The 123016-nt window shown below is 37.2% G+C and overlaps 1 protein-coding gene across 1 annotated transcript; it reads left to right on the top strand.

Moving 5' to 3' along the window:
• The first annotated feature begins 47828 nt into the window (after positions 1–47828).
• Positions 47829–116710, top strand: LOC149082680 (alkaline phosphatase-like). Its single transcript, XM_089235951.1, has 9 exons — positions 47829–48172; positions 94220–94440; positions 99260–99434; positions 99558–99736; positions 101709–101916; positions 109601–109741; positions 109919–110110; positions 110777–110899; positions 116296–116710. Exons 1-9 carry the CDS (start codon positions 48094–48096, stop codon positions 116607–116609), a joined length of 1632 nt encoding a protein of 543 aa, XP_089092077.1. The 5' UTR covers positions 47829–48093; the 3' UTR covers positions 116610–116710.
• The last annotated feature ends 6306 nt before the right edge of the window (positions 116711–123016 follow it).

Raw genomic sequence — 123016 nt, 5'->3', positions numbered from 1 at the left:
TCTACCCATAACAAATGGCTTTTTGAGTGATATCTTTCCAGGCTCCAGCTATCCATAGCTTGCTTGACGTCAGACCTCACTATGATTTCTTTGTTATCAGGCTGGTGAAGAATACGTCTCAGCAGTGGCGTACAGTACTTTCCTTTCACCGCCTATGCATTGGTCAAATGGTTGCAAAACAGACGTGCAGTTAGGAGGCATGTATTCGATGCGAATGCACTCTAACTTTGAAGGTTCAATGTGTGCCATACAATTGCCGATAAGAAGCAAGATCTCTTTCTACTTTTTCGCTGCATTTTTCCATCAAACTTCACTATACAACCACTCATTAAATAACCCTTGTAGTCATCCACGCCCTTCGATCTGATTTGTAATTACGAGGCAGTGATTTCACGTTCTTCAAGCATCGTGGATTGGCAAATTTTTCATATCAACTGAATTTGCTTCAAATCTGTCTTGCTCCCACACCATACCGTCCTTTGAAGCCATTCAGCCAGCCGACACTTGCTTGAAAGTGTTTGCATCCAAAAGCACGTGAGAATTGAAAAACCTTTTCTCCTATGAGAGTGAACCGGTAACTGGCACATTTCGGAACAAATGTCTTGAAACCAGATAAAGAATTCTGCATCCACATCTGGGAAATTCGAAAGTTAGATCTTTTTCCTATGGAATCCTGTAACTACTGTTTGAATTTGCAATTCCAATTTCGTTCCATTTTTCAAAAACTTTGAAAGAGTAGATGGAGATTCACTCTTTTGTTTTTCGGACACTTGTTTTCGAGTTCATTACAACGGATTTTTCATTTCGTTGTATCGGAATTGCACAATACATTATTCCTATGTAAACTGATTTGAAGGACTAGAAAGGTTTTCGTTACAACGAGATTTTCGCTATAACGGTGTTCGTTATAACGGGATCTCACTGTAATTCCAGCACCAATTAGAATTCAGAATTAATGAAACAATTTCGGAATCGAGGAAACAAATAATTCCAAAATTGATGAAGGATATAATTCCAGAAAATGAGAAAAAGTAAAACGGAAGGAAAAAATGTCAGAAGTGATGAAGGAAAACATTTCAGAATAGATGGAAATTCAGAATAAATAGAAGAAAAAAATCCAGAATTATAACGAAAGAAAAAACCAGTATTCATGAGAATTCATATATATTTATAAAATTTCATATAATTCCAGACTTGGTGAAGAAAAATTTTAGAATGAATGAAAATTCAGAACAATTGGAAGAAATAATTCTAGAATGAATGAAAATTCAGAATAATTTGAAGAAATAATTCCAGAATGAATGAAAATTCAGAATAATTGGAAGAAATAATTCCAGAATGAATGAAACTCTCCAGAAGTAATGCAAGTAATAATTTCAAAAAATTGGTATTTCCAATAACTTACCGTGAGTGTGGGGTCCCACAAAGCACGAGGCCCGGCACAACTGCACCTGTAGCACAATCAAAAGAAAGGCTTTGATCATAGTAGATTATATTAGGTCATTCACAAAATGTGTCATATACATCAATCAAAAGAAAAACTGTTGCACATTCTGAATACATTTCGGATAAAGAGTTGTCTCATAATATAAACGTGCATTAAAGTTCACAAATATATCCAAAAAATAATATAATAATAAGAGAAAAATATACATCCGAATATATTACAAAAACCAATACACAATCAGCATATGGAGGGACAAAGTATGTGAAGAATTCCTTAAGAAAAAATAATCGTGAATATTCCTAGATTTCTGCGCTTTTCACACACACACAAGCACGCACGCGCGCGCGCCAACCAGAGATTATAAAATTGCATGATAGACGCGAAATACGGAATGTAATGGACTGCATAAAAGCCAGGGGAATTTCCATTATTTTATACTTCGATATTATTTCATACCGTCATCTACACAAATCGCAAGATAATGTGAAATTCCCACAAAATACACACCGTCGAAAATAAAAATTAGATTTTCTTCATCTTCTATCTTCCAGTCGTAGTAGATCATACTTAGTTATTTACGAAATGCGTCAATATGCAAATATACATCAATCCGAAGAAAAATGATTGCACATTTTGAATACATTAAAAAAAAATAGTTTTCTCAAAGAGATGAGCGTATATTAAAGTCACAAATGTATCCAAAAAAAAAACGCTATAATAATAAGAGGAAAAACACACACACACACGAATACAAAAAAACCAATACACAATCGGCATATGGAGGAACAAAGTACGTGAAGAAGTCCTTAAGAAAGAAAAATAATAATAATCGTGGATATTCCTAGACTTCTGCGCTTTCATCCAGAGATAATAAAATACCTTTTCCGGGGGGGAAGGAGGGCTAGAATTTCGTAATAAATTATTCATGGAACGGTGCATTGGCATTGACATTTTCCTAGTGTAATTTATCACGTTTTCTTTTCCTATTTTTTGCATACCGCTCTGTTAGTAAATAACGCGTACGAAGTATCCGGAAAAATTCACAAAAAGAAGAACTTGCAAAAAAAATTATTTGGTTTTTTTTTTAAAAAGGGGGTAAAGTATAAATAACAATGATAGAGGTGGGGAAAAAAATCCGCTCCAACGGTGCAAAAGAGTTTTATCTGCGTCGACGACGTTGCCCCGGAGTTGAAGGATTAGTCTGAAAAGGTAACTTTCCATGGCACATTGGAAATGCACCTACATGTACATATATAACGTTGCTGGATTCTAAAAATCCTTAAAAATTCTAAAAATTTAAACAGCACTGTCGTTTGTGTGGATTTGTTTTCGCGTTTGTCATGGTTTTCCGTCTTTTTTTTATCTTATTTTATAAGCCTACTATTATTTATTCTTTTGTCTTCAATTTCGGGAACTTGTCTCCGGAATTGAAGAGAGAAATGTCTTTTCACACAAACGCGACTGTCCTAGATGCGAATAGATGAGTTTCGCGGAATCGATATGTTGTATATGTATATATATATTCATCTAATCCATTCTTTTCTGGTAAATTATTCCACGTGCATTCGTACAACAACGAAGTTTTCGGGAAAAGTTTTACGTTCCGTACTAACAGGAGATGGTGAAAAATTCGATGTGTATGGGATTCTATGCGATCAATGAAATGCTTTTGCGTGTTTGTGTTTATGAAATTTTTGGCTAATAATTGATTTTTAGAGATATTCTCTCGCATATCAAAATATTTTTTTACGAATTTTTTACTTTAAAATAACTCGTCGCTAAACTCAAAAAAAAACTTTTGTGACAAAAGTGCTGCTTGGGAAATAGACTCTGGATTGTCTGGATTTCAATGCACTGGTATTCACAATTTAAGAAAAAAATGACACTTTTCATTTTTTTAACTTATTTCAAAATTTTTAAACAGAATTTAATGGTTTTGATATAAATTATGAGACAGAGCAATTATACCATAAAAAAATCTTGAAAGTATTCAATCATGATTGTGAGTAGAGCTCATTACTAGTGCTAGTAGAACCAATCGTAAATTGTTGTTTGACGGTTTTGTCGCAGTTTGTGTGGTAAAGTAGTATCACAGCACTATGAAACACTTTTTCCTTTCTTTCAAACCGAGCAAAAATCTGGTCTTTTCTGTCGCCATAGGCAATTCACTACCGAGTCAGTTATGCGGAAAGTAAGTCTGTACCTAAAAGTTGAGTGTGTATCTAGTGTTTTGTGTGAATTTTTCAGTGCTGTCATCTATATTTCAAATTTTGAGTAAAATATAAAGATTGAATATCTGTGCTGTTGTTCATCTGTTGCTCTCTGTAGCAAGACTTTTTAATGGGAAGATAAGCTGTCTAATCCATCTTTCTTTCTTTGTTTGAAATTGATCACAACTCAGGTTTATTTCCACGGGCAATTTACTACCAAGTAAGTTGTGCCGGAAGTGCGAGTGTGTGTGTATATGGTGTTGTGTCCGGTTTTTCAGTGCTGCTATCTATATTTCAGAAGTGAAGTGAGTGAAATGTAATGATTGAATATTTGTACAATTATAGGCCTGTTGCTCTCTATGACGAGCTAAGTCATCTGCAAACTATCCTCACTTAGTAAACATTCATCCATCTGTTCAGCACTATTTTAAGGACTGTGGTAATCCATAGAAGAGGTCTAAGAACAGAAAAAAAAATTAGGGGGAATAGAAATCCCCCTCCTGGTTCCATTCTAAAAAGCTCTATTTTATCTATAGAAATCGAGAAATTTTAAGCTGTTGTTTCAAAGAGCTTATTGAATGCGAGTATGTATCAAACAAAAGTACCGAATTACAAAGTGATGTAATTATTTCACTTGAGCTATTTAGTGCTGATAAAAATGATTATTGGCATCATTTATTATCTTAAACGTTAGACGTCTAATACAAAAATTATGGATAGCACATGTATATTTTCTCATACCAAAGTATTACTGGATAATTAACAACTTAATAGCGACCTAATACATGAGAACAATTTTTCTATGTTAAGTCCGGATAATTAAATTTTATCTATATTCGCCCAGAGATACGGCCATACAACATTCATAAATCTAAAAGCACATAATTCATGTGAACATCGATAAAAAACACTCCCAACTGTTCTTATGGGATTATAGCCATTAACGGATAAAGTTTTCCAAACAAGTCATGCTTTTAGGAATACAAATCTTCTATCTTTAGTTTGGTGTTCCTCTGTTTCGTTCAAATATACCCTATAAGAAATTTTCTCTTGTCTAATAATCTTTCTATTTTTCTCCTTTTTTTCTATCTTGTTTAAGAAGTACTTATGAATGAAGATTTTTATAAACGTGAATCTATTTCTGGAACTAATGTCGAGGAGTTTCTCGGATGAATCCGTAATCACATGGTAGAATGACAGGCTTTGCTCCATACGCGCAAATTCAATGTTTCTAAAACTTAATAATGGATAAAGGATAAGAAATATATATAATCTGGTTATAAATACAAAACACGATAATAGATTTGATGTCTTTGTACATAATCTGAAAATGGATTTACGAATACGCATTTTCGCTGAGATATTTTTCTGAACGTGTGGATGGAATCTCTTATTTATACAATCCTGAAATCTTAGCTTAGATTTGGCTATTGTGTATTATTCCAGGAATCTTCAAAGCATGGCCGGTGGGCCACATTTGACCCTCAAAGCATTGTGCAGTGGCTCGCCCCAATGAAAGTATTTAAAAGTTACAGAATTCATATAAATCTTTTGAAAAAAAATCTCAATGAACAAATGTATTCCAGGATTGATGAAAAGTCATTTCCAAATTACTTCTTAGCGTCATTTCGGAACTAATGAGAAAAATAGTTTCAGATTTAATGAGAATTAATTAACCTTACAACAAAATTGAAATAAGTTCACAATTATTGAAAGAAATAATTTTTAAATTAATATGAGAATGACCAGAATTGCGTAAAAAATGTTAGCAGAATTAATGAAGATTCATATTTAATGGAAAAATAATTACATAATTAATAAAAACAAATTTCAGAATTAGTGACAAATAATTTTGGAATTTAAAGAAGTTCGTTTTTATGATAAAATACATAATTTCACAGAATCTTTCTATGGAAATTGGTATATATTAGAGGGAAATAAACTCATAATGAATAAATTTCTCCAATAATACAGGGTTCACCTATATGATTCGGAACCCCGTTGGGCCTACCCGTTAAGACGCCACTGTATGAATCTAGATACTGCAGTAAGTCTTGGTCCTCAGAAAACTTGGTCATGAAAAGAAATTTTTTTTTTCGTCTGCTATGTCTGAAAGTTTGAAGTTCCCTGCTCTATTCGAAGTTATTTTCAATGACTATTTCATGCTATTTTTAATATTTATACATTTTTTTTTTTGTCAAAAAGTATCTTTCGCATGTTAAGAATATGATATTGTTTTCGAATCCATTGTCGTATATGTTACAAATTTTCCATCTAGAAAAATATGAAAAACATATGCAAAAATATGAAATTTCTCATCACTCTACTTCTTTTTCCCCCTGTATTCTATCGACATTTCGAAAATTTCCGTTCAAACTGCGCGTTAAGCCCGTCATTAAAACGCCATTAAGCTGTGTCTCATCGTCAGTGTGTAAACGGAGCTTCTTCTTCTAGCCTGTGCTGCGATAGCTATTTCTTTTCATTGTAAAGAAATCATTGGATACTAATTTTTAAGGCATCATCAAATTCGAATTACATACTCTTTAATAGAGTTTGATGGAAAATAGAACTCGTCGTCTTAATGTTCTTTTGACAGTATAACATGCACGCACATGAGTACCTTTTCTCATTAGGTTTTGATAAATACATCATGTCAAATGTATTTGGTTTCGGAAATTGTTTATGAAATTTATCATTCTCTGAATGAATTACATACATTTTTGAGTTAGGATTACTTATAACAATTTTTAATAGAATTTTCTTTTTAAAAGTTATTATAAATTTAATTCAAACTCAAAGCAGCTACCATTATAAATTTCTTATTGCGCGGCTATGGATGTCATGATACGTTGTGTTAAAGGTGGAAGGTTATGAATATCCGTAGTACGCCAAGGTGATTAAAAAAATTGAAACTTGAAATCAATATGTTTTAAATATCGAAATTTCCTGTAAATAACAAAAAGAAACATTATCATCGAATTAAAACTATCTTATTTTCCTGCGAATCCACGAATTATTCATTGAAAAACATCGAATTTCTTAGTTTGTATTGTACAGGCTGGAAAAACTGAAGAAATCGCGAGTTACCCAGGCTCTGTTGCGAGAAGCAACGTTAACACTTCGCCCCCAGAGGGGGGGGGGGATCCGGAGAGTACAATCGGTCTACAATTTTAGCCCGATCGTCGTCAAATTTTGCATATATACGAAACAGAACCCGGTTGGAACGACAGGTTGTAAGATGGATATTTAAAGTCATACTTCGAAAGTCAGAGTTTGGCAAATGCCCGAAACGGGCAACAATGGTTCCTGGGTCTCAGCAATGACTTTCGGAATGTTTATATATATAGTCCTTTGTAATGGTTTGTCACCTCGTTATTGCTGCCAGTACATTGAGAACACCCAGGGTATTATAGGTAGTTTTCCATAAATTCATCAAATTTATAAAATGTGAGAAGAATAGAGAATATGAGAAATTTATAAAATCTGAATTTTTTACTGAATGTAAGAAAACTTACTAAGTGAAACTTTCACGCAAACGAAATTTCTGAAAGAAACTGTTATAAAAAAAAATTTAAGTTTTTATTTTCGGCGGAGAAAAGTTGGTTTTCATAGAAAACTTTAGTTGGTGAATATAAAACTTCTGGAGAAAAAATATATATATTTTTTTTTATTTATCCAGAGCCCAAAAGCAACAAGATGCGTGAAAATATCAGCGCAGATACGGTAATGTGACACTTTTACCCCGAGGTGAAATTCAATGAAACATTTATATGTGCGACACAGAGAGAGAGAAAAAAGTGAGACGGGGGCGAAGTTTCTCTTTAGAAATTCTGAAAGTAAGACTCGGACAAAATAATAAAAAATGGCGGAGGCAAAAGAGGAAAAAAAAAGGATTTTGCGGACCTCAGAGACCATTGAAGAAGAAAACTGGAAAAAAAGGTGTTGTTTTGTTGTTGTCCCTAAGGACGTATATAAGGAAAAAAAATGTCTTGGAAAAGTTCTATGATGTGAGGAAGAAGGGAGGACGGGCAAGAAATCGGTGGTAACACACACTCTCACAGGCACATACAATATTATGGAGGATGGATATTCTCTGACAGTTGGGAAAGCATGAAAAATTTCGACCGTATCCAGACTTGAACGTTTTCCATTCATCAGCATTTACAGTGTGGATTCACTTTTTGTTTCTTCAGACTGTTATATTCTGGTCCTCTAAAAGTATTCTGATTTGATCGTTAAATAGCTGATAAGATGTGTATTCAACGAACAGTTGAAATTTCCTTTCAATTTTTTGAAACTATTGAGATCATGATGACAGGCTAAAGAAGCGAATTTTCGAATATACATAGAATAGTCTAGGGAATTTAACGCACAAGGCTTCTAATATTAATACTTGGGTACATGCAATGAAATTTTATTTAATTAATATAGTACAATAATGAATGATTATATTTAATTAATATAGTACAATAATGAATGATTATATTTAATTAATATAGTACAATAATGAATGATTATATTTTAATAATAATTACATACATAATAATTACATACATAATAATTACATTTAATTAATATAGTACAATAATGAATGATTATATTTTAATAATAATTACATACATAATAATTACATTTAATTAATATAGTACAATAATGAATGATTATATTTTAATAATAATTACATACATAATAATTACATTTAATTAATATAGTACAATAATGAATGATTATATTTTAATAATAATTACATACATAATAATTACATTTAATTACATTTACCTACAATCATGAATAATATCAAATGAAAACATTCATGAATGCAACTTGTTATTTGCTATTTGTAAAATTTCTGATTTGGAAATCGGAAAAATTGTGATTTGCAACCTGGGAGACATTTATCTTCATTTATGAATTCGAAAAATTGTAATTCGCATTTGCGAATGAGTAAAATTTAGATTTGCATTTGTGAATTTTGAAAATTGTTATCGGCATTGTTTAATTAGGAAAATTTGATTTGTATTATAAACACTATGCAAGGTTACCGAAATTAAACCTTTTCAATAGAGAGATTTCAGACGGTATTCTACAGGCTGGGCCACAAATAGGGGGGGGGATGCAGGCGGCTCTGGCGCCCCGGGCCAGATGGGGGCTCAAATTTCACCCTTTTATGTTCAAATTTCACCCTTAAATTTATACCATTACTACAACATATACATTCCGGTCATTATCTGCACACGAGTGTTAATTACACCCCGGGACCTACAATTTATTACCGATTTCGAACGGCAACGTTCGAAATTTTGCCCATTTTTTATGCTCACCGAGAGGTTCGTGCTCTCAACCAAGGGGTATGGGACTCCCTTCTGTAGCAATCTTTTTCTGTGTTCACGTGCCTGTTTCTGTTGCACCCCTGTGTCAGGAAGGTTTCTGACAAGCACATACCGGGTATCGAGCTCGTGACACCTCTAAACATCCTTTGGTACTTTAGGCGAGTATCTTATCGACTTGGGCTACCGCGCGCGCGCCAATTCAAAATTTTGTCAGTTGGATTAAAAACGCCATCTACAATCCTCTGAGTTTGGGAAGCTCAAAATCGATTTTCCCATGGATTAAAAGAGTTTTCCAAATCTGTAAATGATTCTCACCCCTCATAACTGCAGGTTTGACTTAGAATCGTTATTCTTGGTCTACTAAGTTTGCCCAGATGTGTGGAATCAATTGAGAGTTTCAGACCAGATTATTAATCATCAACGAGCCACTACATTGAACGACTTTTTTTACTTAATTTCTGGCAAAAACTTTGGACGTCAGATATGAAATTATGACATCATGTGCAAAAGTGGCTGATACCGTACAAGTGTTGGATTTCTCTTTTTAAATCAAGTCAGAAATTTCATCCTTATATATTGCAGCCTCTCAAAACTCAGTGTAATTTTATGAAGCATGATGCTTCTATCTAATAGAACAATTCTTATTTAATTACCATTTATTAATTTCTACTACCTCACCAATAATCCCGTGATTAAGCTTGAATTTCAGAAATGTGCATTATTCACAAAAAATCACGTAACTCCGAAATCACGCAACTCGGGATGGCGTAAGTCTGTGTAAGTCGGGGACATCACTGTACACATATAAAGACACAAGTAGATCAAACAATACTATGGTCATCTCATAGTCTATATTTATATTACTTTACCTCATATAATTTACGATGCTACTGAAATGGCTAGTAACTGTACTTTTTTGGTGAAATATTTCATATTCATTCCTGTTCAAATCATTATTGTGAAGTTTAAAAAAAAAGGCTCCATTTGAAATATCCTATGCCTTAAGGATGAACACAGACAAACGTGACTTATCGAATTTTAATCACGCGCTAAATTTCATCATTCGGATGCGATTCAGCAAAACGGTTTTTACGCCATATCAAATTTCTGGAGTTTGAAAGGTTCAAAAAATAACCTTTCTCTAACGGTATACAATGATAATCTGCCACTCAAACGTAAGAGAAACAGCAAAGGGAGGAGAGCAAAATAAATACATCTCACAGAAATGGAATCCGAAAAAGATAGATATTAACACCATTTCCCAAACTTGTGAAAAATAAGATAAAAAAAAAAGAGTGTTGGGAGACAGAGGTGAGGCCTAAGGTATAGGAAGCAATATCTATAATTCAGATGCAATATTCGATACATGAAACATACGAAGGTGTTGAATCCTAGATACGCAGGCGCTAGAAATACAAAAAAAAAATGTGTTTTCTCTTTTTTTGTAGGTGCTTCCGACCAGTCGTATCTTTGTACACATACACACACACACACACACATAGAGAGAAAGAAAGCAAGGAGCATCATACAATAGCCCATATCTGCCATGTGCCCCATGAATAAAAGATATTCCATTTAATATTGGAGATTGAAGATGTGAGAGGTTAGGTGGAATAAGCTGCTGGTTGCTACACTCTCTTGTATTTCTTTTTCTTTTGGGAATGAACGAAAAAAAGAAGAACATGGCGGATTTTTCCGGTATTCCGGATCTTGTCTGATATTGAAGTTGCATCGCTTTCACTCTCGCTTATTTTTTCTCCTACTTCTTCTACCAGAACGAGATTGAACTGCTTTGGGGAATAGGAAACCAAAATATTGCGGGCTCGTCCGTTCAGCCAATTTTTTTTTTTTACTCCAAGAATGGAGAGGAAATATATATACAAAATAAAATGTCAGATCGGGGAAGTAAAACACCCAACGGGAAAAAATGTTTAGAGAGAAAGTTTAAAATTTTTATATATATTCTGTGTTTGTATTGTTATTTTTGCGAGCCTTTCATGCCATATCCGACATTTACGCGTTCCGGAACGCAAAGGAAAGAATCGGTATGCATTATGAATCTCTATATTTCATATGTAACAGAAGTTTTACACAGGATCGCTTCAGTAATAGATTATCTTATTTAGTAATAAACCCATGGACACACAGTGTAATTTATTTCAGAAAAATTCACCAAAATTGGAAATCTTATTTCTTCGTTTGTTGTTGTGCATTGTATCAATGAAAAAGATGAACGAACTCAATTCGGACTTCGTGGAAAGCAAAACACTTTCTTTTTTGTCACAAATATGATCATCAAATAACAAATATCATTTTTTCTGTTACCCGAACTGGACTCAGGCGTAACTGTCAAGGGGTTTGTCCCCTTTACGATCACGGACGAAATATTTACTTCCAAAAGGCCAGTGATATAAATTCAATCCAGTTCTTTGTTTCCTTTCCTTCGCGATGATCCTTCCTTATTTCGAGGCTTATTGTAACCGTATGAACCGAAGTTGTTTCTTTTCCTCCCCGTTTTTTCTATACTCTTATTTAGTGTTCGCCAATACGCATCTAGATGAGTGATTCATGCACTGAAACTCTGTTTTATTTCTCTAAATTTTGCTGAGAAGTGAAAATAATCCTTCAAATTTCAGGTAATTTTTTTTAGTAGAGTTATTTCTCACTGATAAAAAAAAAATGCCTCTCTTTTTACAAAATACTCCTTAAAATTTTGGACAGGAGTGAAATTACAGTTCAAGATTATATTTTTTGATAACATTAGTCCTGTTGGCAATTTCTACCCCACATATAATTTATCTTTCTACTATACATAAGAGTGAAAGAGAACACGTAGGGGGAGGGTGAAAAGAGAAATCTACTGTATATTTCTCTTATCAACTTATCTATTAAACTGTTATCGTTTTCTATTTATTTTTCTTTTATTCTTTTTCTTCCATTTTTTCTGTTCTTCATCTTCCTTTTTCTAACGAGCAGTTAGATTAGGACAAGGTTACCAGATTTATCACCGATTCGTCAAATAGACATCATTCAAATTTTTTGTCAAAAGCTTGTACGCGCAGAGGGCAAAGAAAAAACTGTGCTGGATATACCTTTCTTCTTTCTTGTAAATCTATCATGAATCTGGATTACTATTTTCGAGTAGAAGAAACATTGCTAATAATCCGATTGTACGGGGTGTCCCATAAATTCGTAAATAGTTTAAAAATCCTTGAACAAGTTGAAGGAAATGATATATTGAATGCAGTTTGAGAAAAAGTTATGCTCACGAATTTGAATTTTTTCTTTTTGGTGCAAACAAAAATTAGTTCAAATTTTTGTCAATAGAGAGCACTGCACGAAATCAATCGCAGAATTCTGGAACTTAAATCATTCTTCAATTTCTTCCGTGTCTGTAGAGATTCAGCGCATGATTCGAGGCTAAGGTGAAACAACTTCAGAAATCGCGCTTTATCCACCAGTGTCAACATCACAACGGAAACTTTTTCATCCCCAGTATGAGGAACATTCATGAATCAGCTGTTAATCGTACACCCTGCATCTTCTAGGACTGATTTCATATTTCCAGTGATTTGCTTCCGTACAGTGCCCACTAAATCGACAAAAATTTTAACTATTTCTTTCCGTTACCAAAAAAGAGTCTCCCTTCGTGAGAATAACTTTTCCACAAACCGCATTCAAATATACACATTCCTTCAATTTTTATGAATTTTCAAACTATTTACGAATTTATGGTAAACCCTGTATTCTTTGTAGTTTCATTCACCTTTTATCTTTTAGATTCAAAATAATATATCTTATTTATGCACTTGATGTTTTTCATTACTTTTATACTAACCATGTCTTCAATGCAATACTGCATATAATTGTCACAACGATGATGGAGGAGTATAAACTGTTGAGTCATCTAAGGCACCCCATTGCTCGAGTGAAGGTTCAAGGTTCTTCTATCCACTGTTCCATGAAGTTCCAACAACATCCTGATTACCATATCATAAAAATACTGCCAACTAATGTATTTTGCTGAATGTAAAAGAAAATAAAAGAAAGAGTAAAGTTTTGTAATTTGAGGAAATATGTGTATTTTCCACTTTTTCTGTGATTCTGGAAATTTGAAGACGTGCTAGTAGTTTCTGAGAATACAAACCTCATGAATAAGTCACTCTTGGGAGACCAAAAATATGACCTTGTAAGTGGAGTGACTCTTTGAAGAATAGCCATGTCCTTGTTTTGATTCCTGTCTCTCTATTGAGGCTTTCATGCAGAGAAAACCAAATTTCAGTTTATACAAAAATTGCCACGTTTTCAAGACAAATAAATTCAATTGGTCGACGCGTTTCGGCCCTTCAATGGAGAGCCGTCATCAGGACCTCATGGTCAGAATTCCCACGAACACGTCAGAATTCATTCGTGTGAATTCTGACCACGAGGTCCTGATGACGGCTCTCCATTGAAGAGCCGAAACGCGTCGACCAATTGAATTTATTTGTCTTGAAAACGTGGCAATTTTTGTATAAATTAAAACCAGGCAAAGTTTCTCATTTTTCAGACAAATTTCAGTTATTCAAACGAGTTCAGTCGTGAAAATTGATTGTCCGAGTTTTTAATTATGAATTAATATTATTTGCTACACACATAATTACGCATTTGTACAACACAAAATTACCTTTTTCGATTTTTAAAAATTCTCAAATTTATAGAAACCAAAATAATTCTCATCATGTATAGCAGTTCAATTGTTTTGGAACATTATTAAAAGAAAACTGAATATTCCTTATAAGTTCTGAAAAAAAACCACTGGTGAGTTTTGTTTGTGTGGAATTAGTAGTTGAAGAAGAGATCCTTTTTTCTCCCAAGAAGATCGAAATTGCAAGTCTCTGTCTGTGTTGTGCATTGCAGTTAAATTTTCCGAATAGGTTGATTTTTCATATCCCCACTATAACGTTGCTTTGTCTTTAAAGGTGAACAAACTTATTTTTAAATTTGGGGAACATTCTTTTAGTAGGGTGAACACACAGTTACAGATGTCTGCCAATCGTCCAGCTAAGATTTGTTTAAAACGCCGAAAAGCCGATAAAATTATTGAGTGGATTAAACAACGCCGAATTTCTGCCACGGACACTTTTTCGGCTAAAGTTGACGAAGAACCGCAATTCACCAAGAAAAAAAATTTCCGCTGAACCATTCCCACATTAGGAATAGCCCAATGTTGAAAGAATGTGTCAAATGAAAAGGGGAGCGAGGAAATGGAGGCTTCGGGGGCTTCTGCTTGAATTGCTAGGAAGATTTTTGACGTGGTAAGAGTGAACGTTGAACTTATCGTGTATATTGTATGAAAAGTTTCCGATTTGAATGGTGATTTTTGAAAGGGTGCTTTCACAAAAGTGACTCATTAAGCGGAGACGTATTTATCTGGAGTTTAATAATATTATAACCCCATAGGCGACCGTATCCGGAAAATTCACCGACAACAATTCACCGCCATGCAAAAGGAAAATTCACCAACCAGCAGTTCATCATTCCATCGCTCACTCGCCCACTCGCTCTCTCCCTCACTCACTATTTCACTTGCTCGCCCACTCATTCACGGAGTCGGTAGCTCACTCGATCACTCTTTCACTCTCCCGCAGACGGACTCAGTAGCTTGTTTGTTCACTCACTCGCTCCCTCATTCACCAGCTCACCGAATCAGTAGCTCGCTCTCTCACTCATTTGCTCACAAACTCGCCCGTTCATCCACTCACTCACTCTTACCCACTTGCTCACTCACTCTCTCGCTCACTTACCCACTCGCCCACTCACTCACTCTATCACGGACTCAGTAGCTCACTCACTCGCTCCGTCACTCAATATTTCGCTATTTCACTCGCTCACGGACTCGGTAGCTCATGATGAACTGTTGTCGGTGAATTTTCCGTCGATGAATTTTCCTAGCGGTGAATTATTGTCGGTGAATTTTCCGTAAACCCATAGACGACAATTGAGATTGCTACAAAGTGACCCGGTAAGCGGAGTGACGCGTTACTCGGGTGACGCTCTAACGAAGTTTGACTGTATATTGAGCTTATGTTATTTTAATAAAAAAATTAGATTCAATTTTTTTTTTTCTATTTTTAGTAAAATGAGGAACTCGTGGCATTTTCATTCTTTGGAATTGAAATGAGAAGTGATCTCAATTGATAAAACATATTTTATATTCATTTCTGGATTTTCAATAAATATATTTTTGTGATTTCTGATATTTATATTGTAATTTCTGTGATTCGATTTTGATTTGATTTCATTTTCTGTTCCTTTTCTTTTTTGCAATTTTTTCAAATCATTGTTTTCGACAGTTTTGGTTTCTTTAAATTCTATTTAGTTTTTCAATAATTCAAATAAATAAAACACTTTCACGTACTTTTTATATTGATTTATTTCTAACTTATTTTTTTTATTCTACATAATGTATACGTTCCAATGATCGATAATTTCCAATTTTTTTCTTCAATCATTAATAAATTTTTTTTTCGGATTTTTCAGAAATTTTAAATCACTCTTTTACTTTCTTTGTATTTAATTCTCCCGTAATTTTACCATTTCATTCAAATTCCTTTTTCCTTTATATTTTTTTCTTTATTTGAAATTGAATTTACCATATTTCGTTCCGATTGAAAAACAAAAATTAACGTAGCTTATTGTATTTCTTAAAAATCCATCTATTTTATTTACACGTTCACCATTCCAGCAATGACAACCTATATTGAATATACATATAATTCATTATAGAGAATAATTTTAAAAGATGTCACAATATTTATTCATACATATAATAATGCAACATTTAATTGAAAAAATCCCAAATCACTCACAGAGTCAGAAAAAAAAATTGATTAAAACTTCCGATTAAATCTTACAGTATAATGTCAAGATATATTCATACACATAAAAATAATCCCAGAGCAGTATTTCTCTATTTATCTACATTTACGTTTTTTTTTTGGAATTTTCCCGATGGCAACGGAAATGATATTCTTAACAAAAAATAAAACTCACGGAATAAACAATTCGAGCATGAAATAAAATTTATTCACAGCGTAATAGTAAGAAACTTACTTCTTAGAAGTAATTAACTGGTTGTGTTTTTTTTTCTTAAAATACATATAAAAATAATATAAATTCTCAAATGCTTTTAACTTTCAAAATAATTCTTATAAGCGTATATACGTACATACTCCAGAGGACATTCCCAAATGTCACACACACACACACACACACGCACGCAACAGCGACATCTCTATTCCATTTATTTCTCTTGCGTGACTCCTGACATCCGGAAGTGATTGCCTCCGGAGGAAAACCCAGGAAATTCTATCGAATATTAGTTTCCTATTTTTATTTTTTCCTGTAGGCCGGAGATTGGTTAGAATACTTCCTTATTTTTTTCCTTTTTTATTCTTCTTAATCTTGTCTATCCCATTTTAAAACTCTTAATATCGTATGAGAGAGAGAGAGATCCCTTCTCTCTCTCTCTTCTTTGAGAGCGATTTCTTGCTTGTATACCTAGACATCCACTCCGACAACCGACCTTGTAGTGTATAGTACGTCGTTCTGTAAGTTGTTTGAGGTATTTTCATTCGATCAAACATCCCGCGGGCGATCAATATCAAGTTTGTCTCGTACAGGCATTGAAAAAAAATAGATAAATAAATAAAAGAAAAACGATCATCTTGGACATATATACACATGCATTCTCCCACTTTTTTTGTTTAAGACAAGCTTATTTCTTCCAGGAAGGTACGTGGGAGATTATATTGTGCATTGAACAAAGTTGATTGCTTTTGTGTATATGTCTTAGTGGGGAATAATAGAAAGTTATTCTTTCTGGTTCTCTTTGATTAAAGACTCGAAAGCAAAGATTGACATTGAAAAAGATGTAAATGGCGTTAAGTAAATAGTCGTCACCGTCTTCGGGCTAATTTGTAATTTTTCAATACGTTGTTTCTTATTTTAGATTGCTCGATCTCTTTCTAAAGATCACATTCCTGAAGAAATGTTTAAAAATAAATATGGTTGTGGTCACAGACTGAGCTGGAAGTATCAGTATTAGAGCGTATAATATTCGTTGTAATCGTGTGAAATGGTATAGTTCAAGTCTATTGTCTACCCAATGTAGGTCAAACTGTCACATATCGTTGAACAAATACATATTATTTTACTGGCAAAGATTGTTAAAAAGTCGGCAACCAATTACATGCTTTGGTAATGAGAATATTTTTAGCATTCTACCGTTCAGCGTGAGTGTAATGCTGTCTTCTTTTTCTTTGTGTAATGTTTAAGCATATCATGTCTATCCGCTGTGAATTCTCGTTCATATACAAATTAAAATAGGAGGACACTTCATGAAACACAGATTTATGAACACTTCACTGAACACAAGTTTTCTTGAGAGGATATTTCAATGGAGCGAATTAGATTAGGAGGTAACTTCATTGAAGATAAATTTGGAAGCCACTTCAAGCAATACAAATTAATGGACACTTCACGGAACACAGAATTTATTGGGAGGACGCTTCACTAAATACAAACTTAATTATGAGACTACTTGATGAAACACAAATTGAATTAGGAGAACACTTGTTAAAACACAAACTGAATTAGGAGAACACTTGTTAAAACACAAACTTGATTAGGGGAACACTTGTTAAAACACAAACTGGAGAGAACAACTAGGAGAACACTTGTTAAAACACAGCTGCCTATATAGCCCTTGTTAAAACACAAACTGAATTAGAACACTTCACGAAACAAACTCAATTAGGGGAATACTTCATTTAAGACAAATTTAAAGCACGCTTCATGTCATACTCACGGAAAGCTTCATAAACACCAAGTTCACAAGATATACATACTTCAAATTCACGAGACCAAATTCACGGGATGCTTCGTGAAGCACAAATTCCCTGCAAAACTAATTTTACAGGACCCGGAAAAATTCCTGACTCGATCCTTTGGAAACACGTGAAACCTGTAACTGAATACACTCAGCCAAGAAAAGATTTTGAAAGAAATCTAATCCCATAAAAACGAGTGCGTATAAATACATACATATTCTCGCAATGAGTTATTATGCTAAAGCATATTAAATGTTCTCAAATATCACGAAAGCTATCAGTTTCCAGTGACTATGAATCCAGCGATTATTTTATTTCAATGGTGCCACTTACGAGTCATTTAATGACCCCTCTGGGAGAGATTTTGCCCCAAAAAGCTTATCACCGACCAAACAGTCAGAAATTTGTACCGAGCTGTTGCATTCATTTATTACATCCAACAATTTCATGATGATTAAAAAAACCATATACAAATAAAAGAACTATTCGAAACAATCGAAAAAATTTGCCAAAATTCAGAAATGGATTTCATACGACATAAATTCTAATAAAAATTTATTATTTAAAACAGTGGTTTTATTCTGATTTTTGAAGGTACTGGAGTAAAGCCACGGTCACACTTGTGTCAAGCCTGGCTCAATAGTCATTCGAAAATACACGCTTCCAATATTTGTCTTCCCGGATGCAAAGAAGCAGCAAAGGCATAGGCTGGCTTCACACTGGACCCGCTCGGACCAATGTTCGTTGTTGTTACTGCTGGCGTTCTTTGACCACTCTGTGATCAAATGATTGGGTGATCGGAAAGGAAAGCGGCTTCTTTGGCTGAGGTTCGAGGCTGGAAAGTACAAGTCGTTCTGTTCGACAAGCCTTCCAATACCTTGCAGCTTCAAACATTTGTCATATTTACTTCAAGATATGGAACACGCAGCACGTTCCGGCATGTACCGATTCGTTAGAAATTCTTCATAGGAATGTGTACAAGGTGCTTGTTCGTTTAAGTAGTAGTAACAGTAGCCTCTGGGAATTGACACTCATTGCTAGTGATGGAGCGGCCACATTACTTGGCCATGACCAAACTCGGAACGTATTGGGCCAGCCTTAGCACGAGTGTAGCCCTGACTAAAAGGAATTAAGAACATTCTAGACTTCGCCCCGGAGCCATCTATATCAAGTATCTAACTACTGTATATAAACGAAACGTTCTCTCATTCTGCTCAATCAGCATGTAATTTTATTCTCTGATTTAAACTTATCGATTGAAAACTAAGGTAAACTCGTTTTCTCTCCATTGATTCCCGATATTAAACCTTTCCCTCTAACATTTAAGTAGTTGTCCTCGCCGACGTCGAGTTCGATGTGTAAATACAATGCTATTCTTAAAAAAAATCTCGTTCCCCCCCCCCCCCCGATTCCTATTCTGATCCAGAGGATTTTCGTGACCGAAAAAATACGACGACGAAGCAAGATAATAATTTACTGAGCGAAGAATTGCAGTTCCCGCAGGATCGAATGCGCGTATTTAGGCAATGGAAGGTGGAAAAACCATTTCATAGACATAAAAGGTAAATAGCTTCAAACACTCGCAAGTTCCAAGGAGATGAGATACAGAGAGAGAGAGAGAGAGTGAGACTAGTGGGAATCGCTGGAAAATGGCCTCTTTAAAGGGATACGTGAAACAGTAAATGGCATTACTGGTGATTGCCGAAAAGTACGTCAACGGAGAGGCTTCTGAGCAGTACTTCTGTTCAGATACGAATTCCACACACAATTCTCTCTGACTCTCTCTCTCTCTATTCTCTCCCACAGCCAAACTTCCGCAAAAGCTTCCCTTTTATCCTATGGACCAGTCCGTTCCGGTAGCTTTCAATAATTCAACTAAAATTCATGGACGTATTGATGGTGGAAGGTCGGGGGGGGGGGGGGGGGGTCTGGACCGAAATTCGCCAGTTTCCAATCGGGTCAGTTGCGCGAAGCCTAATGAGCCGAGCGTTTCAGCTCGTTGTCTCCCTATGGAGGCTAACGAATATAGGGGGGGAGAGAGAGAGAGAGAGAGGTTAAGAACTGACTTTACGGCGTAGTAGCCATTCATTGGCATCCTGTATTATGCCGGAATGTAACTGCACGTTCACGACCTTCCTCCCATGTCCGTGTAATGCCCATATTCATGGGGACAATATTGGAAGCGATAGTACGACAGTAAAGGCAGTAAATTGATCTCACAATGCATTTCGAAAGCGATGCATATGGGAGAGCTAGTACAAGAACGTGTGATGTAATTCGGAGGCTGTTGTGCATTATGGACTGCTATATTATTGCACTCGGGTGCATTGGGTAGGCTATGGCTAATGACGTACGGAGCTGCGAACGATAAAATAATTATGTGCATCGTGATATATGAATCGGTTCGATTCATTCATATGGACGAGGAGCATGTGTGGGTTAGTTGTATACTAGTAGTGTTATCCTACACAGTGTTTGGAAAAATTGTAAATAAGTTGTGCTCGGGGGGCGCGCACACACAAGTGAGAATACGTTTATGAGCTCTACTCGAATTTATTGAGGCTATAGAAGTCGATATCTCTGTATTTATCTTGTAGACAAATGATATGGATAACACGTATTAATTTAAATTTTGTTCATAGCGTGTTTCTCGAAGATGATCCGAAAAGAAACCAAAAAAATTAGTGTTTGATTTTTAAAATGACAAGAAAATGATCGAGAAATTAATCCCATAAGATTTTAATAAAACTTCATCGAGACATCGATTAGTTAAGTTCATGATTCATGCCAATTTCTTCGAAACAAAATGACTAGACGACATCTACACACGGAGCTGCACATTAGATACTCTTTGGTTACAAGAGTTACCAGCCAATTACTTATAATTTACAGCTAGTGCAATAATTCAGTGCAATGTTACACTCGGCGCCATCAGTTAGAAGCTCATTAGTGATTAAATCTGGATGTGACTCTCCCAGCAGGTTACTAGCTACTTGTGTTCGTAGCATTTTCTCGATGATTCATGAATGAAGAAGCTTTGAATATGAAATTTATGGGAAAAACAAAAAAAAAATTCCCAGTGCTGTATAACACGCTTCTAGACAGAAGAACATAACTGAAGAGTGAAAATGAGTTAAAATGACTATGAGTGAGTGAAAGTTTTTCCGGGACAAAATAGATAGCCCAGTACGTACTTCTTATCTTTCTTTTAAAATAATAGTCGACAAACATTCAGGGTGCATAGCTCGCTCTTCTTGCCGCAAGTTGATGGCGAAACATCGATCCTAAAGGCATACTTCCAGTTAGAAAAAGTATTCAAATAATGTGTAGATACGTCATTCATATTGCAAGGGGTTGTGTAGTTAGTAAAATGGAAAAAAAGAACTTTTTATACGGAGACGTTGTCCTCTAACTCCCAATTATATTATTTTACAAAAATACAAACATTTTACAAAAATACAAACATTTTACAAAAATACAAACATTTTACAAAAATACAAACATTTTACAAAAATACAAACATTTTACAAAAATACAAACATTTTACAAAAATACAAACATTTCACAAAAATACAAACATATAATACGCAAATGCAAGCATACAAATACCAATACATATGATACTACCAAAGTCCGAATTGCAGAACTGATTCGAAATTTGGCCGGCCATTTTGCGAAGTGGCCGGAGATCCCTGGTCAAAGCGCGATGTGCTGATGAAATACGTCCCGATAGGAGCCAAATCCATTTTTTTTTATCGCCAACGTGTTGTACATGTTGCAGCAGCTGCATTGGACTACCTCCATGTGACGAAAGAAAAAAAAGAAGTGAAATTTGATAAGAAAAAAAACTATTATCAAATCGGGATTGCAGTTTGATGGGTTGCCGTAACTAACATGGACATGATTATCACGAAAAATTACACTAACTTGACGATAATCCCGAATCATGGCTTTTGTCATTGGACTTTGGTCAAGGATCTTCGGTCACTTCGCGAACCTGCCGGGTCAATATTTAACGAAATTTGCGGTAGCATGTATAATACATAAATAAATACACACACACAATACAAACAAACATTGTTGTGTAGCCTCAAGGGACTGGAAAGTCATTCCAGCAGGCCTAAAATAATTAGTTTATTCAATATTTTTAGCAACAACGTGTATATATTCGTTAGATATGTTTCTTTTCTTTCTTTTTTTTTCGTTTGAATATTTTTTGAATAAAAATTGGGACAAATTTCAATCATCAAAATATCTCAGTAAATTTTCATTCGAGTGTTACGAAATGAAAGCTTTAGGTAAAATTAAGACACACAGGTACGAATTTCACCAAAAAAACATAAACTACTTTTGCTTTATTGTTTTTTATATTTTTTTAAATTTTTATACAAATATGGGCTTCTTTTTTTGATATTTTTTTCGGTAATTTTCTTTACGGTAGAAACTACCGAAAGAAAAACTATCTCTTCTCGATTTTCATATTTTACTTTAATTTTATAATCAGCTGTAGAATTTTTATTCCTTTCGTATATTTTTTGTGAAACAAATATATTTATATAATATATATTTCAATAATATGAGACAGACTGAGAAGCGATATCACAATAGTTTCGATCCAGGGTTCAACGCCACTGCTGACCAGTTTCTGTCAGCCCTGAACTCTAAATTTGTTCTACTCGATACAGCTACAAAAATTTAATTTTGTATTTTTAATTTAATTTTTTTTACATATAATTTGTTTTTATTTACTTTAGATGTTTAGAATTGAAATAAATTAATTAGAAATAATTTATGTTATTGAAATAATAATTGCTTTGACCATACCTACTGGGGGACATAGATTTGGTAGAAGGGGTGCAGAGAAGAGCTACTTGTGTCCTTGTTGGCACACGGGGCTTGAGTTATGAAAATGCCAAACATGGTCCCCACTCTGTCCCTTGCAGGATATAAGCTGGTCACCTTACGACTGGGCCATGCCGAAAAAAGGAGAGCCCCGCCAGCCACCAAGACCACGGGCCGAACGCCGGCCGGTATCGTGATGCCGGGCTTCCGATCTAATCCTATTCTGAAATCTCTCCACACTGAGCTGTTGCATCGTCCACGTTTCTGTAAAATATAATAGATCTAGCTATACATTCCCCCGTAAAATATAATAGATCTAGCTATACATTCCGTACAAGATAAACTTGCACGGAATGTATAGCTAGATCGGACAATCATAGTCCGATGGAAAATTCTCTTCGGCAGTAATCTGTAAATCCACCAGTCGGGCTTAAGCTATGCAAACACCAAACATGATCCCCGCTCTGGCCCTTGCGGGATATAAGTAGGTCATCTCACGGCTTGGCCACGCTGGAAAAAGGAAAGACTCGCCAGTCACCACGACCACGGATTCAAAGCCGGCCGGCCGGCATCGTGCCATCGGACCTCCGACCCACGCAAAGGGCCAGCAAAAAGACCGGCGGCCTAAGATGCCACCATCCGGCACTCCCCATCCATAGGATCGGCAGAAAAGGGCTTGAGTTAAGAAAAGACTTCATTTTTTTAAATACGTTTACATTAGATGAACGCAGGTGTCTGGGAGATGTGATCGAAGGGTTCAAAATTTTTAACAGGATGGATAGGATGGCCCATGAATTATTAATACGCCGTCAATCGACCGCTTTGACAAGGGGACGCCAGTATCGATTTTAAAAGGACAATTCCAGGTTGTGGTATCTCAGGGAACTCTTCTTTTTCTCTAATACGATTGTCAATAAATGGAATATTTTCTCCAGGGGGGTCGTGAACTCTAACACAATTGACACGTTTAAAAAGAAACACGATAAGCATGTTGGGGTAAATAAAGAAGCCATCCATACTTGGATATAAGACAGTCATAAATACTTTTTATGGACATTGTATTATGATTTATCATGTATATATAGTCTTTGGTTTTAGTAATTGCATTTTTAATTGGGTTGCTGTATTTTGGAAATATATCACATCCATATTTGCTATTGGCATCTTTTTCCTCAGCCACCTCGTTTGGCATTTTGCCTGTGGTGGTCTTGTATTTGTATTTCTATTTACTTATCTCTGAAAGTCTTTAAATTAGTACACATTATATCAAGGTAAAAGATATTTTCTGGATATTATGATGAGGTGAACTCGGAAAGAAAAGTCATCTTGCGTCCGCCGGAACTCGAACCTAGGCCCTTTTGCATGTAGGCATTATCAGCCTCTCTTAATCTCTTAACTTCAGGAAATGATTCTTTCAGAACTCACCTCCGCATAATACCCTGAAAATATGTTTCCTTGAAATCTTAGGCTGAGAAAAAGCCGTCACGCTCTCTATTACACATTATATTTATATCGGAAAATATTAGTTTGGAAAAGTATTGATTAAAAGTTATATACTATGAAAAATTTTGTTATTAAGCTTTTGCGGTAGATATGAGTACATCAAAACTCATTCATTTTTATATCACTCTGGTTTTTCCATCCGCTGGCTCATATGATTCTGAAGACATTTAAAAAATTATTTCATGGACATGAATTTCGAAATCTCATTATACAGTGGTGATTAGATTTGTCAGGAAGTATGAGCATGTTCTTGAACGCAAATTGCAATTTCTAATTGCATTCTGAACTTAACAGCTACGAAATCTGCAACTTCCTCTTTATTTGACTTAAATTCAATTTTTAAATCTTCTGTTATATTGAGAAACCGAATGAAAGTTTTTCTAGAAAAAGAGCATCCGAACAAATCTCGATTTTATCTTGTACGCGTTCATGTCCGCTATTTTCTTTTATAGATATCAGCTTTTCCCCCTAAGGCTCACTAAAATGATATCGTCAGTTTACTGACACATCGAAAATAAGAACAAAACAAAAATAGATAGCATTCGGGCGAAGAATGCAATCTGTATGGAAATGAAGCACGAATGGGCATCGCATCGCCAATCCTTCGCTTTCACCACGCAACGAGCCTATTTTTCCGTTTTTGTTTTAGCCCCGGGAGACTCATTCAATTAGTTGCTGACATCGAATGCAGTGAGTGACCGGAAGCTATTGTTAGTGGACAAATATTCGGTAAAAGGAAAAAAACTCATTTTTGCTGGTGATTCTCACTTTTTATTTAGACGCATCTAGCGTGGCCATCGTCAATTTCACCAGGAATTCATTGTGGAAATGAAACAAGGAAACGAGAAATACGTTTGGAGTCGGCCAATATGTGGCAATGAAATAGATTTCTATGGCAACCGGATCAACACGTTGTCGCAATATAGCCAAGAATTTGAGACAAATATATTTGGCCTTTATTTACATTGAGGTGACAGACAATGCGACAACTTGATGGACGTATAAATCACTTAGAGTGTACGGACATTCCGTCAACGTAGTTTTCCTGAATGTGAGGTTCATATAAAAAGCAAAAATGAATGTTTTCCCTCTTTAATCTTTTCTATTCCGAAGAGAAAAGAGGAAATGATCATCAAATTAGGTATTTATTTTCTACACTGCAAGTTTGTTATAGCCACCCGCCCATTTTAATCTCATCATTGCGTATCCTCCTCCTCCTCACCAGATCATGGTACGCCCATCTGTCTCAATGAAAAGATATAAGAAGCTGGTGGAAGAAGACCTGGTCCATGTGCTGGAAGCTATGCGTACACGTGTTGTGAACCTTACGTGAAGTTTTTTCCTGTTTGTTAACTCTTCCCCTAACCGCTAATTTTCTATTCCTTCCGTAGATACACAATTACATCTTTTCTCAATGTAGTTTTTATATACAGTATGTCACACAATTTTAAAAAGGTTAAAAAAAAGTCTCGCCACAGAGAGCAGCAGGTCTACAAAACTACAAATATTCAATCATCACAGTTCATTCGTAATTGAAATACAGCACTGAAAAATCAGATACAGCACTAGATACGCACTCGGGCTATTAAGTTCACACGCTCTGTTCCAGACTATGCAACAACCCACACGGGTAAAGGGGCTAACATCCCGGAAGAAACAAAGCCCGATCCTTGTCTGGTCTGACAGACTATACCGCGAAGCTGAGTTGGAAGAGATCTCTGCAACAGGATAAGTCCGGCGACGGATTCTAGCGTTCATTCATTCATTGTAGGACTGTTGCTTTTTGTGGTGGGACTTTTTTTAACTGGGAGATCGGCTCGAAATTGGCAGCCGCTGAAAATCAACTTCAATTGACAGAAATAAAAAAGCCAACCATGGTCTCCCTGCTCTGTCCCCGTGGGGGGGGGGGGGGGATATAAGCTATAAACTTCAATCGACCGCCACTGTGGCGTCTGTGGGGTTCGAACCCATGAGGTCATGCGAGTCGGTTACTATGACTGCTCAATCACCACAGTGATGGAACCGTCCTACAACGGTACAAATATTTAGTCGGGATTCGAATCCAGGACCGACATTACGTATCCGACCTCCACCACACGTAACACACGTAATCGAATCTCTCCAGAACAATCCTAATCTTCACAATTATTCCTCACGCAAGGACCCTTTGTTCCATACCGAGAAAGCCCAAAACCATATTCGCTATTGCCCAGGTGTCTTCAATCTGCTGCTCCCATCAGCACCACGATGCCCACTGAAGCACTCAAGAGTGCTCGATCGACTGTGCTCACGACTTGACAACAAAATGTAGTGAAATAATTTTTTTTTATTAGAACGCGGATCTTTTATGTCTCAATAGTCACAGGAATGGTACTGCATTATGAGAAGAGGGTATTGATAGAAGCTTCAACAATAAATTTGATGGGCATAATCATTTTGTCGGATTTTAAGCCGAGAGGTTTGGACAAAGTCCAATTTTCAGAAATAATTCGGGCTTTGGGTGGCATATCCTCAAAGTAGCCGGAGATCCCTAGCTAAAGTTCGATGTGCTGATCTAAGACGGTCCGGTAGACGTTAAATCGTTTTTTTTTCATCGCCAACGTGTGATACAAGGCTATATATAGTAGCTGATTTAGATTAACTCCGCGTGACGAGAGGAGGAAAAAGGAGAAATTTAAGAGAAAAACTATGAAAAAACTACGACATATATAATTTTTCCCCTTTAAATTAAAAAAAATAATAATTAAAAGAACGTGACTGCAGGTTGATGGGTTGTCATTGTTAACATGGAGATATTTGTCACGAAAAAATACGCCAACTTGGCGATGGCCCTAAATCATATCAGCACATCGGACTATGGTCAGGGATTTGCGGCCTTATTAAAGCCCGAAATTCGAACATTGGAACGGTTTGATACATTTCATTCTAATTTCGTTCAGAAAAACAACCCATTACCTCCATCAGAAAACTTTTGCGTACCCCAGAGATTCCCGGATCACAATTCGAGAAACTCTACTCTTGAACGTTTTTATCTCATTGTCAAGCGGAAGAAGAAGCGCAACATATTCTTGTTAGAGTTAACTCTTTCAGCGGCAATGATGAGTTATCTAGCTTAACTTGATATCTTGTTCAATAACGACGTATATATGGCCTCCTTAAAACCCTCTTATTTTGGCAATGCCGAACTTAGAAATTTCCTAGGGATTTCCACTGTGGCAATTGTAATGTGGTTCAGTGAAATTTTAAAAATCGCTTAAAGGGTTAATGAGTGAATGTGTGTGTGTAAAAAAAAACAATTCCATTTCGAAAGAATTTTAAAATTATTGAAAAACCAAAACAGGTGGTTTCAGAATTAGGTGCAAGGAAGGCCCTGGGCCTTAATGAATCACTTGGTCACAGATAGCTGGATTTTTCATGAAGTTCAGTGTTATGCATGTCGACAGTCAGAAATACAGTATATTCATACGAAGCCTTTTTGAATAAGAGAGAGCACACAGGCATCTACTCCCCACACATTTGGGAATCCGGAGGAAAGGCAAGCTGTTTTGCATGTAATAAAAATACATAAGGGTTATGTATTCCTCCTCTCTTGTGATTTAATGACCCATACAGTTATTTGATGGATTGAGGAAATGTATGTTCCTGTCCCAAAGATATTCTCATTGAAGTCAATCATTTTCTTTTCTTTTCTCCTATCTCAAGAAAAAATTTCCGGCTTATGGTATGAATGCAGTTTTTCTTTGTATAGTGAGTTCTTTTATTTTCCGAATATGGTTGATTTATTCATACACATGAGTCTCAAAACTTCTGATCGTATCCCGATCTTCTAATATCTATAGAAAATCATTATTTATAATTTTCAAATTTAAAAAAATTTTTGAATGTAATTTCTTTTACAGAAGTTTGAAAAAAAAACCTTGTTGGACAATAACGTTTTTCGTACTGATCACAAAATTTGTCATTTTTCCAAAACAATCCAGATATCTTTATGCAGGGTTGCGAATGTATGAAATATCTTTCCTTCTGTTGTGGTAAATTCTCCCACAACTGACTCTTTTAGAAGAATTTGTATGATAAGCATGGTAAAAGGAATCGAGAAGCTACACATACTTAGATGATAACATCCATATTTTCAACTATGAAAAGTACGTACTGCGGAGCTTGAACTGTATCGTCGTGCTTGAAGCATCTATAATTAGCGTATAAGGCTGTTCATTTCACTGGTGGTCGCGACAGCTACATATCAGTGCAATAATCGTTGGATATAAAGTATATATTGAAAGTATCGTAATTCAGTTCCTTGATTCCGCAATACAATCTATCGACAAAATTTGTGACCAATGTTGGGACCCAGAGTACGGGGTTTAGTACTTAAACCTCTAGCCGCGGCCAACGCGAATCACGTTTCACATTTCCGTAAAATTTCGTGGAGCACGCTGTTATCGCGTTAATGAAAATCCTCGATTTTGGGCGGAAAAATTCAAAAGCCGCCCCCGGCTGGAATGCTAATGGTTTTCCAAATACAGGATTTGAGTCATAATGATCAAAACATAATTTACTGGCAATAATATCTGGTGCGCGTTGCTCGGATATTCTCAATAAACTGGAAGCATAAAAGAAGTTACAAACCAATGTAAAAGAGCAAACATGTCTAAAACGCATCGTTTGTTAATCGCTGAAACCAAAGTAAGCATTCCGAAAGTCATTGTTGAGACGCGACCCATTAACGCCTGACTGTTTTTTGATGATTTCGGTCGAATCTGGTCAGAAGCCGAATTAGCATGTCGTTTCGTCTGGTTCTGTTTGGTCTACATACAAAATTTTGCAAATACTGGCCGAAAATTGTAGATTAGTATAAAGAAAATACGCATGCCCAGATAGACAGATAAATCTACAGAACATTAATTTTACATGTATAAAATTAAGGAAAACAATCACAATCCTTGTGATCTCAGTAAAACTGTAAACATTCAAGTAGGCTTTGCTCAAAATACGGGAAAAAAACGGGGTATTTTTCGTATGAAATATTCGGGACGGTCAAAATTACCGTAAAATTGGGGCCACATTGTCACCTTGAATTTTTTATCGATATATTTTAGAACAGATGTTCTCATCCTAGGGCCCATATGCCCCCCTGGTGGTCCTAGGGTAGTCTAGGGAGCCACACGGATGAAAATCAGATGATAAGGGGAGGGACATGACAAGTAGTGAAGGAAGCCACAGAGAGCTATGGAGAAATAAGAGTTTTGAAGTGAAATATGTTGGTGGCGGGGGGGGGGGGGCATGTGACTATTACTTTCAGAATCTAGCAAAGCTGCCTATATAGCCAGGGCCATCTTTCCCCACTGGCCTATGAGGGAATAACCCAGGGCCTTCATATCCATAGGCGGAGAGGAGTTACAGGATGAGATCTGATGCTATTATTTTCAAATGTAAGTATGTGTGAATATGTAAGATGTTATTTCCAGCTAAGTACATGGACTCTAGAATACCACTTCGCCCAAAGGTCCATGATGTTGAGACGGTCATGCTTAAAACCCTTAGGAGAAGGAAGTTCACTAAACTCCATATCTCTCTATATTCCAACCCAGGGCAGGCGCTTATCCAGGATGATGTGTTGGGAGGGTCGATATATTGTGTTGGTTCATGGGATCGTCCCGTATTTTGATCAGACCATGGCATTCGGCTCTCAGGAGGAATGATCACCCATCTTCTGGATCCAGAACCCGGGTTCCTGAGATCGATCTTATTTTTTGAAATTTTTGTTCATTATAAATTTGTTTTTGATTAAGTTTCATTCAATAAGTAGGGAGAGTCTTATTCTTAGATCAGGGTGAGGAGCCCTTGATGGAAGAGGGGGTGCCACGAGAAGAAAGTATAGTTCAAATGGGGCCACGGGGCCAAAAAGGTTGAGAAACACTCCTTAACAATGCAATGGAAATGTGTCTATTACGACGACCAAACTCATACACGAAATTCCAATCCCCACGGAACCATTCATTTTTAACGACCGGAAAAAAAAAATACAAATTAAAAACAGAAACTTTCGAGTCAAATTTATTTTTTTAAATACCCACCACATTTATATTTCAAAGGAAATATGTTTTTTATGAATACATAAAGATAAAAATAATATTTAAAGAAATACATTTTTTAAAAAAAAACCGTATCTCATTTGAAGTTTCATTTTCTGAGAACAAACCGAAACTTTTAAAAACTTCTTTCGGGTATTTACAACAACTGAGGGGGAGGAAAAAAAAATCTTTACAAACTGTGGAAAAATCTGAAAAACCGAATAAATCTGACGTTTGTGAACACTTAAAACCGGGAGAAAAAGAGAAAAAAAAAAACAAGTTTCTACAACGAATGAGAATCTTTCGTATGTGTGTTTCTATTTTATTTTTCTGAAGAGAAATTTTACTCTTTGAATAGAAATGATTACGTTCATTTTGAAACATCTTACGATTTTATTTATATTTTTTTTTAAGATTTTTCTCGTATGTTATATATTTTTGTACTTAAACGAGCTTCTCTCACCGCAGCAACGAGGTTTTTTTTTTGTTTTTTTCCTCGTATACTTTTTTTTTATTTTCCGTCATTTTGTATTGAATGCGAACGTTTGTTTCCGAATAAAATATAAAAAAAAAGTAGATATTTTTAGAGGATGAGAGATTCTCTTCTTTATACTGTATCTACACTTTCCCTGGTTGTTTGTTTTCTTGAGTTTGTTTCCGGATTTATCTTTTTTTAGGAAAATTCTATTTTTGTAGATTTTTTTTTTTTTTTTGTGAGAGTAAACTTACGATTTTTTTCGGTTTTGAGTACGAGGTGATTTGTTTTTCTCAGTTTTACCCTGTATTTTTTTTTTTTTTTCTTATGTGATATTGGGTGTTTTTGTTCGATTTTCTTCACTTTTAAATACTGTATGTTTTTCTTTCATTATTGTTATTTTCTTGGTGTTATACTCGTATTCAGTGATATTAATGACTTGAGTACTGATTCTTTTTTTTTAACTTCTGATTTTCAGTTTGGGATAATCTTGGAAAAAAAAGTTGGAAGATCGACGATCTTGGAACCAATTATAAAACCACAATTTTGTATGATTTTGAACAAAATCAATGAAATATTTTAATATTAAGTCAAATGTCTTTGATATGCTGTGACTTTATAACTTTTTTTTTATATAATTTATGATAGTTTCTGATTGTGATAATTATAAGGAATATATCGGATATATAAATGAATTAAATATATTTAGTCTTTTTGGAATGATTTTAATTTAATATTGGATGTTGCGTAGACTTTACGAGTATTTTTTTGCCATTTATATGATTTGTTCATCTTTGGATATGTTTTATGGAGAACAAATCTATAGAAATTTGTAGACCAGCGATCCCTTTAAAAAATGTGCCGTAACACATCAGGGTCTCATGAGATATTTTGAGTATGAACTTTTTTGAGTCAAGTGTTATTCATCCTGTATAAAATACAAAACCCATATTTTGAATATACTGTATATACTGCAAAATCATAGTGCTTTGACTCCCAATTATAGTGTGTCACAGTTATTACTGCAGGGTGCTGAATAAATTCCTTGAGAACGAGTGAAAGTGCTGCTTAATCATCAAAATACAGTGTATACAGTAGACTCTAACACACTAATCTGGAGCACACCAGGCCCGGGTCATGCAGGATTACCGAAATCCTCGAATAACTGGAAGGCAGTTGAAAAAAGCCATTTAAATAACAAACTTCTGTGCATATATACGCAGAAGTCCCGATTTTCACATGCGTGAGTGGGGCATTGGCCCATGGTTTTCGGGTCTCTGAAATTTGACCATTGCCTAAGCCAAACATCTTTGAGCTGGGTCGCAGAAGCCCCGATAATTTCTACTCTGTCCAATGAAAATCGGGCCCCGGGCACGTAGTAATATGTTTTCTTCTTCCACACACGAGGGCAGACCCACCTGAACATATGGACTATAATATACACACCAGCCGGACTAAATAGTCCGCGGTATTTGACATCTATATAAAATCAGCACTTCCCCCCCCCCCATACGCCAAGGGTTCTGACAATCACCACCAGGTCGTTTAGTGTCCCCCCCCCCTTACACACACATACTTTTTTTGTAGTGAATTATTGATGGGGGGGGGGGGGAATCAAGAAACTAGATAAGGCCGATCGGCCTTCAACGTGTAAGAGCCATTCGTATAGGTATTTTAGAGGGCCACATTTCCTTCGCATAACACAACAAAATACCTAAGCACCGAAAGTTTTTTTTTTTTCAATCTCAACTGTGTGAGTCGTTATGTAAGTAAAGCGTGAATAAAACAAATAATCTTAGTATACGAGAGAATGAAACGGTTTCAGTCCAAAAATATCGAAATTAATGTTTTGTGGTTTTGTAGAGCTCGGTACCGTCTCTTTCATCCTCGTAAAACATCAGAGGCAAAAATGTTTCAGTCCTGAGGGCGATAGAATGTTCCAGGGGGCTGTAGAAGCTACGGATATAACATGGGATGCTATGAAAAAAATTTCTGAAGAAAGGGCGATGGGACAAGAAAAGTTGGGAAACTATGTAATAAAAGAACAACGATATGGCTTAAGGGGGAACAATAGATAGATAGATAGAACCGCTCACAGCCCCGGACTGATGCAAAGCACCTTACTTCCGTTACCTCAAAAGAGGCAGCGTAGGGGGAACAATAAGTTTAGTCACAGTACGCAGATAGAGTCCAGCAACTAAGAGTTCAGCACATGGCATAGGCATGCGCAGAAAGCGATATTTGAGTGTGCACGCGTGTTGTTGTTGTTGTTGTTTGTGTGTGTGTGTGTTTTTTTTTTTTTTTTCCGATGTTGTTCGTGCTTTGTGCTAATGAATTTGAGCTTAGTTCCTGTTTCAAGGTTTCACTGAGTACGCCTATAGCTTTATGTTGTGTCCTACACAAACGTCTTATGTCGAGATTCCAGATTAATGAATGGAAGTTATCAGATGCGATCGTGTAAAACCATTTCCTTTCAGAGTGATTGACTGTAAGCAAGAAATTTTTAAAAAGCGTGGACAGATCTTTTAAAGCCTATGTACCAAAAACATGCTCACTGCCGACAAGGTCAATCAGATACCTTCGTGCATATACTAGTTCTCTACACCACGTTTAGTGTACCGCCGTTCCAGTTTCTCTGGTGGTCACACCAGCCATGAAGTTACTGTTGAAAACAAGCAAAAAAGGAAGAACAGGTCATCAACAAGACAAGGGCATGAGTGTCGAAGAATTAGAAGTTTTCTACAAGGACTCAACCCAATCTCTCGGGCGAAGTACAATAAACCTGCAATATCATTAAGAGCTTTTACAACAATTCTTGACGTGGGATGGACATGATAGCGATGAGCAGCATGATGACATATACTTGGAATGTATACACGACAATGATGACTAAGGATAATAAACTTTTTTTTCAATGAATATTTTTCTGCACTAACCAATAATTTTTTATCTACTTTTAACTTAATTCATCATACCATGATCAAATTTCATTTTATGATTATTCTAAATTTTATGCAATGTGTGTGTGTGTGGTGTTCAGTTTCAGAATCCCGCCCAAACTACATATTCGTAGGGTTAAGTCAAGAAAAAAAAATTTATACTATCATTTTTTATTTGCTTTTTTAAAAATAGTTTGGTTTGAGTTTTATATAACGTATATACCATAATATAAAATTAAAATAAAGTTTATAACATTGCAATTAAGCCATATTTTTAAAAGAAAAACATGGTTTTTCGTGTCCAAAAAAATTTTATTTTATGGACTGAAACCATTTTTCCTCCAGATCCTTCGAATGTATAAAGCCGAAAAAACACAATACCCAATCGATGTAACACAAAACAACGTAACAAAATACAAAATAAGCACGCCTCTCATGATGCGTATGACAACAATTATTAACAATGTTACGCTCGTTGACATCGTTTCAATTTTATGGTTCGAGACGGAATTAATTTGCTTCCGAACGCCGTATTAAAATTCCATGTTGATGGCGAATATTCATGAGTACATTATATGTGTATAACGGTGCCGACGACATCATACACTCATCGATAACAACCGACGGAAAGGTGCAGAAACAAGATTACGTTCACATTAACAACACCGTTACACGAAATAAACGCAATTAATCACGTGCTTTTAAAAGAGTTTTAGTGTGTGTTTACAGAATTTAATCGAAACCATTTTACGATCTATAATACGCATTTTATATGCTGCGAGAATCACGTGATTTATTCAGTTAATGAAGACGGTTTGAAATTTTTCGGGGGGGAAAAAGAACATATTCCTATGATACGTATAATTCAAAAATTAATACAATACTGTATGTCAACAGTAGGGGAGGGGGGGTGCACTAGTAAAAATATTTTTTCTAGCACACGCATTAACACATTTCACTCTCAACTAAGCTGCACGTAATTTCTACATATGATTAACTGGTACTTAAGTAATATGTTCAAGCAGTCTCATATATGCAGCCATGATTGCAACATATGTTCCAATGAAATTTCAACTTTGATTCCGAATTCCCGATCTAAACTCCAAATAATATCCGTTCATCTGGTTGGTCAACAACAAAAATGCGATGATAGCTTTTGGTTTTCAAATAAACCCGTATTAGTCTTTGCGTCCAACGAGTTATCTAGATAGTCAACAGGAATCACTCTATATGACGGGGATTTTAAAAACGTTCAATAAACTGTTCTCTAGGTCTAGGCCATAAAGGAAAGGGGTTAATACACGGGGAAGAATAGCCGAAAGAGATTAAAACCATCCTCTTGCTCTCTTTCTCTCTCTCTCTCTCTTCCGGACGATGAACATGTTCAATTCGAGCTAGTAAATCACTCGATTCTCTCATCTTTGTGCCACGCCTGTTCAGTGTATGACATATTCTCTCTGTTCTACCCATGGTACAAACAGAAATGAGCTGCTACTACTACTACTAACCACTTCTACTCCAGAGCACCACCACTCAATGAATGAGAGAGGCAAGCTTGAAACGTCTGTCCACTCGCTGTAATTTCGTATATATTTCAGTTTAGTGGGATCCAGAGATGATTCTGAATTATACCACGCTGTAAGAATAGATTGCGGTGTAATTTATAAGATATCCCTTTTAGTGAACTTATTCGACAATTCACTGCTTTTAGTTGTCGTGTATAATACGTGTAGTCTCGTTAAACTCCCCACTTATTAGGATAATAAAAATGACATTTTCTTTTTTGCATATGCAGTAGAACCTTCACTACAACGACAGTTAATATAACGATAAAACCTCAACAGCGAAATTTTTTAAATCATGCTTGTAATTGCCAATAGTCTAATATTAAAATCCTCTTTCGATACAATGATATCCTTTACTATGATAAATCCCTGTATAACAGGGTGCACAACCTTTTCAGTCCCCGAGCCAGATATGCGGTATTTCTGTCTCTCGTGGACCAGAAAATTGTGTATAAAAAAGTGACCATATGACCCTATTTTACAGGACGTTCCTGTAATTTTGGTCGTAACAACATTTTTTTTGTATAAAAACTTTTCTGCTGTAAATGGTTACTTTACTTGCCTTTGACAATACTTTTGGTGTTATCGCGTAATTTAACGAAATAAATATGGTCAGCCTAGGTATTTGTCATTCTATGTATGTATGCATTGATACTTTTCTACTGATATAACTTTCACGGGGCAGATAGAATCTCTTGGCGGGCTTCATTTGGCCCGCGGTCTGGTAGTTGCGCACCCCTGCTCTTATAGCGATATTTATTATACTTCAATCAAAATCGCCTTCAATATATTTGTAAATTCCTTCATCAGTGTTTGCTAGTTTGAAGGTATTTTAAAAACATGGGTTTTGCACTAACTACCCTCCGAGAGTGTTGATGAAGTTGCTTCTCCGTGAAGTTGTGTGCTACGTAGGCGTAGTACACAAAAGTGTTGCGTGGTCTCAATCACTCATCAGAATGAAACAATCAAATGGATTTTATTAATTAACTAATCCTTTCCAATTTTTTGCTGCGAATATATCAGCATAAATGCATTTTATGCTGATACTAATAACGCCAATTCAGTAGAAATTCCAACTACAACATAAATTTTGTCTGATGATAATGCTACGTTTCAATATAGCTATAACCCCTCTACCACGATATTTTTTTCTTTGTCCGCAGAGTATCGTTGTACCGAGGTTTTGCTGTATAACATATTCTAAATATGATTTTTAATTTTCGACCGCTGACAGTAATCATTGGAAATTTATGGTCATTTTCATAAAAACATTTTTTTATATCCTAAAAAACGTAATAAAGACTCTGTCATTTATTATTTCATTAATCACGATCATCAATCACAATATCCAAGGAGGATTAGTAGATATTAATTATATTTTTGTTCATGAATATTTTAATATAATCATCACCTCTCTGCAAACTATAAATGTGCCTAAGTAATCAATTCCCTAATGTAGTGTAATTATATGGCTATATAGTCATTTTTTGTTAATTTAGTTCATTAATTACGTCATGTGCAGAATCATAATTACTTTTCTATTTTTTTTTATCTATTCCTAATGGCAAATCCCAATTTATCAATTGCTTCATAATTATTTATTATATGGTTTGTTTTGTTTCCCTTTATATTGTAGCGAAATATATGATGATAAAGAGATTGCAAAAGGATTAACTAAGAAAAATGTTCAAGAATAATGTTTTCTATGATTAACGCATTTATTTGTGTTTATTTCAATTGATAGGTATACCGACATACATATTTTACTGTTAAAATTCCATATAAAACAAGCTGTAGCTTTTTATATGAAATTTTCCCATGCATTTTATATTTCAAAATTCAGCTGTAATTTGCTTTGATTTCCAAGATATCGCACTTATCTTTGGTATTCAAGATATCATCTAAATGTCTGGTGATTTTCAATGTGTTACCAATGTCTTATTTTGTTTTAAATATGTAATGTGTAATTAAAATCTTATTTACTTTTTCAGGTGAAATCCTAAATTCTGGTTCTCAATATGTGACTCTTCCCTGTTTTTGTTTTTTCGTGGATTTTAGCGAAATGTTTTGGATTTTCGATATTTTACCGAAATCTTCCTGGATTTCAAGATTCACTTAGCTTAATCTTTGGTTAGCAATATGTAAGCAATTTGTAATTGAAATATTCGACATTAAAGATGAAACCCACCCAATCTTTGGTTTTTACGATGTTCTGTTGCTTTCAAGACCTTGAAGAGATCATCTTCGGTGTTTGAGACGACACTCAAATCTTTTCTAGTTTAGTGAAGATTAACTCCTCTTCAGTTTTCAAGATGTTACTCAAATCTTCTGTTTCAAGACGTTGCATGAATCTTTTTTTGTTTTCAAGACGTTGCATGAATATTTTTTGTTTTCAAGACGTGATTCAAATCTTTTTTTTTTCGCCAAAAATGTTACGAAAGTCTTTTTTTTTCTAAAATATTCTTTGAATTTCAGAATATCAAAATGCAATAAAATTTTCTTTTGGTTGTGAGGATATCACCCTAGTCTTCTCAGATTTTTAAGATGCTTCTTCAATCTTCTGTTTTTGATGATGTTTTTCAAATATTTACTAAAATGTGGTGTTTTTTTTTTGTATAAATGACATAACTTAAATTTTCGGTTTTCCAGATGTTTCTCAAACCTTTTTTTGGTTTTTTCATATTTTATCCCAATCTTTTCGGTTTCCAATGTTTACCATATCATCTCCACTTTTCAACATCTTACCCCATCGTGGTACAAATTTTCTTGGATTTTCAAGATGTTACCCTGATTTTTCTGGGCTTTCAAAATTGTACACATACTTTCTTTGATTTCCAAAAGGCGTTACATAAAATTTTTTTCAGTTTTTGAGAAGTTACATTCTTTGGTTTTCAATATTATACAAAAATGTCTTTTGTGGTTTCCAATACTCTACCGAATTTTCTCTGATCTACGAGGTAATTCTCAAACCTCTTCTGACATTTAAAACGAGATAATTGTGTTTCTCGTTGATACTAGAGTGGTTAGTCAACTAGTTAGTCGTTTGCTATTGCACCACAAAATTTGACTGTGTGAATACCGGCTGGGTCAAGATCGTCTTTATCTGACATTTGAAATCGGTTCAGCACTGTAGCTCCTGATCTATTTAGCCCGATAGAGGGCATGAAATGACCATCGTGTGATGAAACTTACGTGAACAAAAAATTTCTACAGAGAAAAGAAAATGTTTGCCATTAAAAAATTTTATTTAGAGTAAATGTCTACCCGAAAAGCATAATTTCAAGTCCAATGCTGCCCGTTGGCTGTTTTCAAATATACATGAAAGTGTACAAAATCACGGTTTCGGAAGTATCAATAATTCACGTAATATTAGAGTTTGGAGGTGACCATATGTATATCGGAATTCCCCGTAATCAGTTGCGCGTCTAATGAGTCAAACGCTGCCGCTTATTGTTGAAAACCCTCCATTGGATGCTGAGTTGAATTTCGCATCCTATCGCCAATATGAAACCCTTCATTTCCCGCTGAAACCATCAAAGCACCGCACATGCACAGATGCATTTGGCAAGCAATGAGAGCATCTATATAAGGATTGAGGGACGCCGGTTCTATATAGAAGTAAATGCATACACAACCCCGTATATACATACACGTTTGAATTCAATGCACATATGAGTTCCGGAAGGTCAAATGAGAATTCTGCATATAGGTTCCCGCACGTTATATGTATAGGCATATTCAAATGACAACAGGGTCCAAGTGCAAATAAATTTCTAACCGTACAATTTTAAGGCAATAATGTCTGCAATAAAGGTTCAGATGGCCCTTTAAATGATTTTTAGTGTGATAATAAAACAATTCATGCCAATTCCGTTGATGCAAAGATACATAGAACCTCGTAACAATATCAGTTATGTATTATCCTACCTTTTATCACATAGGATGCAGGAAAGCCCTTTTAACATCAATTAACTTGCACAGGGATAGAGAGCTAGTAATGTAACATCAAGATGGAAAAAGAAAGGGTTATGCTCGATTCAATCAGATGCAATAAACATTACTAACACCTCCCCCCCCCCCCTCCTTATTTTGCAATTATTGCAACTAAGCAACTGAAAATCGAAACAAAGAAAGATGGAGGAGAAAACTCCCCATCAAAAGTTGCAAGACATCATTTAAATACTCAGTACCTACAGGAGGAGGAGAAGAATAACAGATTAGCACAGTATCTACAAGAGAAGAAGAATAGCAGAAGAATACAACAGCTTCAGGAGGAGAACAACAGACCTTAATCACCAAGAAAAGAAGGGGAAAGAACAGTAGACGAATACAGCATCTAAAAATAGAAAAGAACAGCAAAAAAGCACAGCGTCTACGAAAGAAAATGGACAGCAGAAGAGTACATCACCTGCAAAGGAAAAGAAGAACATCATAAGAGTACAGTGTCTACAAAAGGAATTTCTTTTGGGTGCAGTATTCCTTTGCTGTTCCTTTTCTTTCATAGTTGCTGTGCTTGTCTGCTGTTCTTCTCTTGTTAGGTGCTGTAATTCTTTTGCTGTCCTGAATACAGCACTTACAAAATGAGAACAGAACGGCACGACCAAGCTCTGTCGCTTACGCGATATAAGCTTGTTGTTCCACAGGGCGTAATCATGGCAAGAAAATTCTGAGTTACAAGAAAGACAAAAATAATAATAATTGGGGTCCTTATCATGGGATCAAAATGACCCCAAGTCATGTATGTGCATTCATATGCAGTTACAAAAGGCGTTGTGTGAGGTCAGACATATAACGAAGAGAATCAGATGACCCTTATACTAGGGTGCACGCCTAGAGAAATTATACAATATTCATTCAAATACAATAATACAAATCACTTACGGGGTATCGCTTACGCTATTTTAGCTCATTTCCCCTGAGGGCGTGGTCGTGCCGACAAAAGAAGAACAGCCGAAGAGTGAAGCACCTAGAAAAGGAAGAAAAATAACAGCAGAAGAGTATAACACCTACAAAAGAAGAACAGCAGAAGAGTATAACACCTACAAAAGAACAGCAGAAGAGTATAACACCTACAAAAGAAGAACAGCAGAAGAGTATAACACCTACAAAAGAAGAGCAGAAGAGTATAACACCTACAAAAGAAGAGCAGCAGAAGAGTATAACACCTACAAAAGAACAGCAGAAGAGTATAACACCTACAAAAGAAAAACAGCAGAAGAGTGCTGAGAACAAACACAACGCTAAACTCGCACACGCCCCAACTAAACAAAATAATAGGACACTATTCAGCTCTCATTCATTTCAGACACCATAAAGACCCCCATGAGTTTGGTATACCGAAATCCACTTCTACGGTGACAAATCGGAGTTGCAGATGATCAAGAAAATACATTTAAAAATTAACTCAAATTTACTGATTTGGCCATTGTATCTTTAATAAACCTTCTTCGAAATACGTGGATATTCCCCAATCAAAATATATGCCCTTTATACAAATTATTCCTTGGAGGAAAAACTACATTTCTTATGAGATCACATCTCTTATGCTAAGATATGCTTGCCAAGGGGTAAAAAAGAGAATATTCATATCTCCAAAGATATCAGCTACAGGAAATATAAACAAAAGAAACAAAATAGCGACCAGAGATTCTTCTTGCTTTTTTATCCCTTAAAAAAAGTATGATTTTTCTTTTTTTAGTTCAACACACATAAGATAAGATCTCTAATAAATCTCATCAGCAACTAATTCCAATCTTCCCGTAAAAGCTAAAAACATCATAGAGAAAAAAAAAAACTTGAAACGTGAAGGGGAAAAAAAATCTTATTCTTCAAGAATTCTTGTTATTTAGTTATTTTTATGTTTTCAACACGTTCAAAAGAATAAATGGATGCTGTAATTTTGGTTTCCTTCCATAGATAAACATTTTAGATAAGAAGGAATGACACTCTGTATCATTTTTTGACGCATTTTCTCAGATTATTATCTGAGGGAAAAAAAATTTAATGCTCTGCTAATTTTAGCAATTGTTTATTTAGAAGCAAATTAGGGAAAGTAATGAGAATCTTTATTCGACAGCATTACATCGTGTTGAGGGGTATGGTCACATGTAGATAACGTAGCCTATTTGGGTTTCGTGATCGAGTCCCATGTCAAAACGATAGGGTTCGATCTTATCGATTATCAATTTTCGAGGATAAAACTTCAATCTGATCCAACTTCTCTGTCGAAGAAGTTTTCAGATGGCATAAAACATTCAAAAATACATGCATTTCAACATCGTATTATCTCATTTGTTTGAATGGCACTCAGTTATTAAACGTCGTCATTTTTCCGGTCATTCCACGCGTGCTCATATGTTTTCCAAAAAATTTCTCTCTTTCATTCCAATTTCCTTTTTTCTCCGAAATTTTCTTTATTTTTCTTGGAAATAATTTAATGTGCTACTAAACATTATCTCTTTTTCAATGTGCGTTTATATGTTTTTATTTCTTCCACATATTTACACGCTTTGATCAATCGCCGTAAAAATTTGAGTACCCAAGTGGAACAGACGCTGTGTTAGCCACCGTCTCCATTACACTGGTATGAAGAAGATAATTCGAAAAAATCTGTGGAAGACAGAAATAAAAACCATAAGATCTCTTTTGGGAGTAACATTATTCGTTTAGCAACAGCTAATGCTGCGTATTAGGAGGGGGATCCCAGGTCCGTCTGAACGATATCATTATTCACGGGGAAAATAATTGTCTGGGGCGCCTTCTACGTGGCTGGCTCTAAATACCGCCTACCTCATAATCACAGCACCAGGTCTTATGTGTTAAAACGGGCCTAGGGGTTACCGCTTCCTAGTACTGCTCAGAGTACAGTGGTACCATCTGTTGTAAACATATGTAAGTGATGTGGGCAACATTCGTCCGCATTTCTTAATTTCGGAATCCGGAAACCCTAATGCAATTGAATAGAAATGAATGAAACCCTAGTTGCGCACATAGAGAATATTTGTTGGAGGAAAAACTTGGAAATCTTGCCAATGGCTTCAAAACATCGGTTAAACCAGTAGTTCTTAAAATTGTTCTGTACCTATGTTCTGGGATAACTTAAAGATGAAAATCACCTCGAAAGGGAACCACGGAGAGCTGCGCAAAATAAAACAGAGTGGAAAAAAAATAAAACATTCAAGTGAAATATGATTTAAATTTTTTTTAGAATGTAGTGGGATATCCACAAGAAGAACGAACCCGAAGGTTCTTTTTTTCGACCTTATTTATAAAATGTTCATGCATTCAGAAACCAATTTAATAAATATGGAAAGGTCTTGCTCCTGGACTGAGGCCTACCGTTAAGACCAGGAGGCCATAAAAAGACAAAAAACAATATGCTTTAAGGACAGCCTTGGCGAAAAAGGGTTGAGAGACACTAGGTTATATCACCTGCTATGAAAGCCAAAAAAACCGGGGGGGCGGGGGGGAGGCCACTAGAAAGTGTAAAACTTCTCATTCCATCGCCCCCTTCTGCAAAAATGTTTTTTTTTTGTCACCACCCCATTTCAAGCCAACCCATAGAATCTTATACTAAATTCAAAGCTTCCATCCCCCGAAGCTTTACATCCCCCTCCCCCCGGGGCGATATTACCAACTTTGGGAAACACTGGTTTAAACCAAGGGTGCTAAATCTTTAGGAGAGCGTGGGGCACTAAATTATGTGATTTTGGGACAACACCGTAGGTCACTTAAGAAGGGTCGTCTTAATGCATAGACCGACCCAGATCAGCCTGGGGCCTCAGAAAAATCACTTTGCCCAGAGGCTTGCCATGTTCTTGCGACGGTTCTGCACTTAAATGATATGCAAATGTACTGCGGGTCGTTTGAGTGACCTGGAACGGTGCCATGGGTCACTCAAGTGATCTATAAATTTATTTCGCAGATCACTTACGTAATTTGTAAATATGTTCTGACAACGTGAGTGAAATGAAAATGTGCCGTTGGACGCTTCAGTGATTCGACACAGCACCGCAAGTCACTTAAGTGATCTGTAAATATTCCATGAGCCGCTAGAGGAATCTGGAAATGTGCCGTGGGTCACTAAAGAGCTGTCTGTGCTGAGGGTCGCTTATGCGCTCTGAAACTGCATCGAGGGTAACATAAGATGTCTGTACATTTGCCGCTTAGTTCATTTTTACCAAATTAGATTTGAGGTCGGAGCCACATCAGATGACTCCTAGAGCCACAATTGGCCAGCGGACCATGGGTTGAGCATTGTATGGGTGAAATTTTATTTTTCAAATTTAAACTGTGTCCAGACAGTGAATTTTAGTTCATTCAAATTATATAAAAGACTGATTACAGCATTGTGTGTTACTTAACAGTTCTTAAGGCCGGTATCATCACTACTACGACGTGAGGTGTAACCGCGTCACGTCAGGTGGCGTGGCATCACATCAGACATTACACAGTGTGCACACTGTTTTAAGAGATGCATTAAGGCCGAAACACACAACGATGAGAAATTTGTGAAATCTTATTCGTGGAAATTCTGTGACGTAAAAAAATTATGTGATGTGGAATTTTCCCACATCGCAGCGAACGAATCAGAATTTGAAACGTCTCTGCCATGACGTGAAATTACGTCACGTCAGTGTAGTGTGTTTCAGCTTTTATGCGGTCGATTTTCAGCTGTTGTGGTAAAAGTGTGTTTCATCCTTTCTTCTAGGCGCTATATTTTAACCCTGTCAAGGACAAGATTATTTCATACGCGCACTCTTATATCTCGTTTTTGCTCTTTTTCCTATTTCATTTTTTTTTTACCAACTTGGCAAAAAAGAAGGGAAAGAAAACAGATAACACGCTATTTTTCCCCCTGTTTTAAAACTGTTGCAAAGGATTCCACACTCGGCAACTTTCTGTAGCTGAAGAATGAGTATTATATTCTAGTCAGTGAGATTGGACTGAATTCCCAGTCCCCCCACTTGCGATTTGTTAAGTTTTTCTCATCCATGTGACCACTTTTGACGCAATTTTTTTTTTTCTTGTGGGCCTGCCCCCTTGTCTACAACATAAAGGAGTGAGACCCTTTCAACTTATTAAATTAATTGTTGAGTAAATTTGTTTCGTATGTATTTATCATTAATTAGGGTGAATCACTGCACCTTTGGGCTAAATACCCGTCAGTCTCCACTTGTGAGGGTTTTATGGGTAATTCTACTGGATTCTGCAATTAGTAATACGTGCTTTTGCTCACCATATTTCACTTTAATGCTTCATATATATCATTTCACTCTTCTCTGTGCGCCCCTCCTCCAAAATCACCTGTCATAGCTCCCCTTCTACTTTATTTCCAGACTTGACCTCAGATTTCCTCAAATAGAGTAATGTTTCTCAACCTCCCCGAATCAGAGGACTACTAAGTTGGCTGGGAAAAACACTGATGTACCACCGACTTTGTACATCGTGACTCTCTATCTTTCGTAAAAACGGTATACGTAGAAACTTTAGAAATTTATAAAAATCGAAAAAATAACAGAAATAAAAAATGGTTTGTAGGGTTAGCATCAATAAAAGGTCTAGGAATTTTTTTTTAAGACAGGAAAAAAAATAGTTCACAAATAGCCGATAGATGGTGCTGATCTACACAAGTTAAAGAAAAGATGCGCGAATAACAAACAGAATGCCTCCAAATCGTTTATTACAACAGTATGTGTGTTCCACATGACCACTACCACAGGGGATAAGGGGATAACACACTGCAGGCGAGTCACAAATCCAGCAACGGCAGAGTGCAGCAGATCCGGACATGACACCTCTCGGCGGATCGCATCTTTCAGTTCCGACTGATTGGATGAACCGGATCGATACACCCAGGATTTCAAAAACATCCCCATAACCAGAAGTCTACCGGAGTCAAATCTGGGGACCGAGGAGGCCATGGGAACCTGCAACAACTGATAATGACTTTGTCTACCTCGAACGTGTGTATCAGGAATGCCTTGACCGGAGTAGCAGCAGTGTGACTAGTTGCTCCATCTTGCATAGACGTGACGGTAGAAATCTCATCTCTTTCCACCCAAACATGGCACGATCGCGCAGGAGCGTCAAGTAGCGTTGCGCATTCACCGTAGCCGTTTTCCACCCATTTACTGGACACTGCGTTTCAAAGAAGGGTCCTATGATGAACGAACCTGTGAACCCACATACACTCTCACTTTTGGGGGAATGCAATGGTTTCTCCGTGTACTTCCGTGGATTACACGTCACCCAGATACGGCAGTTATGGGTATTAACGTCGCCATGAAGCGAAAAATGAGCTTCATCTGTACACAAGATGTTAAAGCCCCAGGTGGGAATCTGTTCGATTTTGGAGCAGTTTACGTAAAACAACTTCACCAACATGCTTTATACATCGCATTCAGCATCCTTGTCCACATACACGGTTTACAACAGTGAAATGGTTGTGGATTAGGAGCGCGCGCGCAAGTTCTTATAACCGTCTCATTTGCATAGTTCCACCGAAGTCGCTCGTACCAACGCCATCTATCGGCTGTGCTTTTTGTCCCCCCCCCCCTTCCTTCTTAAAAAAAAATGCCCGTGATGTGGCGATGCTAACACTGCAAACCATTTTTTATTTTGGTTATTTTTCCGGTTTTTATGAATTTTTAAAGTTTCTACGGACTTTTTTCCCACCCTGTATATATCGCCGTTCCAGCTTCTTTATACAGCTGTCCTGTTTTTGTTTTGTTTTTCAACGAAGCTTATAAATATTTGACATTTTTATCTTTACTAAAATCGTAAAAAACAATCTCACTTACAGTATTTGCAATAGTGTTCAATATGTGGTATTTTTCTCCCATGCGTTACATTTAAATTCACTTCAATCTCTAGTAGCCCTTCATTTCCCAGAAATTCTTAGAGGGGAAACGATTGGCGATGATCCGTATTTCACCATATATGAGGGGTTCACAACCAAATAGTAGACCAAGTCCATTTATCTTTGTTATGGATAATAACACCTTAAAGTTTTTGTAAAAGCAGGGCACTAAAGGATGACAGTTTTAACTGAACTTTGACATATTTAATTCCTTTGCATCACTTGAACTGAATTAATTATGTATCAAAGGCTGTTATCACCCGTAATAAAGATAAATGGACTTAGTCTGTACTATGGTTATGAACCTCTCATATAAGGTTCAGTTTTTTTTATACTTTTTGTTGAATCAAAAGAAGGAATTTTCCTTTTTTTTGGAAAATACGTTTTTATTTACTGCGATTTTTCAGTAACCATTTACAGAGTGTGTCCTAAAAATTTCTAAATAGTTTAAAATTTTATTATATTTATTAAAGAAATCGGTATATTTGAATGTCATTTGCGATGAAATTATTATCACGAAAGGGAATTCTGTTTTGGCAAAGAAAAATTTTTGTTTTAAGTTTTCGTCAATAAATGAAGCTGCACGAAAGAAAATAAATGTTGATTGGACCTGAATCGTGAATGCGATTTATGAAAAGTTATTCTCACACCGAAGGGGGGATTTTTTTTGGGTATAGAAAAATACTTTTTTTTTAATTCAAATTTTTGTCAATAGAGAGTTCTGCACGGAAGCAAATCATTGCAAATACGCAAATCAGAGTCTTATGAAATACAGGTTATTCGATTAGCAGCTCATTTCTGAATTTCCCTGATACTACTACCAATTCACCACACACCAACTCCGGTTGCCTCAGGTTGTCTTGTTGTTATCTATGTTCTTTCCCCAGGATCTAACCCTCCTCTTAACTAGGTCATGGCCCACCGCTCTGTCTCAATGAAGAGATTTTAGTAGGTAGTCGAAGAAAACCTGGGCCATGCTGGTGCCAGGATCTAACCTGCGAACCTCATGGTAGTAGACTATTGGTGAAGTTGTTCTACATCAGACACGAATCACCAGATTAACTTCTAGGAACGTGTCGGACACAGAAGAGATTGAAGAAAAGTTCAGGTCCAATAACTCCTGCCGGAGTGCTTTCCCTAGCCCTGTATCGACAAAAATTTGAACTAAATTTTGTCCTATAAAAAAAAAAATAATCCCCTTTCGTGGAAATAACTTTTTCGTAAACCGCATTCAAATATACCGATTCCTTCAATTTTTATTAATTTTTTAACCATTTACGAATTTATGTATCACTCCCGTGCCTTCCCACTCTTCACCAATTTAGCAATAATGTGCAAATTTTTAAAAAAACTGCATGCTTTTTCGGCTGCAATTTAGGGTAGCCCGTACTTAGGATCATAACAAACTAACTTCATAACACATCACAGATGCTTATCCAATATCCGTTGAATAAGAGAGATTGAAAACCCTGAAGTAAAAAATACTAATAGTCATTCCACCCTCTTGATAAAATGGGCATTAGTGATCTTCTTTGAGATTCTCTTATCACACAGTTGAGGTATCATTTTATACTCTTTTTCTCTTCATACTTTCCAAATGTTGACGAGTGAAGATGAGAGTGAGTAATATTAGATCAATCAACACGTTATCGGGAAAAGCGCCAACACTTGGCTCACTATCGAATTCCTTCGTTCGCCAGAGAATTTTCATTCCACAAGAAAATATCTTCGACGACTAAAACCCCGAACAGAACGTTCACAAAATAGCAGCAGCACGTGAAAACAAATCTTCATCTCGTCCCGTATTTTTTCATCGGCGAACTCAATTCGAAACCTTATACTAAATATTTTAACAATAGTCAATTGAATTCAGTGGGACAAAAAAAAATGTTATAATATTTATAATTTTTATTCGATCTCATAAATATCATATATTCTGACTTGCACAAGTTTTTTTCCTCAAGCGAATATTCGATGGGAAACCATAATACTCCGTTTCTATTAGTGTTTTCCGCTTTGATATGTTACGTGATTGGACCATCACAAGCTCAAGGTGAGGAATATTGAATTTTAATTATGCGGAAGTTGTTGTTGTTTTCTTCATAATCAAATTTAGCTTCAATCAATATTTTTCTATTACTACTTTCCTTTATTTCTACTTTTTCCAAACTTACTTCTTTTTCTGCATTTGTGCTGAAAATCTAAAGAAATATCAATTTATAGTGTTTAAATTGGTTAGTATTATGCTATTATTGAAAAATTATATTTATATTCTGTTTTTCAAACGAAATTTATTTCACGTTAAAAAACAATATTTAGCAAATATTTCTTGTATTCAGGAAAAAATAATATTTCACATTAACTATGGTTTACTTGATGACTATAATGAGTAGTTATTAACCAGGGTGATGGGGGAACCGTCAAGTTTGATGAGAAAACAATTAGAAATTTATTGTTCTTACGTTATTACATGCGGAACACTATTCGGTAAGTGAGTTTCTGGCCCTCGTCTTATAGGCGCAAAGGGTCCGTGGAACTCAAAAATTTTAGAATCCTTGGTCTATGAATTTCTGAATTATAGGATTCTCATAGGAATTTTAATATTCCTTTTAAATATTCCACGGATACCCCCTTGACCGATTCTTTTGAAGCATTCTAAGTTCCGGGATGCATGATGCTAACCTCTGAGAAGTCCGATCATTTGCAAAAGTACAACTCAGGAAAATTTTCAATTTCTTTTTCAAGTCATCAAATCAAAAAAAAAATTATTATTGTTCAAAATATGTGAAAATAATTCTCGATAAAATTTAATTACTTGTACAAAAATATAAACATTAATTTTGCATTGTTATGATGGTGCCTTTTTTTTTTTCATTTCGCTATGACCGTATGTGAACAAAGCCGGAATTACAAGAATAGAAATTATTTTTGTTGAAGTGAAGTATTGTAATTATTTCATTATGGTGTTGCCCGTACATGAATCACCTATTTTTCTATGAAAAATAAATAAACATAAATGAATCAATTACAAAATGAAAAATAAATATCAATCAAATACTAAAATATATTAATTAAATTATATATTTTGAAAATATTAATTATAAAATAAATTGATTGGTTGAAAAATAATTGATTTGAATTAAAATAAATAATGAATAATATAATGATTTAGAACACTTTTTCAATCGCTGGTTTGCGGGCCGGTGCCCAGCCGTGGAAATTTTCTGCCAGTCCACGAAACATTCCGCCTAATTCAAAAACTGCTGTAGAGATTTCTTCCGATTATTTATTTATTTTGGCAGTTCGCAAATTATCTCTCCTATTAATTTATTTTTTCCAAACCTCAAATTACTTCTATTTCCACAAATTTTATTCAGCTTTTCAACATTCAGCATTTTTTTTTCTTTTCTTTTTTTGCCGGTCCTCAAATTTATTTCACTTAATTTATTCTATGGAAGTCCTCTAATTATTCCACCTATTTATTTTTTTCTGGTTACGAATTATTTCCCTCATTTATTCATTTCTCGCCGGTTTTCAAATTTTTTTTTAGTTATCTTATTCTGGTCCACTAATTATTTATATTCATTTTTTGCCGCTCCACAAGCTATTTATCTCTCATTTATTTATTTTTGGCGGTTTTCAAATTATATCTCCCTTATTTTTTTTATGTCAATCTGCAAATTATTTCTATATTTATTTTTTCTGTTTGCCGGTCCACAAATCAATTCTCCCATTCCCTCTGATCCGCACAATTTTTCAACTACTTCCACCAGTTCGCAGTTGTAAAAACAGTCGAACACTGATATAAATGTTATGAGTCTTATTACACTGAAATTTTACACAACTCCACATATATATAAGAAAAATACCCCAAGAATATAATAACTGAAATCGCTTAAATAGTATCTTGTGGACTTTTTTTCTCATTATCGATATGCTTGTAAAATCGCATTAACGCCACCTCCCTTCAATAAATTGAAGTAAAAATTGGTATCAGGAAAGATTCAGTCAATTTTGATCTAGTAAAACGTAATTCGGTATATTTATCGAAAGCGCTTTATTACCTAAATAATCAATCTAAAATATAATTAAAATATAAATGCTCAAAAAAAAAAAAAGGTCTTATATAAGTAAATTTCTGAACAATAACAGCATAATAAATAAATTTTGAGACATTCCGATGAAATAAAAACGAAATTGCAATTAAAAATTTTGAATTTCTAATCAAAAATCCGCCAAAAAAGTGCAAATCAAAATAAACAAAAACAAAAAAAAATAAATTCATAAAAGTTATTCCCCCCCCCCCGTAGAGAAAAATTTATTTACTTTTTATAAAATTAATATTTTTCAATCACAGGACATTGGAATGATCATTATCCCGAGAGAAATAATATAAAAATGAATAAGTAATGAGAGGGGAAAAAGAGAAGAAACACTGATACATCTTATTAAGGCAAGGAAAAAAAATTAATTTATGGGTGAATTGTTTCCCCCGTTCGTTTCTAAATTATTCCTTTTTTTTTATTAAATGGCTGGATTTTACCATTTAATGGTGCAAGGACCTGCAAAGTCATGCTGCGCCAGAAAAAAAAAAATATTGGTCGTTAAAAACATTTAGAACTGATCCGGTTTTTATCAAAAGGAATTCATCTCATTTGAATAAATTGAACGAAGAATATAAAAAAAATGAAATTCCTGACTTATTACTCGTTTTCTTTTTCTCCAGGCTTTCTTTCGACAGTTTTAGAATTCCTAGTATCGTTACACAAAAATATTTCTCACATTTTACTCTTTGTTTTTTTTTTAATTTATTGAGTATTTTGAAAAGAATGTTTTAATCAGTGTCATTAATTTAATTAAGAAACCACATTTTCATAGGAAATGTTTTTCCTTGAATTCTTTGGGGGAGTTGTGTGGTTTTCTATACGGAGAAAATTATTCAATGACAAGGGAGATATACGAAGTATTTCATCCCTACTACTACAGTCGACACTCGATATAACGACCCCCTTTGTTCCATCGGAAACGGACCTTACATTGGGAGGGTCGCTATATCGAAAGTAAAACGTATAAGATAGTCGTTCTATAAAAACGTGTGTGACTTATCCTACCGGTCGTTGTATTGGAATGGTCGCTATAACGTGTTGTTGTTATAACGAGCGTCGACTGTACTACTTAACCGTACATGCACCTCGCGCACATTCCTCTACGGAATTTCGAACGCATTAGTGCATGCCGGAATGTGCGTGTACGCCTTGTGAACCTAATTGTGAAGTTTTTTTCTGTGTAATATGTGCTTGTCGTGTGTAGTGCTGCCATCTATCATCAATTTTTCTAATTATGAGTGAAAGGTAATTTTTGAATAATTGTATGTTGAATGCCTGTTGCTCTCTGTGGTGAGACTTTTTAATGGGGAGATCGGCTCGGAGTTGGAAACCCCCTGGCACATTTGACCTCGGCACGTTTCGCCCCCGGTAAAATGTACCGCATGCGTGACTGAGTGTGTGACCAAGTGAGTACAGGTATGTGAGTGATTGTGTGAGTGAGGCAACGTATTTACAATGTCGCCAACATGCAGTCACGCGACAATTGCCCATAATCGCCGCCCGCGGCATAGATCTGGCTCAGCCGGTGTCAGAATCGTAATTCAATCCTGCCTTGAGCTTTTTGAGTTCATTTTGCGGAATCTTATAGCTTCCCGAGATGCAGGATTGACTCTCAGCAAGGATCAGTCCCTTATCTCGATTCTGAAGATGGCAGTTGACGCACTTGGGCTTTTGGTCACATTGCGCAACTCTGTGACCTTCTCTACCACGTTGCTTGTGACACTTCGGTGTAACGTCATCACTTTTAGCGTTGTCCGGACTGTAATGCCACTTGTTATTGGCCCCTGCCAGCATATTAGTGAATTAGAATTACACGTTATTAAGTCACCCCGTTAATGAAGTAATTTTTAATGGGTTCATAGTAGTGGCGTTATACTGAGGTCTGGCTGTAGTTTATGGAGTCGACAAGCTCATCTGCTAACCCAAGTAATTTAGGATTTCATTCCGGAGAGTAGGCATTTATTGTGTGCGTGGAGCACCGTTCACTCTGACATGCTCACCAAAAATCGAAGGGCTTGCAGCAAGAAGGGGTTACCTACAATTTTCATCCATATGAGTTAGTCCCCTTTTTTTTACCCCAATGCTACGATGGTGTTAGTTCTATCTATTGAAAAACACTCGAGCCAAATCTGCTGGAGTTGACTTCGTCTAGCTCCAAACGAAGAAAATATTTTTCTCTGACCAGAAAGCGGAATTCAAAACTCAGAAATGCCGAAGATGGAGTAAACCTCTTCTTGCAGCAAGCCCTTCTATTCCATTTATTGCAGTAAATTTCAAAAAATCATTAATGTTTAAAGGATATCAGCAGTGGTGAAGGTGGTTAATTCTATCAGATGCGTGTCACAAGCGTACGATATTTCGTTCAACCCTCCACGGAAAGAAAATCCCAATTAGGACGGTTTGCTGAGACACATTGATCGAACGAATATAATTTAGCTCTCAATGAAGGTATCTGAAAATGTATGTTTACCCCAAAAAAAAATTAACTCGAATTGTTTAAACTTCCTTCTCATTTTTATTCCGTAGTCACAGCCACGATCGTTCTCATTTATGTAGGAGCACGTTCTCACTTATACGTGTATAAAAATCCCTATTCACAAATAAAAGGATTCTCCTCATGTTGGGGGGATGAACCATTTCCCTAGAGAACAACTTATGTGATCTATCTAAATAATGGCACGAAGGACTTTACTGAAGATGTTAAAACCATTTTTAAAAACACTACGAAAGATCTTTTTTTTTCGAGTCTTGAGCATCGTTTATGCCCAGGTACAAAAAATGCACCAATATGGCAACTCTGACATGCACTTAAACCTCACAGATGCAAACCTAACAGAACCTGAATAAATTAGTTTTGATGAGTGGCTCACGAGCATGAAATTACTCTGGGGTGCATCAAAGAGGACAGAGATGATCGTGAGCAGCTGGCTGTAAATACCTGATTTGACAAAGACCTTTGTAGCCATGCGAGCCGGTCTTCCATTTAGAAAGTCTCTCTCCAGAGATGAGACAGACCTCCAACATGATACTAACATGATTTTTCGATTTCACTTCAAAATATGGAAGACAGAAGGCAACAACAGCATTACGTGAAACAAGCATAACTCTGACAACGTAAATACGTTGAAGTCTCGCATATATACGAACACAACACGTTTCCTGCATGTAATCAATTCATTTAAAATTCCCCAGAGGAATTTTTACGAGGTGCTTAATTAAAGTTAGGTAGTAGTAGTACTTTTCCACCAAAAAGGTGGGATCAATGATCAACAGGGCAATTGCGCCCCAGGAGTCTGAAATTAGTGTTCTTTCGTTTTTCCAGGCACGAACGCACGCAATCCGGTTTTTCCGTATATTTACCACATTATAAAAAATTTGCAACATCCTAAGAATATGTTATTTACAGATTACATTCATTCAAGGCTGATTTGACAGATACTTGGCAGCAGCGATTAACCTGAGACTCTCATTTCTTACTCTACTTACGCTGGGGTTGGAGTCGTGTCCAGCCTGGCCCAATACGTTCTAAGGTTGGTGATGGGTGAATAGCATGACCGCTCCACCATCCTACGTCATTTGGATCCTACGTCCTGAAAAGCCTACGTCAGGAGTCCTGGCTTATAGACCTTCAATAGACTCTAAAATTTAAATTTGATTGATTGATCTGGTCTAACAAATCGATTATCGATTATAATCGATAATTAAATAAATAACTATAAATCAGTAATTATTGATATTTCTTATGGATAGTTTTTCTTCTCTTTGCCTTCATGTCTTCATAATCTTGAGTATGTCTATTGATCAAACGCACTTTCGGACCAATTAGGAGAGAAGGAAGAAGACGTCGTCGGTCCGAATCGATTAGGTAGAAACGTCTTTTGACGGGACATTAGCATTCCATCCAATCAGGTACAGACGAGATAAAACCATCTTCGCTTGTCGATCCACATTACATGCGTACAATTGATCTCGCAATGATGATGCTGCTACTGTTTTCCTCTCTCTCTGTGTCCAAGGAGGAAACTAGACATCGATAATACTGTTTGTTGATGACGAACAATGTTTGATGGCATGTACACATTGTGTATTCGGGAATTATTATCGGAGCTATTAAATTGAACGACGTAATGCATATAATGTTTGCCTTCAAGGTGAAGTCTCAGTATCAAATTGGAACCGATAAATTCGAACAGTCCCGATAATAATCCATCATCATTACACCACTGTCATTTTGGAATTCTGATACCCATCGTATAATAAATCAAACGCAGAGCTGAGGAATTGAGAGCAAATCCCGAAGGTGCGTAACAAATTAGTAATAATTCAAATAGTGAAAAGACGGATAATCAAGTCAGGGGCGGGGGGGGGCTTTATCCCAATCCGTTGGTGGAGTTCCCACGGGCCTTCAAACGAGAATTTTTTTCCGGCCCTGCAAAAGCAAATTTATAGCGTAAAGAGAGAGGCCATAGGTGCTGCATAACCGCCTTAATCTGAGCAGTTCATAAAAGGTGCATGGAAAGGAATGGGAGAAAGAGCCAACCATATATGCGCACGTGCAGGACCATGTGGCCCAATGTACCACAGGGCGTGCCCAGTTGTTCCACTGCATTAAGGTTACGCTACGCATACGTGTTTGCTCGCCTAATCCAAAACATGCTATATGTATATTTTCCGAAGAAGAAAAGGGACACAACAAGCATTGGTTCTATCGGCTCTTGATCTTTTTTTGTCTTCTTGAAATGGGTGGACCCCGGATGCAGGGGCTTCCTATTCAAATTGGAGCAGCCAATTTATGTTCCCGCCACCTCTAAGGGCCACCAGATCACCACCAGACCAACCGTGACCCCCGCTCTGTCCCACTAGGGGATATAAGCTGGTCCGTCTCAAGAGACGTGGGCCACGGTGGAAAAATCCAATGACATCCAAGACCAACAAACCACCCACACCAAGCCTCAAGCCAACCAGCAGCTCTAAGGGCCGTATTCACCGACATGATTTAAACTGTAGTCACGATTTTTGGATAGAGATTGTGTGGTTAAAAACCTGAATTTAACCAATCCGTGTCGATCTCTAATCAAAAAAATTGTGACTATAGTTTAAACCAATGATTCCCAACGTTGGCGTTAACGCTCCCTTGAGGGCGATGGAAAGTTCTAGGGAGTTGTAGAAGCTATGAGTTATATAACATAGAATCCTATGGGTTAGATTGCGTTGGGGGGAGATGTGAAAAATAAATTTCTGACGAAGGGGGCGATGGGGGCAAAAAAGGTTGGGAAACTATGGTTTAAACCATGTCGGTGAATGCCGCCCTAAGAGTGCTGTAGGGAACCGGTTGAAGTTCTATGTTCTGTTCCCCGCGGCAACACTGGCGAATCTCGAAATACTTCAACGCACTTTTCCTTGTCCGAGGGATCCCTGAACCCTTGACTAACAAGACTAACGAGTTAGTCTCCGTCACATAGTTGACAAACAACTTTTTTTTATCAATAAATTTGGAGAATTTGCACTTCAGTATGTGCTAAGCTTAACTAGAGTGCTTTAGAACTGTGCCGTAGTGATCTGAAAATCAGTACGACGTTGATTTGTAAATATGTCGCGGTGATTTTTAAATATACTGCGAGTCACTTGAGTGACACGTAAATGTGCTGAGGGCCTTCTAAGTGCTTTCGAACTTGCCACAAGTCACTCAAGTCATCTGCAAATATGCCGCGGGCCATAGAAATGTGCCACGGGTGACTTAAGAGTGATCTGTAAATTCACCGTAGGTCATTTAAGTGATCTGTAAATGTGCCGCGCGTGAGATGCGCTCTGCTGTGGTGATTTTTAAATGTGCTTTGCTCGATTAATCTATAATGTGCTGCGAGCCGACAAAGTGCTCTGGAACTGTGCCTCAAGTGATCTGAAAATGTGTCGCGGGTTGCTTGGGGATCTGTAAATGTGCCGCGAGTCACTCAATTGATCGTGGAATTTGTCGCGTGATGCACTGTGCTGGTGTCACGGGCCACTCAAGTGATGAGGAACTGTATATCACAGATCGCTTAAGTGATCTCGAAATGTACTGTGTAGTTCATTTTTACAAAATTGTGTTTGAGGTCATAGGCACCATCAGACTTGTCAGAAAACTTTCCTGACAGAGGGGTACAACAAAAAACGGCGACTTGACCGCAGCAAAAAATTGCTACCGCAGGGAGTCCCCCATCGAGGGGTTGGCACACCAAACTCTCAAATGATTCCAAGGGCCGCATTCGGCCCACGGGCCATCGAAGAACATGTATGATTTAGAGGGAATTGGGGCCTAATGACATGGCATTCAATACACATCCGGCTGTCTATAAATAGCGCTTTCGATAATCATTAATAAAATTTAATGCCATAAATTACGATCAAGGTCATTACAGATACGTAAAAACTCATAAAAATTAAATCATCCATTAAATGGACGCTCTTTATCAAGTATAAATGGTGTCGGAGTTTCACACTGGACCAATACGGTAAGCGATACAACCTTCAAATCAACACGTATTGGTTATAAGAGCAACAGGCCTACAGCAATACAATTATTCAATCACTACACTTCACCCATAGTTAGAAAAAAAAAGGTGGTAGCACTATACACATAAAAAACATTACACAGAAACAAACCACATTAGATTCACAACACGTACGCACGCAAATTCCAACATTCGCCAATTCGTTAGAAGGAATATGGACGAGGTGCATGTGCGGTTTAGTAGACGATACGTCCTGTTTTTACGGGAAACGAGTACGTTCTCTGTTGAAATTTTCAAAATCTTCTATATATTATATTCTCCGCCACCTGGGCCTTCTTCCAATATAAACATGTTCAAAAACATCATGTCTCTCTTCGTAGTTCAAACCCCTGGTACCAGCAAGAGCACGCGTAGCTCTTCTCTGCACCCCTTTGGCTGTGTCTCCGAGTTTGGCTGTGTGTCGAGTTCCCCCTGTGTCTCTCTGTATAGGTGTGGGTCTCCAAGACCTAATGGCGTGCACCAGTCCAGAATGATAGTCCCAAATAACTGTCTAGGAAAAGTGGGAGAATGACTTTAGGACAGGGGTGTGGCCAGCCTTTTCTTAAGCCATACCACAATCAAGATTATTTTCCATCCGCGTTCCATTCTACAAATTTTAACACACAGACTATACGTCCCGTTTTTATGGAACACGAGTGTTCTCTTCGTTTCTCTAAAAAATTGCGCGACTGCCCTCTTATATTTGGAAAAATGTCCAGTTTATCACTCTTTCGAGTTCTAAATTGATTTATTTTTTAGTCATAAATTCGATTACCGCAATGCAGATTATGTATGTACGTATATCGGTAGAAGTTGTTACCTACGCCATGTTGGGCATAGACACTGAACTCTTGAGGACCTCCCCTTCCCAATGAACTTTGTAAGAGGGCACGGCCCTCTCCCAAAAAATTCATGAATATATATTGTAATTGTATTACATGAATGCTTCTCCCCCTCTCCCCCCCCCCCATGGGGATGATCCTGAATCCCGTACACATGGGACGTCATGAAATTATGCCCTAAAGATGAAAAACCGAGCCCAAAGCCACATCGAATAGAAAGTCATTACGTGATTGTTATTTTAAGAGAGCCTACCATACTACCAAATTTTCAGTCCTATCTCAAATAACGTTAGTTTTAGCAAAATAATATGAGAATGAGAGGTGTTAATGCAGTCGAAATTATTTTGAACCATTGCTTTTATTGTATGAACAAAAAAATTCTTCGTTTTAACTTACTAATCTCAAGCAAAATTTCCCTTTTGAATAAGATTTTCCCCACAAATTCAGACTTATGACATGTGCAGCCATCTATAGGTAAAAATACCTAGTCAAGTACTGTGCTTAGCTTTAGAAAAGCATTACACAAAATTTGAAAAAAAAATAATTAATTTTTTTTATTTGATAAAAACCCGAAAAATTCCCCACAAGCACTAAACCTTCCCCCCCCCCCGTCCATTTACCAATTTTAGTCAATTCTACGAGTTACCATCACCGACACCGATTCATATGATTAATCTATGCAGTGTCTTTGAAGGGCTAGTATTTTTATGCCTTAAAAAAAATTCAATGTCATTGCCGATTGGCTGAAAAACCTGGATTTCAGAATTTTTTACCAATCAAGTTCCAGTTTCACTGCATAAAAATCATAGTCCTAAGAGCTCTCGTCATAGGCGGGAACCGAAAAAACCAGTCTGAAGCAGGATTAGAATAGCCGGGAAAAAATTTACTTTTCATTGAAAATTATGAAATATGCAAAATATGCATTAAAATTGTCTCTATCACTTAAAAAAATTAAAAAAAAATAAAAAAAATATGCAAAGACAGAAATCCGAGCACTATTCATTAGTTTTGGAAAGCGTTCGCGTGCCACACCTGCCAATTGTGGCACGCGTGCCGTGGGTTGGCCACCCTTGGCTTATCGAATCGGTCCATTGTGAACCCGGCCTAAGTTGTCGGATTCTGTATATAAATTTACGAGACCATTTTTATTCATTTTATCCGATCCCTATTCATATCAGGATCAGGATGGAGCATTCGAAGTAAAATTGCCTTCTAAGATGGAAGGAGACAGGGAAAGAGAGAGGGATCCTGGGATGCTACGCTGAATAAATTTGTTTAATAAAGGAATTCGTATGCAAAGTATAACATTCCTAATAAAATAACTACGAATATTATCTTTATTTTCGTTCCGATCGTTTCAGTTCCAAAGAAAGAAAGTTTTTAAAAATAAGATAATATCCCAGAATATATTCAAATTTCTCTTTTATTTACGATAGTCTTTTGTTTTCTTTTGAAATGAATTGAGAAATATCCCCTGAGGAGAAGAGAAAAATCGCGGTTTTTCTCTCATTTCGATTCAAATCACGGAACTCACGTTAAGATTAAGATGAATTGTGTCAAGGAGGTATAATTATCTTATTTCCATTCTGATTTGTCGTATTTATACGATTTTTTTTTCTTGTGTTTTTTTTGTTGCGTATTAAAATGTATTCGAGAAAATACTTATTTATATATATATATAGGATAATTCTCGCTGTTATAACGGAATATTATCGTATCTTGGAAATATTTGTTTCAAAACTAAACGTAAGGAATATTTCGAAAAATTGACATTTGACACACATCGTGGCACTTCTTAGTGCCGGTGTGTGCCATAAATTCATGAATAATTTAAAAATTCATTTAAAAAATGTGAAGAAAATGAATGTGAAAATTCAAATGAACGTTTGAATGCGGTTTGTGAAATGTTACTCCCACGAACGAACACAGGGGAAAAAATTGTTCGAACGAATTTTTGTCGATAGAGGGTGCTGCACGAAAGCAAATCAGCAGTGATTGGACATGAACCTTTCTTCAATCTCTTCTGTGTTCGAAACGTTCGTAAAGCTTCAGCCGGTAATGTGAGTCTCACATCACACCGCCAATAGGGATTTGTCCACCAATGTGTCAACATCACAATGAAAGTCTTATGTATGCTCTAGTAACAGGAAAATTCAGAAATGAGCGTAATGTAAATGTAATCGTACACCCTGCATTTCATAGGACTGTGATTTACAATTTCCTCTAATTTTTTTTTTCGTGCAGTGACTTCTATCGTCAAAATTCTTAACTTAATTTTTTTTCTGTTCCAAAGAAAATCCCCCATCGTGAGAATTACTTCTTCACAAACCGCATTCAAATATACCAATTCCTTTAACTTTTACGAATCTTCATACTATTTTTGAATTTATGGAACACCGTGTATTTTAAGAAAAATGGTACGTCAAAATTGCTCAGTACGAGTCCTTACTGGTACACTGTGGTACTTCAAGGCTCCGTTGAAATCAGTAGAACCGGTAGGTGCGGAAATTTTTGAACAAAAAATTATGCCAAAAACCGGATATTAAGAGCATGTGTTAAGAGTGCCATTGAAGCGCCGCAAAATGTTTAAAAATGGTAGAAGAATAATGAAAAATGATGATGAAAAATAATGAATAAAGAAAAATTATAGAACTAAGAACGCCGTGAACGTACCATGTGAGAATAATGTTAGATTGAGAAGAAGATGGTGAGAATTCACCATCCACTTTTCACTACCGCCCTCTGTTGGCTCAACAGAGAACAAAAATAAAATAACTATATGTATTGAAGACAACTGTACATATGGAGGTCATTCTTAGAGGACAATACAAGTTTGTACAACTTTGTACAAGTATTTGGAGGATAGTACCTACTCTCAAATATATTTTTTTTAATCATAACTTAGTAACATATTTCCCATTAATTCCAAATGTTTTCAGTCAATAAAAACAATATATGTATAGTGATTGGGTGTGAATTGACAATTGACGTGTGAAGCGTAATATTCGATTAAGTGGGGGAAAAGTCGTTAAAATTATCATATTAAGCGGGGAACTTTAATATTGTCTCGATAGGATAAATTTTTGTGCCGGAGGATTTTATCTGTTTAAGCGGGTTATCCGTTACCCGATAAAGCGGGGCTGACTTCATATAATTTTATCCTAACTTGCACCTCGTACACATTCCTCTGCGGAATTTCAAAGAATCTGTACGTGTCGAAATCTACAGTCAGAGTCGAAATTGGCGTGTTGCAATATTTTATGGTGCCCTTAAAGTGCCTCGAGATATTTTAAGAATTATAGTACGGTTGAACACGACATACAGGATCTTCGAGTTGCATTACACAACTTTAGGAGGTCGTTTAAATCGCTCCAAGGCTGCCTCTCGTGGCACCCTTGGATGATCTATTTTGAGAATGATATTATAATGAAAAAGGACAGTTGAAATATAAATAGATGTGTCGCAAAACTTGAGGGTGCCAATAAAGTGCCTCGAAATTCGCCAGATAGTACAATTATGTAGAAACTAGGGAAATGAAAATCAAATCTAAAACAATGAAAATCTAAACTGGGGTATTGCAAAATTTTTAGGTGCCTTCAAAGTGCTCAGTGATCAGTCAGGAAGGCCGCGAGATGTTTTGGAAATATCATTGCATGGTTGAAGAAGACAAAATCCTAACGGGTTCTTCTCAAAACTTCAGGGTGCCGTTGCAGCGCCTCGAAATCCTCTAGACATTTTTCGAGAGTAATATTGAGTTGAAACTGGACAGTGAGAATCTCAACTGGATACTGCGACATTATAGGGTGTCTTTTAAGTGCCTGAAAATTAGCCAAGGATGCCACGAAATATTTTGGGGGTTATGGCAGTAAAGTTCTAACAGTTCACACAATAATAGTTCCAACCGGTACCACAAAATTTTAGGGTGCAGTTGAAAATTCCAAGAGGTCATCCGATGGTGCCGTGAACTTATAAAAAGTTTAGGAATCCCTTATAGTATACAGACAGAGAAATTTATTCCATGCAACCAAACATCATCATATATTATTTGAAATGTATCCGTGACTTTTAGTCGAGAATTCCGTGTCTTCGCATGCATTCATTAAAGTAAGGTGTTAACCGAATTTTCCCGGAGTAAAATATGTGACAATGGACGTCACGCGATCTCGCAAGATTGCGAGAAAACGACGCTCCGGCTAATTAGGTCCTACTTGGTGCCACCGGACACCGTAATACGTGCTACGTTAAGTGTTTCAAAACTTCATGTATACGGACCAAAACTATTCTACTCGGATTGTTCGCTGGACAGACGCCGAATTATGCATTTATGCAACATATGCATGCAGGGTAATGCTAATGAGCGCGTCCCGTTTCGTATCTGTCTATCTATCTATCAAGCGGATGAAATAAAGTTATAATTAATAATTAATTAATACCAAAGAACGTTCGAAGCTATTTATTCAATTATAATTATTACTTATAGTCAGTTCGAATACTTGAGAAAGTGCACCAAAATGGTGAAGTTTACTTTGATTCGTCAGTGTACCTCCTAGTTTACACTGATGTGCAAAAGTAAGAGAATTTTCACATTTTGCGGAATTTCTGAAAAACTAATAGGCTCATTTTAATTAGATTTGATATGGATATGTTACGGCAAATGTGATAAATCCGGGTATTGTAGATGATAACCGAATATTTTGTATAATCACCGAGCATTTTGGTTAGTTTGATAAATTTCCCTAAACTTATCATTTTCATCGGTGATTATGCATATTACCCAAGTGCCGGTGGTTAATTTGATACATTTCACTAAATTAATCACTTTTACCGGTGATTACGCATAGTACCCAAGCATCGCGTAGTTTGGTAAACATAATAAATCATACTATGTGATATAATGTACATGATAATTCATAATATATATTATATCGGGGTATGATCGTAAAATTTGGTACCAATATGTCGGGGGCCGACTATATTCATCACACATAGACACTCATTTGCGAATTTTTTTTTTCAAATTTACCAACGACACTTGGGTGTTATGCATATGCTCCGCTGAAAGTGATAAATTTATCAAACTCACCAAGACTAGTGATAAGGACGCATAATAACCGGCTATTATGTGTAATAACCGATTTATCACATTTATCGCATCATGTGTATTATCTCATTTCTGAATATTCCCGTAATATGCTCTTGCGTAATATGCTTATACTGATTGCATAATTAAATAATTGAATATATATCCACGCGTTAAATAAATCTTTTATAAAAAATATTAATCGATCTAGATTTTCATTTTGTAAAACAATCACCGCATACATTGTCTAATCTTTTTGTATTGAAATATCACATCGCGAGTTCCATTTAAGATCATCGTGCATTGTTGTACCCAAATAACTGTAATCACGAAATTATTAACACACGTGGTTGAAAAATAAATTTTAAAAAATTACAATGTCCACAAAAGAAAATTTCGTTAATTTGAGACCTTCACTGAATTGTTAGGCCACGTGAATGGCGGTTTCAGTCTAAGAAGAATGAAACATTGTAACTGCCGACAATTCACGTTTATTGTGCTTAAAGATACATGTTGCAATCATCATCATAACATATACTGTTGGAGTACTAAAAAATTAAAGACAGAACAACATTACGACCTTAAATACAGTCTTTCTTAGTTGAAAAAAAAAAAATTTTTCCTTAAGGAATGTAAAGACACGTCCAAACCGTGTCTTAACAGAAAAAAGGGGGGAAGTGCCGCATCAGGCACTTTTGCTTTTTACGTGCCTAACACGACTAATAGCAAAATCTTCCTTCAATGTCTCCTATTACTTTCTTTGTTTTTTGTATTCTGGCTTCACTTTTTTTTTTTAATATTATTATATGTTTGCTGAGCTTATATGTTATTACGTTATTATAGTTATTACCCGAAAATGTCAGATTTATATATATATGTATGTATTAGCTTTTGGCGTGTGTCCAGAAAATGTCTAAAAAAGACATTTTTTTATGTTACTCTTTGTGGATTAGAAATGACGTCTTTTTTGCCTTTATTTTCGTATATTGTTATTATTTTCCTCTTTTTTTTCTTCCCCATGGATATGATTTTCAGATTTTACGAGATTTCTTTTATATTATTCAGTATGTTTAGTCTGAGAATGTGTTAAGAGGATTCATTTTTGTTGTGCAAATACATAGGGTGTCTCCATAAATTCGTAAATAGTCTGAAAATTCATAAAAGTTGAAGGAACTGGTATACACTTGTATGCAGTTTGCGAAAAAGTTATTCTCGCATAAGCGGGGGGTTTGTTTTGGCGGTGAAAAAATATTTGTTCACATTTTTGTGGAAAAAATGTTGCTGCACGAAAGCAAATCAATGCTTAATGGACTCGTACCTTTCTCCAATTTCTTCTGTGTCCGAAACGTTCGTGAAGCTACATCGGCGTTTCGTGGCTAAGGTAGAACAACTTCACCAATAGCGCTTTATCCACCAATGTGAGCATCACAATGAAGACTTCATGTAGTATCCAGTAACAGGAAAATTCGGAAATGTGTTATTAATCGTACACCGTGCATTTTATGACCCTGATTTGCTTATTTCCAGTGATTTATTTTCGTACAGTGCTATCTACCGACAAAAATTTGAACTTTTGAGGAGGTTGAAGATTGGTGTGAGGATAATGCTGTTGAGCTTAATCATGCCAAGTTCATCTGTCTAACAAGAAGAACCAAGTTCACTTTACCTTACTTTTGAGTACCAATCTACTTGGGTAGAGAAGCCATAAGACTTATGAAGAAAGTGAAATATTTGGGATGTATTCTAAACCAATCATTGTCCTTCGTTCCTCAAATAAATCACGTAAGGACTAAGACTACCCAAACCATGGGAATGATGTCACGTATTACATTTCCAAGTGCAAGACAAACTCTTAAAAACAAAGTCATATTGTTTAAATCAATCATTAGACCTATCATGACCTACGCCGCCCCAGTATGGGCTCATGTTTCAAAAACCAACATGCAACGTCTGCAAAGTCAACAGAATAAAATACTGAGAACTCGTGTGCGCTCCCCAAAGTACATCAGAGGGGCTGACATTAGAAAAGACCTGAAGATTCCAACCATCCTCAGCTACATCCAACAAATCTCAGAGGATCACTTTGAAAGGATGAGGAACTCAGAATACGAGCATCTGAGAGAGCTGGTCGATTACAACCCACGTGAAAGACTAAAATTTCTTAGACCTCAAAACGTGCTGCACGTGCCATGGTCAGTAAGTTAGAGTCTGAATTGCTGAGTTATATAATCTTTATCTATCACAATATTTTCGTACTTTTATCTTGCTATTGAATTTATTGATCGACTATTGCATAGAATAACATTTTGATGAAGTGTACATGGCTGATCTTTGTGTATTGTGTTCGTAGTAGCTGTATATATATGGTATATATAGTATATGGTAGCATTTACCGGACCGTATGTTTTCTTTCTTTCTTTATTTCTATTAACTTACAAGCACTTCACATCTACACAAACTTGTCTAAACTCCCCTTCATAGCCATCAAGGGCAGTCTGTAAGTCGCTAGGCAGTCCCCTCGGGCTGGGCAGTGACGAGAAAAATTAAATTCCGGTCGGTCTTTTAATACAACTCTAAGACTTCGCAAAGGAGTGAAATTACTCTTAAAAATTATATTTTCGGATAACACTGTACCAAACGGTTCTCAACCACTTCATTAGTTTCAAAACGAGTCGCGGCCCCCTTTAAGTGATCTGAAAATGTGCCGCTGTTCACTTAAGTGATCTTTAAACGTGCCGTGGGTCACTAAAGTGATCTTAAAGTTTGCCGCGGACTACTAAGCGTGTAACTAACCGCGGGTCGTTCAAATTATCTGAGAACGTACCATAGGCCACCTATGGGATCTGGAACTGTGTGTGTGTGAAGCATTTCACTTAACTGATCTGCAAATGTGCCTTGAGTCTCTTGAGTGATCTGCAAATGTGCCTTGAGTCTCTTGAGTGATCTGCAAATGTGCCTTGAGTCTCTTGAGTGATCTGGAACTGTGCCGTGGGTCACTTAAGTGATCAAATAATGTGTCGCTTAGATCATTTTTCGCAACATTAGGTTTGAGGTCACGGGCCACATCAGATGGCTCCGAGGGCCATGTGTTGAACTTTCTCTGACGTATATGCAACGAAAATAATTTTTTTTTCCATCAACCATTTTCAAGACATTCAATTTTAAATATGGTTGCGCCTTTTCCAGTACACCCTGCATCAACACTCCCATAATCATCATCATCAAATAAGAAATCTGACTCTAGCAAAGATACAAAATGGTAGACACACTTAAAAAAAATAACAAGAGCCATACGAGAGAGAGAGACAAAAATTTTGAATTTCTGCCACATGTCGAGCCATTTTTTTGATTTACGATACGACATTTTAGTTCCAGGAGAAACGACAGCTTTTTTTCCGGGATATTACGAGATCATACTTCTTTTTTTTTTACAAAAATATCCCGAAAAACATATTCTTCCCCAAAATATATATATATATATATATATAGCTATTGCGAACGATAAAATGCTGGAATGTGACGAACGAATGCCTTCCTAATATTCTCTATGCATAAATATTCATACTTACATATCTTTTCCCCTTTTCTACGATCCGTTTTTTTTCCAGGAGAAAACCGGAGATTCAGTTTAATAGAGTCTTCTATATAATGGCGTTTAGGGCTGCGTAGGAAGCCCTTGACGTCCAAGTAATTGCACTTTGGTAGAGAGGGGGGAAAAAAAATTCCGTACTTACATTTAAACTGCCATCTTGAATCGTTTCATCGGAATTTACTCTAATTTTGCTCAACATTTATATAAAAGGGGAGCGAGAGGGAGAAACAAAATCGATGTTATTTTCCTCTCCCTCCGTTTTAACGTTTCTTTGAAAATATTCATTTCTGTATGTTGATGGGATTTCCATGTTTTCCAAATGTTTCGTTCGCTGTGGAATTAAGACGAGGCTAGATAAGGTTGCAGTTCAGCCTGAGGTTGAGCTGAACTTGTTTAGTTGAGACTCTTGCTACTAGTCCTAAATAATTATCTTGAAAATCGAAACCGGGTGAAGGGGTGTCCTGTGAGTCGTAATTCAACCAAACTTCATCTCATCAACCGTTCGTCGTTCAGGTGGGGTTGCAATTTAAAAAAATGATCTCTAAATGTGTTCAGGAATCTCTCTGTATCAGTTTCAAGCGCGGAAATATCATGTGCCATAAAATAAAATAAAAAACCATACATTTTTATCAGGGCTATATAGTAAGGGCTGTTTCATCCCTTTGAAGTCGCGGTTCCCCAACACCGTCTATAGCAGAAAGCCTCCGCGCGAAGCTGGACGTGACGTCACTGAAGTCTTCCATTTCACCTTTAGTCATTGAATATACTGCAACAGAAGGTAAATATTTCGCATACTTACATGCTACAGGTGAAATGGGCGACTTCAGTGACGTCAAAGCTTCGCGAGGAGGCTTTCTGCTGTAGAAAGTGTTGACTTACCCGCCTTGGGTCAGTGGGCGTGGTCTCGGAGCTACTGCGTGACGTCACGGCTCAAACACTTTTTTTTTTTAGCATTCACGAGAAACGTGCTCTTTTTTTTACATTTTACTTGTTTATTTTACTGATTTAAGTGACGGATCTGTCATTCGTGGTGCTATTTTGATGTCACAAGCATACGCGTGTGGTATTTTTGGAAAAAATCCTTGTATATAATCTATAAAAAAAAAAGGATGAAATCCAAGAAATAGTTGGTAAGTAATAATGTCTTTTCATATTAGCATTCAAAATGATAATAATAATGATTTGAAACATTTTATACTATGATTTCCTTCACATGTTTTTATGTTGCAGTTGTATTAAGCAATAACGAATTCCAAGGCTTTTGGAAGCTGCACCTAATTCATATAAAAACAAAGATAATTCAAATGGTAATCAAAAATTGAAGAAAGTTCAAAAGATAATCTAAATTATCACTCTCGTGTTGGCTTTCAATCAGCTAAAAAAGATTAATTAACGTACGTGATTCAACTGAAATGAATCCGAGAAAAATATTCTCGATGGAAGTTGCTCATAAGCAAAAAAATGCCAAATTCTCTTATTTAAATTTTTTTTATCTGGTTGTGAACAAATCAAGCCAATAAATATACAAGTACTAGTGGCATTAATCGACAACATAATTTTGGAAAGGATTCAGTGAAATGGGCAGTACAGCGATTGCAAACTATCGTAATTGACAAGGTAGCAAAGCGGGCGCACTCGGCTCTGTTTGAGCAATGACGTCGCACATGACGTCAGCTGGCAACGACTCCGCCACGTAATGAAACACCCTTTATTATATAATATAGCCTGCTATTTTTATACGGTTCCCTATCGTCTAACCTCAAATTAGAAAATTGTTGTCCTGTCTCTCCTGAGGCCAACAAAAAATGTTCCACGTTTATGAGGGGAAAATTCGCTGAGACATTTTAATTCAAATATCGGAGAAACGTTGGGGAAGAACTGCATAAACTAACGAGCAACGCTTCTGTTCTCCGTTTATGCTGTTCTTCACCAATGTTTCTCTAATTTTCGAATTCAAATATCTCAACGAATATTATGTTTTATAAACACGGGACTTGCTTTGTTGGCTTCAAGAGAGATAGAAACAAGTTGCTAATTGGATTTTTGAGCACAGGGTGTTAGTATAAAAAGTTAATGTTTATATTTTAATAACTATACAACACCTTGCATAGACCTTGCAACACCTTCAACATGAATGACTTCTCTGAAGTCTACACGTTTTTTGGATACTTTTTTTTTTCTAATTGGAATTATGACTCTAGGATCAACGGTTCGTCAGTAACTGCTCTTACTGATGAAACTGGTACAGAGTGATTCCTGAACACCATTTTGAGCATATTTAAATTGGAACCATGTACGATTGAACCACGAACGATTTGATAAAATAACGGCTGCTTTACGACTTACAGGACAGGACACCCTGTATATTTCACTTCAGAATAATTTGTCCACTAAAGAATTATAAAATCCATAAGATATGTATTAGTTTTGGGCAAAGCGGTTTAAATCTAAATTCAGCTTTGGTTTTGGTACATTAAAATAAACAAGTTATAGCATTAAACTGACGTCATAAAAGCGTGCCTTTATAATGAGCCGCTACTGCCGGTTCCTCCCATTTTTATGAATTTTTAAACTATTCACGGACTTTTACGACACCCGATTACAATATAAGCATTTTTTTCAAGTTCGATTCAAATTTAAAATGTTTTTTATTAAACGAATTCTATTAAACATTTCAACCAAAGTACAGTAATTATAGTTTCTTTGGGGTGAGCGTAAGCGCCATCTGTTGCCTTGTCTTCTAACTATATACTAGTTCGAATATCTCCTCTTCAAATTTTTTTCTCGAAATTGTTAGACATAATGATATTAAAAAAAATATTTACATGTTATTTTAAAATCATAATAAATGACCCATTTCTGAATTAAGTTTTTCCCTCACTCACACTTTCATATACTTGTAGCTCAAATACAGGGTGGGCAAAAAGTCCGTAGAAACTTTAAAAATGAATAAAAACTGCAAAATAACCGAAATAAAAAACGGTTTGCAGGTTTAGCATCGCTAGGTCACGGGAATTTTTTTAAAACAGGAAAAAATATACTCAAAAAATAGCCGATAGGTAGCGCTAGTACGAGCGACTTCGGTGGAAATATGCAAATGAGACGGTTATAAGAACTTGCGCTCCTAATCCACAATCGTAGTAAACCGTGTATGTAAACTTGCTGCACTCTGCCGTTGCTGATTTGTGACTCGCCTGCAATGTGTTATTTGCGTATTTTTTCTTTGATTTGTGTGAGTCAGCGCTGCCTATCGACTGTTTTTTAGTTTTTTTTTCGGTCAAAAAATATTCTGTGATTTAGCAATACTAACCATGCAAAATGTTTTATTTTGGTTATTTTTTGGTTTTTAAAAACTTTTTAAGTTTCTATGAAATTTGCCCACCCTGTACATAAAATAAAATAAAAATTGTATATTAATTAATTGTACTTAATTATTTAAAGTTCATATATAGACAAGTGCATCAAAAATCAGTGGGGTTTTAACTTATAAAAGTCCACTGTTCGATTGGATTCGTTTTGTGACTGGTCGTGCGCACACGTTTATGTAAAATACACGGTGTACACAGTTCACGGCCCGGTGGTTGAGAAAACACTGTCTTAAATCTAGTAAAATGGAGGAGAATAATTGAAACGAGTAGAAGCCAAACAAAAAGGAAATCTGATCTCTTCTCATAATGGCGAAAGTTCGATATCTACGAGAAATTGTCGCGAAGCATGTTACTTTCATTTCATATAAAAATAACGTCTCCAAGAAATTTCAAAAGATATGCAAACGTCCTACACATATCTAGACACAGGCAGTGTAGACAGTATCGGCAGAAGAAGGGGCACAGTCCCTCAAGATAAACATAAAAATTAGATACATTTTTTAGCAATTTTGTAAAAAAAAATAATAGCGATAACTGAAGATAAAATAACTTTTTCTGCTATCTTAATCAATTTCTATTACCTTAGAATGTTTCTGAATGTAATTAACTCAAAATGTGTGTGTGTGTCTCTCTGAAAGCCATTCCGTGTGCAGCCTCTGAATGTCGATCTTGCGTAAGCCCCTTGGTTTGACACCTTTGCATCCTTTAGTGATATGCTAACTTCTTGCGTACGTTCAGAAATAAATACGTTACTTTCGTATTTCTAGTTTGAATGCCCTTTAGGTATTTCTAGGGGTACACGCTTTCTACACAATTCAAGGAGCACACTAAGCATCCTACGCTTTTTTAGGGGATTATTTATATCACACTACGCGCTTTATACGCAATCAACTGTCGCATGTTTAAGAAGAAATAAGCATCCTACTAATTTCTAGAGATACCTATGTCCCCTAGGTACAATTTTCTAAGAATATGAAAGGCTTTAGAGCCTAATAGCCGTTTTGATACAAAAACCTCATAGGCATTTTTTGGGATGCGCATACCTCCAGTACATTGGTAGAGATACTCAAGCTTGCCAAACATGCCACCTACGCATGTCTATATAGGTATGCCACACATTTTCGCATTCCTTAGTAATAAACAAACTTCTTTGGCATACCTAGATATGAGTATGTTAACTTTTCATTTTTAGGGGTAAAGCTGTCCAAGCTTAGGAGATACGTGCATTTTCTACACATTTCAAAGCGGTATATTGATAACATAGTATGCTTCACACGCAAGCAACGTATGCATGTTTAATGCTTGGCAAGAATCATACGAATTTCTAGGAATACTATACCCACATATGCCTTTCTAAGCATATGCAAGTCTACTTATATTTAGAATTGCGTAATCCAGGCATTTTTAGGAAAGAGAACACTTCCTACGCATTGCTATGCATATGCGATCCCCATGCTTCTGAAATTACGCAATCCACAGGCTCCTAAGCATTTGTACCGTCACGTAAATTCCATAAGGTGTATATGCCTTTTACGCATTCGTGGGGGAGGGGTATGTGCAGGGTCATCTTGAGAGCATCGTGGGCCCCCGGACAATGTGATGCCTGACTAGAAATGTTTGCATATCAATTTGCATACTTACTTTCAAAGATTTTATCATATCCAATTTTCATGAAATCCACGGGTCATACCCGGTGTGCCTATGAGTTGAGGCAGCATTGAATACATGCCCTTCTTCTACTCGTTTCTAGCAGTAGGCCTTCTACGAATTTCTAGAGACTAGAGCTGCGTAAGCTTTTCACGAATTTCTACATAATCCTTCTAAGGAATTCTACAGCTACATAATCCTTCTAAGGAATTCTACAGCTACATAATCCTTCTAAGAAATTCTAGAGCTACATAAACCTTCTACGAATTTCTAAAGCTACATAAGACTTTTAAAAATTTTTAGTTTTCTACACAATTCTTGAGGTGCATAAGACTTCTACGGATTTCTAGAGATTCATAAGCCTTGTATGGATTTCTAGAGCTAGCCTCCTACGATTTATAGAGTTGCGTAAGCCTTATACGAATTTTTAGAACTACATGAACTTTGTATAAATTTCTAGAAATAATAAGTCTTCAACTAATTTTTAAAAGTACGAAAGTGATCTACAAATTTTTAGAACTACGTAAGCCTTCTATCAATTTATGGAACAACAGCACGTAAATCTTGTAAGAATTTCTAGAGATTCATAGCCATTCTTTAACTTTCTAGAGCTAGCCTTCTACAAATTCCTAAAGATTCATAAGCCTTCTACGAATTTTTAGGATAAGTCTTCTATAAATTTCTAGAAATGCATAAGCCTAATACGAATTTTTAGGATAAGTCTTCCATAAATTTCTAGAAATACATAAGCCTCCTACGAATTTTTAGGATAAGTTTTCTATAAAATTCCAGAAATACACAAGCCTCCTACGAATGTTTAGAAATAAAAAAACATTCTACAAATTTTTAGAACTACATAAGCTTTCTATCAGTTTGTAGAACAGCACTTATAATATGACGACAACACCTAATATGAATAACAACACTTAATATGAATTTCTAGAGATTCATGAGCCTCTACGAATTTCTAGGGATTTGTAAGCTTTCTACGAATTTTTAGATAGTACCTGGAAGCATCATGGATTGGAAATAACTAAAGTATAGCTTTGTATAGCTATTTATACACTACTTTAAGAGTGTATAAATTAAAAAAAAAATGAATTTTAGTTAGCAAGCGTGATAATACCAAATGAATGTATCTAACAATCTTAGGAGCCACTGTTAGCGTGTGTGGTTCGTTCGTAGTACAGCAGCAGCGTGGAATCGAAATTTCATAAATCAAAAAAACACCAGCAACACCCACCTAACATCGGCAACAGAATCTTCTTCATCCTTTACGTGTTTATTTATCTCCTCTGTTTGTGAGTTTCTTTCTGAGAAGACACTAAATGGAAAAATCGATCCTAAAATCTGAGAAGGGAGAGAGAGAGAGGCATAAAAAAAAAGAGTATAACTTGATTTTGGTCGGGAGAAGAGTATTTGTTCAGAAAACTAGTCATATCATGAAGATATCGATCTTTTTTCAACACGGAAAATCGACTGGAAAGATATACAGTCGGTACTATCATCATCCTGTCTTGCGTTCAACTCTCTCCAATGCATATCCACCCCTCACGCACTTTATAGAAATCTCCAAACTTATGCAAATGGATTCCGAAACTTCGGGTAATTTCCAGAATATTCACGTACGTCACGAATTTCGGCCGATTACGTGATTCCATCCAATGCGCAGACACTGTTCCTTCCCAGATCCAGATCTTCGTGGATCCACAGAGGGCAGAATAAGGGTCAGTCGGACATTTCCATATAAAGTATGCGTGTAGACCGGTTGAATTTTCGAAACACTTTCTCGAAAAGTGTATATTGTAACTGTTCGTGTGGTAGAATTGGATTTAGGCAGAGCGCGGTTGGTCATCCGCTGAATTGGACCGAATCGATAGCTGTTGTATGAATGCATGCATTTCCAATTCGCTTCAAGTGGAAGAGACGTCACTCAAAAACTGGATCGATGGTAGTTTGAAGCGGGGTTGTTTCTCTCAAAATATGCACTCCACTGGGCAAAAAAATTAGATCCCCCCTTTCGGTTACACTGGTGAATGTTTCTATGCTAATCAGAAGACTGCGGAAGAATGTTTCTATGCTAATGCAGACCAGTTGAGAGAAGACTTCAGAAACGAATTATGATTTTTTTTTAATGCACTGTTTTCTGGTTTTGAGATATACGGTCAGCTTAATGGATATCAACGGTTCTAGCACTTGATATCCGACTAACCGGAGTATTCGATTATGCGTGGGAAATTATCCCGTTCCTCACCGTTAGTAAAATTCGTAAAATGTCATATATTTCGCAATGTCTTAAACATCAAATTGTGATTCTGATGCCATCTATGAAACTATCCTTTTTAAACAGAAAAACTCTCAGTTTTCAAAATGCCTTAGCGATTTTTTTTTTTTTTTTGGCTCTTTCAGCATGACACCATTGTAATACAGTGCTTGGTCGACACCATCGAAATAAGATTTTCTCTTCTATTCCAGCTTCAAGTTATGATCAAGCTTCCATTCTTTCCCCAATCTTCAATTTCATTCAAATTTTTGATAATTGCTTGACATCTGAGATCGAGAGATTCCATGCTCCGCGGCAATTTCAGTTGGAGTTTTTTCTAAACTTTCATTCTGTTACACACACAAACAGAAATTCTTTCTTTTCACGATTATTTTTCTAATTTCAATATAATGCATGAAGCAAGCCATGGCGTATAATAAAATTTTATGAGATTCTTACTTTTATTGAAAATGTTAGCGTCCTCTATATGGGTTTAACAGAGAACAAAAAACAAAAATAAAATTGAATAATTACAAATGTACTTGAGACAGCTTAGACACTTCAAAGTCTCGAGTCTGATTCTTATAATTCTCATTTCATGGCATATTTGTCATAATTTCCAAATGTTTCATCGGAGGAAAAATATCATGTCAGTAGTGATTGATACATATTTAGAGTAGTTGTATGGAACATATTACTCTATCATGAGTGAATTACACAGCTGAATTATGTAGACAGTATATTCATTTCGAGGAACTTTTGGTTCCAGAAGATTTAATCCGATCATCTTGGGATAGTTTGCCCTCTTTTTCCCAAAGGGATCGACGGCTTGGAGAACCTGATGATGTCAGACTCGCTCGATTATGAGAGATACTTAACCCCGGGAAAAAAAAATCTCATCTTACCGCAGGATCCATCATTGCCATTACGCAAGTAGAAAGTGCCCCTGGCGTTTTCATTCTTTCATCAAATTAAAGCATTCATATGCGCTGACAATCATAAAAAAATCTTCCACAAATATTGTTTGCACACAACAGTATATATTGTGCACCTTTCCAATATTTGTATCATTATTACTTTTCAACTCATTTATTTTTACTATATTTAGCTTACAGCTGCATTTTCCTTTCATTCACTGGCGCATATCTCAGTCCAGCTTATTACATGTCAATATAATTTCTCAATTATACGTTATGTTGGTATTAGTGCACACACTACAAAATCTTATATTCCAATTTATACACATTGTGTGCGTGACACGACCCACGCTCATCCCCACAAATACACACCGCATGTTTGCAGTAGAATTTCAGTAAGGTATTCCTAATCCTATTATTCTATCATTTTGGTTCCTCCCACCCACCCCCAAACGAAATTTCTGGCTACGGCCCCGGATATGTTTCCGCTATTTCCGTACATTAGAATCAACAAACGAGCATCGGAATTATTAGAGTCTTTTGGAGAATTTTGTTCGGATTATGGTTATACTCGGATTACGTTGTTTTCGAAATGTGGATATAATATTTTTCAAAAAAGTTTTTTCGAATAAAGCTAAAGGGGAGAGAGAATTCGAACTAAATAATGGCGATCCTCATCGTCTTTAGTCATCGGGGACATGTTGTTCGAAAACATCCCCTAATGTCTTGTTGTATCCTTGCCCGCCTCCCCCGAGGTTTCTTGTTAACAATGTTCCGCGACGTCTAATACGTTTTAAACTTGTCTCAGTGGACAATTCCATTTACTCTCCGGTTCCGTGAATAATTAATCCTACTCATATGCTGAAATACACATCCATGGGGGCAATCTAATAACTCACGCGTGGAATATAACCGCTTCCATGTATGAGAGGGCGGGGGGAAGAGAACAACTAATACACATCTATCTCCATTTTAATAAACTACGCAAAATATAATCGCCGCAATAAGAGATGCTATAAATTTCTCGTGTTGATGAATAATTCACGTGAATCATTTCAACGCCCGTCGCTCTTAAACGAGGTTTTTAAGGAGCAAAATTTTTATTTTTAATTTCTTTTTTGGTTTAGGAGAATCTTCGTAAATGTTCTTTCAAACTTTTAAGAGCGTAAGGTTCGAGAGGGGGAAATATAAAAGAAATTTTTAATAACCATCGTAAGTTGTAATTGCTAATGATTTTCATGTTTCCGTTTTTCATGATGAGCTATCAGTTATACATAACACACACATTCCAACGTGTACCAATTCGTTAGAGGTTCCGCAGAGGACGAGGTGCCTGTCTGGTTTAGTAGTAGTAGTAGGGTGGTAGTCGTAGTCGTAGTAGTAGTAGTCCTAGAGTGGTCGGCTGAAGTTGGTTTTCTGCGTTTCCCAACTTCGAGGCGCGAATGGGAGCAGATCTCCCCCTTTTAAAAATCCCGCCGCAGAGAACAACATATCTATAAACGGTACAAAAGTAATTCAATCATTACACTTCACTTCTGAAATATTGATGGCAGCACTGAAAAATCAGACACAACACTAGATACGCACTCAGACTGTTAGGTACACACACTTCCAGAGCAACTCACTAGGTAGTAATATGCCCATAGATGGCGATAGACCTGAGTTGTGTTCGGTTTGAAAGAAAGAGGGAAAAAACAATATCCTAGAACTGTACCGCTGATATGAGAGGATTACTAGAGCACACACACACAGTTAAGATAATTTTATCAATGGAACCCAGGTTCACAACAACTTCGAGGCGCGAATGTGAGCCGATCTCCCCGTTGAAATGTCTCGCAACAGAGAGCAACAGGCTTACTACAGTTCATTTATTCAAACATTACACTTCACTCATAGTTTGAAGAATTGGTGGCAGATGACAGCACTTTAAAAAAAAGCATTAGGGCCCGTTCAATTATTACGTCATCATCGATGGGGGGGGGGGGGTTCCGATTTGCTGACTTTTGATGATAAGGGGGAGGGGGATAATGCTTACGTCATCAACCACCCTTTATGAAAATATGAGTTAGGATTCAGAGGAGCAGAGCTGATGACGAAATTTTGCTGACAAGGGGGAGGGGGTCAGCGTTTTGCTGACTTTTTCTGACAAGGGGGGGGGGTCAAAAATAGCTAAAAATTTGCTTACGTAATACTTGAATGGCCCCTTACACAGAAACAAGCTTCACGTTAGATTCACAACACACACACGCACATTTCCCAGCAATGGCTTAGGTCTTCGAACAGCTGCTAAAATCTCTTCATTAAGACAGAGTGGCGGGTCATGATCTGATTAGGAGGAGGAGATTCACAACCCACTTATTCGGGCGGACGTGGGCATCGACTAAGTCTTAAGGAGAAAAGGCGTCTTTGTAAGCTACTGTTTCCTCCCTCTAAGGGGGGGGGGGGCTTTATTTTTCCCTCACATATACAGTCAACACCTTATTAAAATAAGTAATATTACCATTTGAGTATTTTTATCACTTTTCCGAAGAATGGAACGGATCAATGTCAACGGCAAAACATTTGTTTATAATCATCGGGATTTCGGATAATGTTATCTTTCTTCCGTCGAAAGTTTTTCTTTTTGCGTATTCTGAAGTTAAGGTTTTACCAAACTTAATTTTTTTTTTCCCTGTAAGTTATCGTTATCACGCTGCAAGACTATGTAGGAGGCTAGAAAGGTGTTCTCTCCTCCCTCCCTTGTTGACAAACACTTCCGTACTCCGTAATCAGTCCGTAGTATTTGCTGTGATCCATGTGCGTGCGGAGCTGCTTTTGCAATGGCCTTGCTATAGTGAAGGCAAAGTGTATGCCAAAAAAATAAACCTCTTTCTTTCAGCTCTTGATCAGTTTCTTTCAATCGACCAGATGCAAATTTCTTTTTTCCGAGAGGCTTTCTCAAGGAATCTATGAAACGCATTGTACATTAAGCTAAGGATCCTATGGGCTGACTTGAATTGGACGAGGGGGGGGGGGGGTTAAGATGGGAATAAAACCTTTTCTAAAGAAGGGAGCGATTGGAAAAAAAATTGGGGAGACTATGCTCTACAAAGGAGAAACACGTTCCTTGTTTAAAGTCACAGCCAATATAAAACGATACAGCTCTTCCTCAATGAAAATACATTCCTATTTTTCTGTTCTCTCTATTTGGTGAGAGTTTGTTCAGAATGTGTAAAAAAAAGAACATAAATTCGTAAAATCCCAACAGATCATTTTTTTTTCTCACTCCATCTCGCATTTGCTCATCACGTAATACTCGTGATGTAGCGATCTTACGGGAACGTGCTCTGTCTGTATACGCGTGTACTTATATGTGCGTATATATATAGATATTTTATAGAATGAATCGCGAAAAGAATAAAATATAATGTTCAAAGTTTAGTTTGTTTTTTCTGGGAAGAAGGTGTGAAAAGAGGAAGAAACCTAATGTTGCGAATACTCTCGAGACCAACCGAAGATCGAAACATTACTTACTCGAGCTTCGCTCGTTCTCGCCGTTTTTTCTTCATTTTTTTCACTCGTGCTATCAAAGAACAAAGCTTACACTCACTGTGAAAAAAGAAATATTTTCCTTTTTTTTTCATTGTTTTTCCTAGTGATGACGTTTATCAATTCCTCTGTATTCTGCCGCAAATACGTTCTCGTCATTGGAAAAGGGATCATATGCTTCTCTAACCTGGAACGTGTTTCCTTTGAGCTCCGAGTAGAGATATCACTCTTTTTCTTTGTGGTTTCCAGTATGTTTTTTATTATTCTAAATTTTTAAAGGAAGGACAAAAATTTCGTTTTTACTTTTTTAATGTTTTACACAAATTTTCGTACTTCATTCTGAGGAACAAATATCGATTAGAATAGCATTAATTCTGGTCTTATAGGCACGTATTGTATCTATCAATTTGAACTGACAACCCTCTCGTACATGTGCATATCTGCATTCTCTGAGTTGAGAGTACACCATGGATTGTTGGCTGATGTACAAATTAAAATACAAAGGTCACAAAACGCCCAACGAAGTGGCTGAGAAAAAATTAACGTACGAAATATGATAAAATACGAATGTCAAATGTAACTAGAATACAACAACTCAGAATAAGAGTAATTATTAGGAAAAAAACGAATATGATAAAATGTTATTCACTGCTCATAAAAAATTAAGATTATAAATTAATATATGGATATAAAATATATGGATATATAGTGTATATATATGGATATATGTGTATATGGATATATAGCTTCTTGATTTCTCCCAATGTAACGATCGTACTTCTTGTGAACGTGTCGATCTAAAAAAAAGGCAGATTTAAGCGGAAAAAAAGAAATTTCGGAGTTTTCTTTCGCTATCAGTTACTTCGAGACAGAGCGGTGAAAATGCATTGATTTAGTGCAATAAATGCATGTTTGTTTGTTAGGGGGTTTTTTTCGGGAAATAAGAGTTTTCTGAGAAATCGAGTTTTTGAAAAAGAAACGTTTGACTGTATATGCTGGATATATGACTGTTTTATATTGGATTGCTGCATTTTGCTTACTATATTTGACATCCATATTTTTTATGGGCATCTTCTTTCAGCCACCACGTTGTTGGTTTTCTGCGGTTTTCCGGCTTCGAGGTGCGAATGCGAGCTGGTCTCCCATTTAAAAAGTCTCTCCGCAGAGAGCAGGCAGACCTACAACACGATACCGACATAAAATGAAAATTCAACCATTTCCATCTTTACTTAAGGAAATGTAAGGCAGAGGGCAACGTGAACACGAAACAAGCGCAGTTCTACATATCATATACGTTAGGGCCAGACATTCACTCAGAACACACATTCCGGCATGTGCCGATTCGTTAGAAATTCCGAAGAGGAATGTGTACGAGGTGCATGTGCGGTTAAGTAGTAGTAGTAGTAGCAGCAGCAGTCACCTCGTTGGGCAATTCACTAGATGTGGCTTTTGTGTTTATATTAGTATTTGTATGATTGCATTAGAGTTCACGACCCCTGGAGGTAAGCTATTGCATTTATTCACAACAGTGTTAGAGAAAAATTCCCTGCGACACCTCAACCTGGAATTGTACCTTACCAATCGATACTGGTGTTCCCTTGTCGAAGCATTCGATTGACGATGTTGACTCATGGTCCATCCTATCCATCCCGAAATTTTCTCACATAGCTTTTAAGCACAGAGGTTCTCAAACTTTTGCCATCCACTGCTCCTTTGCTATAGCAATCCGCAGATTCTCAGAATTAGTCTAAAAAAATAACCACTCCAAAGCACCTATCATGAATGTCAAAAGCCAGCCGCAACACCCTTGATAAAGATTGGCGACGCCTCTAGTAAACACGACGCATACTTTGAGAAGCACTGGTTTAGTAGAATGTCTATGTTAATTCTCTCGAGAGAGAAATGAGTACCAATAGTTTCATACTAACTTGTATATTAAGAAAGAGAAAATTTTAATTCCGTCAAATCATCGGAAATCCTTGTGGGGGGGGGGGGGAAGAGAGGAAAGTCGATATTACGAGTAAAAAATGAAGACAGACCGCGTTGAATTTTTATGACCTCAACAGCGTAAAACGGAGGATAATAATAAAGTAAACTTATGCTCTTGAACTCTAGCTCAATACAACACGCTAAATGGAAAATCGATCAACGAAAGAAACAACCGAGACTAAAGCAGCCATTTTAAAAGAAAAAAAAACCTTCTTTTCATTTTATTTATTTTTCATAATTTTGCTCTTTTTCCCTCTCTCTCTCTCTTTGTTCAAGTAATTGCTGGAAGAAAAATAAGAATCAGATATATCGGTATCTGAAAGACGTATCGATTTAACGCAAAAAGAAATCCGTATTTTATTTTTCACGCTTTTCTTGTTCTCTGGAATCGGAAATTTTCTCTGCGGTTCTTTGCGTGTCCCCATGTTATTATATTTATTTGTTTTATTTATTTATTTTTAATTCTTAAATCGAATTGACACCAGAAACTGATTCGGTCTCTTGTAGCGAAAATAGTCGATGGAGGAGAAATACAATTTAAAAAAAAAAGTAAATGTATTCGAATCCATAGAATGGAAATTAATGCTTCTCCGACTTTGTTCGATAAAATGTCACAAACCAGGCTACTGAAAGATTATTCGCATTTTGTTCTTTTGTATTTAGGTTCATCACGCATATTCGAAATATTTTCCACAGACCATGTTTGGACATTGTTCATTTAATTGTATTCTACCTCGAAATTATGGACCATCTAGGCCAGGGGTATTCAATTTTTCGGACATTGAGGGCCAAATTTAAATTTCCACGAAGCCCGCTGGCCGCCGTGTCATACCGTGGTTTCTCGGTTATTACACAGTGATCTCAAAAACTAACTATTGAACAATTTTTATTTTCTGAATTTATTTATTTCATTAAATTTGAATTTTTGTTAATTTTTAAATAACTTCCTTTCATTAATTGGTTAATTTCTTTTAGTATACATATGAATTTGTCCCAATAATTCTGAAACTACTGTATTTTTTAATTAATTTTAAATTTTCATTTCTTTCAAAATATTTTAGTTTTTTTTTCACAAACACTTTCATGAATTCCTCTTGACAATTCTGAAGTTATTCGCAATAATTATGAAATTATTCTTAACATTTCTGAAGTTATTCTCAATAATTATGAAATTATTCTTAACATTTCTGAAGTTATTCTCAATAATTATGAAATTATTCTTAACATTTCTGAAGTTATTCGCAATAATTATGAAATTATTCTTAACATTTCTGAAGTTATTCTCAATAATTATGAAATTATTCTTAACATTTCTGAAGTTATTCTTAACATTTCTGAAGTTATTCTCAATAATTATGAAATTATTCTTAACATTTCTGAAGTTATTCTCAATAATTATGCAATCACTCTTGACATTTCTGAAATTACTTTTGACAATTCTCAAATTATTCTTGACAATTCTCAAATTATTCTTGACAATTCTGAAATTATTCTTGACAATTCTGAAATTATTCTTGACAATTCTGAAATTATTCTTGACAATTCTGAAATTATTCTTGACAATTCTGAAATTATTCTCAATAATTCCGAGCTCGAAAGGAACAGAGCACAGGCCGCCTTGTCTGGTCTAGAGGTCTGACAGGCATTGGGATCCATGACGATAGCCATAGAACAATACGTACATTGGTTTCGACCCCACGCAACCCCCCCCCCATAATGATATCACTGCATCCGCATTCTATCATCATTTCCTGTATAAGTTTTTGAGACGGCAGATTTCCTGTCGCATCCATCTTTCGGGAAGGCTCGAAATCCCATAAGGTGACGGGAACCTGGGAGCAGCAGGGCCTTCAGATTCAGTCTATCACCACTGAGGCAACCACTACTTGACTGCTACTTCTTCATACACCAACTCCGGCTGTATCGCTGTACGCGATTTACTGTGATAAACGAGTTAGGGTGGAAATGAAGGCCAACCATCTATTGGTGGTTGCCTCAATCCTATCTATATTCTTTCCCCGGATCGAACCTGAGACCTGACGTCAACCTTCATGGTGGTAGACGAGTGTCTTACCACCATTTCACTTGTACAGGGCTACTTGACTGTACGAGCAATTCGTAAACATATTCGTATGAGTAATTTCTAACAAATTGGTGCTTACAGGAACGTGTTATGTGTATGTACATGCGTGGCCCTAACGTATTTTTGTTGTCTGTGTTATGCTGGCTTTGTGCAATACTCAAGCTGCCATCTGTCTTTTATACTTTGAAGAGATAACAACAAAAACGTTCATATTATGTGAGTGTGGTGTTGAAGGCCTGGCTGTTATCTGAGGAAAGACTTTTTCAAATGAAAGACCGGTTCGAAAGTGGATAACTGCAGATAACCAACTTCAGCCGACCACCACTGTGCTGTGCGTGAACAGGGTTTAAACTTCGATTCTCACTATGAGAGTCCAGCACAATGCCACATCACTTCGAGATGACTGCAATACTTAGTATATCTTGACATGCATTTTCAGTATTTTCATATTTTGTGTACGTTTCTTGGCTTGCTATATCGCGAGACATTTATACAGATATCCAATTCTTACCAAGCCCTAGGGGCTTAAAAAACAGTAAAAATATCCACTACACAGTCAAAGAAAAACAACCACAATTTTAAGGTCCTGATGAATAGATTTGGTGACAAAACGGTCACAAAACATACAGACACTTAAAGCCGGAAAGTCTTATACTTGAGCGGGAAGTTTTCATTGAGATTCTCTACCAGCCTTTGAGCAAAATTCTAAATATTTTATTTCTCATTTATTTCACAGTAAATACGAACAGTATGCGTCCGAAATAGTATCTTCAAGTTGTATGAGCAAAAAAAAAATTTTTTTTCAAAGTAATAGTAACAAGAAGTGACGTGAAATCCGGATCACGATTTCACTCTTCCCCTCCTTTTTGAATAAACGGTTATATTCCTATGAGAAATCTCTTTATCTTTCCCTGTGGATTATATTTTATTTTATTTTTTCTGTGTGTATGGCCGTCTTTTCTTACCTTTCTAAACATCACGTCCGTCTGAAACCTAGTGAAGTAGTGATCTTGCAAAAACGTGCTGTATCTGGGAATTTGTACAGCCACTGTATGAATACCGTATCACTGAGACCATTTTTTCTTTCTTCCGAGGTTTGAATAAGAATCGTTCCACTCAAATCCTAGAAGTTTGCTTCCACAATGTCAAAACGATATACAGTGGTATAAAATTCCTTGAAAAAAAAAATTTCTTTGGCTCAGGTTTTTCTCACAAAAAGTGATAAATTCAGTTTTTGATTAGAAACCCTACATCGTTTTGTTTTTGTATGACGCATACAAATATTGTTGGGAAATTGAAAGTATTGTTTTCTTGACAAAACTGACATCTTCTATGTAAATTTATTACCTGTTTATATCGTTGAAGAGAATCTTTTCTTATGTAGCCGATATCTCATCCACACCATTTTTTTTTTTTTTTGGATATTTAATCCAATAATTTTTTGGAGGTCTTCCGTCTTCTCAACACAAGGGTCCAATAACCCCTGATTTTACACACCAAAAGACGTCCCCAAGCTGCATAATTTTTGCTACCCATTCAGTTGTTTTCGGTCTTTCCAGACATACCAAGTTCTTTCTTTAGCTTTGAGGAGACCCTAGATAGATGGCGCCTTCATTTGCGCTCCAACTCTAGCTGTAGTAAATTGCTATATGGCGATGTGACCCCGAGTTTGTGTGTGGTAAAGTAGCAATTTTTCCGGACAAAAGATACTTCTGTTTCAGTGATAGAGATGGGGCTGAGGTGACTTCAGGATCGTTTTGTTCAGTATTGGCCATCTTTTTCCTTACCAGTGCCAATTTCAAAGCACATGCCGCTCCCCATCGTATAAATTTTTTCGCGTGCTACTTGGTATTTATCATTGAAAGTCAAATTTACGGTTTACATCTTTCCCATAAGCACGGGGGCTGTACCATATTTTAAATAAATCTGTCGGTGTACCAAAAACTTGCAATTAAATTTGAGATGTGATATTTTCAAATGTTTTTCCTCTTTCATTTTTGTGACAACTTCCGAGTGCCATTTTCGAAAGTATCATGGGCAGCAAGCATGCTTGCCTCAAAATTGCTTCCACCGATTTAGCCAATGCCAAATGTCGCCAACGTATTAACACATCAACTTCTCAATAAGGGACAATATTATCCCCTCACATGTATAAAATTGCTCCTTTTGGTGCAAAAACGATCAAATTATTTCTTCCATACCAGCAACTGGCATGAAACAGCATTCAAGCCAAGTCAATGAGTTTTATCCAATGGATACAAGGCAAATAATCGCTGCCAAACGATTCCATAAACCAAATAAATAAGCAAATCAAAATGGTACATAAAAAAATAAAAACAATATCCATTACTATACGAGCAATTCCGTAAAAAAAACGAAATTGCACAAAAGCAATTTTATATTTATCATGTGATAAACTCGTAATAGAAAACAGACACGAATATAATCTTATTTTATACACACAGACATACTATACTGTACAGTATTATGTCATTACATTTAATGAAGGTGCTCCGTTTCCATAAAAAAAAGAAACCAAAAAAAAAAAAGTAATAACAATAACAATAAATGTCTCATATTTCCCGAGTATAGGATCGTTTTCTAAAACTAACTTAAGATATTTCTCGGAACTGGTTTGGTTCTCTAAGAAAACTAACTTAAGATGTTCTCTACTACTATAGAAGAGAATATTATCTTATATTTTTCTTTATATTACAACGTAAAAAGAAGAAACCCTTTATTTTTTTCATAATAAATAAAATAAAGTAGTAATAATACGTGATCCTAACTTTGTAATCCTTTCAACTAAAAGAAACAAAGGAATTTCCTGGTAAAAAGAGAAATAATGTCTCATCCGATGAAAATGTGAGGGAACAAAAACAACATATAGGAACAAAAAGGACGAGAAAAAATAGCAAAAAAATTTGCGGCAGGGAAACGAAATCTTCCATTTAATTCGTCAACCTGATGATGTGGAAAAACCTAAGCGTTGCTTTCTTACGGATTACAAAAGCTTCTGAAGAAAGTAACCGAAAATAAAAGAGAAGACTTTCTTACTTTTTTCTTCTCTTTTCTGAATATTGCCTTCCAATGATGAAAGCCACTAAAAATGCGCGGGAAATGAGACGGATTAATCCGCTATTCTTTGCAGAATTTCCTGTAAGAGAAGAAAAGTAGTACGAGTTAAATAACTGTTGAAAAGAGGAAAGTTTCTGTACATATAAAAAACTCGGTACATGTATTTTTTTTTTTTTTTTTAATCATGATTTTGCTTCTAAATAGGGAAAGAATCTATTAAAAAGTGAAAAAGGGTCGAGGATTTGTCTCGTGGGAATTAAGAAAAGATTTTCTTTTTTAATGTATAATTTGAGTGTTTAAGGGACGGATCTTGTCAGTGTTTTAATTCTTTGATGAATAAGGGAGGGATTCAGATGTTAATGATGTCTTAATTATGTACTCGGGAGAGATTTTCAGCGGGGGAATAGAATCATCGTTTCAAATAATTTCTGGATTTTTGATCCACTAATTGGTTAGAAACATTTCGTAATTTTTCCGTGGAGATTAAGGTGACAGTATGTCGTCTCCGCCTAACCAGAACATGGCCCGCCGCTATGCCTTAACAAAGAGATATAAGAGACTGCATATCTCGTATGCTTACTTTTTTTTTTTTTTGGCCCTTTCAACGAAGGAAACTTGAATTCGAACTTTCTCTTTACTAAACTTATGGGTATAGATTAGGGGCTCCACAACCTCCAGCCCGAGGGCCAAAGGTGGCCCGCCAAGACGTTCCATTTCTCTCACAAAAGTGTTGTTCCATTGGAAAAGTATCAATACACACACGGTACGATAAGATTCGAAGGCTGAGCATATTTTCTTTATAAAAATAGGGGAAATCGCAATCCATACGGGTTATCACCAATTATCGCCAAAAAATTGTCAAATGCAAGTAAAGTTGCCAATTACAGCCAAAAAATTGTCAAAGGCAAGTAAATTTGTCAATTATAGAGAAGAAACGTTTTCAAAGGCAGTAATTTCATTAAAATAAAGTCATGAAAATAATCTTAATTTTTTATCTCAAAAATTCAAGCAATTCTCTTTGAAAATAAGGGGAAAAAATATTTTAAAGAAAAAGTTAGCGTGACCAAAATTACGGGAATGTGTCTTAAAACACCTGTTATATAGTCACCAACCATCTAAGTTTCTGGCCCGCAAGTGGCAGACATACCGGATATCTGGTCCGTGACTGGAAAGGTTGTGCAACTTTGGTCTACGGATAATATGAAATTTCATTAATAGAAATATACAGGGTGATTCACAAAGAAGTCCGCAGTTTCCAGATGTTATAAAACAGTGACAGTTGAAGATAGAGATCTCAACTGCGATCCGTAGATTTGAGAGACCTGTACGCTCAAAATGGCAGTATTGGCAGTAGAGAAGGCATTTTGTGTTCTTGTGTCTTTTTTTACGAGAAGAAAATTTGCAGTGGATGCCATAGTTGTTAGAAGATGACCCTATTCTCCAACTGGACTGAAAATGACAAAACCCAGCAATTACAAATTCTGTTTTTCTCAATTCAGGGATACAAAACCACCACTGCAGACGCTGCCATTTTGACTGACTACCAAACCGTATATATGCGTCTCGTAAATACTCTTTTGAGAAACTTATAACAAAATGGCACATGTAGAAATGGGCCATTTTGACTGACTAGTCACGTGACATTCCCGCTATCGCCTACGTCACTTCACTGAGTAGCGGGACACAAGTAGAAAAGTTAAAAAAAAAAAATTAAAAGGAAACCAGTATAATTAGATAACTATATAATATAAGAGATATTCTTATGTATTATACTATACTCTCTCTTATCTGTAAGTATTACAGATAATAGAGTAGGTACGAAGTACATTTCTCTTTTCACCCACACGTAAATGTTCTCTTTCGCTCTTTCATATAGGCTACATATAGTAGAAGGATACATGACGGGATAAAAATAACTACTTTTTTTCATAGGGTTGCAACAACACTTCGTGATGATGGGGAGAGAGCAAATAAAACAGGGAAGACTTATTTGAATTTATTCCACTGGTGTTTGGACAAAACCAATTTGCGGGAAAAATAAATATTTGCCGGCATTTATGTTTTTAATGCATTTTTGTGTACCAAAAATTCAAAAACATTTTGGAAATTCCAGAAAAAAAATGAATGCTTGAGTCTGAAAGGGATAGAAGTCAATGCTATAAATATTCAGGCATTTCTATCATCGAACGTGCTATGCTACACCCCCTAAAAAATTTGCCTCATTCAAAAGAATTTTCTGATTGAATTTTATAGAGGAAACAAAATAAGAAATCGCTATCATCTCTGTGTGTGTGTGTGTGTGTGTGGGAGACAATATGCTTTCCGTTTAGTCAAAGGTCGATAAAAAAGCGCCACGTTGGCTGAATTATATTGGAATTTCACTCTGCTCACATTGCCTCTTGGATCTAAAAAATTCGTGATTCTACTGTTACAGAATGGTAGTAGTGGCAGTACATAGTGGTTACAGAATGGACCATTCTGGAAGAACTTTATGGACATGAGGTGAATTCAGCCCCATGCACCATCATCTGGAAAGCTATTCCTGTTACCAAAAACCCATAAAGAAACGTCCAAAAAAATTGGAATTTTTCCCCTAGAACGTTGATATATATATATCTTTTTTTTTTACAACATAAGTCAAATGTTTTATGCCTTTTCTATAAAAAGATGGAGAACAATCGTACTAAACAAAGGATATGAGAGAGAAATTCCAATGTGCAAGTAAAGTTTTCGGCCGTATCTCGTATAGTTAAATGAAGGGTAAAAGAAAAAAGAATAACAGTAGAAATATACGAATACTTGGATATGGTTTTCTTTGGAGAAGAAATTTATTTTTTCCTAGAAGATTCCAAGGGATCTATCCACAGAGAGGCAAGTTTTATTCCGGTGGAAGTTTCTGGTATAGACCAAAACTATTTTTCCAACTTGTGAAGCCTAAACAACAACGAAAGAAAGCAAAAAGTTTGGCCTAAAAGAAAGGCCGTGAACAAAATCGCCATCAGTAAGGATAGTTTTGTTTTTCTTCGGGGGAGAAAAAAATAGCAAAAAGTTGCCGAAATTCCCTGAGGTTTTTTTCTTTTCCCCAACCCCTTTCACTCAAATCTAAGGTTCCCTTGGCGTCAAACAAAACTATAAAATACCAAAAAAGTTGTGGAGAAGGGCGCCCCCCCCCCCCAAACGATCCAAGTGTTGAGCAAGCAAAGGGCAATAAAATTGAAGAAACAATAGAAGAAGCTGAAGAAATAACAAAAAAGTAGAGATTCTGCTGGTGGGCAATAAAACTGCCAAAGGATAGGAACCATTTGATGTTCTCGGCTAGGCGGGAATCCTGGAAAAGCGGGGAGAGCGATAGATACCTCCTGCGCGATCCTACACACTATACGGTATAGCGTTCTTTTCCATCACTGAATGCGCCTCTGGCTAACACATCGCGACATAGAATACGAGACCATCATAGAAACTTCATCACCTGGGATGTAGGAAACATTCTCCGCGTTGCAATATCATGATAGTGCCACTACGTTTTATTTTTTTGAGAATTGGAAAGGACATCATCATCATCAATTGATGAGATTGTCACGGGGTAGCTGAAAGTGTTATTTGCAGTATTTATTGCATTTCACTAGAAATAACCGAAACCAGAAATTTCCATTCAAAAATATCTCTTTTGGAATAGTATTAGTATATATACGGTGTTAATTAAAATAGTAAGTGTTGTTTTTCTTTTACTAATGCAGCCGGTTCGGACATTCGTTTGTTTCCCTAAATTTAGGGAAAAGAAGGGGGAAAGTGATAAATATCGTTAAAAACTCTAAAATAAAACCAATTTTTACGAAGTTAGAGCATGTTGTTAACTACTAGGCAAGACCACTACTACTACTTGACATGCAAGTCAGAACGCGGTAGCCCGGTCGACAAGACACTCGCCTAAAGTACCAAAGGATGGTTAGAGGTGTCGCGAGTTCGATACCCAGTTCGTCCTTGTCAGAAAAGTTTTTTGACACAGGGGTACAGCAAAAAAAAAAAAAAACGGCGACTTGACCGCAGCAAAAAAATTGCTACCAAAGGGAGTCCCCCATTGAGGGGTTAGCGCACCAACCACTCGATGAGTATAAAAAACAAGCCTGCCGTTCGGAATCGGCAATAAATTGTAGGTCCCGGTCTCTAGTTAGCCCTCGTGTGCAGAAAATGACCGTGGTGCGACAAAAATGATCAAATGACATGCAAGTCATTCACATTCCTCTGTGGAATTCCCAATTAATCGGTACGTACATGACGGAATGTTTATTCTGAACGTATGTGCGGCCCCTAACGTATTTATGTTTCCAGAGCTGAAATTGCTTCGTTTTCTTGCTGGTGCTGCCATCTATCCTCTTATTTCCAAGACCACGTGAGACTACAACTTTACCGAACATGCACCTCGCACACATTCCTCTGAGGAATTTCTGACAAATCTGAACACGTGTTGTGTGAGTGTATGTACTGTATGTGCATGGCCCTTGCGTATTTATGTTGTTAGAGTTGTTCTTGTTTCGTGTTCTTGCTAGTGCTGCCATCTGTGTCCTATATTCAAAAGCAAAAAGGGTAAATGCTTGAATTTTTTCTTGTTATGTCAGTATCGTGTTCTGGGTCTGCCTGCTCTGTGCAGATAGACATTTTCAAATGAGAGACCGGCTCACGCGCATTCGCTCCTCGAATCAGGTAAACCGCAGAAAACCAGATTCAGCCAGCCACCACTATGCCACCAACTGGGTTCGAACATGGATCCTCACAATGAGAATTTTTAATGCGTTAAAGTAGGCTGCGTGTTGTATTCTAGAAACGATCCATAAACCATGGGGGAAAAAAACGATGACTAAAAGTTGGCCAAGAATTCAGAGAAAAGATAATTTTTTTTTTCAAATGACACATCTCTGAATTATCCAAATCATTAGGAGGAAACTCGAGTTAAATTGGAAATTTCAACATTAAATTGAATACAAAACTAAAAGGGGAATTACTAAAATTCGAATAATCCAAGAATGCGGATTATCCAAGTTCGCATTCGTATTGCTTACGTAAGGGGAGTGCATAAAAAATTATATTTCGTAACTTTTAAAAAATATATTTTTGTTTAACTCAAACCGCTTTTACGATGTTGTGTAACATCATTTCTGTGCTCAAATGGCAAAATGTCATAAGTCACTTTTCCTAAAAAATGGAATTGTTCGCATTCCGGGTAAAAATTTTTGAAGTTTGGCAAAATTTCGTCTTTCTCTTTCAGTTTTTGAGGAAACGACGGAGGCAAATTGTAATAACTCAATAAAAACCATAGTATTGCATTTTGGCAAAATGTTATTTACAAATTTGCCGTTGCGAAATTTTGAAAAAGCTACTTATAACATTTTGCCAACTGAAAACAGATTTGATGTATATGTTTTCGTGGGCAAAAGTTGACTCCAAGTGAAACGGTTCAGGATTTGGCTATAAGTAACGATAAGAGAGAAAGTGTAGCTTTATAATTATTTTTTTATAGTGTAAAAGGGAAATAGAGATAGCAAAATAGTAGTAGCATTCAATTGAACTGTTTTCTTCATTTTAGCGACTTTAATCTTGTGGACGACTCGATAACATAAATAATGATTGTACCTAATAAATAAATCATTAAATAAATCTTTGGAAATAATCATTAGGAGAAAACCTCTTAGGATCCGTATGATGTCCTCTTTTTATGAAGAACGATCATTTCGACCTCATATTTCGAGTGCAACAAAGAAGCCAAATAACACTGATAATTCCTCGAATAACACGGATCAGATTTTAATCCTAGCACTCTTATCAGTCTCCTTAAACAGGCCGTTGTCCGTCATTAGCGATTGTATACACGATACCCTCGGCTAACCTGAGGATCATCAATCGTCTTGATGCCGAAAAAAGAACCGGAAAGAAGTAACCAATCGGAATGTGTCTGACGATTGACGTCGTCGACCTTTCATCAAAATGAGAGGCGGAAGAGAAACGGCTAGTTTTCTTAGATATGAACAGATATTTGAGAAGGATTCTCAAGTATCTCAAAGTATCTCTACTTTGAGTAGTCTTCTAAGCCAGTGGTTCTCGACCTTGGGAAGCCCGTGGCCCGGTTGATTCCCCTTTTTGTAAGTGGAAGACTGTCATACACACAGCTAAGGGGCCATTCAAGTATTACGTCAACAAATTTTTAGCCATTTTTGACCCCCTTCCCGTCAGCACTGTCCCCTACCTCCTAACGCATATTGGTGGGATCAGAGACGTACGTGGGAGGGGGGGGAATGGGGGCTCGTGCACCCCCCTTGACGAACATTTATTTTTTTAATGTAAAAAGTACTTTCCAACTAATTTCCAAAGAAAATACCTTTATATGTACAATCATAATCCCATAATCAATTTCTGTTAATCTCAATGCTATTTGAAGGCTAAGAACTCAAAATTTATTTTTAAGAAATTCATTGTGACCCACCCTTTAAGACATATGGTAAACCCTTGGCCCACGGATCAAATGTCTGCCTGAAGGTTATCTGATGTGGCCTGCCCTCTCAAACCTAATTTTGTAAAAATGATCTAAGCGGCACATTTACAGATCGCTTAAATGACCTGTGGCAATGTTCCTGAACATTTAAGCGGCCCGTGGCACATTCACAAATCACTTAAATAACCCGCGGTACAGTTCTAGAACACCCCCCCCCCCCGTCTTCAAAAGTCAGAAAATCGGAAACCCCCTTAACCTCCCATCTATGCTGATACAATACTTGAATGGCCCCTAATGAGAAATAAGTGGGAAAAAATGAAACTGAATCGCTCACGGCCCAGCGGATGAAAAACACTGTTCTACGCAAGTGTTTCTCAAACTATGGTCCGCGGACCAGATTTGACAATTTAATTTTAATCGAATTAAAACTCATTCATTCTGTTGTATGAAAGTCATATATTAGTAATATCTTTCTTTTTTCAAATGAAAGATTAGACCTTTTCGACTTAGCATGGTCATGTTTCATTCAGAAAAATAAGAACATGGCTCCCACTCTGTGCCAAAGAGGGATATAAGCAGGTATAAATTGCCGAAGGACAAGGAAATAAAGGGCTGCTAGTGCTAAAGCAGCTACTATTAAACCACACATGCAACTTGTCCATATTCCTCCACGGAACTTCTAACGAATTGGTACATGTTGGAATGTCGGGGTATGTGTTGTGAACTTGACGTGACGTTTGTTTCTGTGTAATGCTTGTTATCGTGCCGCCATCTATTTCTTCGAACCATGAGTGAAGTGTAAAATGAATGAAAGTTTGTAGTGCTGTAGGCTTGTTGCTCTCTGCTCTGAGACGTTTTAACGGGGAGATCGGCAAAAAAAAGGGCTGATGAAAACCGCAGTAAAACAGGTAGCAATTATCTCACGAAAAAAAGTGGTGATTTCATATAGAATATACGTGCTCCATTCCCGCTAGCCAAATGCGACCCGTGACATCAAGCCTAATTTCATGAAAATATAAACTAGGTAGAAAATTACCAGATGACTTATGTGATTTGCAGTCACCGAGGCACAGTTTCAGAGACTATAAGCGACCCGTGGCACATTTAAAGTTCACTTAATTGACCGTGCATATTTACAGATCTTTCAAGTGGCCCGTAGCATATTTATAGTCAGCTCCAAAGTATTTAAGTGGCCCGCGAGTTTCAGAGTGCTAGTTTCCCGCGGCACATTCGCTTATCGCGTGACTCACGGCATATTTGCACATCACTGCGGCACAAATCCAGTGCACCTAATAAGCGACCCACGGCACTCAAAGTAGTGGCATCTTGACGCGTTGGCCCACTCGGGCACGGTCCGGGAGCCTCAAGAGAAGAGAGGCCTCACAAAAATGAGAACCGGTTGAAATTTTCTAGAATTTACAAGGTAGGGTGCCATTTGGCCCGGGGACCCATGAATCTCTTAAGGGGACGGTAAAATAAATAGCCATAATTATCACAATGAAATTTATAGCCATAATTATCACAATGCAATTTATAGCCATAATTATCACAATGCAATTTATAGCCATAATTATCACAATGCAATTTATAGCCATAATTATCACAATGCAATTTATAGCCATACTTATCACAATGCAATTTATAGCCATACTTATCACAATGCAATTTATAGCCATACTTATCACAATGCAATTTATAGCCATACTTATCACAATGCAATTTATAGCCATACTTATCAGTTATCACAATGCAATTTATAGCCATACTTATCAGTTATCACAATGCAATTTATAGCCATACTTATCAGTTATCACAATGCAATTTATAGCCATACTTATCAGTTATCACAATGCAATTTATAGCCATACTTATCAGTTATCACAATGCAATTTATAGCCATACTTATCAGTTATCACAATGCAATTTATAGCCATACTTATCAGTTATCACAATGCAATTTATAGCCATACTTATCAGTTATCACAATGCAATTTATAGCCATACTTATCAGTTATCACAATGCAATTTATAGCCATACTTATCAGTTATCACAATGCAATTTATAGCCATACTTATCAGTTATCACAATGCAATTTATAGCCATACTTATCAGTTATCACAATGCAATTTATAGCCATACTTATCAGTTATCACAATGCAATTTATAGCCATACTTATCAGTTATCACAATGCAATTTATAGCCATACTTATCAGTTATCACAATGCAATTTATATAGCTACTTATCAGTTATAACAATGTAATTAATAACAATAATTATCACAATGCAATCTATAGAATGCGATAGTTCTTTGCAATCACGATTTTAGTGAAGATAAAAAATCCAAATCAGCGTCGTTGTATGAAAATGTCGAAACGGCCAAAAATACAAGAACGTCTCATAAAATACTGGTCATATGGCCACACCACTCACGATATGAAGTGAGTGGGCCGTCAAACTGTTTCCGACTTTTAATGGTCCTTGGGCTCAGGAAGGTTGAGAAACGCTGATCCAAGCGATAAAATTAGATTTTTTTTTCTAGTTTTTCGTATCAAAAATTCAATTGTCTCAGAAGTATTTTTGTTGTTTCCAGATCGGTGGTATTGGTACCAGCAAGCGAGAAGCCAACTCATCAGGAACTTACAGGACGACCGGAATTACAATGTGGCCAAAAATCTGATTCTATTCGTTGGCGACGGCATGGGACTCACGACGGTCACCACAGCGAGAATACTTGGCGGTCAAAGGAAAGGACACACGGGTGAAGAGAACGAGCTGGCTTTCGAGAAATTCCAACATGTGGCACTGGCGAAAGTATGTATCGCGACCATATTCATCACATTTGCATAGTGAAACCTTTCAGTGAGAGCCAACTTCTACAACTAAAAAAAGTTGGCTGTTTGAAGAGAAGTGCGCCCCATTTTATCTCTATTATTCCATATCTCTCTCTACTAGTCTCATCTCCATCTCTCTCTCTCTACCATCAACCCCCTCTCTCTGTTTACCGATCTACCTCTCTACTAATCACCCCCATATCTCTCTACCCATCTGCTTCTCTAATAATCTCCCCATATCTCTCTTTCTTTACCAATCACCCCCCCCCCAAATATCTCTCTCTCTCCACCAATCACCCCCATATCTCTCTCTCTCTCTACCAATCACCCCCATATCTCTCTCTCTCTCTACCAATCACCCCCATATCTCTCTCTCTCTCTACCAATCACCCCCATATCTCTCTCTCTCTCTACCAATCACCCCCATATCTCTCTCTATACGGATCTGCCTCTCTAATATTTTCTCCCATATCTCTCTTTCTCTCTCTCCACCGATCTACCTCTCTACTCTTCCATCTCTCTCTCTCTCTCTACCAATCGCCTCTCTTCTCCTCCACATCTCTCTCTCTCCACCGATCTACCTCTCTACTCTCTACTAATCACCTCTCTACTAATCACCTCTCTACTAATCACCTCTCTACTAATCACCTCTCTACTAATCACCTCTCTACTAATCACCTCTCTACTAATCACCTCTCTACTCCTCCACATCTCTCTCTCTCTATCTACCAATCACCCCTCTACTACTCCACATCTCTCTCTCTCTCTCTCTCTCTCTCTCTACAAATCACCCCCATCTTTCTCACTCCCCATCTATATGCCTATATATTTACTGATGACCCACCTTTCTACCCACATCATTCTTATCTCCTCCTCAAAATGTCTCTTTTCATCTCTCTATCCATCTGTATGTGCAATACCTATCTATTTCAATTTTTCTCCCTCTCCCCATTGATATCCCTCTCTGCCCCCCCCATTCCTTTTTATCGCATTCTTCATCTCTATTTCTATATGATATTATATTGCGTCTATACCTGAAAAGGGGGTGCATAGGTATCAGGGAGTAGGGCATTTTACTAGAGAATCGTTGGTCTTAGAGGCAGACTTCGAATTAGAAAAAGTATTCAAATAACGTATTGTACTCACAGATACGTCATTCATGTTCGGAGAGGTTATTAAAGTAAAAAAATTAACTTTGTATACCGTGCCCGTGTGCCCGGAACCCCAATTATAAAGTTGTGCTGATGCCGACTAAAAAAATTCGTTCGTTTCTATTCAAGAGCAGTATTCCCTGAGATATTAGAATTCAAAAAATGGAGGAAAGTTGGGAAGAAACAGCATTATAAATGCGGGAAACCCGTTTTACCCGCATTTAATGCTGTTCGTCTCTTTCTTTGTCATTTCGTGCCCTCTATCTCCCTCTCCCTTGCACTCTCTCTCTCTCTCTTTCTCCATCTATCTATTCATCTTTGCCTATGGTTACCCCCTCCTCCTTGCAGATATTATCATCAATTTTTTTTCTCATACTCTACTTTTATTTTTTGACACAATTTTTAAGGATCACAAGTGCACGAATCAGGATCATGAGTGCACGAAAAAGAAAAAAAAATTAAAATACAATATAAACATCGTATTTTTTTTTTTCAAGAAGGGGGAAAAAACCAAAGAATAAATGTGTTTTCGCCTTGTTTTTATCCAGGGACGAAACCATCTCCAATTAATAGATGGTAGAGTAACAGAGCTAAGAAAAGCAAAAAAAAGGTTAGGGCTAGTAAAAAATTCCTTTCAGAGGCGGTAATAGTAATACCCCGCACGGTGATATATATATACGGTTCATAAATTCTTACGATGTTTGCGTCTTTTTCATGTATGTGGACGACGTGTATATACGCACGACACTCGATATTCAGAGGTGCTCTCTCTCTCCCTCAGTGCAATAAAAAGATTCTCTATCTCTCCTGTCTAATGCAAAATTCCAATCAAGGTAAAAGCATAAGAGTTAGGGGGGATGAGAAAAAAAAAAAATACACAAATCACTGGAAATGTTTTTCGAGCGCACACATACAAAAAAGAAGAAGCGCCATGTTTTTATGGAAGAGATTTATATATTATAACGTTGTGTTGCGCTCTGGATTCACGTCGTCTACCACATAATACGATCTTAAAATAAAAAAATCTGCCATGATTCTTATTAAGCTAAGTAGCGCTCTCGGTTATCTGATACTGTGCGCTATTTGGTTGTATGTGCGCTAAATAATAATAAAATTTCGTGCAATTTGCGTTCATGAAATAAATTAAGATTTCTTCTATTTGGATGTGTATTCAAGGCGCATGAAAATTTGATTATTTGGGGTTTTTTTTTATTCCTGTGGAATTCTTCTGTTAGATGTATCAGGTATACAAATAAGTTTTGAGACTGCAAGATGCACAGTTCGTCAATATGGCGGCTGAGGTGATCGAGTGGTCATAGTGATGGACTCGGATCCGGGTTCAAACCCCACAGTCGTCGCAATGGTGGTCGGCTGAAGTTGATTTTCTGCGGTTTCCAACTTCCAAGCGCGAATGCGAGCCGATCTCCCTGTTAAAAAGTTTCGCCGCAGAGAGCAACAGTCCTACACAACGGTATAATTATTCAATCATTACAGTGTTCACTTACTATGAGTTGAGGAAAAACTCATAGTTTAAAAAAATTATTGAAGATTGCAGCACTACACATAACAAGCATTACACAGAAACTAATTTCATGGAAGGTTCACTATACGTACACACGCATTCCAACATGTACCAATTCGATAGATTCGTTCGAGTTTCCACTCATTCGAAGCTGTAGCTGTAACTCCTTTTAAATCTCTACAAGTTGAAGACTAATATCTCTGACCTTAAACCCAAGTCCTAACTCGGCCCTTATCTCATCAACCGTTCATCGTAGAGGTTCCAGTTTCAATGGTTCCAGTTTAAAAAATTCTCAAAAAATGTTCAAAAATCACCCTGTGCCAGTTTTGAACGTAATAATACAATGTGCCACAAAATAAAAAAATCTACATTTTTATGTGGATATCCTGTCTCGAAAACCCCCTATTACATATTTTCTGTCCTGTTTGTTCTGAGGACAACAAAAAAAATATTTGAATTCAAAAATCGAAGAAAAGTTGGAAAAGAAATGCATAAATGAGGGAAAGAACCTCTGTCCGTTAGTTTGTGCTGTTTTTTTTAACAACTTTTCTCCGATTTTTTTAATTCATATCTCAGTGAATATTATACTTGTGGAAACGTGAAATTTTTTTTTGATGGCCTCCGAACACAACAGGGCAGCAACTTTCTACTTGGAGGACGGGAGAACATATAAAAATTGAGATGATTTTTGTTATTTTGTGACACACTGTGTGTATTTTAACTCCCAAAACTCATGCAGGGTGATTTCTGAATACATTTTGAGCATTTTTTAAACTGAAACTACACCTCTACGACGAACGGTTGTTGAGAAATACCGAGTTAGGACTTAAAGAACCTTTGTAAGTATTATTAGTGAGAGAGAGAGAGAGAATAGGAATAACCCTAGTTCGTTCTCTCTCTCTCTCTCACATTGAGTTTATTTAATAAACGAAGATGGTCAGTTGCACTGGAAGGTAAGCGTGGCTACAGAATTGCACTGGATGCAATCCCCCCCTCCCCCCCCCGTTACGTCAAGTACCCCCCCCCCCCTCACAAATACTAATTATTGATAGTTTTTTTTACTCGCTTCTTCGCACTATTTTCATATCACACTTTATCCAGGCCTAAGATCAGGTATAAAATATATTTGCGGGGTCGAAATTCCCTTGAATTTAATTTAATGAAATTTCCTCATCTTAAAGCTTGATTTTCTTTGTGTTGCGAATACAGCACGAAATCTCGTGAGTTTTCTACTTCCCTCATACTTCCTGCGATCGGCCACAGAAAATGGGAGGGATATCACTCCTACATGGAAGGGGGGGTAACACAAGAGAAATACGAGAATAAAATATCGTCAAAAGGGAACCACGGGCGAAAAGGGTTAATAAACACTGCTTTCCTATACTGCCAACGCCATCTATCATGTATAAGGTTCGTGAATCCTACCTTTTGAGGGGAAAGGGGGTTCATGTATACGGAGTTTGATGACACCTCCCTCCACGGTGCAACGAACCCGTGTAATAAGAGGAACGTCCAGTGCAATTGAACCTCGGATTTGATTGACAAGTTCTGCGGGCAGTGCAACTGACCCTTGTCCTTCCTGTTAAACACGGTGCCTTCGATCTGTACCACTAAAAGACAAACAATTTTTTAAATTTTACCCATGAAATTTTACTCGCAAATATTGCAAAACATGCAATTTAGGCAACTCTCGCAAGAAAGGGCAGGGTTTCCGAGGAACTGGGAATGAAAAGGCAAAAAATCTCCCCCTCTCCGATCCATACACACATAATAGAGCAGACAACTTTAGAGAGGAAAGATCGCGATATTTTTTTCCCTCCATAAATGGCTATTACTGTGGAAGGAAGAACTTTTTTTCCTCCTCTTCCTCCCAAAATCGCCATATTTTGGTGAATTCTGGGGGGGGGGGGTAAAGCATGTATCCTTCGAATACGTGGGTTGTGACCCTGCGGTCTATTAAAAAACAATGTGTCGACGGACACTATCATCTCTCTCTCTCATTTTGGTGATAAAGTTCTGGATACTCTGAATATGTATTTGCTTTATAGCTGTTCTTTTCAAAGGGTTGAAGAAAAACTGTGTGTTTGTTTGACTATTCATTTCTCTCTTTCATTTGTCATGCTAAGACCTACAACACTGACAGTCAGGTTGGTGATTCGGGTGCGTGTGCAACAGCCCTACTGTGTGGTGTTAAAGGGAGATTCGAGACGGTAGGACTGGACGACAGCGGAAGATTCAACAACTGCCAGAGTAGCTTCGAATCGAGGATTCCGTCTTTGGCTGACTGGGCTCAAGCTGAAGGTGAAGATGAAAAATCTCGTCCCCGGATACGGTCATTTCCAGGCCGATCCGTTTTAACAATTTTTTGTATGCTCATGACATGAATTTGTATGGCACGATAGTAATAGAAATATTTTTGTGAAGGTAAGTCGACTGGAATGGTGACCACGACTAGAGTGACGCACGCCACACCGGCAGCTATGTTCGGACATTCAGCGAGTAGGTACTGGGAAAGCGATGACAAGGTTCCGGAAGATGGTCGCCAATCGTGTAAAGACCTCGCTAGACAACTCATCGAAAATGATCCTGGAAGAAACATCAATGTATGTTATTTTATTATAACTATTTTTTTTTTTTAATTTTCTGTTGCTAATATCTCAATAGAAAAAAAAGGCAATTAATAATTTTCTCGTTTAATGATTTTAATGATTTCCTCTTTGCAGGCTGATTTATAATGCAGCCAAACTCGGTTATAACAACCTTGGTTGTAACGACAACTCGGCTTTAATGTCAATAGTTGTCCACCATGACTGATTTCCATGGAGAGTATGCGTTAATGAACCTTGCTTATAACGTCAATTAAAACACAACGTCCTTGGATATAACGACAAATTTTCTCGATCGTTTTATCTTATTTATTTATTGGGCTGTAATTGGGGTGATCATACGACCCGTGTTCGGGACATTGCTGTAATTTTTCCCCTTCCCGACGATTTTTATAAAAATGCCCTGTTTTTTAACGAAGCTTACTCTAGTTCAGTGTCTTTATTAAAATCGGGAGAGAGAAAGAGATGAAGAGCTAGTTTTCATAATTCATGAATTTTTTCATAAGGGTTCATTCAAGTATTACGTCAGCATCGGGGGGGGGGGAAAGAGGGTTTTGGATTTGCTGACTTTTGATGACAAGGTGGGGGGGGTGGTTTGAAGGTTGCTTACGTCATCAACCACCCCTTTTTGAAGATATGAAATATTCTAAGCTGCTGACGAAATTTTGCTGACAAGGGGGGGGGATCAAAAATGACTGAAAATCTGCTTACGTAATACTTGAATGGCCTATAATGAGTATTAATGTAAATATGAAAATATCAATCTCAGGTACTTGCCATGTAAGACATATTAGTTCACTTCAGACTTTCTGTAACGATAGCTGATGCCGCAAGCGATCACTCATTTGAAAAATTCTCTCCGCAGGAGTAGACCTTCACCCGAATACTTACATAACATGGAAATTCAAGCATTTTTTCCATCTTGGCTTCAAAATATGAAATCCAGATGGCAACATCAGCAAGAACATAAAAAGAGCAACTCTGGCAACATAAATACTTTAGAGTGGGTGAGACAGATATATAGACGGTGGTTACTTAATTCTCCTTGCCGCATTTTACTGACGAACTGTTGATCCTAGAGGCATACTTCCAGTTAGAAACAGTATCCAAATAACGTGTAGTACGCAGATATGTCATTTCCCCATGTTGCAAGGGGTTGTATAATTATTGAAATATAAAAATGTAACTTTTTAAACTCTTGTCCTCAAAAACCAAATTAGAAAGCTTTTGCCCTGTCTCTCTCTCTCTCTACTGAGCCCAAAAAAATTCCATGTCTCTAAGTGCAATCAATATTCACTGAAATATTTGAATTCAAAACCGGAGAAAAGTTGGGAATGAATAGCATACACACGAAGGAAGGAAGGGCTGTTCGTTAGTTTATGCTGTTCTTTCCCAACTTTTCTCCGTTTTTTTTTAAATTTATACGTCCCAGCGAATATTGCACTTGGAAACATGGAATATTTTTTTCTCAGTAGAGACAGCGCCACAATATTCTAATTAGATTTTTGAGAACAGGGTGTCCGTTTAAAAAGTAAATTTTAATATTTTACTAAATATACAATCCCTTGCAACATAAATGACGTAACTGTGGTCCACACGTTTTATTTGAATTTTTTTTTTTTTTTTCTAATTGGAAGTATTCTTCTAGGATCAACGGTTCGACGGTAATTTGCGGTGAGAGGAGTTAGGCACCCTGTATAGTAAAGAACTAATCTAAACAATTTCTGAAGTATCCGTGAAAACCTGTCAAGAAAACTAAGAATCGTGCTCGTCAAATCTTATTTCTCTCAAATTTCAATAAATTTCTACGGACTTACGCGTTAGTGATCAATTATCATGATGGGATTTCTCTTCCTCTAAAAGTTATGTATAGACTCGAGCAACAATTATTTTGTCTGGGCTTCTAATATATATATGTGTTCAATTGAGTTATAATATATATTATTTTTCTTCGCATAAAAAAATGAAGGTTATACTTGGAGGAGGAAGACGGCACTTTCTACCAAAGGAAGCTTTCGATTCGCACGTTTCTAATGATCTCGGACGGCGTGAGGACGGACGGGACCTGATCCAGGAATGGGAAAATGACAAGAAGACACGAGACCTCGATTACCAGTACGTCTGGAAGAAGAAAGATTTCGATTTGGTGGATCCAGCGAAGACCGACTACTTACTTGGTGAGTAGGTGCCTCAGTGAGTCGATGTCCATCTCGATACTCTCTCAGTTTAGCACTAAGAGGGATAAAGCAAAGAGTTAAAGTAGACTCGTAAAGAATTATGTATGAAAATCACCCAAAAAATAATGTATGTATATGTTACTGCCAAAGTCCCGATAACAAAAGACATGATTCGGGATCATCGTCAAGTTGGCGTATTTTTTCGTGATAATTATGTCCACGTTAGTTGTGGCAACCTATCAGACAGCAGTATGCTGTGACTTTTTTTCTCCAAAATTTGGCAAGAAAAACTATATGTTTATATAATTATTTATGTCGTATATTTCCCCTCTAAAATTTAACTTTTTTTTTCTCTCGTCACATGGAGCTAATCCAATACAGTACAGACATGTATCACACGTTGGCGATTTAAAAAAAATGGATTTAGCTCCTACCGGGACGTCTTACACCAGCACATCGAGCCTGGAATCCCACCACTTCGTGAAATCAGTCCGAATCATTTCTTCAATTCGGACTTTGACCACAATTCTTGGCCAGTTCTCTTGGCCGGCCCCGTAGAAAATTGTCCACACTTCGGGCTTTGGCAGTACCATATGCACACTTTAACATCAAAAATATTCTTTATAAAGACGAAATTACTGTAAATATTAGTTTGAAATCATGATACGGAATAAATACGAAAAGCAAAATTTACCTAAGAGGTATCCTCTAATTTTGGAATCAATTAAGTGTTCAAAGTAACAGTCATCCAAGCACTGTCGATGCCACCGAACTACTTCTACATGTTTTGAGTATGATACTAACTACTTTTTACTTAACCGAACACGCAACTCGTACAAACTACTCAGTGGAATTTCTAATGATCGACGCATGAAGGAACGTGTTGTGTGGGTGTATATTCGTGGCCCCTAACGTTCTTATGCTCGTGCTAGTATCAATGTTGTGAGGAAAAGAAATGATCGAGCTCAGAATTGGCGATTTCTATGCCGCACATCCAATCACTATGCGGCTTTTGTGAGGCAATCAGGAAGATTCGACGCCAAAATATAAGAAGAAACGAAATACGATGCTGTGTGGCAATCTTGCTAGGTAGTCTGAATGACGTTTATGGCAAACACCGCAGAGGCCTTCTATCTCTAGGAGGTGATGGTAGAACGCCCCATCTTATTGCAGATGAAAAGTTTTCTCTTGAATTGTAAGTAGTATTAATGTCGTAAACAGGGGTGCAGAACCTCCGGCGCACGGGCCAAATGTGACCCGCCAATAGGTTGCATCCGGCCCGTGAAATGTGTTCCGATAAAAAAGTATCAATACACAAAACCTCATTAATGCGTAGGCTGAGAACATTTCTTTCATAAACATACAGAAAATCGGTATACATACGGAATATCGCCATTTATGGCGAAAACATTTGTCAAAAAAGGCAAGTTTCTAATTTTAGCCAAATAAGATGTCAAAGGCAGTAAGATTGCCAACGTAAGCTAAAACAAAAAGAAAAAAAGGTAAAAGGTGTCAATTGCAGTAAAAGAATTGTCAAAGCTAAGTAAAAGTGCCAGTCACAGCTAAAATAAATTGTTAATAGCAAATAAAAGTGTCGATTTCAGCCAAAAAATTGTCAAAGGCAAATAAAGTTGCAAATTTGAGTTGAAAAATTGTAAAGAGCAAGTACAGATGCTAAGTGCAGCCAAAAAAAAAAATTATCAAATGCAATTTAACTCGCCTGTGGAAAATGTTTTTGTTGTATTTGACCAAAAAAAAAATTCAAATTTAAGTGAAGGATGAAAAATTTCAAACGTAAGTGAAGTTGTCCATTATATGGTTAAAAACTATTTTCAAGGGCATTAATTTTTAGCCATGACAAAATAACCTTACATCTTGATTTCAGAAATTAGAGTAAGTCTCTGAAAATAAAGGGAAAAACGGGACATTTTATGAAAACGTTGTGATGACCACAAAATTACAGCAATGTCTTGTAAAATACCGGTTATATGTGGTCACCCCCATATATATGTACGGTTGCTGGCCCGCGGACAGCAGAAATACCGCATATCTAGCCCGCGGACAACAGAAATACCGCATATCTGGCCCGCAGACTACCCCATATCTGGCCCTGGCATCGGTCAAACCAGGCCTTGAATGGTTAAAACCAATTCATTTTTACCCATTTATTGCCTATAAAAATTCCGAAGGATGAGAACCACTGCCCTGTTAAAGTGGCGGCTTTTTCTACACGAATGGTGATTTTCAGTTGTCTAGAACACACGTAACTATGAATTATGGTGGTTTACAGCACCATTGCATTTAAAGTCATTATTCTTCATTGAACCCTTGCCCTTAAAAAAGGGGGATTTCGTTCTTATTCATTCAAAAGAAGAATAAATTGAGAGCACATTTTTTGGACCCCTCTGTATAAGCAAAAAATAAAAAATCAGTAATGTTAACCTTCAGTACTTGGAATCCGTGTCCTTTCATCTCCTTGTCTTGAAAATTACATCCGTAGAAAAACTAAAAATCGATCCATGTGTTGATAAATGGTCCCACATGAAATAAAGTATCGATCATTTATGAGCTGATATTTTTTTTCCGAATGGATCCAATGGTACCCGACCTTTCCTCTACACAAAATATATATATATATGCATCCTTCTCTAAGGTACTGCTTACATACACACACACAAGTTAAACTTTTCATCCTCCAGGAGCAATTCCGTCGTACCAGAAGTTTGATTAGGAAGTAATCTTCCTGAAAGCACTTTAGGATGAATAACGACACGGGATCTCACTTTGTCAAGGAATGGACATGAGAAGGAGCTCGTCCATAAAACATATTCCTTCTCCACTGAGATTCTTCTCCTCGTTTGATTTGTTTCTTAGAGTAGGGAATCGTCCTCAACGGGCACTATGACATTTTTTGGTAAGAGATCTATTTCCAACGATCTTAGTTCAAAGCTCTTAATCCTTAAATGCGTAGCTTTACATATATGCAAAGGGTCTTATAGACTTTCATTACTGCAGCCAGTTGGAATATAAAAATTCAGAATCGACTTTGCACATAAGCTGAGGTCATTTTGTCATTTGAATTTGCTGGTAGGTGTCCCAATTAATGACAATATAGCACTTTGTTGCAGAGAATGTGAGTCTGTGATTTCGCTGATGTGTTAAGATGTTTTGTTTGCATTTCTTTTTTTGTCATATTAAATTAGCAGCTCGATTTTTTTTTTTTTTTTACTATAGTTTGAGTCACAAAGAATGTAGTTATATACACTCATGTCCATAAATTGAGGATAATGCCAGCTCCGGCAAATAAAGGTTCAGAAACAAAACAAACGTTACTTATTCGTAAAGCCCATTTATTAAACAAAAGATAAAGACCAAAAACGATGGTGTATGTATGATACCATTCATAAAAACTACGATTTTTGCTCCCTGGAGCAATTGTAAAAAGTATCTCCTTTACAAAAACTTACTATTGCATGGTTGGTATGATGGTTAATACATTGTATGTCTCCCATGCGATGAAATACAGTCCGTACAACGCCTAGGCATGCCGAGTATCAAATTATCGATCTGATCTTGGGGAAGATCACTCCACTCAGCAAGCAATACTCTCCAAAGTTCCGGTACACATGTAGGAGGTGGTTGACGGGCTGCAACTCGTCGGCCAAGCATGTCCCACACATTCTCTATAGGATTCAAGTCAGGTGAGAATGCTGGCCATTCCATACGGGTTATATCCTCAGATTCAAGGCATTCGTTTACGATGTTTGCTCGGTGAGGACGGGTGTTGTCATCCATAAACACAAATTCTGCTTCCATGGCAACCCTAAACAATCGTGCATGTTGTTCCAGAATGATGTCCCGATAAATTTGGGCTTTCATGGTTCCGGTTTGAACATGCAGATCTGTTCTGGAACCCATTCATTCAAACCGAGCACAACTCCGGTCTGTCGCCATAGGCAATTTACTACCGATTGAGTTGTGCCGGAAGTATGAGTGTGTGTACCCCCCCCCCCCAAATACCCCGGGCCACGAAAGCGACTGTATGCATTCAACTGCCTGACACCTGGCCAGCCGTCACCCAGCCCTCAAAGTCCAGCCGCTCATCCGGCATGGTTTCAAGGGAGCTTCCTCGCGACCTTTGCCTACAAGGAACAGCTTTCGCCCTTATTTAACTAAATACTAATTTGTGACTTCCTCCCTCTTCGCCTCGTCCTCATTGGAAGTCGGAGCCTGGATCGTCTGCCTCTTGATCGTCGTTTTCCTCCTCAGTCCATTCTTCTTCTCCCTGCCGTCCCGTCTCCTGTTCTGTCTCCTGACGTCTTCTGATTCTCTCACTCCTTCTCCTGGGTGCAGTATTCTCACTCCTTCTCCTGGGAACCCAGTATAATTCCACCCCAAACGAGCAATGCTGCACCACCGTAACGGTGTCGTTCAATGATGTTGTCTTGGTGGTAACGGGTACCTGGCGTTCTCCATATGAAAGTCCGACGGGAATCAGACTGCAAGCTAAACCTGGACTCGTCGGAAAACATCACACAAGCCCACTGTGACGATGTCCACATTGCACGTTCTCTACTCCAGGCTAATCGCTGCCGACAGTGAGTTACCGTGAGCGGAACACGTCTGACAGGCCTGCGAGCATACAGACCAATATCTCCCAAACGTCTGTACACGGTTTGTCTTGAAACTGTGGTACCCGTGGCTGCAGATAGCTGACGAGACAGGTCGGATGCTGTGCTCCGTGTGCTTCTTTTGGCAGTTACTGCCAAATACCAGTCTTCATTCGGCGTTGTAACTCGGGGGCGACCTGTACTGCAACGTCTACTGACATTTCCGTTATCTTGGAATCGTTGCCAAAGCCTAGAGATGACACTTTGGGCAATTCCAAATTCCTCGGATACTTCCATCTGAGTACGCCCACATTCCAGGCGGCCGATAATTCTACCACGTAAAAAATCATCCACATGCGTCCTCTGTATCATAACTATTCGCTTATGGCACTGAGCGCCTTACAGAACTCTTGTGAACAATTTCACTTCTTTGCCACCATTCCTTATATACCCCCCATTACACTCTCGTCATTGTGACGTACTATCGGCATCATCTGCTGGCTTCCTGAAATTTGCATATCATTCTTGCAGATGTGTGTGATAATTCTACAGGTGAAATTTTGACTTTAGATTTCGATTTAAATGTGATTCTGAATTATCCTTAATTTATGGACATGAGTGTAGTTGGAATGTGATATTAGTTTAATACATCTATTTTATGGGTGATTTTTGAGGCTCTATAAGACAACTTTTAGGCCCTGTATAAGCAATACAGTTTGAGGCGTTTTTTTAATGATTTTTCAGGTTTCTATAAGCTACATGGTGTCATTAACTATGAAAAAACATTATCAGCTTGAAAAAATAAATGCGCATTTAAGGATTAAAAGTGGTCTGATTCGAGGCTTACGAAAATCATAAAAAGTCTAATTTGAATTTTCTTAATTTCCATATATTATCTACTTGGTGTGGTCGAATTGAAAGGTGATGATGGTCGAAGAATTAGTACACTGCGCGTTTTGCGGAAGCTGAGTTTAGTGTATCAGGAGTTTTATCATTCAAAGTGTCTGGCCGTGAAACTTCCTTTCACAGCGTGGTCATCTTAAATTTCAGCAGTCGCTGCTGATTGATTTCCTTGAACATAAAAAATTAAATTAATAAACCAGTCGGACCAAGACCTTTTTTTTACATATTAACTGGTGTTTTTCTATTTGGCCCACCAGTGAAGAGAAAAAATGGCCACTGGTGGGCCCTTATTAGTTGCATTTGCTCGAATGTAACCTATGAACTTTATTGGTTGGATTTTTCAAGTTTTATAAAAGCAATTTTATCAAACTTTTAGTGTAATGCCAGCCTTATTCAGGTGCATGAGAACAAAACACATAAAAATTGTTTTTACCGATATTTGAACATATCAAATTTGACTCTAATTGTAATAACTTTTATTAAAATTTCAACTCGCAATATATTTTTTCCAAAAAAAAAAACGGTAAATACACTGCTTAATGGCCAATTCAGAAATTAGCGTTTTAAACCACCAGCAGATGAGGCTAGTAATAACATTTTTCATAGCCTCTGCGTATCAACACATTTTTAATCACTGTTTCAACTATTAACTAAATTGCACATAATTTTTATATATGATTACTGTTTACTCAAACAATATGTTCGAAAATTTTCAAAATCCTTTTCCCCTCTACCATCACCTACAATAACGAAAATCTGACTGAATTGATTGGCATGTTACGGAAACACGTTGAAAATTCAAAGCCATAGATTTTGGGAGCAATCTACGGAGCCCCAGGGTCAGATATCTAGCCCAGGGCCCGAAGTCCATTCCTCTTTGAGCAGGGGCGTACGCAGGATCGACGTTTGTGAAGGGGGGCCCGTAATTAACTTCAGAGAAATTTCTTGTTACCAACCTTCAAAAAACCATTTAAATTAACAGAAACTAATTAAAATAGCATTCTAAAGGCGGAAATTCTTTCAATAATTCTTCTTTTTATTTACGAAAATATTTTGAAAAATTAAGTCGCTTTGGGGGAAGCGGGGGGATGATGGAGCTTGTAAAGCCTTACCCTTCGTACGCCCCTGTCTTTGAATGGCCTATTTTCAGATTGGCCCACCAGTTACAATTTCTTATAAAATGGCTTGAGTCAAACGTACTGTGAGACTTTGCAATGTCTGGCATCGATAGTTCCTCGCCTATATGTGTCCCAACAAAAATTTCGTTAGTAGAAGTATTGACTATTTATTACATATCTGTTTGACTCCCCCCTTAAAAAACATCGAAGAGGACGGGGAGTTTAGACTCGAGCTCTGAGATGAAGGACACTTCAAATGGTTGGTCACTATGGTCTCATTTATATGGGAAATGGAAAAAGCGGGTTTAAAACGCACTTCAGGGATTTTTATCGAAACCCGTTTACATGGATCGGCACTTTAAACCCAGAGGTCTTCAACCTTTTTCTAGTCGCATGCACACTGCCTGTACCCATCATTAAAAGAAGAGCATCCTTATGACGAGTTTGGCGTTCCAATACATGGAATGAGGATGATTTTAATTTTACAATGCAATTTGTATAAGACGTTTACTTGGGACGTCGATCAAGTGCTCGTGAACGCGAAATCGGACACGAGCATCGAGCACTCTAGGTGCTGCAAGGAGCACCGTGGTTCCGAGAAACGGGTTGAAGGTGTCTGCTTTAACCCCGCTTTTTCAGGTGTCAGGTGTTACGTGGGTCGGTCGGTTCAATTCGCCGCTCACGGGATTATATGAAAAGAGGTTACACACTCCCTTAGTATTCCCAACAAAGAAGGGAAAATTCCTTCTTCCCGTTTCTTTCTACACGAGGGAAAAATTCGTCAAGTTGGTGCTAGAACCCCCAATGCTACTGCGATATTGCTCCTTTCAACCGGCTTGTCGCAACTTATGAGCCTTCTTTAAGAAGGGCACCCACAGGCTTGCAAAGTAATGGATGTTCTTCTTTCAGATCCAAGCATGTATCTTACGACATGCCTAACTGGGGTACGGATATTTCCTCCCCCTTACCTCCCTTTTTTTCCATTTAGCCAACCCTAGCATGTGCTGTATAATATTTAGCATTCGTAACTTGTAATGTGTTACATATCTCTAGGACTTTTCAATTATGGTCACATGGCATACGAGGTCGATAGAGATCCTGGACCGGAAGGAGAGCCATCATTGGCTGAGATGACGAAGAAAGCTATTCAGATATTGCGAAAGAACCCGAGAGGATACTTCTTGATGGTGGAAGGTACGTCTATGATATTTTAATGCCATGCTTCATAGATACATCTCTGGGCCTGTTTCACGACAAAAAAAGGGGGGGGGGCATTTCTCAGGAAGCTGAAAACCATATCACATGTTTGTTACCGTATATCTATAAATTGGCATCAAATATTCATTAATTTTCGTTTGTTTTTTTTTAAAGGAGGAAGAATCGACCATTCACATCACTTCAACAATGCGCACAGGGCTCTGGTGGACACGTTGGCCATGGAGGAAGCTGTCGGCGTGGCCCTGGAGATGACGAGGTCTGAAGACACTTTGATAGTCGTCACCTCGGATCACTCGCATGTCTTTTCGTTTGGAGGATATCCGAGGAGAGGAAACCCAATTCTCGGTATGATAATATCAGTTATTCTATGTCAATTTACAAATTAAATTCCAAACATAATCTCTTGTTTTTATATAATCTGGGTTATATATTTTCCTGTTTTTATATTATGTCTTGCTCGTAAATGGCAACACAAGTTAAACATGAAAAAGTTTGTTTTTTTTTCTTTTCTGAATTATCATATCCCTTTTAAGATGATACTGCAGTGGAACCTCTCCATAGCGGACACCCATTGAACAGAATTTTCCTCCGATAACGAGCAGTGTCCGAGAGCGGCGGCAAAATTCATGTAGCCCACCGGCAGAAAAAACTTTGAATGCGCCCCTGCCTGTGCATTGAAGCCCTATTGCATGTATTCAGAAACTTGTCCGCCAACGAGAGTTATAGCATAAACATGATTCTCATATTAATGATTCCAGTTGCCATATATAGAGCAGTAAATGAAGGAAATTGATGCGTTTCACGCATCTACGTAGTTGAAAGAGTTTGTAAGTTAATACATCTAATGAAACTATCGCAGCAGCTGAATTACACTTTTCTGGGGAGTAATTTTTTCGAATTTTACACAATTTTTTAGAATCAACTTTAGAAATTTTATTCCCTCCCTCCCCCTCCCCCTTTCAGACACTCTTCGTGAAACTCCCTATGTACTAATATATGTATCCCATGCAGGTCTAGACGACAAGCCTTCAGACGTCGATAACATGCCGTATACGACGCTTCTATACGCCAATGGACCAGGATATAAACACGACTTACCAACGGGTAGAGAGAACTTAACAGGAATGAACACAGGTACGGACACATTCTTTTTTATTTTAAATCCGTGATTCTTCGAACATTATAAAAATGGTAAGAGACGCGAAAAGTCTAATTTCAGAGAGTAAGTCACGATTCAATTTCTCGCGAGCACAAAGATACTCAATGAAACAACCAAGTGTGGTTAATACTTGTGCTTGAGATTGTATTTTCAAGGTAATCGGCATCCCATACCCAAAGATTGTCCCAGAACTCCACTGTTGAAAACGTAGAGGTAATAGTTCGCGTCAAGATAAGCAATTTTTCCAATAGAGGCCTGGGTCGCATCCCAATGCATGCATTATCCGACTTTAGAAATCGCCAAAATATGGCAACCTTGCTCACATCAAACAGAAGTATAATTTCCATCCAATCGCAGGCAAATGCAGAGGGAAGGAAAATATCTTTTTTTCCTCTCTAATGGTATGATATCCGTATGGGCGGTAATATTTTTCCCTCTCACATTCAGAGTTACTTCAGAATCTTCTTTTTCCATCTTGTTTGGCGGCATTCACTTGAATCCTATGTTAACATGCGCTAAATATAAAAGTCATTTGCAACCCCAGGTTACATTGCAAAAACCGCTTGTCTTGACATGTGCCATCATTCCCTGTCATTTTGGTCATAGGGCTCTCTGGGACATCTTTAGAACAGAGTTTTCCAACCTGTGGTCCGCGGTTCCCTGAGGGGTCTATAAATACTTCTTTTTTTTTTTTTTGTAAGGGATCCGCGGTATCATTTAAATTTACCACAATTGCATGAATGACACATTTAGTGCTGTGAAATTTTAATTTATTACTTAAACTTTTACGATGTACAAAATCATGGAAAAACAATATATTTCTGATTTTATGGGGAGGGGTCACTAAAAAATGACCTTCACTACAGGGGATCTGAGAAACATTAGCCTTCACTACCGTAAGTGGATGGAGGGAAGGAGAAGGAAGAGAGACCCACCCCCCCCCCCCAGTGGAAAAGTTGTATTATTGGCATAGGCAGAAGGTCGGAGATGGACATTCGCCCCTCCCTGTACACTATACACAACCCCGGGGACCCCCATCCCCAATTTGAGGAGTCTGTATTCGTTTATGTTCACTACTGGGGAAGGGGGGTCTGCGATATCAAAACGGTTTAGAAACACTACTGTAGAATAAGCATTTTGCTGATCAGAGTTTCAGAATCTGTCAGATTTAAATGATATGTGCTTTGCTACTAATGGTGAGTATCACCAGTGCACGAGCTCAAAAAATAAGTTAAGAACTCCAGACGAAATTAAGTCGCATCGACTCCTACAGTGGATTCGTGCTCTGGGTGACCAGGAATGGAAAAGGATTCGGACAGAGACAGACAATATTCGTCTTCATCTCGCAGAGCATGACGATATTCATCTTTGTCTGTCGCTCAGAGCAGGGCAATATTCATCTTAATTGCGCAGAGCGCAGTTTCCCCTAGATCGCAGAATAGGGCGATATTCGTCTTGGTCGCACATGTGTGTTCCCCCCCCTCCCCCCGGTGAGAGAACGCGTTTCTTTCCTTGGTCGCACAGAGCACGTAATCCGTACAGTAGGCAGTTGGCCATTTAGCCGATCCCACCGTCGCCGCAGTGGTAGGTCGGCTGAAGTTGGTTTTTTGTGATTCCCAACTTCAAGGCATAAAGATGAGTCAATCTTCCTGTCAAAAAGTCTCGCCACAGAGATCAACAGTCCTACACAACGGTACAATTAATCATTACACTCATAGTTAGAAAATTGATGTCTGATGGCAGCACTACACATAACAAGCATTACATATAAACAAACTTCACGTTAGGTTCACAACACGTACACGCACATTCCAACATGTACCAATTCGTTAGAAGTTCCGTAGAGGAATGTGGACGAGGTGCATGTTTGGTTCAGTAGTATTAGTAGTGATGGGGGGGGATGCCCGCCCTAATGTATTTTTTCTGTCTTATTGGAAGAAGATAAACAGTTTTCAGTTTGGAAGAAAAAAACTGCTATAAGAGCAATACAAACAATAACTGATGCCGCAAAGCAATTTCAAAGCTAAACTAGGTGAAAAAAGCAAAACTAGACGAGCTCTCCATCATGAACAATGATTGCAATATCACATTGCAATGTAAGCAAGACACATCTCGTTAGAACGAATTCGAAAACACCAAAAACATTTAGTATCAACAGGCAAAAAATCGACTCAAATTACGTCCAATGAGAAGAATATTTAATTCGTATTAAACGCGTTCGTCCTAATGAGGTTCGACTGTAAAAAGTGTTTTAAGGATGAAGGAATTCTTAAAAATATGGAATCCATGGTGCGGGAAAATATTTCGCGTGTAAATTCTTATCAAACTTATCTCGAAGAGAAAAGTTTGTTCCATCGGATACATATTCAAAGGCTGTAAAAATTCAGGTTATGTCTCCAGGGTAAAAACAGGGAGGCCCCTATTTGTCTTTTCTCAATTCCATTCCTTTGTGTCTCTTCAACCATTTCTTTCTTTTTTTATCCCTAAGAAGCCGAATTCGGGACAAAACGGAATTTCTGCTATAAAAAAAAGTAAAAGAAGGAGGGAAATGTCTTTTCTTTTTTATTATAATATTATTATTGAAATGCTTGAGGACGGACGTCGAGGAGGAGGAAGATGCATATATTACGCATCACAAAATTCAAGTTCTCATCTTAAGGGAAGGAGGACTGTTACGTGACTAGTGCTATCACAGGAATTCCTCTCAAAGGGAACCAACCTCTTATTTATCTTTATTCCTTTTGAACATCTGTAGAATTTCTGATGTTTTATTTCTGAGAGAAATATTCCTTCCGAGGAAGGATTTTTCAATTCCAGATTGTCTGCCATACTTCCCAACCTTGTATAAATCGATTGACAGGACCGATAACCCGGGTAGTATATCTTGCTACTGAAAGTTTGTTAAGATCTTGTTTAACTTTGGAAAAATCGAATCAAAAGTATCGTTGTTTAATTCGATTTTTCCAAAGTTAAATTTCCAAGTTTTTTTCTTCAATATTGTTCTGCAAAGAAATGAGTTCAGTATTCAGGGCCGTCTTTTTTGCATGGGTGCGCCCCCCCCCCCCCACATCTTGCAGCCGAGTCCCTAGTGGTCAAAGTGACTGACTCGCATCGCCAGGTTCGAACGCCACCGTCGCCACAGTGGTGATCGGCTGAAGTTGGGTTTTTTTTGTGGTTCCCAACTTCAAGGCGCGAGTGCGAGCCAATATCTTCCCGTTAAAAACTCTCGCCACAGAGAGCAACAGGCCTACCCAACGGTACAATTATTTAATCATTACACTTCACTCATAGTTAGAAAATTGATGGCTGATGGCAGCACTACACATAACAAGCATTACACAGTGACATACTTCACGTTATGTTCACAATGCGTACAGGCACATTCCCACATGTACCAATTCGTTAGAAATTCCGTAGAGAAATATGGACGAGATATAAATGTCTGGTTTAGTAGTAGTAGTAGCCGGGTCCATAGGCTGGATCTTTGACGGGTCCCTTTAAAGTGAATTTGTAGTGTGAAAAACGAAAACTGATAAGAGTCGTCCTGGGTCCCTGTTAGTTCTGCCCTTGTGGAAGGTGGGACACGCATACGGTTAATAAGAATTCATGGAGCGCGGGGAGCCTGTGTAATTGTAACCACATGAATTGTGATTAGCATCAATTTTAGCTGATGGGTGGAGGGGGGGTAACTTTTTTTGTCTTTTACTGTTCCTTTAAAAATATAAACGGCAAAAGTGAAAGTCGCTTCCACCTACAATGGATTCGTGCTCTGGGCGACCATAAATGAAAAAGGATTTGGGCTCACAGAGGCTCGAAAATATTCGTGTTCATATCGCAAAGCATAACGATATTCGTCTTTTTTGGTCGCTCAGAGCAGGGCCATATTCGTTTTCATCTCACGGAGCACGTTTTTCCCTTGGTCGCGCAGAGAACATTTTTCCTTAACTCGCACAGAGTGGGGCGATATTCGTCTTGTTTGCGCGCGTGTTTTTTTCCCTGGTGCAGAGAGCACGTTTCTTTCCTTGGTCGCAAAGAGCACGTAGCCCGTACAGTAGGAGTGTTCTTATTGGAAAAGATAAACGCTTTTCAGCCACGTTTGGAAAAAAACTACTCTATGAGCAAATATACAAACGGTAGCTGATGCCGTAAATCAATTTTAAGGCCAGTCGTCTACTGAAAGCGACTTGAAGCGATAAGCAAGTCGCACGCACTTGTCCGTGTTCGCAAGACTGTTCCCATTGGGCAAAAAGTAAGAGAACGTGATCCCCTGCAAGTGCGTGCGCGCACGAATCTCCTTCCCCACGTGAGCATGAAACTGAAAATTTGACAATTGCCGTACGTGGGTTGTGATGTTGAGTACTGATAGATAAAATAATATTATTTATTTATTTGCAACGTGAACGCCTTCCCCGAATTTGTGTCAAATGTGTCACATTATGTATGGACTTAATAAATGCAGGTGCTTTTTTTGTCCATTTCTCGAAAATATTTATATTTCCTCAAAATTATTTAACGAACACACTCGTCTGCGTGGAGTGCTGTCGCGAACTGAGTATCGTGTAAAGGTCACTTTCAGGGAACGACGTCAAACGCCTATTTTCGTCTGACTTAATTTCGGCTGTTGTAGGTCGCGTAGCTTGCCTCTTATTGTAGCTTCCAGTGAACGACCGGCCTATAGTGTAAGGATTCACTATATTGTACATGTTGACTTAATATACTTTATTATATAAATTTGTAACTATTAAAATTACTAAGGGTTGAACTTTACTATTTACATCGCAGTCGAGTATGTACACGTCCGGACATTCCGAAGTCTCGACTCTCTCTGTTCGTAGTACACATATACATATATAAGTACACACTCGCAGCATTCACAGCGACAATCATGGATGACTAACGCCATCTGCTGGACTATTGGTTGCTATACAATAGTATCGCTACAGGCCTAAAGCTAAAACTAGGCAAAAAAGTCAAAACTAGGCAGGCTGTCTTTCTTTCTCTACTTTTTGGGGGAAACAAAACAAAAGATATTCATAATCTGTCAAAAATGATGTGAAAATATAGATAAAACGTTTGTGTTTGAAATTTCTGGACAGGCCACAGCGTCTATTGATGTTCTGAGTAGCATGCAAAATGCGGCTTACATCAGCACCTTCTAAAGAAGATACTCTTCTTTAGGGAAATGGCTGTACATCCTCTGATCTATGTGGAATGGAAATTTTAAAAGTTCCTCAGAGGAATTCTCAGTTTATATATGATATGCATGTGGGGTTATAACAGCAGTAATGTTGGTTCTTAATTGCTTCCTCGGTTATTTTCCGGGGAAGCCGTAATACAGTGCTATTAGAACAATTTTTTTTTCCATTTCCAGAGGACAAGAACTACGTCCAGCAGAGCGCAGTTCCCAGGAGATGGGACACCCACGGTGGAGAGGACGTGCCTGTATACGCTCATGGACCGATGGCACACCTTTTCAGGGGAGTTCTCGAACAGACCTACATCCCACACGCGATGGCCTACGCAGCTTGCATCGGGCCACAGAGGGACGACTGCGAGAGGCGGCGGCACGCGCAGATCAACAAGCAAGTCGTTGGTTGCCCGTCTGCACTCGTCGATTCGACCTCAACACCTCAAGCGACTTGGACTCTCGTCGTCATCGCAGTCATAACCATAAACCTAACATGACTGGACCAGCGGTGACGAACATTTAACGTAACATACCACAAAATCATTCAGAGGGGGAAGAAAAAAAAAAGACCAAAGAATATTTTATTGATTGCCTTACGGAGGTGCTAAAGATATCGTTGTGATAGTCATATCTGTGACAGTTTTTGTAACGATGAGGGAATATTCATATATTATATGGACTTATAAACAATACATAGGCATATCGATCTCTCGCTCAAAATCAACAAGTGGACACTTAAAATCGGACCATACATTTTTAGTGTTTATTTCAGCATAATGTTTGTATGTCGTATATCGATGAGAAATTCCATAATTTGTGAATACATACTTATATATATGAGATTTATGAAAATGTGATTATATGTATCTCGTTCCCGAAGTGAAGTATCCGGATATCCCTAACGTTTCATGGATGTGATCAGTGACCATGTCGTTATTATCATTATATGCACTCGGCCGCTTTGTTTCCATAATGACAACAACATCATATTGTGACATTACGAGTAACTTTGCTGTGGCAACAGCTCTGCGAGGGCCTGTCACTGTCACCGTAAAAAGCCCCATGTTCCCCCATTTAAGGGGAGGTATACAGAATTCTGGCCCTGGAATGGATCCTATATTAAATGGTCCTTATATATAATGCCTCTGGATTAATTCTATCATTTTTATGGTATAAACTGAGTGCCCGGGTAGAGAGGAACCTTCAGATGGGGAAAGGGGAAATCTTTATCTGAGGCCAAACTAAAAACTCATCCTAGGAGGATGGCTCCAGGACCATGACCAGCCATGACTGCTCCTACGGTACGCAACTGTTTTCTTGAAACAGATGTTCAGGAATAGACGTAAATCATATTGAGAACTTTAAAAAACTGGAACGTCGGCTCGAATCCGATCACAATGGCTAAAATCAGTGGCACCCACATACACACAGGAATAATCTTGGATCTTTTACAATCATTTCTTGAGATTCCTATCCAAAAGTCAAGAGGGGGGGCAGTTCACCTCTCATGGAAGCAACCCCTTTATGATAGAGTGGCAGCTGCGATTATAATGAAGGGTGGACCCAATGTTATCAAATCCTGCTGCATGGACCAATACGCCCATACATCTCAAAGATGAAAACTCAGATAGAGTCCTTGTGGCAAGCCAGATGGAACCAGTTGCAACACAAATATGCAGTCAAATTTTGCTCAACTCGCTCAACAAAGTCGAGTTGAGCAAAGGGTAAAAGTATGGCGCGATGGAAGATAATAGTGGTAACGGAACACGACCTCTGCCATCCTATCTATTCAGATTCATTAAGTCATCTAATGATTTATGCGTATGGAACTCTATTACACTATGCCACAGAGTTCCCGGAAACAAAAATTTTCATTCTGGTAAGATACAAGAACAAAACAATCATGTCTTGAAGAACAGGTCTCTGTGCAACGCCACCCCATCAACCTGCAACGTCTGGCCACCTCATTACATACTTAGAAGAAAATTTTCACAACAAGATGTTCGTGCAGCCCGAGAACGTGGAACCCACACATTCGCCATCGCGAACCCATCGCCTCGCAATAGCAAGACACTCTCCTCCAGTGACAATGTCAATGACCGGGAACGGGACAGCACCTCAGTAAAGTCAGCAAGTCAGAAACCATGTCAAAAAAAATAAACGAGGATTTTTTTGTCTCTCTGATCTGACTACACTGACGTGCGCAACGGACGCTATAGAAACTAATCCATGATTCCAGATTTTATCAAGACTTCTTATGCGCTACATTGGCGATTTATTTATTTATCTGTTCAAGATTTATTGTAATTTGAAAAGTTTGTGATTTATTTTTTTTAAATCAATGAAATTTCCGGATGCACCCATCTTTCGGGACTGCTTCGATATCTGTTTGAGATGTGAGGCGGGATGGGTCCGGTGCTTCAATGTTCAATATATGTGCCGATAACTTGAGCATCATTATCGAGCTGTCCGAATTCTCCTGATCAAATAGTGTACAATAAGTGGGTTTTGTTTTTCTACTTTCTTACATTATTTCAAATTCCATACATCTCGATGTTTGCTTTTTTTTTTATTATTTTCTAAAACGTGAAATACTGTGTTTGATTTCTGTGGAAAAACGGGAATCCATTCGGGTGCTATTCTAAAAGGTTATTTGGATGTGGATCCCATTGTGTGAACTGAATACTACTTTCTCTGGGAGATGAAAGTCTATCCCATTCGATCATCGTTTCTGCGAAATGTACGAGTCGTGGTTCTGAGTGTTGTTGACAGTCTTTTAAAAAAAATCCAAAGATTCTTCTGGCAGTTCTTTCTATTGTTGTTTGGTTCCACAAGATGGAAGAAATCAGGGCTGAAAGAAGATCCTTTTTCGACAACTTTGATCTCGACCCCCACACCCCTTCCATTCTCAACACGTTCACATTTTTGTGAGGCCATCTTCAGATTACAAAAAAGTGCCCCCCCCCCCAGTAGTTGCCGAATTGGCTCAAGATAGACTTTGATTTTTAAAAGTGAGAAGCCGTGTATGTTATGTGAGAAAAGTGTGTTTTCTCCCTTTCTTCATCTCCCCAAGCTCATTTGACATCAGTGCATACATACTTCATAGCTTTCATTTTAACTGATGCTTCACGGAAACCTCTGTACCAAAAAATAAAATCTGCAACAAATATGCAGGTTGTCACAGAACTCTACCGCTAAAATGAGAGGGGTGATAGAACACGTCAAGATAAACAATTTTGAAGTGAAACTTCTATAGCGACGTAACAGTAAAAGACGTCATAAGAGTGAATTTCTGTGAGAGAAAGGAAATTCATCATAAAAACTGAAACGCGTTCTTCCCCCCCCCCTCCCCCACAAACTCAGCTTTCTTTTTCATCCCCTCTAACTGATTGTGCGATGAAGGTCCGAGAAGCAGATGGGTGGTGGGGGGAATGTCAATAATGGTTCGTCGGGGTAAGAAAATAAATTTGGGTCGGGGATGTGGTTTGGACGGTTTGGGTCAGACAAAGATAATTTATATATTACCTTTCCCTATACTCCCCGTGACGCCGTAAATCCGCCTCACCCCCATCCCCCCCACCCCGGCCACACGAGAGTATATTTCGCACGCGAACGCAAGTTTTGTGAAGTCACAGTGCCAGCTCCTAATTGGCTGCGATGCCATAACGCAATTTCTTTTACTTCGAATAAATTTTTATTCGATTACATTGATGTTGGGTTATTTAGTGATGCGTGCAGGCTGTCCTTGGTGCATTTTTAAACTTTATTTGATACAATTTATATCATATTGGCTATTTTATAATAATTACAAATTTTCGAAAATTCGTTAACCTAGTCATCTCTCAAACCTATAAGTTTCACTTCTATCGCATGAGATTCTCACCTAGATTTTCTGCAATGGAACCCAGAAGTCACAACCCCCTTATTCAATGGATACGAGCATTAAATATGGCGTATCCATCAATATAGGGTAATCTCCGCTTCTTCTATGTCCCCATTCCTATTTGAATACCTGTTTATATGGGAAATGAAAAAGTCTGTTTAAAACCTGGTTCAAGGATTTTCACAAAAACCCGTTTACATGGACCGGCATTTCAGCCGCACTTGACTGAAGTCGTCTGAGGTTCACACGCTCAAAAGATTATGGGAAAGGAGATTATAACCCTCAAAGATCCGCAAGAAAGAAGGGTCAATGCATGCTCTCTATTTTATCCCCTACGAAGGAAATTTGTTAAGCAGGGGTGACAGAACTTCCAATGATACCGTAATATTGCACGTGTAAACGGAGATTATAAGATATTAATAAGTATTAATGTATCGAGAGTGGTCATTTGCGACCCATGGAAATACCATTGTAAATATTGTCCTCTTGACGTGTACTATCACCCTTCCCGTAAGAGCGGTAGAGTTTTGGGATGCCCCGAAAGCAAGAAAAATATCTACATCTAGCCTAACCATATTTTCTGTAAGATAATACGAGAAGTTTGGGTATCAAATACGGGAAATCGCCAACTATAGCCAAAAAACGTTTCCAAACAAAAGCAGAATTAATCGCTGAAAATTTTCCATGATCACCATGAAATCAACTACTACTACTACTTAACCGAACTTACACCTCGCACACATTCCTCTGAGGAATTTCTAACGAATCGGTTCATGCCGGAACGTGTTGTGCACGCATGGCCCTGACGTATTTCTGTTGTTAAGAGTTGCGCTTGTTTCGTGTTCTTGCTTGTGCAGCCATCTGTGCTCCATACATTGAAGTAAAGATAGTAAATGCTTGAATTTTTCGTGTTATGTAATTTTCACGTTGAAGGAGGAGAGACTTGTTCAAATGGGAGATATTAAGTACTGCTAGAAATCACGCTCCAGTGGATTCAAATGGGAGATGAATATTTATATATATTTATATTGATGATTATCAAAAGATAATTTTAGTTAAGATACTTAATTAATCCTTAATATCAGAAAATAAGTGTTAATTTACAACCATAAAAATACAGCGCTCGCTTACAGTATGATTGAATAATACACATTATAGTTTCTCTAATTTATCAACTTAAAAGTGTGGTGCAGATACAAATGAGGGACGTTTGAGGTAGATCCTTTGAAATTCTATTCGTGTTGCTTCATTATATTATTTACATATCAAACTGCTATGCACAAACGTGTATAACCAAATACGGGAAATTAAAATAGATTTGAATGAGTATATTGGCAATTATAGTGAGAGAGACCAACATGATGATAATGAATGCCACTGACTGCATTTAAAAACTGAATTGATAAGCATGAAAACGTCACTGATATTACACACAGATTCGTTGCCGAAGATGAGTGTGCATTTTTATTGCATCATAAGCGTTGTTTGTTCTCCCCTTATTCTGGGGAAAAAATTATATAAGTACGTACTTATCAGTGTAACTGCAGTTGATTTTCCTTTTTTTTTTTTCTTTTTAAACATATTTTGCTTTCTTCAGCAACGTATACCAGGCATGTGTGAATGTCATTCCTGTCATAGGTGAAATACATATGGAGTTGTAATTCTTTGTAGAAATAAAATATATTTTCGTAAATAATCAACGCCACACTTTTTCTTGAATTTTCTTCTGACTGTCTTCTTTCTATTTCCTTATCGCTAAGGAGGGGCGTTCAAGTATTACGTCATCATCGATGGGGGGGGGGGTGTTCCGATTTGCTGACTTTTGATGACAAGGGGGGTTTGGGATAATGCTTACGTCATCAACCACCCTCTATGAAAATATGAGTTAGGATTCATAGGGGCAAAGCTGAGACGAAATTTTGCTGACAAGGGGGGGGGGGGTCAGCGTTTTGCTGACGAGGGGGGGGTCAAAAATGGCTAAAAATTTGCTTACGTAATAGTTGAACTGCCCCTAAACGAGCGAGTTGAAAGGTCAGAGTAGAACAAGTCAATAATCCTCATTTTAAGGAAAAAGAAGGTTTGATTAGAATTGTTGTGTGCGACATAGAGTCCTATGTTGAAAAAATTTATAATTTCATAATCCAGTAACGAACAATTGAAGCTGAGACTTGGTTCTTTTTTTTCTTTCAACAGACTTCTTGATTGCATTTTTGAACTTGAATCAGAATTGTTGAAAACGTGACTGACACCACTCTGACTTTGACTCCTTCAAATATTTTTTGATGTTAGTGTTGCACACAAAAACAGCGCACTGAAATGAACAGTAAAAAGTGGGTGATTGGTCAGGTTTTTGTCGCCGTTGTCAATTGGGAGAGGGTTTCTTGAAGCAAAATGTGCAGCCCTCTGTACGAGTTTATTTTTCCTCCACGTTTCGTTCAACACTAGTGGTTGCCAGCATCGGGGCATCAGACCTGGGTGTCTGCGGTATCTGAGCTGTGTTACTGGATATATACGGAATTCTATAACTGTTTTTTAGTTCCGAAAAGTTCGAGACCTTCGAACCGCTGACGGACCAATGATCGCAGCTTGCAAACAGGACCGTAACTAGAAAAAGGCAGGAGGATCTGTTGCCCCGGGCGCTGGACCAGGAAGAGTGCCGAGTTCAGTGCCGTCTTAACGCATGGTCCCTCCCGGGCACGGCCCGGGGCCTCAAAAGAAGAGGGGCCTCACAAAAATGAGATGCGGTTGAAATTTTCTAGAATTCACCAGGTAGGGCTTCAGAAAAACTACTTGGCCTGTGGACCCATGATGCTCTTAAAACGACCCTGGCCGAGTTTAGTCTTTTGCTGTTCAAAATAACGAGGAAGAAGAACACCGCTGTGAAAATATTCTTCTTCAGCCAGTCCGGTATGACGCTGTGCGGTCATGTGATCATAGTAATGAACTCACCCGGGTTTGAACCCCGCCGATGTTCGGCTGAAGTTAGTTTTCTATGGTTCCGAACTTCAAGGCACAAATGCG

Source organism: Pholcus phalangioides, unplaced genomic scaffold, assembly GCF_987345545.1.
Source record: "Pholcus phalangioides strain wild (caught in Gottingen) unplaced genomic scaffold, Ppha-v1.0 ptg000009l_1, whole genome shotgun sequence".
Lineage (NCBI taxonomy): Eukaryota > Metazoa > Arthropoda > Arachnida > Araneae > Pholcidae > Pholcus > Pholcus phalangioides.
This window is presented reverse-complemented; position numbering and strand designations above follow the sequence as displayed.

Excerpts from the sequence above, each read along its gene's own strand:
- LOC149082680 (XM_089235951.1), top strand. The coding sequence starts at position 48,094 with ATGGGAAACCATAATACTCCGTTTCTATTAGTGTTTTCCGCTTTGATA. Across the intron at positions 99,737-101,708 it reads ATCCTGGAAGAAACATCAAT|GTTATACTTGGAGGAGGAAG; the intron begins GTATGTTATTTT and ends AAAAAAATGAAG. Across the intron at positions 110,111-110,776 it reads GAGAGGAAACCCAATTCTCG|GTCTAGACGACAAGCCTTCA; the intron begins GTATGATAATAT and ends TATCCCATGCAG.